General features: G+C 47.0%; 8 protein-coding genes across 10 annotated transcripts in view; 5 read left to right on the top strand and 3 right to left on the bottom strand.

Moving 5' to 3' along the window:
- Positions 1-1,696: 1,696 nt before the first annotated feature.
- P3r3urf (PIK3R3 upstream open reading frame) lies at positions 1,697-2,584 on the bottom strand. Its single transcript, XM_051171942.1, has 2 exons — positions 2,353-2,584; positions 1,697-1,740 (listed from the first exon to the last, which is right to left on the bottom strand). The coding sequence occupies exons 1-2, from the start codon at positions 2,582-2,584 to the stop codon at positions 1,697-1,699; spliced, it is 276 nt and encodes a 91-aa protein (XP_051027899.1).
- Positions 2,585-7,534: 4,950 nt separating this feature from the next.
- On the top strand, positions 7,535-13,404 carry Tspan1 (tetraspanin 1). Its single transcript, XM_051171937.1, has 8 exons — positions 7,535-7,680; positions 8,102-8,166; positions 10,664-10,870; positions 11,041-11,115; positions 11,234-11,332; positions 11,621-11,776; positions 12,031-12,114; positions 12,373-13,404. Exons 2-8 carry the CDS (start codon positions 8,110-8,112, stop codon positions 12,418-12,420), a joined length of 726 nt encoding a protein of 241 aa, XP_051027894.1. The 5' UTR covers positions 7,535-7,680; positions 8,102-8,109; the 3' UTR covers positions 12,421-13,404.
- Positions 13,405-16,495: 3,091 nt separating this feature from the next.
- Pomgnt1 (protein O-linked mannose N-acetylglucosaminyltransferase 1 (beta 1,2-)) lies at positions 16,496-26,501 on the bottom strand. Of its 2 annotated transcripts, XM_051171928.1 has the most exons (22): positions 26,432-26,501; positions 25,810-25,979; positions 25,095-25,209; positions 24,855-24,973; positions 24,416-24,481; positions 24,215-24,328; positions 23,360-23,477; positions 23,083-23,181; positions 22,804-22,931; positions 22,172-22,242; positions 21,268-21,343; positions 21,022-21,105; positions 20,900-20,941; positions 20,648-20,706; positions 20,330-20,402; positions 20,113-20,241; positions 19,906-20,031; positions 17,858-17,922; positions 17,610-17,654; positions 17,241-17,376; positions 16,764-16,873; positions 16,496-16,677 (listed from the first exon to the last, which is right to left on the bottom strand). In XM_051171928.1, exons 2-22 carry the CDS (start codon positions 25,927-25,929, stop codon positions 16,590-16,592), a joined length of 1,983 nt encoding a protein of 660 aa, XP_051027885.1. In that variant the 5' UTR covers positions 25,930-25,979; positions 26,432-26,501; the 3' UTR covers positions 16,496-16,589. The 2 variants fall into 2 exon arrangements, with proteins under 2 accessions (XP_051027885.1, XP_051027886.1); XM_051171929.1 differs by lacking the exons at positions 25,810-25,979; positions 26,432-26,501 and adding an exon at positions 25,419-25,772.
- A 3,954-nt stretch (positions 26,502-30,455) lies between these two features.
- Positions 30,456-40,284, top strand: Lurap1 (leucine rich adaptor protein 1). Its single transcript, XM_051171939.1, has 2 exons — positions 30,456-30,801; positions 39,759-40,284. Exons 1-2 carry the CDS (start codon positions 30,604-30,606, stop codon positions 40,272-40,274), a joined length of 714 nt encoding a protein of 237 aa, XP_051027896.1. The 5' UTR covers positions 30,456-30,603; the 3' UTR covers positions 40,275-40,284.
- An 11,604-nt stretch (positions 40,285-51,888) lies between these two features.
- On the top strand, positions 51,889-76,454 carry Rad54l (RAD54 like). Its single transcript, XM_051172200.1, has 18 exons — positions 51,889-52,272; positions 52,354-52,440; positions 55,234-55,353; positions 63,518-63,578; positions 65,207-65,342; positions 65,767-65,836; positions 65,917-66,205; positions 66,620-66,744; positions 70,121-70,271; positions 71,127-71,253; positions 72,711-72,785; positions 72,930-73,060; positions 73,519-73,629; positions 73,802-73,925; positions 74,261-74,339; positions 74,636-74,815; positions 75,971-76,134; positions 76,227-76,454. The coding sequence occupies exons 1-18, from the start codon at positions 52,270-52,272 to the stop codon at positions 76,435-76,437; spliced, it is 2,244 nt and encodes a 747-aa protein (XP_051028157.1). The 5' UTR covers positions 51,889-52,269; the 3' UTR covers positions 76,438-76,454.
- Positions 76,455-76,602: 148 nt separating this feature from the next.
- Positions 76,603-95,286, bottom strand: Lrrc41 (leucine rich repeat containing 41). Of its 2 annotated transcripts, none has more exons than XM_051172196.1 (10): positions 95,071-95,286; positions 91,170-91,256; positions 90,026-90,096; positions 83,312-84,446; positions 80,392-80,652; positions 78,473-78,637; positions 78,283-78,381; positions 77,642-77,764; positions 77,352-77,427; positions 76,603-77,265 (listed from the first exon to the last, which is right to left on the bottom strand). In XM_051172196.1, the coding sequence occupies exons 1-10, from the start codon at positions 95,267-95,269 to the stop codon at positions 77,046-77,048; spliced, it is 2,436 nt and encodes an 811-aa protein (XP_051028153.1). In that variant the 5' UTR covers positions 95,270-95,286; the 3' UTR covers positions 76,603-77,045. The 2 variants fall into 2 exon arrangements, with proteins under 2 accessions (XP_051028153.1, XP_051028154.1); XM_051172197.1 differs by lacking the exon at positions 95,071-95,286 and adding an exon at positions 91,365-91,872.
- A 318-nt stretch (positions 95,287-95,604) lies between these two features.
- Positions 95,605-104,980, top strand: LOC127212061 (cytochrome b-c1 complex subunit 6, mitochondrial). Its single transcript, XM_051172199.1, has 4 exons — positions 95,605-95,766; positions 102,404-102,427; positions 103,102-103,263; positions 104,773-104,980. Exons 1-4 carry the CDS (start codon positions 95,713-95,715, stop codon positions 104,803-104,805), a joined length of 273 nt encoding a protein of 90 aa, XP_051028156.1. The 5' UTR covers positions 95,605-95,712; the 3' UTR covers positions 104,806-104,980.
- A 9,815-nt stretch (positions 104,981-114,795) lies between these two features.
- Positions 114,796-139,213, top strand: part of Nsun4 (NOP2/Sun RNA methyltransferase 4) — a 25,153-nt gene continuing 735 nt past the window's right edge. The window contains exons 1-5 of the mRNA XM_051171738.1: positions 114,796-114,976; positions 119,769-120,103; positions 125,610-125,764; positions 129,727-129,887; positions 137,222-137,346. Coding sequence (XP_051027695.1) covers positions 114,884-114,976; positions 119,769-120,103; positions 125,610-125,764; positions 129,727-129,887; positions 137,222-137,346 — 869 coding nt within the window. The 5' untranslated portion in view covers positions 114,796-114,883. The remainder of the gene's footprint in view (positions 114,977-119,768; positions 120,104-125,609; positions 125,765-129,726; positions 129,888-137,221; positions 137,347-139,213) is intronic.

Genomic DNA, 139,213 nt, shown 5'->3' with positions numbered 1-139,213 from the left:
TAGAAACACACACGCTCAGAGACACGGATACAGAGACATAAGCAAAGGCATGTGTGTATACACACACACACACACACACACACACACACACACACACACACACACACACCCCAGAGTGATACGGGGGAGGGAGGCATCGGGGCCTCGGGGATGAAAGGGCAGGGAAGGCTAGTGAGTGTGTCCAGGTGTGTGTTTGAGTTTGCATGAGTCTGACTGCACAAGTCTAATGCTTGTGAACTTGTGTCTGTATGTACGTATGTTTGTGTCTGTGTAGGGGCATGTTTCCTGCAAAGGGGTGGGTGGGTGTCTATTGCGTTCTTGTTAGTGCTGATCTCTGTTTCCAGCATGTGCCTGGGTGCATGCATTTGCTTATTATCCTTGTATACCTGTGAGTCACTGATATTTACATGTCTGCATCTGTGTGTGGACTATGTCATGTATTTGTATGTACAGACCCCTTTGTGGGCCTTGGACACCAGTCCAGCCATCTTCTGGCTGATATAAATGTCCAGCAGCCTGTTTCCATACCCAGGAGCCCTGGCACTCTCTAGACCCTGGGTGACTGTGACTTAGCTACCTCAGCCCTCCCCTCAGGATTCCACACTCACAGTAGGTGTGCTTAACTCATTTTCCTCTCACAAGAGGCAAATGATAATGTTAAGCAGACTTCTTAAACCCCAGAGGATAGGCCACCAAAAGTATTAGTGATTACTTCCTTCCCCCCACCCCCCACCCTGCAACCCTCACACTAGCCCATGCACAAATCAACACATCAGAGACAAAGACCCTCAAAATGTTACTACCACTAGACACAGCCCCACGGAAACCTAGTTAAACCCGGTGATACATGGGCACGGCATTCAGAAATCCAAATGGAAAATCCCCGGGCCAGACAGAGCGCAACACCCTCCCCTGTTCCTTGCCCCACCCCCAAGTGCCCCAGCTCAGCTGGCAGTCCTGGAAACCGCTGACCTCGGAGGATGGCTCGGGGCTGAAGGTGACATGTCCTCCTCACACACTAGCCATTCTGCGCGCGCGCGCGCGCGCGCGCACACACACACACACACACACACACACACAGACACTTCCAGTGCAGGCTGCCCCTCCCCCTCCTGACCTTCATCCTTAGCGGAGCCAATGCTGCTCTTTGGTTTGCCTCTGCCCTCACAAGCAAGCGCCCCTTGACTCTCAGAAGTACACTCAGGCACAAAGGTGTGTCTAGTCACATGTGCCTTAATGCTCCTATTCTCCTGTCACACCTAGGAGCAGCCACACCTACACACTGACCAGCCCAGGTGTACCTCAGTACCACAGACTAGAGTACTTGTGGAGTTTCTGTCTCTCATCTGGTCTCTCTCTTATCTGTGCCTTCTTAGTCTTTGCAAGGTGCCTTGTGCCCAGGGGAGTGTAAGGCAGGAGAACCCCTATCACAAGGCAGATCAAAATGCTGAGGACAAAGATGGGTTTGTCTGACTGATCTTGCCCTGTCCTTCCACTGTCACCGGGGCCCACAGTGATCCTTGTTGCTGTCTCTCCGTTTATCCCTGAGTAGCCAGCCCCAACCCTACCCTCGTGTCCTGCGTGGTTGGAACGCTTTGGAATGAGGTCGGACAGCTTAAGCAGAGTGTGACTGTATTTGTTCACCAACGACCCTCCAGAGCAGCAGGTCCAGGATAAGGCAAGCTCCTGAGCATTTCTAGAGGATCAGAAAGCCCCTAGGTTGACAGAGGTGTCTGATAACTGCAGAGAGAAAAGGAAAAAAAAAGAGAATGTTCTTTTAAAAGATGGCATTTGTCGAGATAACTCAGTAAGTAAAATGCAAGCTAGTCTCACAAGGTCCTGAGGTTGATCCCAGAATCCAGGTGAAAAACCTGGGCATGATGACACATGCTGATTTAGTGCCCCCACTGGGGAGGCAGAGACATGCGGATGCTTCCGGTCTGATGGTCAGCCAGCCTCGCCTACTTCACAAATTCCAGGCTACTGAGAGGCCCTCTCTCCAAAAATGGTGGATGACATCCTAGATGTCTGATTTTTGGCCTACATGCATGCATACATGCACACACACCACACACACACACACACACACACACACACACACACAAAGAAAACAGGCGTTTGTGAAAACCCCACTGGCCTGTGGACTCACCCATCTCCCTCTATTTCAGTCACAGTCATGTCACTTTTCATTAAAGCCCTTAATGATGGTGTGCCTTCAAAACCTCGCCATACCCTTGGGCTGGGTTTTCAAAGAGTCCTTTAGAGTGCAGAAGCAGGACAGGAGAATACTCCTGTTTTACAAAATTCCCACGCTGAGTCACAGACTGTCCATCCCTATATTCCCCCACTAACCTTGAGGTGAGAAGATCCACACCCTGGTGGCAGTAGCGTTGGTGTCATTGCTGTTTGTGGACCTAGTGTTAAGATTGGTAGCAGTTGGGCCTCGGGGTTTCTGCCGGTATGTTCTGCGGCTGTATTTGAACATCCTGGTAGAGCGGCGGCGGGACCCACCCATACCTGGCCTTCGGTAGGGAGAACTCATGCCCCGAGGCCGAGGGGCTCGGACAAGTTGAGAGGGCCCCATGGATCGCAAAGAACTTCTGAGGGGTTCTGCTGGACAAGACAGCTGAGGTCTCTATGACATATGGAGCCTACCTAAGGGTGGAGCTTTGTTACAGGTCTGTCCCATCCCCCACCCAGACATAGCTCAGACTTCCTCACAATCCCCTTCATGGAGTCTAGACCAAAAGCCAGGCAACCACAGCATGGTCCCTTGTTGGGGGGGGGGGGGCGAGAGGGAGCAGAACTCTGGTAGGATGAAAAAAAAAACAGATTTTTTTAGGGGGAAGGGTTTTGAGACAGGGTTTCCCTGTGTAGCCCTGGCTGTCCTGGACTTGCTTTGTAGACCAGGCTGGCCTTGAACTCACAGTGATGCGCCTGCCTCTGCCTCCCGAGAAAAAAAACAGATTTTTAAAAAATTGGTCCACATTAACAGTACTAATGGACTGGGCATTGTGGCATGCAGGGCTTTAATTCCAGCACTCCGGAGGCAGAGGCAGGAGGATCTCTGTGAGCCTAAGGCCAGCCTGGTCTATAAGAGTGTGTTCCAGGACAGCCAGGGCTACCCAGAGAAAACCTGTTTCAAAAAACCAAAACGAAACAAAAAAACATAAAACAAACAAACAACAGACAAAAAAGGGGGTAGTGGGGGTATTTAGCACAAACGTTTCCTCTTAAGTGTACCACATTTTTTTTTTTTTTTTTTTTTTTGTTTTTTGAGACAGGGTTTCCCTGTGTAGCCTTGGCCATCCTGGACTCACTTTGTAGACCAGGCTGGCCTCGAACTCACAGCGATCTGCCTGCCTCTGCCTCCCAAGCGCTGGGATTAAAGGCGTGTGCCACCACGCCCAGCTTCACCACAGCTTTTCTGTGCTTAGGAGTGTTAGGTAATGTTCGGCACAACGGGAACCACTGGGGCCAGCAACATCATCGCCAACAACAATAAAACCTAAAGTCCTAAGAGATTCAAATAAAAAATACTGATAGTTAGACTGCTGAAAAAACATTGGCTTCAAGAGCTAAAACACATTTGTGAAGGCAGAAAATACACAGCTGAAAACGTGTTAGTATGGCCGTGAACAGCGGTGCACGCTTTTAATCCCAGCACTGGAGAGGCAGTGGCAGGTGGATCACTGTGAGTTCAAGGCCAGCCTGGTCTACAAAAGTGAGTCCAGGACAGGACTGTTACATAGAGGAACCTTGTCTAAACAAAACAAAACAAAACAAAACTTAAAAAGAAAGAAAGAAACCGTGTGTTAGGCACTCAGAACTTTTACTTCTGTGTACATGCTCTGCGAATAATTGCAAAAGTGACACAAGAGTTGGTCCTGTGGTTACAAATGAATGTGGTGACCAGGTGAACTCACAGGTAGAGCATCTGAATAATGAAGCTTGACCGTAAAGGAAACAGCCTCGTGAGGTGTAACTGCCAAGATGGAAAGCCCAGAGTGTTCATCTTTTGCTGTTCTATGGTCATTTATTTGTTTACTCAGGATATTCGGTAACCAACCAGGGACAAGGAAGAATGTGACCTCCTGGGAAAGAGAAAGCCCCATGGAGAAGGGGGAAGCTGCACCAACTCTGTCTTCACTGGTCTTGTAGGAAGCACACAGGAGAGGCAGTGTCCACCCTGCCCTGTGCAGAGCCAAGGAACTTTGGATTTGCCCATTTCTACACACCTTAACCCCCTCTCCCTCCCTTCTGTCACTCTTCCTGCACCTTCAGCCATTAAGGAATCTTACCAGATTAGGAGGCCTCACCATCCCCACTTTGCCCTCCTTCGCTTTTAGCCACTGTGCTTCTCTGTCCTTATTCAGGCTCTGGGCCAGAGCTGCCTCCCTCCCTGGCTCTGTGGAAGTCACTCTGCCTGCCTCCTTAGAGACAGACTCACAGGTTGAGTCTGGCTCTACCTCTCAAGTTATGCGACCCTAACAAGTCCTCACACTTTCTGGGCTTTTGTTTTTCCCCACATTTAAAAGAAAGATTAAAAAGAAAGTCTAAAATGGGCATGGCAGCCTACACCTGTAATCCTAGCATGTGGGAGGTGGAGGCCAGGAGGGTCACGAGTTCAAGGTCACCTTTAGCTTCACAGAGAGTCAGTGGCCATGCTGGTCTACGTGGGACCGACAACAGCAACAACAAAAAACCCAAACCAACCAAATAAGCACACAAAAACAACCTAGAACAGACAGACAAAACAGAAAATCTATTTCATAGGACTGTTGTGGAGAAAAAGAAAAACAAGCAAACAAACAAAAATCCAAAATATGTTGCACATTTAAGGTATGTTTTATTAGGGTAGTCTGGTATAGCTCTGGCTGGCCTGCAACTCACAGAGATCTACACACCTCTCCCGCTGTATGCTGGGATCATGGACACTGACCACCAAACTCAGCCCATTTGTTTCAACTTTGAGATGGGATCTCACTATTTCTTGCCCAGAAGGGTTTCAAACTTGAAGGATCAAATGATCCTCTTGCCTCAGCCTCCAGAGGAGCTGCTGATACAGCCGTGTCCTGTTGGCTTATTACCTGTAACATTACTACCCGCTTTCTCTCTGTCTATACAGCTGCCTCCTTCCATTCAAGAATTACAAACTAAAAAAAAAAAAAAAAATCCACTTCTGGGATGCAGAGATGGCTCAGCACTTAGGAATGCTTATTGCTCTGGCAGAAGACACCCAGTGCCTACTTTGGGTCAATTGCAACCAGGTGTAACTCCAGTTCCATGTGATCTGACACTGCTTTCTTCTGGTCTCTGTAGACACCTGCATACAAGTGAACACACCACACACACACACACACACTCTACCACCACCCTGCCCCTATGTCCATGCCACAATCACTCTAGCAGTGCTCTCTGCTCTGACCTCTTGGTGCTGAGTCTCAGAGTAGGGAGGGGAACTGACTTTAAAACCCCATAACTATTCTCTTACACAGACCAGGAAACCAAGACTGAAAAACAAATCTCGGAAATGACGGAGTAGCAGGGTGTGATGATGGTGATTGCCCGGAACTGGCACTAGGGAAGCTGAGGCAGGAAGACCAAGAATTCAAGCTAGCTGGGTGTGGTGGTTCTAACCTGCAATCCTAGCACTGAGCACTTGGAGGGCTGTGTCAAATTTGAGGTCAGTCTGGTCTATAGAGTGAGACCTCTTCTCAAAATAAAAGCCAGATCTGGTGGCTCACACTTATGATCCCAGCACTCTGAAGGCAGAAGCAGGCAGGTCTCTTGAGTTCAAGGCCAGTCTGTTCCACCCCAAGAGCTCCAGAACACCCCAGGGCTATATAGAATCTGTCAAAAGGAAAAATAAATAGGGGCTGGAGAGATGGCTCAACCATTAAGAGCACTTGCTGCTCTCCTAGAGGACCCAGGCATGATTCCCAGCACCACCTGGGTTTCCTGTCTCTGACTCCAGTTGTAGGGGCTCTGAAGCTCTCTTCTAGCCTCTGCACAGGACACACAGAAATACATGCACACAAAACACTCATACACCTTAAATAAAATTTAAATTAAAGGGCCGGAGAGATGGCTCAGCGATTGAGAGCACTAGCTGCTCTCCCAGAGGTCCTGAGTTCAATTTCTGGCACACACGTGGCAGCTCACAACTGTCTAACTCCAGTTCCAGAGGATCCGACACCCAGGCACAGTGACACAAGTCTTTAATACCAGCACTTAGGAGGCAGAGGCAGACAGATCTCTGTAAATTTGAGGCCCAGCCTGGTGTATATAGTTCCAGGACAGCCAGAGCTACATAGTGAGACCCTGTCTCGAACAAAAATAAAAACAAACAAATAAAATAATTCCCAGGGCCCATCATCATACAGCTAAGAGACGACAGAACCAGTGTTTGAGCCCCTAATATGAATAACAAAGAGCAAGCACTTGTGAAGGACCTCTCAGCCAGAAAAGTGGACCAGAAAAGGCTGCAGAACCTTGGAAGGGATTTCTCCTTTGTGGGCCCGCAGTGCCACCTGCTGGCAAAATGACCAGGGTCCTACACAGAGTTCCAGAACATGGAGAGGGGCAGAACATGGAGAGCGGTTTATGTTGCAAAGGACCCTGGTTCAACTCCCGGCACCCATATGGTGTCTCACAGTCTCCTAGAACTGAAGTTCTAGGGGATCTGATGTCCGCTCCTGAACGTTATGAGAACCAGGCCCACACATCAGGGATATGCAGGTAAAAGGATTTTTTTTTTTTTTTTTTTTTTTTTTAAAGAGCCAGAGCTGGGCCATGGTGGCATATGCCTTTAATCCACTCGGGAGGCCGCGAGGTAGGTGGATTGCTGTGAGTTCAAGGCCAGTGAATCCAGGACAGTCAAGGCTACACAGGGAAATCCTGTCTTGAAAAAAACAACAAAACAAAACAAAACAAAACAAGAAGAAGAGGAAGAGAAGAGAAGAATGGGGACCTTGAGTTTGTAGAGAGAAAAGGACAAAGAACTATTTCCTGTTCTGAGGGGAAAACAAAGGTTGCCAGACCATGGCCATTCCCTTGAATGTGTGTGTGTGTGTGTGTGTGTGTGTGTGTGTGTGTGTGTGTGTTCGAATGCACACACAAAAGAGAGTGCGAGATGTGTGCGTGCACATTCAGGAGTGCCAGTCTGTTATATATGTGACTGTGACTTTTGTGTGTTAACATATGGATGGCAGCTTGAACAGATGTGGGTGCCAGATACACGCAAAGATTCGAGGTAAGAATCACCCTGCGCTATTGTGAGCAGGGCACACAGAAGTTCTGGAAAGCTACTTGTCCTACTACTGGACACTGCTGCCTCGCACACCCATTTCCTGAAATCAGAAGAGGCTGAGCCTGTGGGTGACATTTCCAGGTAGGGATCGGTTATTGCTTTTGGTGTTGGGAACCTATCTCCAGGCAGTAGGGGGCAGCAGGGGCAAGGGAGGTTGCTCAGCCTTGGGTGGGGCCAGTGGGCGGGCAGGCGCAGGGGGAGGCTTTTAAAGCACCTGCCCCACCTGCAGGTGTGCAGTGTTGTGTGAAGACTAGCCGATCCCTCATCACTCTGCCAGCACACTTAAGTGGCAGTTTCCTGGAGCTGTTCTGTTCCTTCGGGAGTGCAGAAAAACCCGTTCAGAACCTATTGCCAGGAGCCCTGAGCAGGTGATGGCACAGGACAGAGATTAACCTAGGAATGGATACCAGTCTAGAAACAGGTTTGGGGTGCTAGAAAAAAAAAGAAAAGCCTTTGGGTGGGTCTTGCAGTGTCTGTGCTAGTCTAGGAAGAGGACCAGGAGAGATGGGTGTCAGGAAAGGGCACTGAGTGACCTGCAGTGTGGGAGTCAGGCTTGGAGTGCCTGTGTTGGAATCTGGGGGTGTTGGGATCTGAGAATTAGTACAGGTGGGCATGGGTGTCTGGAGGACAGGAACTGGAAACGGTTCTGAGATATCAGAGGCCGGACACAGGGGGAGTTTGGTGAGAAGTCACAGGATGCTGGAGTCTGGCATGCCAGGGTTCGAAAAGCAAGGCCTGCCCAGGGCAGGTGGGACGGGAGGCCCTAACGTGTACATGTCTGTTTCTCAGGACCCACAATGCAGTGCTTCAAATTCATTAAGGTCATGATGTTCCTCTTCAACCTGCTCATTTTTGTAAGTATGAAGGTTGTGGGCTTCTGGGGTCCCCTACAAAAGCCAGTCATGATCTGAAGAGCCCAGGCGAGGGAATGGAAGACCGTGTACCCAGGCGCTGCCGTGTGAATTTTCCTTTTTGAGCGGGAAGTAGGAGGTCTTCCCCACTGCTCCTTCCTGATCCCACTAATAACAGCCCGGCTGCCGCACAGAAGTTAGGGTGAAGATGGGGAGGTTAGGGATGGAGAAGTGTAAGGTTCTCAACTCCCTTCCAGGAAGGATCCGTCTAGGGCAGGATAGCCTATCAGGAGGGACCCTCCCCCGCCCCCCTTTTAAACAGGCATTCACGGTTCATAGAGGAAAAGGGATCTGCTTAAGTTGATAGTGCAAAAGGCCACCATACACTGAGAAGTTGAAAGGAGAGGGAGTCCATGCCTCTTAGCAACCTTTGTGCTTTTAATAAACATTCATTGGCTGGCCAAGCATTTTAAGGAGCTGGGATTGTCTGCTTAGTGATAGAGCATTTGCTTAGCACGCATGAAGCCACAAACTAAAAGGCAAACATATTCGTTGGCTAAGACCCGATGCTGTGTTAGAGCAGACGGAGAGCAAGGCCATTCATTGCCCTTGAGGATCTTGGGACTGGTAAACCTGATAGGCTGATAGTTGTCCAATAGGCTGATAATTGCTACACGCACTGATAATTGCAAAGCGGTACTTTCAGATTTACCACCAAGGCTAAGGGAGGCCCTGGAGGGGTTTGAAGCCAGCTTCGTAGGAAACTGCTTTCTGGAGGAAGTAGCTGAAGCTGGAAATTTGCATTGGGTGGAGGAGCTATAAAGTGCACAGGAAGGCCCAAAGGTAATGACATTTGATATTGTTTTAAAAACCAGGAACAGATTATACAGGGCTTGTTTAAGAAGCTGAGCCATGAGGCCCAAGCCCTTGGAGATAGAGACAGAGATAAGAAAAGAGGGACATAGTAAACAAAGGTGGCAGAGGGGTGGTGGAACAGACAAAGGTAGGGGTCAACCCCCAGGCTCCTGTGCACTCAAGGGAGGTGCATGGATATTTGAAAGTCACAGTGCTTGTGGTTAGCCAATGAGGTCATAGGGGTGGGCTGCGACCCTGGAAATCTTAAGGGAAGTCTACCTTCCACTGACCCTCTTCATAGCACCCTCCCTGCCCATGGAACCCCTGATCTAAAAAAAAAAAAAAAAAAAAGTGAGTTCTTCGAAACTGGAAATATTAGGGTTGAACAGAAAAATAGCCACGATGAAGGAGACAAGGAACAGAACGTAGGAAGGAAGGAAAACAAGAAGTTTGAGAAAACAGTGGTCAGGGGCTGATGCCACCAGAGATTAATGAGTGAAGGGGAGAAAGTAGAGACATGAAGTGTGCACCAGTTTAGAGAAATTGGGCAAAAGGTAGGTAGTCTTGTTGGCTTTGTGTGGTCTGTCCCTCCAGCTTCCCTTGGTTGCCGTGAACTGCGTTTTATTTATATAACTAAAGGAAATACTAGGATTTCAACAATTGAGAGAGCCAGGGCTCTGGCCTGATAGGGTTAAAGGCAAACCCAGTTTTGTTTCTGTCCTCTGTTGCCCGGGCCTTGCCAGGCTGGGCAGAACAAGGTAGGAAAGCCAGGCTCCTTGAAATTTGACCCTGTAGGCTGGAAGCCCAGCTCTCTTGTCCTTAAGCAAACATCCTGGGATATAGTCACAATATATATCTCTTTACCCCCATGCCAGACTGGGCTCCTTAGCTGGACAATGAGAGCTGGGCACACGTCAGCATCAGCGTCAGGCTGATTCATCCATCAAAGACCCCGGGTTGGCAAAGGTTGGCTAGGAGCTCGTGGGTCCAGAGCCTCCATGGAAGGCTTTCAGAGCCTCAAGACCGCCTCTGAGACCTCAGGTTGAGTCAGTGTCCTGGAGAGAAGCTGTACTTGTGCTCTGCCTCCATCAGCCAGCGATCTGGGTGGAAAAGGAATGGGTCTGGCAGCTGGTCCACCCTGGAGGGGGTATCAAACAGAGCCTTTGAGTGAATGAACCTCTCAACCTCTGCCCTGTTTCAAGGCTGCAAGCAGGTGGAAGCCTCTCCCTGTTGTTACTATAGTGACTACTGAGCTTGCTCAACACCACCACCAACGGCTTCCATGTATCAGAGAACAGTTATTCTTGACAATGAGAGACTGGACCCACTGGAAAACTAGGAAACACTCCTCTCCTACCTATGTGGCAGGACCCCAAGCACAGTAAAAGCCAAGTTATATGCTTCCTCCCAGCCTGTGGCTGTTTCTAGAAGCCCCGGTCTCATTTTTACCTTCCCAGGTGAGCAGAGTGGTGCATTCCTTTTAAGTGTCCCAGCTCCTACTTTCTGGTACAAGTTAATGTTTCCCTCCATGCACAGTAGGTTGTTAGGTTCCCGAGTCGAGGAAAAGAGGAAGTTTCCTGACTTGATGGTGTGCAGGTAACTGTTCGCTAGCACTGTTTCAAAGCCTGACCTCTTCTGTCCCCAGCTCTGTGGTGCGGCCCTGCTGGCTGTGGGAATCTGGGTGTCCGTCGATGGGCCGTCCTTCCTGCAGACCTTCGGATCACTGTCATCAAGTGCCATGCAGTTTGTCAACGTGGGCTATTTCCTCATCGCGGCGGGCGTTGTGATCTTCATTCTTGGTTTCCTGGGATGCTACGGTGCTCACTCTGAGAACAAGTGTGCACTCATGATGGTGTGTCAGACCCATCTCCCCACACCACCCCCCTGCCCCCTCCAGCCAAGGGTCCTTTCATTGCTGACACCAGCCTCTGGGGATCCCAAAACCTCACCACGGGTGGGGAGTCGTGTGCAGGGCAAGGAAGGCACGTCTCCCTAAACCGCATTTTCTTGTTTCCCATCCAGTTCTTTTCCATCCTCCTCCTCATCTTCATCGCTGAGCTTGCGGCTGCTGTGGTTGCTTTGGTGTACACCACAATGGTGAGGCATGGGGATGGGGCAAGGGAGGAATAAACGAGCAAAGCCCTGACAAGAAGGTGGTGGCCTGTGAGTGGCAGCTTTCCCTACCAGTCTCTTAATACTGGCCTGACCCATCCAGGCTGAACAACTCCTAACGTTGGTGGTGGTGCCTGCCATCAAAAAGGACTACGGCTACCAGACTGACTTCACCCAAGTGTGGAACTCTACCATGGAAGGGGTAAGGTGGGCTGGGAGGATTTGGGAGTGGAGAGGGGCATGAAAACCAAGGCATTGGGCTGGAGAGATGGCTCAGTGGTTAAGAGCACCACCTGCTCTTCCAGAGGTCCTGAGTTCAATTCCCAGCAACCACATGGTGGCTCACAACCATCTATAATGTGATCTGATGCCCTCTTCTGGCCTATTGGTGTACATGTAGACAGAGCACTGTATACATAATAATGAATAAATAAATCTTTAAAAAACAAAACCAAGGCATCATCAGTCACCAATGCCATTTTCTCTGCAGCTGAAGTGCTGTGGCTTCAACAACTACACAGATTTTAACAGCTCACGTTTTGTCCAAGAGAATGGAGTCTTTCCCCAATACTGTTGTGCCAACCCTGCCAACAGAACAGTGGATGAGCCATGCACCGCGGCCAAGGCCCAAACTATGAATGTACAGGTATGTGCTGGCATAGAAGGGTGAGGCTACTGCTTTTGGTTGGTTAGTTTTTTGAGACGGGTTTCTCTGTGTAGGCCTGGCTGTAGTCCAGGATGGCCTCAAGCTAATAGAGATCTACCTTCCTCTGTCTCCTGAGTGCTGAAATCAAAGCTGCCACCAGCCAGCATGGGTGGGATTGCTTTAATGGCCTTACAGTAGTAAATGAGTTGGGGGTAGGACACTGCCAGCTATAAATACTTTCTCCTGTCTCCAAGGGTTGTTTCCATCAGCTTCTGCATGGCATCAGAACCAATGCAGTCACCGTGGGCGGTGTGGCAGTTGGAGTCGCGGCCCTAGAGGTAAGTCAGGGAGGAGACCGGAAGTGGAGTATCGGTCTCCACCAGACCTGTACAGATTGGGCCATCTCTGAGGCTTCTCTAGAGGAGAGAGCCTTCTTGTGTTTTCGTTTCTGGAGCTGAGGACCTAACCATGGGTGTATGGATGCCAAGCATATGTTCTACCATCCAGAAAAAAAAGTGCTGTTCAGGGTAGACAAGAAACGAATCCTCGAGGATCTCAATCATGCCGTTTCGTGTTTCCCTGTTCCGCCCCACCAGCTGGCTGCCATGGCTGTATCCATGTATCTATACTGCAATCTGAAATAAGACGGCCTCTTCCTCCCGACTTGCTGCCGCCACATGGAAACCAGGAAGAGGCACTCAGCGCAGCTAAGCAGCAGTGATGAGGGTGGAGATGAAAGCTAACAATGTCATCTGGGCTGGAGTGGATTCGCCTTTGCTGTTCTGGACTTGGGGCGAAATAGGGACCGCCTCTTTTGGTCTGTGTGTCTGTCTTGTTCTTCCACTGGTGGGGTGAGGGGGGAGGATCTGTCCCAGAGTCTCAGAGGCAGCCATGTCTGTCCATCTCCTGAGTCTTTTCTTCAACCCTTGACACTTTCTTCGTGTAAAAGTGGCTCTTGATGATCCCAGCACTCCACCGGTGGAGGAAGGCACTTACAGCCTGGGCATTTCAAGCACCGCCAAGTCATACAATGAATGTATAGAAGGCATTTTGAACCCTATAAACTAATGAATGTATTCTATTTGGGCTGTGTATGCTTGGAGCCATGGGACCAGACTGCCTAAATTGCACTGACTGCCCAATTGCACGGTTTCTGAGGCTGGACTCAGCAGGGTGGAAGGGAAGTGAGGTAGGTATTTGGGCCTCAGGCCTGGAAGGACACTGAGAAAGTGGGAGCTGGGTTGGTCTGCCATTATGTATCATGAGAGGGCTTTGTCCTGAAAGTTCTCCCTCCTGGTGAAGGGCACTGGACTGGAAAGCTATGAAAATAACAGGCTTGTGCCAAATCAAGGAGGGGAGGACAGAATCCATGTCAGGGCTGTGGGGGTGGAGCCGCTTTCTGAAGCCCTCCAGGAACTCTGAGAAGTAGGCCTAAGCTGTGTGCCCTAGTTTGGGGAATTCCCAAATCATTTATTCTTTGGTGTTGGCCCTACCCATTCCTCTCAAGATTTGTATCTTTTGGGGGAGAGGAAGTTGGTTTAAACATTTTTATCACCAATTAACCGGTTCTTCAGACATTCCAGACTTGGGCCCTGGGGGTCCTGAGTGTGACTGGGCACACTGGTTCTGTTCCCATCATCGTGAAGAGGAACTACAAAGCTGGAGGGTGTGGCCTGGCTGATCATGGTGGCTTACTTAGGGTAGGGGCTGAGAGCATAATTATAGCACTACAGACACCAACAGCACTTTTTTTTTTTCTTGTTTCTGACTGTTCTAGAACTTGCCCTGTAGACCAGGAAGGCCTCCAACTCAGAGATCTGCCTGCCTCTGTCTCCTGAATGCTGGGATTAAAATTGTGCACCGTGACACCTGGCCTAGATCTCATTTTGTTGGTTTTGCTTTGAGATGGGGTGGGGAGGAGTCTCATATAGCCCATACTGACTGACCTTGAACTTTCTATATAGTTGAGAATGACTTTGAATCCCTGCCTCCATCTCCTAAGTGCTGGGTTCACAGGTATGCACCACCACACCTGGTTTTATGAGGTGATGGGATCACACCCAGCTTCATGCGTCCTGGGCAAGCACATACCGCTTGAAGTACATCCCTACTCTTACTTAGTCTTTAACTGCCAGGGTCCCAGAAATTCTCAGCTGAAAAGCTCAGGCCAAGACTTCCAGCAGATTGACTCCTGTAACTAGGCAGACCTTGCTTGACACAGTGATAGTTTAACCTGAAGAACCTGACCAGAATGTCCCTGACAAAACTCTTGATGTCTTTATTTGAGAGAAAGGGGGGAGGGGGGGCTGAAGAGATGGCTCAATGGTTAAGAGCACTGGCTGCTCTTCCAAAGGTCCTGAGTTCAATCCCCCAGCTTCCAAATGGCAGCTCACAACTGTCTGTAACTCTAGTTTCAGGGAATTTGACACCCCTGGACACACACTTACAAGCAGAACACCAATGTACATAAAATAAAAAAATTTTAAAAATATAAGAGGCTAGACATGGTAGCGCATGCCTTTAATCCCAGCACTTGGGAGACAGAGGCACGAGGATTGCTAAGAGATTGAGGCCAGCCTGGTCTACAAAGCAAGTCCAGGACAGCTAAGTCTAACACAGACAGACCCTGTGTCGGAAAAATAAACAAACAAACAAATAGAAACAACAACAACTACAGAAAAGAAAAAAAGAATGCCTCAGAACTTCAAGAGGCAACACTAAAGAAAAAAGCTGTTGCCATAGGATAGGACAGTGGCTGCTACCAAGCAAATCCCGTTTTGACTAGCTGGCTTCGCCACTCCTTTCCCTTTGGCTGCCTGTCTCCCCCTCCTCCCCATCTGTCTCTATGGGCTTTTCCAGAGCAGCCTACAGCTATCGCCCACTTGCTAGACCCAAAAAAGAACAGACTTGGCCAGAGCCACACAGCTTCAGTCAGTGGAGCCTGACCAAGGATCTATGAGGGTCTAGGTAGGGAATTAAGTTGGCCTTTGCCCTGTGCCAGCAGACCGTGCCTCACACACAACCCCTCTATTCCTCCTGCAGGTGCCTGTGTGGAAGCAGGGGTGAGGTAGATTTGTTTGCCCAGGGAGGGCTGCTGTTTCATGGACTAATTGTTTCTCCTGTGCCTGCTTTGCCACCTGAAACACTATCGCTAGCTCCAGCAAACACTGAAGGAGTCAGGGCCGTGAGCAATATCAAAGTCATACTGTGCCGATGCCAATGCTGTGCGGAGCTCCTGGCACCAGTGAGAGAGTCTGGGACAGCAAACAGATAGGACAGGAATTCCAGTGAGTTCCTGACTCCTTGGCAAAAGATCTATACCCTTTCTTACAGTGTGATCTACTCAGGTCCCAATCTTTGGCCTTCAGAGCCTTTAATTTAAAGGTCATGTTCCCCTGCCTTGGGCTGTCTGACTCCCAATGGACCATGCTGTCCATTTTCCAGTGACTAACTTAGGCCTTTCTATGCTTGTTTGAGTTACTAGCCTCTTGAGAATCTTAAAAAAAACAAAACAAAACAAAACAAAACAAAAACACAAAACCATGGCTCTTTTCTCCAGAAAAACATCCCTATATGGAATTCTGCACACAACCAGATGGCCAGACAGGCGGTGATGGCGCACGCCTTTAATTCCAGCACTCGGGAGGCAGAGTCAGGCGCATGTCTGGGAGTTTGAGGCTAGCCTGGTCTATAAAGTGAGTCCAGGACAGCCAAGGCTACACAGAGAAACACTGTCTCAGGAAACAAACAAACAAACCACACCAGACGGCCACAGACACCCTTGCCCCTATGTCTGCCTGCCCAGATAATCAGCTCCCACACCCCTGTGGCCTACACTGTGTCTGGCCCAGCCACTTCCCTGCTCTCTCCCATTCCCTCACCCACTGCCACTCATCTGTTTTGGGCTCTCTTAGCTATTTCTGGGGACAGGTGCTGGGTCCAGACAAAGAAACAAAGAACCAGCCTGATAGTAAAACGGCGAGGAAGGGATGTAAGATGGCTGCTTGGCGCTAAGGCCCAAGAAGGAAAGGGATAAAGTCAGGTGGTCCCAGGGAGGAGCCTGTTTAAAACAATAAAAACAGAAGGTTTGAAGCTTGAGACTTGGGCATCCCCTGGTGGCCAAATGGCTTCACACAGAAGATAAACTATGGCAGACAGTAAAAACAAAAAAAACAAAAAAAAAAACCACCATGTGACCTTTCATCCAAATGATTCTCTCCCTCAACACCACGCCGTGCTCCCCACAAAACACACTTCAGAGGTTTTCTCCTTTTTTAATCAATGATCACCTTTATCCAGCTTTGGAAATCTGGACAAAGAGAAGGCTGAGAGGAGGCCTGGTCCAGTGTCTAAGGGTCTCTGAGTGAGTCTGTCAGCACACGGGCCCCAGATAGGCCTGTCCATCAGCTGGGCACAGCAGTTTCCTGAGTATGAGCCAGTCCCACCCTCAGGGCAGCATCCTGGCCTAGAGAGGAGTAAAGGCCCCAGGTTGGGCCTATTCCCAAGGCCCTCAGGACAGTCAATAAATAGGTTCTGAGCCAGGCCTGGGAGGACGGGGTGTGAAAGAGCGGATCAGTTACCCAGGGATCCCAAAGAGGTCCTGGGTACTCCCCTGCCCTTCTCCAACAGGAAGTAAATAAATAGACCTTAAACTCAGGAACAGGGGTGTTGGAGGGGATCCTTCCCATAAGAGTTAGTAATTAAACCCATGTTAAAAACAAACCAGCATCTACAAAATCCTACAGGATAGGGCAGCGGGCTAGCCTGCCTGGGGGTACACAGTACCCAGCCCTGCAGGGTCCTGGAGGAGGCTTCATGTTTGTTCAGCAGCCCCTGGGGCTCCTTCTTCCTTTGGGGGTGGCTCCAGGAAAATGGGGGTGACTGATGGTGGCTTTTTCACTCTGAAACGTAACAGAAGAATGATACAGAGGCAAAGACATGCTTCAGCCCCAGGAAGCCTTTCCTACAGCAGAAGAGGGTGACTCACGAGTAAGGAGAGGCTGGGACCCCCACCACCAAGAAGTGGTTCTTCTTCCGAAATAATCTCCATAGGCCCCGGTGGTTGCCACGAACATCCAGGTCCCAAATATGGAGGCACTGGCAGAGACAGAATATGGGAAAGAGCTGGTCAGGAAGCTGTGGAGACGGTCCTCTGAGGGTCTTGCAGCTGCCTCAGTCTTCATGAGGAAGCATCCTCTGGAGTATGAATTTGAGCAAAGGGTTAGAAGAGAGGCTCTTTTGTAGACCAGGCTGAGCTTGAACTCATGGGGATCCACCTGCCTCTGCCTCCCAAATGCTGGGATTAAAGGCGTGCGCAACCACACCATCATACCCAGCCAGGAAGTGAGGTTCTTGGGTAATGAGAAGGTTCTGAAGTTTAAAAGTCTACAACAAAGGACTGTCACTAGTTGGGACAGCACATGCTTGGTGGAGGGTACTCCTGAGATAGGTGAGGCACTGGCACCTTGGCAAGCTGAGTCCAGGTGGTGAAGTCATCATCTTTCTCCATTCGGATAAAAGCCACATAAGTATGGCCCTCTGTGTCTGGCAGGAAGGAGTCTTCACAAGGGTCCTTGCTGTGGTCCAAAACCTCTGCCTCACTGCATTGGGGGTAGAAAAGTGAGGCCAAGACAGGACATACTTCCTAGAGGTGACACACAGGGTCCGGGGCTTGAGTAAATGCTCTGTTGCTACCATCTTGGGGTTCTTAATATTGTTTGTACTAGAGACCCGTGGCTTTCATTTTCTATAGTGCCCATCGATTGTGGCACCAAGAAAGCCAGCATTTGAGTCCTTACTCCCTGCCAGGTGTCCCGGTTGTCCTAGGCCATACCTGAGCAGCCTGTGAATTTCCACTTCATAAGCTTCTTTCTTCAGACTGAAGGGGAAGAAGAAATGAATCAAGAGAAGGAGAGGCCCCCAGGTTCACGGAAAAGAATGGGCAGGGCAAAGGGTCACATGGGGAAAAGGCACAGCCGGTCTGAGGCAAAGACCCAAAAGGCCCTAGACAGGAAAGAACTAGCAAGGACCGGTCTTCAAACCTTCAGGTATCCACCCCCTTCAGCTGCTGCCAGTCTCTACCTGTCCACATTCCTGAGCTGGACACCTGGAACTGTGTTGAACTTGTGCTTCTTGAAGTAGGCCTCCTGAAACAGGAATGAGGATACGCATCGGGCTCGCTTTAGCCGGGCCAGCGTGCTCGCTGACCTGCTACAGATCTACAAGGCCCGAAACAACAGAGTCCTAAGCCTGGCGAGCGCCCTGTGATCTCCTCCAGACTCTCCATCTTCTTTGGCAAGCTCTTACTAGCTTTAATGTGGGTCAGTCCCTCGGCTCATACAAGTGACCCATGAACTAGTCCTGTTCTCACTGGTTTTCCCCAGCTTTGCTGCAGAGCCTTAGAAGTAAAGAAAGACGGAGGCAGGAGGATCAGAACCTCAGCCTCAGCTACACAGTCTGGAGACAGGTGGGGCTACAAGAGATTCTGCCTAAGAAAACAAAAGGGGGTCAGGTGGAGACATGCAGATAGACACATACACAGAAACAGAGACAGACAGACAGACACGCAGAGACGGCCCTTCTGCGGGATGCAGCCAATAGCAGGTCAGAAGGAAGCAAGCTGCTGACTCAAGTTCTCTGAGTGACCTGAAGAAGCACTGTCCTTCCTTGGGAAATACGGCTTTTATTAGCTTCCTCTGGGGGTCTTTTTGGCTTCTAGCAGGTTCCAAATTAAATACATTCCTTTCAGCTGGACTTTTCTTTTTTAAAAAATTATTTATCTTTTAAGCCGGGTGTCGTGGCACACGCCTTAATCCCAGCACTCAGGAGGCAGAGGCAGGCAGAGCTCTGTGAGTTCGAGGCCAGCCTGGTCTACAAAGGGAGTTCAGGACAGCCAAGGTTACACAGAGAAACCCTGTCTCAAAAAAACAAACAAACAAACAAACAAACAAAAAACAAAAGAAAGAAAACCAAAAAAATTTTTATTTTTATTTTATGTACATTGGTGTTTTGCCTGCATGTCTTATCTGTCTGTGAGTGTGTCAGGTTCCTGAAATCACACAGTTGTGAGCTGCCCTGCCATGTGGGAGGGAGGTGGGTGCTGGGAATTATACCCTGGTCATCTGGAAGAGTCGTCCATGCTCTTAAGCACTGATCCATGTCTCCAGCTCTCAGCTGGACTTTCTTTTTTTCTTTTTTTAAGATGTATGTATGTATATATGTATGTATGTATGTATGTGTGTATGTATGTATGTGTGTATGTATGTATGTGTGTATGTATGTATGTGTGTATGTATGTATGTGTGTATGTATGTATGTATGTATGTATGTATATATGTATATATACAGTGCTTTGCCTGCTTGTACCCCTGCAGGCCAGAAGAAGGCATGAGGTCACACAATAGATGGCTGTGAGCCACCATGTGGGTGCTGAGAATTGAACTCAGGACCTATAGAGAGCAGTCAGTACTTTTAACTGCTGAGCCATCTCTTCTAGTCCTCAGCTGGACTTTCAAATGCACTTTCTTTCTTTTTTGGCTTTTTGAGACAGGGTTCCTTTGTATAGCTCTGGCTGTCCTGGAACTCTGCTGACCAGGCTGGCCTCGAACTCATAGAGACCCACCTGCCTCCCAAGTGCTGGAATTAAAGGTATGCATCACCATGCCTGGCCTTTTTCTTTTTCCTTTTTTCTTTCTTTATTTCTGAAACAGGGTTTCTCTGTGTAGCCCCTGGCTGCCTGGAACTAGCTCTGTGGACCAGGCTGGCTTTGAACTCACAGAGATCCGCCTGCCTCTGCCTCCCAAGTGCTGGGATTAAAGGAATGTACCACTACTGCCCGGCTGTTGTTTTTGTTTTCTGAGGCTGGGTTTTCACTTTGTAGCTCAGATCACCTCAAACTAATGCTCTTCCTGCCTCAGCTTCTCAAGTGCTGGGATCACAAGGCTTGTGAGCTACGTTTGGCCCTTGGCAGGTGGCATTTTTTATCTTCACCTTACAGACAGAGAGGCTGACAAAAGCAGAGCAGTAACTCCCGCAGACTGACACGGCTAGTCAGTGCCGGGGCTAGGCTCCACAGTCCATGTCCTTGACCATACGTCATATAGCGCCCTACTTCCTAAGACCCCACTCACATGGAAGTAGCCATTCATGTTGAGGCCCACGATGCCAAAGTGGTAGGATCGGGACACATCTGGGATGATGCACTCTCGGCCCCGGCGCTGTTCCGGCATCCGCATCCACATGTCCCAGTCCCACAGCTGAGATCACAGAACATTATGAAGGCTACAGGTTTGGGATTGACAGGGATTCCAGCCCATTCGCCCTGTCCTGCTGGGTACCTTTTCTGGTGTGGGCCACTTGGGCTCAAGCTCCTCCTTGTATAAAGATCTCCTGAGCACCCATCCCAAGCCAGGCATGGTCTCCACACGGTACAGTAGTGCTGGATCCTCAGCCGTGTGTTCATACCCCTAAGGACAGGGAGTGCCACAGGAGGCATTAGCTCCAGGCCCTGACAGAGTCCCACGCTGACAACTAACCCCTGGCCACCCAGCCTACCTGGTCATTCCAGGCAGAAATGCAGTACAGGCTGTCATCTTCCTCCAGCAGGTGGATGGACTGGCTCAGGAAACTGAGAAAGCCGGAGTTCGAGAGTTCAGCATCAACACCATGACGCTGAGCCCCACCGCCTCCACTCCTCCTTTCTACCTTCTGTACAAGCTCAGCACCTGCCCTCCTAGCAAGGCAAGCTTTCCCCCGACTTCTGAGTGCATTCAAAGCTCCCCAAGGCACCTCACCACATCCTTCCTGGAGACCCAGTCAAATATAGAAGTCCCAAATAGTTTATGAGCAGTTGAATGGTGGGCTACTCGTCACCTGAAAAAATCCACAGCGATGTCCAGGTCCTCTTCCAGAACCACAGCAAACTTGGCCTCCTACAGAAACAGGAGGGACCATAGTGGTTCCAAGGAGGCTGCTCCCATCCATGGCTTTCTGTCTCCAGCCCTAATGTTCAGCCACTACCCACCCCATCTTTCAGATCAGAAGGGCTAAGCCAGGTGAGGGAGAAGTTTTCTCCATAACATAATTTCTCTCCACAGACCCAAGGGTTGTATCCATGGTACTCACCGGAAATAGGTTGAAGGTGGCAGTGAGGCTGGCCTTGTAGTGCTGGTGGGGAATTGGACACATGAGATTTGAGGCAGAGGGTGGGACCAGGTCTCCGCCCTCCCACCCTTGCCAAGGAGTACCTGAGACACCCGCGCGTTCTTGATGCTGATAGGAGTGTGCTGGATGCCCCTCAGACCAAACAGCGCCACCACATCCATGGGCTCCTGGGGGCATGGGCATCGGTCACTCTGTGTGTTACCTTCCCCTCCTCTGTGGCTCCCACATGTCAAGCCTCTCATATTTCACAGGCCTCACTAATGATCACAGCTACCTAGAACCCACAGGCTTGTGTCCTGCTCTGCCTGAGGCCCTCCAGCCCCACTCACCTCATAGTAGCCATCAATGAAGACCGTTATCATCTGTGGAGATACTCCTTGGGCTGAGAGCAAAGAGCGCAGCATCCTGGGGAGCCCAGGAAAACAGATTAGGGCTCTTTATCCTCTCAACTCACAACTCCCATGTTTATAAGCAGGCCCACATGTCCTGTGTTTACCCATGTGGAACAGGCCTAGCATCTGCTGCCTTTCTGCCTCCTATAAGAGTTCCTTGTATGAAAAAAAAAAAAAAAAAAAGAGTTCCTTGTATGAAGCCGGGCATGGTGGCGCACGTCTTTAATCCCAGCACTCGGGAGGCAGAGGCAGGCGGATCGCTGTGAGTTCGAGGCCAGCCTAGTCTACAAAACAAGTCCAGGACAGCCAAGGCTACACAGAGAAACTCTGTCTTGAAAAACAAAACCAACAACAACAACAAAAAAGAGTTTTTTGTATGGGGCTGGAGAGATGGCTTAGCATTTTAAAGCACTGGCTGCTCTTCCAGAGGACCCAGGTTCAATTCCCAGCTCCCACTTAGCAGCTCATAACTATCTGTAACTCCTGCTTCAGGAGATCCAACACCCTTACACAGACATATATGCAAACAAAACACAAATGCACATAAAATTTTAAAAATGAATTAAAAAAAAAAAGGTCAGGTGTAGAGGTGCATGCCTTTAACTCTAGTACTTGGGAGGCAGAGGCAGGCAGATCTCTGTGAGTTCGATGTTAGCCTGGTCTACAAAGGGAGTCCAGGACAGCCAAGGCTACAGAGAGAAACCCTATCTCAAACAAAACAAAGAGAGAGAAAGGGAGAGGGAGAGGGAGAGTGTTCCTTGTACAGGAAGGAGAGCTAAGCACCCACCCACTTCCTGAGCACCCCTGTTCAGTGTTGAGTACAGCCCACTTCCAGGCTTACCTGTACAGGTAATTGGGTCGGTTTCCTGCAATGACAGCCACAGGCACATTGAGGACCTTATTGTCTGGAAGCTGTGTGAGAAACAGACTTAGCTTCCCTTTCTCCCTTCCAGCTAGAACCTCCATTTAGGGGAAGAAGTGCCAGTGCAGGGAAGGGCCTCAGAGAGACAGTGAGGGGCCTCAGAGAGACAGTGAGGGGCCTCAGGGCAGACAGTGAAGGGCCTCAGGGCTGACAGTGAGGGGCCTCGGGGCAGACAGCGAGGGGCCTCAGGGCAGACAGTGAGGGGCCTCAGGGCAGACAGTGAGGGGCCTCAGAGAGACAGTGAGGGGCCTCAGGGCAGACAGTGAAGGGCCTCAGGGCAGACAGTGAAGGGCCTCAGGGCAGACAGTGAGGGGCCTCAGGGCAGACAGGGAAGAGCCAGGGGTCTTTCTTGTTTTTGTCTTTCCACACACAGTCCAACTCAACCCTGGTAACACGGCTTGCCTCACCCCAGCCTGCCTTCAGCGTTCAGTACACATACACCCTTAGTTCCTACCAGGTCAAGGTGGAGAAAAATCTAAGCTGTGGCTTGTTCCTAAGGCCCTTTGCTAAGCTGGAAGGAGTCCAAACCTCACTATTTTGGCCCCACTTACCGGGTCAGGGCTGAACTCAATGGGTGTTGGGTCCTTGCAGCTGCATACGCTCCCATAGCCCTCAACTTTGCTGCAGAAGCGCCTGCGGCGGCGGTTCAGCTCCGTATCTGCCCAGTGACACTCAGCCTCTAAGGGAGGAAGTTGACAGCGTGAGGGCATGATACCAGCTCCGCTGGGGAAGACCCAGGCACACCGTCAAGGAAAACACAGCCTCAAGGAGGATCCAAATGCCCATTCTCTGCTCAAACATTACCCGAGCCCAGCCCCCACTAACCCCACCTTCAGCCGAGCTCAGTGGCACATCTGTCTTCAGCAGGACAGGGTCACCCCAGGAGGAGAGGGCGGGAGACTTAGAATGTTTCTCACCAAGTACAGGACCTGACCAAAGGCAAGAATGAAGAAATATGAAGGCCCAGGCCTGAGGACAGGGTGTCTTCCCAACTCCTTGCCCCCTTTCACCCTAAGGACAGCCACCGACTCCTATATACTCCCACCCCACGAGATCCTATCTTACTGTTCTGCTCCTCCCTTGGTACCACAGGTTGGACAGCCGCACCTCCTTTTCGTCCCACGAAGGCCCATGTGTCCCTCCAGCCAAGAGCAGGGCCTGCCTGGCTTCCCAGGCTCCTCAGCAGAGCCTTGGCTGTGTCTTTGAGGTGGAAGGAGCCCTCATCCTGGAGGACCAAGAGAGATAGTCACCATGACTTGTGTGGGTTCAGGAGACCTGGCCTTATGGAGTACTGGGTACGTTTCAAGCACTTTTATTTAAGTTGGCTCACTGAATGACTTCAACAATACTCTTTGGGTTGTGGTTTGTTGTTGTTGTTTACCCTTTGGGTTTTTGTTTTGTTTTGGTTTTTCGAGACAAGGTTTCTCTGTGTAGTCTTGGCTGTCCTGGACTCACTTTGTAGATCAGGCTGGCCTCGAACTCACAGGAATCCACTTGCCTCTGCCTCCCGAGTGCTGGGATTAAAGGCGTGCGCCACCACCGCCCAGCCCCTCTTTCTTTTCTAACTCCATTGGCATCCTCGCTGTCCCTCAAGCTTGCCAGGTACTTCCCCACCTCAGGGCCTTTTGCACTGATCATTCCAGAAGTTTCTACCTGGGGACAGTCTTCCTTCAAACAACCTCCTGGCTTATTTCTCTCTTTTTCCAGTCCTTTATTCATACACTACTTCCCAATAAAGGCCTTCCCGGCCTAAGCTGCAGCCGCGTCCGTCATTCTGCCTCCTTATCTTCTGCCTTACCTGGCAGTACTGGCTGAGCTGACTGCTTTATTGCTATCTCTGGGATGTGAGCTCCAAGGAGTGGACTGGAACTTGAACCACCTTTCTCTACAAGTTCTTCCTATTCCCCCGAGCAAAGTCAGAGCAAGGGGCTCAGAGAACAGAGCCAGGGAGACCTCACTGACCTTAACGGTGCAGATCAACACACGGCCGGGTGCCACCATGTTGAGGAACAGCACCATGGCCTCATCTTCATGAGGAGAGTACGTGTCAAATACACGCTTTGCCATCACATGACCCTGGCAGGAGCAAACCTCTTGTGAGATAGTGTTACCAGGAAGGAGGGTCCAGCTTCAGCCTTCTGGGTCCCCTATCCTTAAGCTCACCGTGGCCTGATTGAGGACAATAACATGGATGCCTCGGCCTTGCTCTCGGGCCTCATCTTCTAGCACCTACAGTGGCAGAAACAAAACCCAGCTTTTCACCCCTGGCATTCATGGTGGCTCCGTCTTATAAGCACAAAACACACCACGCCCGGCCACTATCTCTCTTTAACTCTGAATTTCCCATAATCCTCTACCACTGAGGCCATTGGGAAAGGCAAGTCCCATAACCCCAGTATCTAGCCCAAGACTGAAGGCAAAGGGACTAGGAATGGTTACGTAACAAGTAAACCAAGGTTGTTAGCTGCCTGCTTAAGCGCCGGATCACTTCTGAGACATCTCGTACACCTCTTCCTTCATCCTAACACGTGGAAGCCATTAGACAGAGGGCTGGAGCTCCCTCCACGGGCTGAACGGGGACCGAGGCTGTCGGCCCACTCACCGTGGTGCCATCCACTGCCACGTACACTTTGCTTCTACTTGAGTACACTTCTACATCCAGAACCCGTCGGGGACTGCTGCCTCTGCGCTGAGGGGACTCCAGGCGTCCTAGGGCCTCATCTGGAGAGGGAGTTGTCAGTAACGGGCATGGGTAACGTCTCCTCACTAGGGGATCTGCATGTCATTCCTGCCACGAGATCCCAGGACTCCCCCTCCCCCACCCTCAGCCAGGGGCCCCCACCATAGTCTTCTTCTGGTTCTGAGTCGTCACTGGCTTCGCTGATGGCTCTCCGAGTGTCTAGGATCAACTTGATGTTGACAATGACAGTCACCAGCAAGAAAAGCACAGCCCCTGTCTGAGTGGAAAGGTGGGGATGGCTGAGGCACACCCTCTCCAGATCGCAGAGGCTTCTGGAAAGTATGACCCTGGCTGTAGAGGACACAGGGAGAAAGAACCTGGGACCTGTCTCTTCTCTTCCGGGTTCTCAATCAGGACAGGAGTTTGTGGCCATCTGCCCCGAGAATTTCCCCCCTCACAGGTCTCCCTCCACCTGGCCCTCCCTACCCAGAGCTCTTGTGTTTTTCCATTTGAGTCCTTGACTTCTTTGGTCCCCTCCATAACTAGTTCCTAGAGATGGATTCAGGACCCGAGAACCACAGCGGAGAGTCAGAAGACACAGAACCTCGGTCACACTGCCTGACCGTTGGGTGTCAGGGGCAAAGCCCGCCTGACCAGACTTCTGGTTGCTGTTGGATGCCTAGGAGGTCAGACTCAGGTTCTGATTCCAGAATCCTGGGTCTATAAACCATTGCCTGAGAAAGACAGGGACGTACGGACGTTTCCCCTTCAGGGATCTGCTGCCTCTTCCTGGTGGCCAAGGCACTTAGTCAGTCCACAGCCTACGCTAGGGTGAAGTTAGGAGGCCAGCCTTCGGGACACACAGGACGTCATTTACCTGACAGAATCTCCGCAGGGCCCGCTGGTTTGTCAGTTTATACTTCCAGGTAAGATACCAGCTCCGTTTCTTCCTGGCCCCAAAGGGCTTGATGAGTGGACTAGGCTTCCAGTCATCCATACTGGATTAGGGAGTCACCCCTGTCCCGGCCAGTCCATGACTTAAGGAATCTGAAGGGACCGTAGAATCACATGGAGTAAGACGCTTCTCTCAAAAATCTAATCCCTTCTGGTGAGACGAGGACTTCTTAGTAACACTTCTCTCAACAAACTGCTCGGCTGTGTGACCTAGGCAACTGGCTCAACTTCTCTGGGTCTGGCCTGAAAGGAGTTGGATCAACTGAAAATTCCCAGAGGCTGGAAGGACTGAGTTCAGGCTCAGGGCCTCAGAGGCGGAGGCCAGAAACTCAACTCTCACGATTCCTCAGTCCCTTAAAAAGGTCCAAATCCCAGTCCTGGGGTGGACCAGTGACAGCGACCTCCCGGCGCCCCATTCCTTCACCCTCGCCCCATCCCATCTGTCTCAGCCCCTCTCCTCCCAGGGGCTCAGGGACGCCGGAGGCTTCCGAAGCCCCCACCTAGCCTGCATCACCCCTCTGGGACCCGCATCCAGAGGCACTCACGGCTCAGGGGCCCCGGGCCCCGCTCGGGCCGCGCTCGGGCCCGCACAGCTCGGCCCAGCGCGCCGCGGCCTCCGCCTCCTCCATGCCGCTCGCGCCCCGCCCCGGCCCCGGCCGGCCCGCCCCGTCGCTTCCGCCGCCGCCGCCGCCGCCGCGGGGTGAGAGGGCGGCGGGCGGCGCTTAGGGCGGCGGCGGCGGCCGCGGCCGGGCGTCTGCGGCGTGCGCTTCCTCTCCTGCGGCGTCCCAGCCGGCGCGAGCACGTCCCCCGCACCGCCGAGCCCGGAGCCAGCGGCTTGCCGGGGCCTCGGGCCGGCGCACTGGGCGCTCCGGGATCCGAGGGCTGCAGCGCGAGGCCTGGCCGGCCCCCCGCAAGGCTGCTTCCGGCCGGAGGAGGAGAGGGTTAGGAACCTGCTCCTCGACTGTTTGGAGCCCTGGCCGTTAGTCAACTAAGCCATGAGTGATAGGCGCTGTGGCTACCCCATTCTTTAAAGAGAAACTAAAAATTATTTTTCGTATTTTCGTTTTTCGAGACAGGGTTTACTCTCTGGCTGCCCTGGAACTCTGTTTTGTAGACCTGGCTGGCCTCCCGAATGCTGGCATTAAAGACATGCTCCACCACGCCCAGCAATAGCAATGAATTTATCTATCTATCTATTTATTTCTCTCCAAGTTTTACCTCCCTCCTGCATGGAGTGTTGGTATCTTTCAACATGGTAACAGTGCTTGTCAGGTTGGGTGTGGTGGTGTACGCAGGTAGAGGTGAGCGAAGATGCTAAGCACTCACCCTGGTAGCTGACTTGTGCATTCCCAACACTCAGGAGGCTGAGGCAGGAGGATTGCCATAGATTCAAGGCCAATTTGATCTACAATGTGAGACCCAGGACAGCCAAGATTTTTTTTTAAAATTTACTTATTTATTATGTATACGGTGTTCTGCCTACATGTGTGCCAGCATGCCAGAAGAGGGCATCAGATCCCATTATAGATGGTTGTGAGCTACCATGTGGTTCTAGGAATTGAACTCAGGACCTCTGGAAGAGCAGACAGTGCTCTTAACCTCTGAGCCATCTCTCCAGACCCCCAGTATTATAAATAAATAAATTCAGAAATAAAACAAGGTTTTTGTTGTTCTTTTGCAAGTTCTTTTTGTTTGTTTTTTTGTTTGTTTGTTTGTTTTGGTTTTTCGAGACAGGGTTTCTCTGTGTAACAGTCCTGGCTGTCGTAGACTCACTTTGTAGACCAGGCTGGCCTCAAACTCACAGTGATCCTCCTGCCTCTACCTCTCGAGTGCTGGGATTAAAGGCGTGCACTGCCACCACCCAGCTTGTTTTGCAAGTTCTAAAATCCAACAAGCAAAAGTTCTCACAGTTTCTGGCCCTCTTCTTTGCCCAAGCTTGCTGTCCATGAGATCCGTCATCCACTCATGATCCAGATTCTCAAACCCACAAGTCCCTTCTGGCCTTCAGGCTCTCCTCTGTCCACCTGCCTGCGGTGCCTCTCTGCTGGACCCAGAGGCTCACAGCCATTGGCATCATCTCCACCTGCCCTCAGATCTCCTTTGGATTCCCTTCCTTGGTAAATTGTATCGAGCCATTTGACTAGAACTCCCTTTGTCTTTTCCCAGTGATGTCAGTTGAAATCAACTGTCATGATAGTTGAAATAATTTGCTTTAAACAAAACAAAACAGAAAATATTGTGAGTTCGAGGCCAGCCTGGTCTACAAAGTGAGTCCAGGACAACCAAGGATACACAGAGAATCCCTGTCTCGAAAAAAAAACCAAACCAAAAACCAGTATTGAATACCATTTGAAATGAATGAGTTAATCAGTCGTGCAATTCTTTCACGTGTGCCTGTTATGATCACGTCTTCCCCAGCCAGCCAGCCCAGGCACTTTGGGTTGGTTTCGGTTTCTAGCTAGTCTTCTTGACTTACAGTTTTGCTTCGATCTTCCTTCCTCCTTGAAAAGTCCAGAGTAAGCTGGGTCTGGTGGCGCACGCCTTTAATCCCAGCACTTGGGAGGCAGAGGCAGGCGGATCTCTGTGAGTTCAAGGCCAGCCTGGTCTACAAAGTGAGTCCAGGACAGCCAAGGCTACCCAGAGAAACCTTGTCTTGAAAAACCAAAATAAATAAATAAATAAATAAATAATAAAAAAGCATCCATATATTCATGGGAAGTCAGTATATAATATTTCAATTTAGAAGGAGTAGTGAAAGACTGTTTAGAACTATGAGTGGTTAGATTAGAACGACGGCTCAGCAGTCACAAGCGCATATTGCTATCATAGCAGGGTCTGCATCAGTCCCTAACTGCTGCAGCAAATGGCTTACAATTGCCAGTAACCCCAGCTCTAGGGGGATCAAAGGTCTCTTCTGACCTCTGGGGGCACCTATACTTTACCTGTACATTTCCACACAGAGACACATACATATGTATGCAGCAAAAAACTAATGAATAAAAATCTAGAATTATGAGTAGTTAAAGAGGCGCAAACAAAAACTACAAAACAACAACAAAGTGAAAGTGGGTTGCCCCTGGGAAGTAGGCCCAGAGGTGTGAAAGAGTAGAGGGAAGGGGTGCTTTTTTTTTTTTTTTTTTTCTTTCATTTCATTTATTTTTGTTTGTTTGGTTCGTTGGTTTTGGTTCTTTGAAACGGGGTTTCTCTGTGTAACAGACCTTGGCTGTCGTGGAACTCACTCTGTAGACCAGGCTGGCCTCAAACTCACAAAGATCTGCCTGCTTCTGCTGGGGTTAAAGGTGTGTCCCACTGCTGCCTGAGGAAGAGGTACTTTTTCATTGTAAATCTTTCTGTAATGGTGGGCTGGGCTGGAAATGCTTGGATTAAAATCCCAAACAGAACAAAACAGTTTCTCATGGCTGCTCCTTACCTGTAGAATTAAGGCCAAATAGCTTAGTGTCCTGCTGGTGTTACTTAGTGTGTTCCTTGGAGGAGTAGCATGGCCACTCCCTCTAGCTTCTTAGAAATGCAAACTCCCAGGGCTGCAGAGGATAGCTCAGCAGCTAAGTGGGCAGGTAAGAGCGCATGCTGCTTTTAGAGAGGACCTTAGTTCAGTTCTCAGCACCCAAGCTGCACAGCTCACAATTGTTAAGTCCAACTTCCAGGGATCTGATACCCTCCTGTGGCTTCTTAGACACCTGTACTTGTGCGGTATGCCATGTGAATATACACACAAATACATGTAATCAAAATAGAAAATAAAATCCTTAAAAAGGATTTTAATCCCTATACTGGTAAGGCAGTGGCAGGTGGATCTCTGTGAGTTCAAAGCTGGCCTACTCTACATAGCAAGCAAGTTCCAGAACCCTCTCTGTACACACACACACACACACACACACACACACACACACACACACACAGTGCCAGGCACATGCCTTTAATCCAAGCACTCCTCGGGAGGCAGGGACAGAAGGATCTCTTAGTTTGAGGCTAGCCTGGTCTACAGAGTGTGTACTGGGCTACACAGAGAAATCTTGTCTTGAGGGTGGGGGTGGGGCAATGCAGGATCGCAGACCCTAACTTCCCAAGGTTTTCAGACGGTCCGTACTTAGAGGCAGGCATAGGAAGCACCTCCTTTGTAAACCCATGTAAAATCAAGATCAAGACCTGTAGATCCCTTCAATTTTAATAATGGTTGCTTCTCATTGGCCACGAGTATTGATCTTCTATTCTTCAATCTGATTTCTAAATGCTGGGAGGTGTTTTTAAACTGAGCGGCTATATTCTAGCCCCTGTAACAGACACAGCTCATCAGCAGAAAAGCCTTCCACACCCTCTACAGTCGTCTTAGCTCCGACTGGGGCATTCTACTTTTCATTCAGCAAACACTTATTAGCTTCCTGCTGTGCGCCTAGCTGGTGCCAACGTAGGGAGAAGGAACTGAGCTCTCTGAGGTCTTCAATTCCTAAAACAGGATTGCCCAGCCGCAAGCCATCCAGGGATAGAAGTTGTGTGCGCAGCACTCTGTAGCTCGCTCTCCCCGCCCCCCCCCCAACTGCGCGGCTTTTCTGAGCGTTACGGCGCCCTCCTCCTGCCCCCTGCGCGGCGCGGGCGGGGACCCACCGGTTTCACTCCGCGTTCGCAGCGGAGAACGGAGGACCCTAGAAAACTGGACCCCGAGGTCCAGGAGGCCAATCCTGTTCTGGTTTGGGCCCACATGGAGGGGACTGTGGAGTCCCAGACGCCTGACTTGAGAGACGTGGAGGGCAAGGTGGGCAGGAAGACCCCCGAAGGGCTGCTCCGCGGACTTCGAGGCGAGTGGGAGCTGGGAACCTCGGGAGACGGGCTGCTCCCGGGGGCACCCAACACCGGCCACGGCCTGGGGGACAAGATCATGGCGCTGAGGATGGAGCTGGTGAGTGTGGGTGCTACAGGCCACGGAGACGGGGTGCTCTATATAGGGCCGTTTGTAGGGACAGGCTCAGGTTCCCAGAGTTAGGGTGGAGGGGATGGTCCCTCCTAGATCAATCCATACACCCTGGGTTGAAGGCCAAGTGAAGTGAGTAACGTCTCATTATTTGTCTCCCAAGGGTGAGTGAAGGGTTGATAGGTCCTGAGAACCGAGAGTAGGAGGCATAGCGCTTGGAAGTTTTCCCTGCCCAATAAGGGAGGAGGGAGGCAGAGGCTAAGCGGCAGCAGTAGCAACACACACACACACACACACACACACACACACACACACACACACACACACACACACACACACACACACACACACACACACACCTTAGTACAGCGCAAATTTTTCCCATCGGCATGGCGGGGGAGGGGGGGGGTGTCACCAATTTCCTCAGACCCGTATTATAAAGCAACTGTTTTCTCCCCCTTCCTCTGGCAAACAGGGGAAAGGTTTTGTTCTTAAGGCCCAGGGTGGTCATGTCAGGATTCAGGAAAAGAAAAAGAAGGGGGAAAAAAAAAAAGAGCTCTGGTGAGGTAATACCTGCTGGAAACTGCCTGCACTGGGGCACACTAAAACCGCGTCGCTTTCTAAGCGTCCCGCCGTCACCGAATTAACCGTTCTGAGACCTTCATAGAGACAGAGTAGCAACAAAGTTCAAGTTGGTTCTTTGCTTGGGGCTCAGTCTCCTTTCAGACTCCCACGGTCGCACCTGTACCTTCTTGGGGAGAAAGGGAGGAAACGCAGCACACCCCCACCCTTCCCTGGAGCTGTTGGTCTAGATTTTGAGCCAAAAGGGCAGCTGGGGCCCCAGCGGGCTCCCCTGGGGCACTGGTTCCGGTGAAAGAGATGAATTACACCTGCCACCAATTTGCAGCCAGGTCTGGAGAATTGAGGAATTGCCAGCTCCTCGTTGGCTCGGAACCAGAAACCCACAGTGACAGTCAGTAATAAGTGTTCCTGGGGCCCCACTGTGTGCACAACCTTGTGTCAAACAGGTCTGGAAGATAGAAGGACATGAGTTCTGGGAAAGCCAGCCCAGGTTTCTCTTTGTAGCCTTGGCTGTCCTGAACTTGCTTTGTAGACCAGGCTGGCCTCAAATTCAGAGAGATCCACCTGCCTCTGCCTCTGCCTCCCTGAGTGCTGGGATTACAGGTGTGTGTCAACATGCCTGGCTCTTTTGAAAGAATTTTAAGAAACTTTATGTGTTGGAGTATTTAGCTGGTTTTGTGTGTATGTGTGCCACATGCATGTCTGTTGCCCATGAAGGTCAAAGAGAGCATCAAATCCCTTGGGAGTGGAGTTATAAACGGTTGTGAGCCACTATGGGGCTGCTGGGAATGTGACATTGGTTCTTTCTGAGAACAAGTGCTCTTGCTGGGCTGGGGTGGCACGTGCCTTCAATTCAGTCCCAGCACAGGCAGGCTGATCTCTGAGTTTGAGGCCAGCCAGTCTACAGAGTGAATTCCAGGACAGCCAGGGCTACACAGAGAAACCCTGTTTCGATCCACCACCACCCCCAATCCCCCCCCAAAAACCCCAAGGGCTCTTGACTGCCGGCTACCTCTCTGCAGCCATTTTCTTCCCTCCTCCTGGAGGTGCTGAAACTGAGATTGAATTTAGAACCTTGGCCATGCTGAGGGAGCGCTCTGCAGCCCAGCTGTACGCCCACTCCTACATGCTTGGCCAGATAAGTGGTATTTCATAGATGAAGGGATTGAGGCACAGAGAAGTTAAGCAGCTGCCCAAGGTCACTCAAAGAAGTAAAGTTACGCTGGGCAGTGGTGGTACACGCCTTTAATCCCAGCACTCGGGAGGCAGAGGCAGGTGGATCTCTGTGAGTTCAGGGCCAGCCTGGTCTACAGAGCGAGTTCCAGGACAGCCAGAGGGTTACACAGAGAAACCCTGCCTTGGTGGGGGGGTGGGGGGGTGGGAGAAGTAAAGCTAAGGTTTGTGCCCAGATCATCTGACCTCATTTGTCATGAAGACCTGCTTTGTGCCAGATCCATTAAGCACATTTCATGTTACTAAAATGAGAAAAATTCCAACCACCCATGGGCTTGCTTCTCATACAAGGAGTCTGGAGGCCGGCTTAACCTCTGACTCTAGTTCTTTATAAACCTTAGGGGGGGGGGTAGGCTACATTTAACTTCGGGTTGCATCTCTTTTAACTTTTGGCCCATCGGGCCTGGGGGTCTGAGGCGTCCCATGAACAGTGCACTAGAAGAGTGAGAAGACCGCAGATGGCTCCTTTCTACCTCCTCAAGCCAGGTTAGCTCTGACTTCCCGTACTCTGTCCTACCCACTGGTTGACTGAAGAGCGAGGGCTGGGCGGATCGGAGGCCCGCAAGGCAGAAGTGACCAAAGCTCTCGGAGGACTGCCCTTCAGTTGTCCCACTCCCTGCTCTCCTCGAGTAGGAGCAGAGGCTTGTCTGCCCTTCAGGCCAAGGGTGGCCCTGCTTTTGGCTTCCTGCTCTTGCTTTGTTTCCCTAGTCATAAGTTGGGGAAAGAGCCAGATCCGGAGACGTGTGGGAATGGCGAACAATGGCGGCCTGCCTCCCAGTCCACCCAAAGAGCCGTTGCTGTGAGAAGCCACCTCCACAGAGCGGTGTGTGAAAAAGGGTTAGGCAAGGAGTGGGAGAGAGGCGTGGGTTCAAATCTTGTCTCTGCTTCTAGTGTGTTTTGTCTCTTCCTTGTCCGCAGGGCTTTTTACCCTTTGGTGTGGGGTGGGGGTGGGGAGTAGTTTTGGAACTAGACACCTGTTAAGAGCTTTTATTTTAGTGACCATAGTTAATCCCAAGAGTCGGTTACTGGGGATCTAGAAATTGGTCTGCAGGCTTTTACCCTGAGGCCTGATTTGGGTTGAGCAAAGAGGGAGCCCTGCCCGGGATACTTGGGCTGGGCAGAGTCTAATCGACACATGTGGAAGAGTAGGAAGCCTCCAGGGAAAAACGCTGGGTGGCCTCTATTTATCTTCTGCTCTATTTCCAAAGAGATGGCATGAAACGAGTTTCTTTTTTCTTTTTTCTTTTTGCCGAGAAAGCCTTCCGCTTCTATTCTGGGAGATGATGCTGTCACAGTTAGGGAATCCCTCTGTCACGGGATTAAAGAATCCGGTGGTGCTCAGGTTGGTTTCCTAAGCAACACAGTACTACTCAACCTCTCCGTTCTTGGGGACCACCAGAGAGATCTGTTAGTGAAGGCAAGAGAATCACAAAATCAAAGGACAGGTGCTCTGCTCCACCTCAGGCAGAGAACCTCAAATGAGTTGGGCGGGAACTGCTCTTAGGGAACTGATGACCTGAGGACACTGGGAAGGAGGAGGCAGCCTGAGGCTTGTACAGGAAGAGGAGCAGTGATGGGGGCTAGGGATGTGCTCGGCTCGCCTTGCATGCAGAAAGCCCGGAGCTGAATCTCCTCAGCACTAACATAGCACTGGGTGTGGCGGGGCATGCCTGTGATCCCCGCACTCTGGAGGTTAGGCAGCAGGATCAGAAGTTCAAGGGAAAAATGCTGGAATGAGGACCTGCCTCCCAGAAGAGCTGAGCAGGAGTGATGTGGTATCAGGTCTCAGTGTCAGGTGACAGTTAGAATTGGAGGAAGGGGCATCCTCTGGTTGGAATGCTTCTCTCCACTGTCTGGTCAAGTCCAGCCTAACCGGTCTTCGCTCAGGCCTTTCATCTAGGTGCGGGTTACGGCCCTTCTGGTATGCACAGTTTTCTGTAGTAGTTGTTTTCTCTACCATTTGTCACATGGAATTAAATAAATTATAGCTATTTTTTCTATGTTTCATTGTGTTGCTTGCTAATATGTGTAGACCATGTACATGACTGGTGCCTGCAGGTGTCACAAGAGGGCTAGCTGGGTGCTAGCTGGGCATGGTGGCGCATGCCTTTAATCCCAGCACTCAGGAGGCAGAGGCAAGCATGTCGCTGTGAGTTCAAGGCCAGCCTGGTCTACAAAGTGAGTCCAGGACAAGCAAACAAACAAAAAAAGGCTTTATATCCCCTGGAACTGGAGTTAATGATTGTTATGAGGCACCATGTGGGTGTTGGGAACTGAACCCGCATCTTCTTCAGGAACAGCAAGTGAAGCCAGGCATTGTGAGAGGCAGAGGAAGGTGCCCTTGCCTGTTAAGCTACCTTGCTGGCCCTCCAACTCCTTTTTAAAAATATCTTTTCATTTTGAAACAATTGTCTAGAATGTCCCTGATTTTGCAATTTTGCCTTTACCTTTTCAGAAGCTGGAATTACAATCTCTGACACAAACTGGGCGGTGGTGGTGGTACATCCCTTTAATCCCAGCACTTGGGAGGCAGAGAAAGACAGGTCTCTATAAACTGAAGGCCAGCCTGGAGAAACCTTGTCTCAAAAACAAACAAACAAAAAACAAAACAACAAATAAAAACTTGTGCCACCAGGCCCGTTTTTATATGAATTTGTTAACTTGGTTAAAAGGTAAAAGAAATAAATCTAAACTTAAAGCAATACTGTTAGAGGTGTGAGGACACACTTCTTTAATCCCAGGACAAGGCAAGGGTAAATAGAGTCTGACGCTAGCCTGGCATTCATAGTGAGTTCCAGGCCAGCCAGGGATACATAGTGAGATGTGACTCAAAACAACAACAGGGGCTGGAGAGATGGCTCAGAGGTTAAGAGCACTGGCTGTTCTTCCAAAGGTCCTGAGTTCAATTCCCAGCAATCTCATGGTGGCTCACAACTATCTATAATGAGATCTGGTGCCGCCTCCTGGTGTGCAGGTACACTTGTAGGCAGAATACTGTATAAATAATAACTAAATAAATCTAAAAGAAACCAAAAACAAAACAAAACAGCCAGGCAGTGGTGGTGCACACCTTTGCAGAGGCAGGTGGATCTCTGTGAGTTTGAAGCCAGCCTGGTATACAACAAGAGTCCAGGATAGCCAGAGCTCTGTTACACAGAGAAACCCTGTCTAGGGGGAAAAACAAAACAAAACAACAACAACAAATGTGACAGGATCTTGATTCATAATGAACTATGTTAGACTTAAGCTAGAGAGATGGACAAGAGTTAATAATATGACAGACTTTTGAATGCAGCTGCTGATGTGTTCAGATTTCATTCTCTCAGAGTGATGCAAAGCATCAAGGCAGGTTCAGATTTGTGCTTAAGGCTACCTCACAGGTGGGTGGTGGTAGCGCATGACTTTAATCCCAGCACTTGGGAGGTAGAAGCAGGTGAATCGCTGTGAGTTCGAGGCTAGCCTGGTCTACAAAGCAAGTCCAGGAACAGTCAAGGCTACACAGAGAAACCTTGTCTCGAAAAACCGAGAGAGAGACAGACACACACACACACACACACACACACACATACACACTGGAGATTACACTGGAGGTCACTCTTACTTTCAGGAGACTCTCTGCTTAGCTCTGCTTCCCTCAAGCCTTGTCACCCCAGTCTTCAGGGTACAGGGAACCAAGTTAGTGCCCACTTGATTCCTCAGCTCTCACCTCTTTTTGGCCCAGACTGTTTCCCAGCTAATACCTTACTAACTATCCTTTGCTTTCTAAGTCATAGAAAGTCACCATATCAGAAGAGTCTGGATTGGCCTAATACTTTGGCCAGGCATGGTGGTGCACACCTATAATCCCAGCACTCAGGAGGCAGAGGCAGGTGGATCATTGTAAGCTTGAGGCCAGTCTGGTCTACAAAGCTAGAACTGTCAAAGCTACACAGAGAAACCCTGTCTGGCGGGGGGTGGGGGGGGGGGGGGGGGGGGGGGGGGGAGAAATTTGAAGCCCATAGTCTTAGTTAGGCTTTCTTTTCTTTCTTTATTATTATTATTTTTTTTAGGTTTATTTATTTATTAGGTATACAATGTTCTGTTTGCATGTAACGCCTACAACCCAGAAGAGGGCACCAGATCTCATTCTAGATGGTTGTAAGCCATCATGCAGCCACCAGGAATTGAACTCAGGACCTTTGGAAGGACAGCCGGTGCTCTTAACCTCTGAGCCATCTCTCCAGCCCTATTTTTTTTTTTTTTTAATTTAAGATTTATTTATTTATTATTTATACAGTGTTCTGCCTACATGTGGGCCTACACGCCAGAAGGGGGCACCAGGTCTCATCAGAGATGGCTGTGAGCCACCATGTGGTTGCTGGGAATTGAACTCATGACCTTTGGAAGAGCAGCCAGTCCTCTTAACCTCTGAGCCATCTCTCTAGCCCCCCACCGCCATGGCAACTCTTATAAAGGAAAATATTTAATTGGGGCTGGCTTACAGTTTAGAGGTTTAGTCCATCACATCACTGCAGGAAGCATGGTAGAACGTAGGTAGACATGGTACCTACTACCATGTAGCTGAGAATTGTACATCTTGATCCACAGGCAGAAGGAGATTGAGACACACTAGGTATAGCTTGAGCATAGGTGACCTCAACGCCCACTCATTAGTGACATACTCCTTCAACAAAGCCACACCTACTCCAACAAGGCCACCCCTTCTAATGGTGCCACTCCCTATGGGATAAGCATTTAAACATACGAGTGTATTCTTTTTTTTTTTTTTTGGTTTTTCGAGGCAGGGTTTCTCTGTGTAGCCTTGGCCATCCTGGACTCACTTTGTAGACCAGGCTGGCCTCGAACTCACAGCGATCCACCTGCCTCTGCCTCCTGAGTGCTGGGATTAAAGGCATGCACCACCACGCCCGGCTCATACGAGTGTATTCTTATTGAAACCATCACAGACAGAATGATTTTGGATGTGTGTGTGTGTGTGTGTGTGTGTGTATTGAATTAGACATGCTGGGCAGATACTCTGCATTAACCCTAACTCTGGATTTGTAGTTTTTGAAAAGACGTCTCACACTAGCCTCAAACTCCTTTAAAGTTTTAAAATCTTTTGTTATTTTTATTTATGTGCCTGTGTGTGTGCCCATCAAGGTCAGAAAAGGGGGTTGGATTTTCTGGAGCTGTAGTTTTGAGAGGTTGTGAGTCACCCTGTGTGTGCTCTGGAACCAAACTCTAGTCCTCTGCAGGAGCCCTGAACACTTAACTGGTGTGCCATCTCCCTAGCCCCTGGCTTCAAACTCTTCATTCTCCTACCTCAGCCTTTTTGTTTGCCTGTTTGATTTTTGAGACAGGGTCTTACTATGAAGTCTTGGCTGGCTTGGAACTCACTTTGTAAGCAGGCTGTCCTTGAACTCACAGATATTCTCCTGCCTCTGTCTCCCAAGTGTTTCTGCAGCCTCTTAAGTGCTAGAGTTATATGCATGGACTGTCATAATCAGCCTTGTTTTGTTTTATTATTGTCTCATTAATTTTGAAACAGGGCCCCACGAAGCCCAGGCTTGTCTTGAACTGCCAACGTTGCTGAGAATGACCTTAACCTTCTGGTCCACTTGCTTCTGTCTCCTGAGTGCCTGCATTACAAGTGTGTATCATCATACCTAGACTATCTGGCTGGTGCCAGGGATGAAACTCAGGGCTTAGTGCATGCCAGGCAAGTGTTCTTTCCACTGAGCCATATCCACAGCCCTTTAGCCTCACATTTTATTTATTTTAACATTTTAAAAAATATTTATTTATTTTATTTATTGCATATGAGTGCTTTACAGAAGAGGGCAGCAGATCTCATTATAGATGGTTGTGAGCCACCATGTGGTTGCTGGGAAATTGAACTCAGGACCTCTAGATGAGTAGGTGGCGCTCTTAACCACGGAGCCATCTAGATGAGTAGGTGGCGCTCTTAACCACGGAGCCATCTCTCCAGCCCTTTGTTTTGTTTTTGAGACAGAGTTTCTCTATGTTATCTTGACTGTCCTGGACTCGCTTTGTAGACTAGGCTGGCCTCGAACTCACAGTGATTCGCCTGCCTCTGCCTCCCAACATATTTTAATTTTTAACATCTACTAAGACTCCACTGTAGAAAGTACACACCTGACAGTTTCAAAATCCTTGCTCCCATGCTGTGAAGTGAATGATTTAGTGTTATTTTTCAGTCAAGGACACTGAGGCTCAAAGAAAATAAGATAGATACTTACAGACATGTAGCTAATCTGTAGGAGAGTTGGTTTTGGCACGGAGTGGTGGGGTGATGGGGTGGCGCATGTCTTTAATTCCAGCACTTGGGAGGCAGAGGCAGGTGGATTGCTGTGAGTTTGAAGCCAGCCTGGTCTACAAAGTAAGTCCAGGACAGTCAAGGCTACACAGAGAAACCCTGTCTTGGGAGGAAAAAAAAAAGGAAAGCTGGAGCCGGGCGTGGTGGCGCACGCCTTTAATCCCAGCACTCGGGAGGCAGAGGCAGGCGGATCGCTGTGAGTTCGAAGCCAGCCTGGTCTACAAAGTGAGTCCAGGACGGCCAAGGGTACACAGAGAAACCCTGTCTCGAAAAACCAAAAAAAAAAAAAAAAAAAAAAAAAAAGGAAAGCTGGTTTTTGTTGTTGTTGTTGGTTGTGTGTGTGTGTGTTGGAGAGGGACAGGGAGAGGGAGGAGGGAGGGTGGTGGAGGGAGGGGGAGGGAGAGAGAGAGAGGGAGAGAGAGAGAAAGAGAGAGAGAGAGAGAGAAGAGAAGAGAAGACAGGCTAGCTTCAGGCTGAACTCAGAGATCCTCCTGCCTCTGCCTGGGTTAAAGGGGGTGCCACCACCTGGCTGGAAAGTTGGTTTTTTGTTTGGAGCCAGGGATGGAACCCAGGATTTCATACACAATAAGAAGCAAGTTATCCTCTACTGAGCTGTATGTATCTCCAACCTAGCTGAGCCCCATCTGAAAATTCAAACTGGAGTCTCTTTGCTCTAAGGGCCCTATTCCAGACCATTCTCTTTCCGCGTGAAAGTGAAGTGAGGCGGGCTGGACTACAAGGTTAGGGAAACACCTGGGGAAGCTCCTAGCCTGGAACCTGGAGCTAACAACGCCTTTTCTCACTTCTCCAGGCTTACCTGCGGGCTATCGATGTGAAGATCCTGCAGCAGCTGGTGACCTTGAACGAGGGTATCGAGGCAGTCCGTTGGCTGTTGGAAGAACGGGGAACACTGACCAGCCACTGCAGCAGCCTCACCAGCAGCCAGTACAGTCTGACAGGTGGAAGCCCAAGTCGCTCAAGGCGGGGCAGTTGGGACAGCCTGCCCGATACCAGTTCCGCTGACCGGCTGGATAGCGTCTCTGTAGGCAGCTTCTTGGACGCTGTGTCCCCCAGAGAGCAGGATGAACAAGGACTCCCTGGGCCTTCCTGTTCCGAGGTTGACTGGGTGAAGGTTATACCCAGCGAAGACAGGGCCAGGACTGATGTGGACATGACATCCACCAAGCTAGGGAGCTTAACCTGGAAGCTCCCAGGGGAAGAACTCCAAGGTGGACCACCTGAGCCACCAGAGGATGACGATGCCAGGCAGGGCTTTGAGGCTCCTTGGTACTGGGGACAGTGCCAGGATGATGTGACATTCTTGTAAAAAAAAAAAAAAAAAAGTTCTTACCCATTTGTACCTTCATGGCTCTTTCCACTTTTGGCCCAAGTCTCCCTCAGCTTTCCCTCAACCTCAGACTAGACAGAGGCTGTACTGGAATCAGTTGCCATGGAAGCCTGGCTTATCTTTCTCGTCCCTGGAGAGCCGCTGTATTTACCCCTCAATTATTGGGTCCCTAGAGCTATTTCCATAGAGACATTGACTCTAGAGGCCTAGCCTATAGCTACTGATGTAAGGGTATCTCCATGCCCCTCCCCATGCCATGTAGGGCCTCTCAGAAGTCACTGAAGAAGAGATAGAGGAATAGTTGCCTCATCCAAAGCCTAAGAGTCTGAGATGCCTCTTTTTAAAAGATGGAGATTGGAGGAGGGACATTCAGGGCCAAACCTCCATGGATTGGCCCTCCTAGATAACCTTGGAATTGAGAGATTGACCATTTCCTGCCTTCTTAGTGATGTCATTTCCTGTCATGATACCTGAGGAGTAATTCCTGTATACTAGCCCTGTTGGTGTATGATAGTTCTGTATAGAGGGTACCAATTACTGTCCCTGCCATTGGCTCTTGTGAGGGGAACACATCGCTCTTCCTGGCAGATATTTGTGCTGCTTTTCTCAAGTTCTTAACTTTTCAAACGCGGTGCTTTCATGTTGTTCTCAAGGCTCTCATGTCTGAGCCTATATCCCTGTTCAGATCCTCTTATGGAGTAAGAAACTCAGAGGCCTCCGCCTAGGCTCTCAAATCTTTTTGGCTCACTTTACTGCAGACCCCAGTCTGTCCCAGTCCCTGGGCTGCCCTCATCCCTGTTTCTTGCCTCCAGATTCGTCTGCCAGGAATTCAGTCTGAGCACGTCTTCACACCTTTTTAATTTCCTCTTTAGGCCTCTGCATTTTTATTTTTTCCTTTTTGTTTTTTGAGACAGGGTTTCTCTGTGTAGCCTTGGCCGTCCTGGACTTGCTTTGTAGACCAGGCTGGCCTCGAACTCACAGAGATCTGCCTGCCTCTGGCTCCCAGAGTGCTGGGATTATGGGTGTGCGCCACTACACCTGGTTTAGGCCTCTGTATTTTTGTGTGCCCCCCCCCCCAAGCCCACTGCTGTTTGGGAATAAGGAGAGTGAAGGTCTCAGGGTTCTGGTGAGCTTGTCATCTCTGCCTCTGCTTACTTACCCTTCCCTCATCCTGGCTAGCCTTCCACCATTTGGTCACAAGGATGCTTGCCTGAGGTTGAGACACAAGGAATCCCTTTGTCTGAGCTACAATGTGGGAGTGTGGCAGGAAAACACAGAGGCCCTTTGGTCCTTGGGGCTCACAGGGGGAAGAAATGATGGAAAAGCCTTGTTTAGGGCAAGCCTATGACTGACCCCTGGACCTGAGGTATAATCAGGACTTGCTCTAGGGTTGGCTCCCAAGGCCCTAGCTGATTGCACTAGAGAAGCAATTCAGGGAAATTACTGTTCTGAGGCTCGGGGAAGGGGCAGGCCCAGAGAAAGGGGAGAAGGAGAGGGCAAAGACTGTGGTTAATGCCAGCACAAATAAGCTGGGTGTGGTGGTGCCAGCACTCAGAAGGGAGAGGCAGGTGGATCTCTGAGTTCCAGGCCAACCTAGGCTGTGTGTGTGTGTGTGTGTGTGTGTGTGTGTGTGTGTGTGTGTGTGTGTGTGTGTGTGTGTGTGTGTGTGTGTGTGTAGGGGGAAAGTATGATCTATGTTCAGTGGGCCCTCCTGAGTTAGAGGAGACTTCCCCAAATCCCACAATAACAGCTATTTTCTGCTTTTCAGAAATTCCATGTTGGGGAGAGGGAAGGCAGCCAAAGCTTAAGTTATCTACTTTCCTGTCTCCCAGCCCCAGAGCCTCCATAGTTGTTTTGGAGCCACCAAATCCTATGCAGCCTCTGGCTCTTCTAGAGACCTCTCCTCCCCTGCCTCAAGGTGATTGTTTCTACAGCGCCTCCTCCAGCCTCCTTTCTGCTCTTGCCAGGTCTCCTTACTGTGCCCGTAGCCTGAGGGTTCAGCTTCTCCTTACCGTGCCGTAGCTCTTGGACTCCTGCCTTCTTCCCTTTACACTGGAATTTTGAAATTACTGTATTCCTTTTTTTTTTTTTTTTTTTTTTGAGGCTCATGTCTCTGGCGATGTTTCTGAGCTGAAGGGGTTGCCCGCCTCCTTGTGGCCATCACGCGGCATTGCTGGAGTTGCTGGCTGAAACCTCCAAGTTTAAATGTAATTCGGTCTGGCCTTTCAGGAGACTAGCCCCCTGGACACTCAGATGAGTAGGCCTAGAGATGGCATAGACTTGCCTAGTTCTGTCTGTTGTAAAACTGTGGCAACGGGCACATTAGGGACCTTCCTGTCTGACTGCAAACCCACAGATCCATCCATAGGCACACTACCCAGTCAGCGCCCCAAAGTCCAAAGGAACTGAAAACCATTTTCCTCATTGGAAGATTTGAGACCTACGTGGGTATGGTGGCACACACTTGACCTGCAATCCCAGCACTTGACAGGTGTTTACAGAGCAGGGGTTCAAAGTCATCTTGAGCTACATAGCAAGTTCAAGGCCAGCCTGACTATGAGAGACACCCCCACACATTTTCATCTGCCCACCCTACCCCTAAAGAGGCAATTGAGTCTGCAGAGGTCAGGGATTCCAACCCAACTAGGTAAAGGGCATGCTGGTCTGGACAGATAGGAAAACCCAGGACCAACCTTTTTTTTTTTTTTTCCGAGACAGGGTTTCTCTTTGTAGCCTTGGCCATCCTGGACTCACTTTGTAGACTAGGCTGGCCTCGAACTCACAGCGATCCGCCTGCCTCTGCCTTCCGAGTGCTGGGATTAAAGGCGTGCGCCACTACGCCCGGCTATTGTTACTGTTTTTAAAGGATTTTCTTTCTTTCTTTCTTTCTTTCTTTTTTTGTTTGTTTTTTAGAAAGCATCTTACTCTGTAGCCAGTTTTTGTCTTTGTAGCCCAGGATGGTGGGAACATGTTGGCAATCCTCCTGCCTCAGCTTCTGAGTGCTGGAATTAAAAAGTGTGAGCCACCACACTTGGCTTTTGGTGTCCTTTTTTAAAATTTCTTTTTTCTTTTTTTCTTTTGATTTTTCGAGACAGGGCTTCTCTGTGTAATAGCCCTGGCTGTCCTAAAACTCTCTTTGTAGACTAGGCTGGCCTTGAACTAATAGTGATCCACTTGCCTCTGCCTCCTGAGTCCTGGGATTAAAGGCATGCACCAACATGCCTAGTTTGGGTATCCTGTCTTAATACCATTAGTCTCCATCATCTGAGGCATCCAGGAGCCACAGTAAATATATCCCTGGTCCTTCCTACCTGCCTCTAGGCTGCCTGGCTGAGGCCTGGCTGCCCCGTTAGCATGGACTTTTATGAGCTAAAGGTAAGAGCTGTTTTTGGGAGCTCTGTGAAGTGGAGAGAGGTGATAGATGCAGAGAGACAAGAATGAGATGGAAGCCGGGCGTGGTGGCGCACGCCTTTAATCCCAGGACTAGGGAGGCAGAGGCAGGTGGATCACTGTGAGTTAGAGGCCAGCCTGGTCCAGGCCAGCCAAGGCTACACAGAGAAATCCTGTCATGAAAAAACAAAATACAAACAAACAAAGAGATGGAAACAGGATGGATGTCTGGACAGAGGAAGCACACTGCTCTCCAAGTATGCTGGACCCTTCCTCAGAATTCATAATGCAAAGATGGTAGCTTGGGAAACAGGACCTGAGAGAACCAAGATGGGTCTGACTCCATCTGTCTGGACAGCAAGGCTACGAGAGAGGTCAGCTGTTAGGTGTGTACATGTAAGAGTGGGGAGTGATGGTGAGGCTAAACCTTGGACTGAGTGGCTGTCTCAGAACTACTTGGGGTTACAGTGAGCACAAACTCATTGTGGGTACAGTTCCAGGTGCATGCTGAGTATTCAGTTACCCACGCTCAAATAGTAATGTGTATGTAGAAGGCTACAGGGAAGTGTAATGTCTAAAAAGAAAATTAACCTGGTTTATAAATTAAGCATTTAAAAACATTTCATTCTGAATCCTATAAGCCATTGTCACCAACATATTGTTGCTTAGAAGTTTGCTAATTTCAGATAGGTAACAAGTAAGCCACAGTGGGATGAAGGTCATTGTGACTGTAAGGCCTTCCAGGAGACCTATGGTTCCTCACTTAACTGGCTCAGCCACTCTTTTCTTACTCTCCTAGGAGATAAGGCAGTATATTGATTTCCTGTTGCTGATGTAATGAATTAGCACAAACTCGGTGGCTTGAAAACCACTGAGGCTGGGCATGTTGGTACATGCTGGCAATCCTAGCTCTCAGGGGGCTGGGGCAGGCAGGTTGCAAGTTTGAGATCAGCCTCCAGGAAAAAAAAAACAGTCATGGGAGAACATACTTAAGACTTTTAAAAAAGCCCGTAGTCCTTGTGACCAAGGCAGAGTGTTTCTGTAGGCAGGGCCCTTGACAGCTGCTTCTCTTCAGGACCACTATGTGAGCCTGCTTCTCCAGGCAGAGGTAATTACATTCCCAGCAGACTAACCCGGGTTCTCCCTGGCAAGCACAGACTCCCTTTTAAATGGTTTTTATTCCTTAGTGGTTAATTATCACGGATACTAGACCCATGTCTCTCTTTTAGTTCCTGGTCCGTAGTTTCAGTCTTCTCTTGGACATAGGTATACACTCAAACTTGTCAATATATGTTTGGAAATGTATCTTTAAATATATTTATGTATGTATTTGGGCATGTGTGTATGTATATAGGTATATGTGTGTATATATGAGCCTGTACTTTTACATGTTTTAATGTATATAAATGGTATACTTTGATAGTAAACTAACTTCTATAATGAATTATTCTCATATTTCAGTGACAACACAATGTGAGACTTATTTTTCACTTATTCCACAGAGCATAGATTTTTGTTTGTTTGTTTGTTTGTTTGTTTTTGAGACAGGGTTTCTCTGTGTAGCCTTGGCTGTCCTGGACTCACTTTGTAGACCAGGCTGGCCTCGAACTCACAGCGATCCGCCTGCCTCTGCCTCCCAAGTGCTGAGATTAAAGGTGTGCGCCACTGTGCCCGGCTGAGCACACAGTTCTCCTTCCCTGTACATGTCAGGCCTCACACTCCTTCTAATTTCAGACCGTGATACCTATAAACTTTCCACCAAGGTGTCTTACCATTCACTAATGATCCTTTGACTTCATTTGGGATTACAAAGCTATGATTTATTGACACTACCAGTACATTTTCATTAGTCTAATTCCATACAGAAAAACTTCACGCCTCAGAGGACCATTTACTTACTCTGCAATAAAGTTCATACCAGAATGGTAAGACAAATGCTTAAGTGTCTTTCATTCCTCCTCCTACCCCTTTATTTTCTTGAGGCAAAGTCTTATATAGCCCAAACTGGCCTTCAGCTCACTATGTAGCTGAGGCTGACCTTGAACTCCTGATCTTCTTGCTTCCATCTTCCAAGTACTGGGATTGTACGTCGAAAGCACTATACCTTACAGAAACAAATAAAACCCAAACAAGGTCTTACTTGTAGCCCAGGTTAGCTTGACATTCAAGGATCCTCCTGCCTCAGACTTCTCAGACTAGGATTCCATGTGTATACCAGCATGCCTAGTTTTCCATATCATTTTTATAGAGTAATGCTGTTTCATAATTTTGTTTTGTTTTATTCTCTTTTAAACTTACAGGTGTGGATCTATAGTTATTGTAAATGTAATGTCTTTCAATCAAAATGTAATATCTTTGCAGTTTTTGTTTTGTTTTAAATATATGAAATATAAAACACGGGGGAGCTGGAGAGATGGCTCAGTGGTTAAGAGCACTTGATGCTCTTCCAGAGGTCCCATGTTTGGGTCTTAGCACATCCAGCAGCTCATAATCACTTGTATCTTCATCTCCAGGGTATCAGATGCATGCACTCACATACACTTACATGCACATGCCCACATAATTTAAAAAATTTTGGCTGGGTGTGGTGGCGCACACCTTGAATCCTAGCTGGTTTACAAAGTGAGTTCCAGGACAGCTAAGGCTACACAGAGAAACCTTGTCTCAAAAAAACCAAACCAAACCAAACCAAACCAAAAAAAAACAAAGCTGTATGCTCAATTTTATTAGCAACTTTGTGACCGAGCATACATCACTTATAACCTGACTAACCAAAACAGTAGGAAATGAGGATTAATGGACACAATAACAAAACCTTAAGGATATCAGTTCTGAGGAACAATTCTCCTGGCACAATCAGCAGGATTTCTTCTGCTGGAACCTAGAGTAACCAGAACCCATTACCTCAGCAGGAGCCGGAGCCCCGAAGCCTTCCCTTGAGCGGTTCTCTCTAGGAGCGTCTCCAAGTGCAGTGATGAACAGCTAAATCTATCCCAAGTTTCGAAAACGCCCCACCTCCAGTTCTGGGCTTATTCATATATCTCCTCCCAGAGTCTGGTCACGGGATCTTTTCAGCTGGCAACAATCAAGCTCCTGCACGAGGTGGTTGGTCTTCTAGTGGATTAACATCACCTGTTCTCTCACGAGACCATTCCTATCCCACACTTGGGATCCTAAAAAACAAGTGTATCTCTCCTTCACAAAGCAATAACAAAACAAACAAAAAAGTAGAGAAAACAGAGTAATGAATATTATACACCTACCAATCAACTGCTTTTCCTTAAGCCTTTAGTTTATTGTTTATTTATCAGGGGTAGGGGTGAACTTGCAATAATGCATGGGAGTAGGCCAGAGAACACTGCGCAGGAGTTGGTTCTCTCTGTCCACCATGGGGTCCTGGGGATAGAACTCAGCTAGTCAAGCGGCCTTTAACCACTGAACCATCACACCTGCCCAGGAGAACATAGGCTTAATCTTTAGAATCCACATAAAAAAGTGAGGTGTGGTGGCTAGCGCTAAGGGAGGGTGAAACAAGCAAGCCTCTGAGGCTTGTAGGCCAGTCTGACTAGCATACTTGGTGAGTTCCAGGCCAATGAGAGACCCTATCTCAAAACACAAGGGGATCAAAAAACCAAAAAACAAAACACAAGGGGAGCAGCACATGATGAACAAACAATACCCACCTTGTCCTCTGTCTTCTTGACACCTGTACACACATGCCTAGACACCTACATATATATATATATATATATGTACACACACAAGAACATTGAAAAAAAAACAAAGAGGGCTGAGAATGGTGGCGCACACCTTTAATCCCAGCACTTGGGAGTCAGAGGCGGGTGGATCGCTCGCTGTGAGTTCCAGGCCAGCCTGGTCTACAAAGCGAGTCTTGTACAGCCAAGGCTACACAGAGAAACCCTGTCTAAAACGAACGAACGAACAAACAAACAAACCCCAAAAACCAACCAAACAAAAATCACAAAAAACCAACAACCCAAAATGAGAAACAAACGCTTCCTCTTGCGGCCGCCATCAGAGATCAGGAGCCATGGCCCTACGCTACCCCTTGGCTGAGGCCCTCTACAAGGACCACAAGGTGAAGAATGTCACCATGCCGAGGCAGGCGCCTCACCAAGTACACCAGGTTCCGGCAAGACGTGATGAGGGGGAGGTGCAGCTTCGAGTCCTATGAGCAGGCGCCATGGAGCTGGGCAAGGTGTCCAGGGACAAACGTGCACTCAAGTTCATTGAGAAGAGGGTGAGTGTGCACATCCGGACCAAGAGGAAGCAGGAGGAGCTTAGCAACCTGCCGGCAGCCATGAGGAAGGCAGCTGCCAAGAAGGACCAATGCCCCCTCTACCAATAAACATTTGTGCCGCAGGGAAAAATAAAAGAAAAGAAAACAAACACCCCCCCCCACACACACACATACAAAAGAAAGAAAAACAGAAACAAAGTTGGACAGTGGAAGTGCATGCCTTTAATCCCAGTACTCAGAAGGCAGCCACAGGCTGAGTTTGAGGTCAGCCTAATATATAGAGTGGGTTCTAGAATGGATAGGACCACACAGAGAAGCAACAGTAGCAGCAACAACCAACCAACCAACCAACCAACCAACTAACCAGCCAGCCAGCCAGCCAGCCAAAACAAAACGACAAGATAGCAGGCAGGTAAAGGGACTTGCTGCTAACTACGCCCAAGTTTGATTCCTCGGGACCACACAGTGGAAAGAGGTTCTGAATGTGGCGGGGAATTGGGGAAAGAGAGGATGGGACACAAAGAGACACCAGGCAGGTTACCAGAGACTAAGGAGTTTATTATTTGTAAAATTTATTTTATGTGTTTTGCCTGTATACATGTATGTCTATGTGTGCATCAAGCCTGCTAGGTTGGGCTTTAGAGACAACGTCCCAGCAGAGTGCCTGTCACCATCTGTGAGGTGTTTCTGAGGAGAGTATAGATTATAACATTTTGAAGATATAGTTTTTTAGAGTATTGAATATTTTGCTTGGGTGCCTGCCTGTTGTGCCCCCACGTGGATGCTGGGAACTGAATCTGACGTTGTATAATGGGGCAGTGGGGGCACAAGATGTACCCCTGAGGAATTACACACCACGCAACAGATCTGATATGAAGGAGGTTTATTGTAGCAAAGGGAGAAGGCTGGGAAGAGATAGAGTGTGTGGGAAATGAGGGGAGGGGGGGAGAGGGGGATGGGGGAGGGGAAAGAGGGGGAGGGAGAGGGAGAGAGAGGGAGGGGGAGAGGGAGAGAGAGAGAGGCGGGCAGGACCTTTTTATCTGGCACACACCTGGTGCACCTGTTGGTGGTAGCAAGCGATGACCTAAGAAGCTGCTAGGACCCTGAAGGCAGGCTTGTGGGATTGCCCGTGAACTAATTCCTGAGTCCTCTGCAAGAGAAACAAGGGCTCATGCCAAATCAAGCCACCTTTCCAGCCCCCTGAATGATTATCAACCACCAACCCCGCCTCTGGAGCCCTAGCATTTATAGACCCTCTAAAAAATTTCCAGAATTCTAACCGTGATACAATTGCAGAAACTACCCGCAGCTGGTAAAACAATGCCTCTGCTAGAGCATGAGGCAAGTCAATCAGCTGCTGCCAATAGAAGCCGGGAGCAGCAGCCCTTATCCCCATACCTGGGATTAAACGAAAACATATCCTTATAATATTTCTGTGCTTTTTAAAGAAACCATACATTCCCAAATTCTCACTACACAAGTTCTGACTATGTAGCGCAGGATGGCTGCATATTTATGGCAATGAAGTTAACTCCACAGTCTAAAAGCCAAGGAAAGGACATAAATAACTCTTTTTTCCCCCTTTTTAAAAATTTAATTTTAATTTTATTAATTTATTCAGATTACAACTCAATTGCTATCCCATCACTTGTATCCTCCCATTCCTCCCTCCCTCTCGCTTTCACCCTATTCCCCTCACTTAGGTCTATGATTGAGGGGGACCTCCTCCCCCACTATATGGTCATAGGCTATCAAGTCTCATCTTGGTAGCCTGCTTATTCTTTCTTTGAGTGCCATCAGGCCTCCCCACCATGGGGAGGTGGTCAAATATGGAGCACCAGAGTTCATGTCAGAGTCAGTCCCCGCTCTCCACATAACTGTGGAGAATGTCCTGTCCATTGGGTAGATCAGAGTAGGGGTTTGATGTTTACTATTGTATTGTCCTTGGTTAGTACAACAGTTTGAGCAGACCCCCCTGGGCCCCCATTTACCCATCACGATGTTCTTCTTGTAGGTTTCTAGGACACTCTGGGTCCTTCTATTTCCCCATCTCCTATATTTCTCTCTCTCTTTTTTAAAAGATTTATTTATTGATTATGTATACATTGTTCTTGCCTGCATGTGCACCTGCACACCAGAAGAGGGCACCAGATCTCATTATAGATGGGTGTGAGCCACCATGTGGTTGCTGGGAATTAAACTCAGGACCTTTGGAAGATCAGCCAGTGCTCTTAATCTCTGAGCCATCTCTCCAGCCCTCCTATATTTCTCTTACATAAGTAACTCTTTAGTATACCCTCATTCCTGTCAGGCAGGCAGCTGACAGAGGATCCTAAGTTTAAGGCTAACTAGGTTACACAGCAAGACCTTGTCTCAAACAACAACAAACCTCAGCAGGGATAGAGTTTGATCATAAGGGCCTCACAAATCAAATGCTCTACCACTGCGTATATTCTTACTCCCCCCCCCCCAAAACGGACACAAAACGACACAACAAAATGGGGACAATAAATCTAGCTTATAACTGAGGACATTAAATGGATTTTAATAGCTAAGTTATTTTGAGTGGTCCGGGAGTGGTGGTGCAGACCTTTAAATTCCAATACAAGGGAGGCAGAGGCAGGCAGATCTTTTTGAATTTGAGGCTGACCTGGTCTACAAAAGGAGTCCAGGACAGCCAAAGCTACACAGAGAAACCCTGTTTCAAAAAACCAAACCAAACCAAATTATTTTAAGCAAGTAGTGGTAAATGTCATGGGTACTCTGTTGTGATTACTGAGCCCTTAGGTAAAGCATGGGATATAGTTAAATTCTTTGACACGCTGCCTATTTATTTATTTATTTATTTATTTATTTATTTAGAGACAGGGTCTCTACAGAACGCTCCCTGTCCTGGGATTCACTATAAGGCTTGCCTCTGCCTAGTGAATACTAGGATTAAAGGCAGTCCCCTATTTTGCTTATTTTAATTGGAGACTGAGAAAGAGCCCTTAGGGGAGGTATTATCACATCACTTAATGGGAAATTAGTTTTGAGAGAATGCCTGATTCGAAAATCACTGCTCCGCCCCAGGAAAAGTAGCTCTATTTCAAGACATCTCAGACCAATCGGCTGTGCAGCACCAACTCCTCCGCTCATCTTTCGGCTGGCCACTAGTCTTGCCTGTCTCCAGCTCCGATTCCTGCTCTAGCTCTGTCATAGGAAAGATTAGAGCAGGGCTTGGTGGCGCACGCCTTTAATCCCAGCACTCGAGAGGCAGGTGGATTGCTGTGAGTTCAAGGCCAGCCTGGGCTACACAGAGAAACCCTGTCTTGAAAAAACAAAACAAAACCCCCCCCCCCCCAAAAAAAAACCACAAAAAACCCCAAAACCCAAAAAGTAAAGATACTTAGGACTCTAAGACTCCAAACCAAATTCCCAGAAATGTGCCGCCTTTCCTAATTTAGTCCAGGTAGCGACTCCGGAGCAGGCCACTTTGGCGCAAACCATCCATTTGGTTCACCTGCTTGGGTCAAATGCAGGAGCCAAGAAGAAGCACAGTCCTCCCACCTTGCCAGTCGCTGCCACCGGGCTAAGCCACGCCTCCTAGTGGTCGGCTGCGCCTTTAGGCGGAAATCCAAGACCTTTAGCGGGCGCAGACGTAGGCCCGCCCATTCCTTCAGGCAGAAGCATCGAGCGCCAAGTTCGCCGAACGCAGCCAATAGGGGAAAGTGGCGGCCGAGTGGCGGGAGGTTCCATTGATGCTGCCTGGAGGCTGTTAACGCGCGCTCTGGAAAGAGGAAGATTAGGGGAAAGATCGGAATCGTTCTTTGCCTCTCTTCAGCATCTTGTAAGATTCTCCTTCTCTCAGCCTGCATCTTTTACTGGTCCTGCCCGGATTCCTGCTTAACGACCTTGACCTCCCTCAGACTGAGGTTTGGCATCAGTCCCGCCCTGGTAAATTTCCATCATCCTAAGGATTCAGGCGCCTTGCCTTCGTTCTTAAGCTTCTACTTTTCTCGTCGCTAGTGATACCCTCAGGGAAGCAGCCTGGCATTCACTTTGCTTCTCTGCAACTTCATCTGCTTCCTCTCCCGCCTTAGATTTATACGTGGACTTGCGCTTTGGACATTTTGAGCCTGGAGTAACTGGCGCCCGACGTTCCCGGTTTGGATCCAAGCCTCATCTCCTGATTGCGTCCCCTCCGCGCATGCCAACTCTTGAGACGATCTTTTCAATGATATAGCAGCTCCGCTCTACAGCATCCCCTGGTCCTACCTTCTCTGTTTCTGAGTGTTTAACTTAGTTGATGGGCACTTGACATCTGATGCTTCTGGTCCCAGCATGGTAAGTGTGACCTTAAGCAGACTAAAGGGGCTTTTGCTGCAGGGATCTCTGCTGGTACTCACGTTCTATTTTCCCTTACAGAGGAGGAGCTTAGCTCCTAGCCAGTTGGCCAGGAGGAAACCAGAAGGCAGATCATCCGATGATGAAGACTGGCAGCCTGGGACAGTAGTGAGTGTTCAGGGGAATAGGGAAAATCGGGGTGCAGGGCTGTTTGAACAGGAAAAGATTCTGGGGTTGGTTTCTGGGGTTCATAGTCATCTTCAGAAACAGAAAGTGTGTTTCGTACATTTAGAAGCTTGTGTGTGTGTGTGTGTGTGTGTGTGTGTGTGTGTGTGTGTGTGACGGGGTCTCACGAGGTAGACGGTGGTGCTGTGGTCACAGGGATGCACTAGCACACCTGACACTTAAGCAAATTATTCATTCATTCATTCATTCTTATTTTTATTTTTTATTTTTTTTGGTTTTTCGAGCAGGGTTCCTCTGTGTAGGCTTGGCCGTCCTGGACTCACTTTTGTAGACCAGGCTGGCCTCGAACTCACAGGGATCCACCTGCCTCTGCCTCCCGAGTGCTGAGATTAAAGGTGTGCGCCTCCACGCCCAGCTCCATTCATTCATTTTTGAGGCAGGGTCTCTCTGTGTAGCCTTGGCTGCCCTGGAACTTGCTCTGTAGACCAGGCTGGCCTCGAACTCACAGAGATCTGCGTGCCTCTGCCTCCAGAGTGCTGGGATTAAAGGTGTTCACCACTACCACCACCAGGCTTAAGTAAAATTTTAATAAACACAATGTACCAGACATTGAATAAGATTAATAAAATTGTTGTCCTCCAGGTAGGTTCCCTAGAAACTAATGCATCCTCTGTTTTCTCCGTGGGAGGATTATATCGAAACTGAGGAGTAGGTTAGGTTGGGTCCCAGCTCTGCAAAAAGTGGTTGTGGTGGTACACACCTGTATTCTGTGCACTTCCCTAGACAACATGGTGTATTCAGGCCAGCCTGGGATACCTGAAACTCCCATTAAAAAAAAAAAAAGTTAGGAGTTTTGGCACATGGGAGCCATAGGGTTTCCTTGGTAGCCCTGGCTGCCCCTGGAACTTGATCTATAGATCAGGCTAGCCTCAGAACTTAGAGATCCACCTGCCACTGCCTCCCAAGTGCAGAGATTAAAGGTATTCACCATCATTCTGGGCTAGCATTGTTTTGTTTTCTTTTTCGAGACAGGGTTTCTCTGTGTAGCCTTGGCTGTCCTGGACTTGCTTTGGAGACCAGGTTGGCCTCAAACTCACGGTGACCCACCCGCCTCTACTTCTCGAGTGCTGGGATTAAAGGCGTGCGCCACCACTTCCCGGCAGGATAACACTTTTTAAAAAATAAAATAAGTAGATTTGGGGGGGGGAGGTTGAGACAGGAATTCCCTGTTATGTAGCTCTCTGGCTGGTTTGGAGTTCACTATGTAGACCAGACAGATCCAGCTGCCTATGCCAACTGAGCTCTGGGATTAATGGCATGTGGCACCTACCTGCCGTAGAAGGCACTTCTTTTTGTTAGGGCCTGTCTATGAGTAAAAGCACTTGAGAGGGCCTGATAAATGTTTCAGGTGTGCCCTATAGAATCATCATTGATGAAGATAGCTTGAAAAACTGGTACAAGTGTGTTTTTACCTGATGGCTTGACCTTCATTTTTTTTCGAGACAGGGTTTCTCTGTGTAGCCTTGGCCATCATGGACTCGCTTTGTAGACCAGGCTGGCCTCGAACTCACAGCGATCCGCCTGCCTCTGCCTCCCGAGTGCTGGGATTAAAGGCGTGTGCCACCACGCCCGGCTTGACCTTCATTTTTTAAAAAAATATTTTATTTAATTTTAATTTATGTGTGAAGGTGTCAGATCTTGGAGTCACAGACAGTTGTGAGCTGCCATGTAAGTGCTGGGAGTTGAACCCGGGTCCTTTGGAAGAGCAGGCAGTGCTCTTAACCACTGAGCCATGTCTCCAGCCCCCTTGGCCTTCATTTTTTTAAAACTTATTTTGGGGACAGTATGTATATGCCATGGCACTTAAGAGGAGAGTCAGTTACCTCCCTGTCCTATGTGGGTCTGGGAACCAAGCTCAGATTAGGCGTGGAGGCAAGTGTCCACACTGCTTAGCTGTTTCACAGCATCCCCCCTCTCCCTTGCCTTTTGAGACAGGGTCTCTCATAAAGCTCAGGCTGGCTTCAGATTCATGTTGTAGCTAACAGAGGCTTTAAAAGTGTGAGCTTCCTCTTTCTACCTTCAGAGTAAACCCGTGTGCCTGGCTTGGGTTGGGGCTCCTTAGCATTGTTTCTCCTAAAACTACTGGTTGTTTTTTTGTTTGTTTGGAGACAGGGTGGAAATTCCTAATCCAGGCTGGCCTCAAATTTACAGATCCACCTGCCTCCGCTGCCTGAGTGCTGAGATTGGAAGCATGTGCCACCACGCCCAGCGACGTTGTTTTCTGACTTGGTAGGTGAGGCTAGTAAGCATAGTGTCTTGGAGTTGCTGTGACAGTCATACATGATAATAAATGTTCAGACTTTCGTGTGGGGCCTGACAGTAAGTACCTTCATTTTGGTTGAGACAGGGTCTCATGTAGCCCAGGCTGGCCTCAAACTTGCTATGTAGCCAAGGATGGACTTGAACTCCTGATCCTCCTGCCTCCATCACCCAAATGCTGGGATTACAAGTGTACGGGGATTACATATCTTGCTGTTACTTTTTTTGGGGGGGCTGGGAGGGGTCGTGCCCCCTAGTACTAGCTTTCATATTTGCTAGATAAAAACTCAATGACTGAGTGCTATTACTAGCTTGCCTTAACATCTCAGGTACCTGGGACCATAGGTGCTCAGCACCATTCCTGGCTCTGATAGGAACTTTAAATGATGGCTGCCATTAGAGCGGTCTCTGGGGTCGTCCAAGTACTACAATATAGCTTTCCCATTTGCCTCCTAGACTCCCAAGAAACGAAAATCCAGCAATGAGACTCAGACCCAGCAGTGTTTCCTGTCTCCTTTCCGGAAACCTTTGACTCAGTTATTCAACCGGCCATCCTGTCTGGATAGCAGTCAACATGTAAGTCCTAAGAACAGCCGCTCCTGTTCTGTGTGTGTGTGTGTGCCCACTTATGCCACAGAGTCCTTCACTGCAGAGTGATGAGCTTGTCCATAGCTTCTGTGTGATCTGCTAGGAGGTCTGCTTGACTGTAGTCTTCCCTATGTACAAAACTATGTGGGTACCGGATCTTTTTTTTTTCAATTAATTTAAAAAAATTTTATTTTATTTTATTTTTTTTTTGAGACAGCGGTTCTCTGTGTATCCCTGGCTGTCCTAGAACTCACTCTGTAGACCAGGCTGCCCTCAAACTCAGAGATCTGCCAAGTGCTGGGAGTAAAGGTGTGTGCCACCACGCTCAGGGCTCCAGATCTAAAGTGGCTCAGATTCCTAAAGAAAGGAGAGTCAAGGAGGCAGTTTTGTAGCATTGATCAGACACTGCACATGACTTTTTGCTTCTTTGTTTGTTTTGCCTGAGGTACTTATTTGTTATATATAGGCCCAGGGTGGCCTTGAACTCTGTCAAAACCTTTCTGAGTGTTTTGCCTGCATGTATCATGTGTGTGCCTCGTGTCCACAGAGGCCGAATGAGGGCGTTAGATCTCCTGGAATTGGAGTTACTTTACAGGTGTTTGTGGTCTTTCCAACATTTGGGTGCTGGGTATTGAAACGAGGTCCTCTGTAAGAACAGCCAGTAGTTTAGCCCTGGCCATGAACTCTTAATCCTCCTTCCTCTATTTCTTGGCTGCTGGGTCACGGTGTGTGTGCCAACAGCCTGAGTGTTATAAAATAGCTTTCGTTGTTTTCTCTACTAGTCAGCTCATCACCAGGTCAGGGTCTTACTTTATCTTGTACAACTTTCTCCTCCTCCTCCTTCCTTCTTTTCTTCCTCATTCTCTTCCTCCTCCTCCTTTTTGTTTTTGTTGTTCTTGAAACAGGATTTCTTTGTGTAATAGCTCTGGCTGTCCTGGAACTCGCTCTGTAAACTATGCTGGCCTTGAACTCACAGAGATCCACCTGCCTTCCTCTCCTAAATGCTGGGGTTAAAGGGACACGCCACCACAGCCCAGCCTTTTTTCTTTCTTTCTTTTTTTTTTTGAAAAGACAAGCTCTCACAGTAGCACTGGCTGGTCTGGAACATGCTATGTAGACCAGGCTGGCACCGAAAGAGATTTAACTGCTCCTGCCTCAGCACCTGGGTTTTTTGATTTTTTGTTTTTAATTGTTGCACGTACATTTTTATCTTTCTGTTTGTGTGTGTGTGTGTGTGTGTGTTCGTGTGTGTGTGTGTGTGTGTGTGTGTGTGTGTGTATGGGCATGCATCCACACATGTGGAAAATGATAACTTCAGAGAGTTTATTTCTCTCATTTTATCATATGATTTCCAGGATTCCAGGGATTGAATATAGTTTAGTGGCAAGTTCCGACCAGCCCAAATTTTCTCATCAACCTTTTTTTATTTATTTTATTTTATTTTTTGGTTTTTCAAGACTTGAGACTTTTTGAGAAATGCTAGGAAGGAAAAGGGAAATACATAACTAAATTTAACCATTACTGTATTTAGTAAACATTGGCGAATAATTTTGTAGCTGGGTGTGGTGGTAGACACCTGGGAGGCACGGCCTGGCGGAACCTGTGAGTTTGAGGCCAGTGTGGATTAGGAAATTCCACCCTGGCTTGATTCTTTTTAGAATGAGTATTTTGCATCATAGTGGGTTCTTTGTCATGGTCTCAACCCCCTCCCCCACCTTCCTTCGTCTTCCTGGTCTCCCTTCCGCTCAGTCCTTTGTTACTGTTGTTTTGGATTTCTCTGTTGCAGTCCTGTCTGCCCAGGAACTCACTCTGTAGACCAGGCTGCCCTGAAACTCAGAGAGCTCCCCCTCCCTCTCCTGTGATGCATGCGTCACCACGCCCAACTCTAAATATAGGTCCTTTAACAAGCTCTGTACCAGTGGGTCTCAACCCGTGGGTCGCAAGTCCTTTTGGCAAATTTATCTCCAAAAATATTTATATTATAATTCATAACAGTAGCAAAATTACAGTTATGAGGTAGCTAGGAAAATAATTTTATGGTTGGAGGTCACCACAACATGGGAAATGTATTAAAGGGTCTCAGCATTAGGAAGGTTGAGAACCACTGCTCTATTACTGAGTTGTATCTTCAGCCTTTTTTTTTTTTTTCCACTTTGTGCTTTGAGATGGGATCTTACTAAGTTGCCCAGACTAGCCTAGAATTCTGTGCCACTAGCTGTCTCATGGCATAATTGTTACACATTTGTTAGGGATAACATACAAATTGCTATTTTCAACAAGCCACTCAGGAGTGGCACTCCTTTAATACTGGGTTTTTCAGAGGCAGAGGACAGGTGGATCTCTGCAAGTTCAAGGCTCGCCTGGCCTGCGTAGTGAGCTCCTTGTTTCAACAACTTGTGTTCTGGGAGTGCAAATCTATTGTGAGTGTCTCCGCAGTTTCTCATAGCAGACCAGATACCATGCAGGAAATTTGCTGGACTTGTGATATTGTTTAATCTCAAGGTGTCATAGTTTCAGGATTATGCTGAAGTTTCCTTGACTTCCAGTAGGGGCATGTGCCTGGTCAAGGATCTTTTGTAATCATTTATCTCCTGGGCTTTTTCCTGCTGGTGGGTACAGGCTTTTTTGTTTTTGGAGACAGAGTTTCTCTGTGTAGCCTTGGCTGTCCTGGTAGACCAGGCTGTCCTCGAACTCACAGCGATCCGCTTCCTCTGATTCAAGGTGTATACCACCTCGCCTGGCTGTTGGTATTTTGCTTTTTAGCAGTTCCTCTAGCATAATACCCTTTAATTCCATTGATTGACTAAGGCAGACTCCCATTGTGTAGCCCAGGCTTTTAATTCCTTTTAAAATAAGAAGGAAAAAAAAATATATTGTATTAGTATGTTTACCAGTGAAGGCATAGGAGTATTTTCTTGGCTTTTCTCTTTAAGACCTGTTCTGTCGTCCTTAATAAACACGTCTCTTTCTATCATGTACACACACACACACACATACACACACACACACACACATACACAGGCTCACACAACCCACTCACACACACCACACACACTTTTTTTTTTTTAAATGGAGAAAGAGACTTAAAGAGGCTGAATTGTCTAGGACTCATAAAAGCCTTCGGCTTGATTAGTTTGAAGGGCCTACACATATTTAATTTAGAGGCGATTGCAGATGTGTGTGTTTAGCCTAGGAGTATGGGATGAGTTAGAAAAACATTAGGTAAGCCAGGCGGTGGTGCTGCACACCTTTAATCCCTGCAGAGGCAGGCGGATCTCTGAGTTTGAAGGTCAGCCGAGTCTACAGAGTGAGTTCCAGGACAGCCCGGGCTACACAAAGAAACCCTGTCTCGGAAAAAGGCAAACGAAAACCAAAAATATACTAGGTAGTCTTTGTCACAGAGAATATTTGATATCTCAAAGTGTGTTGGATTATCAGGATGACTCTATAGTGTGAAGAGATTTGGGTGTAAGTCGTGGTCCATAAGGAACACTGACTTTTTAGGGCATTTAGGTGATTTAGGTGGAAACATCACTGGGCTGAGCATGAGATTCCTGAGAAGTGCAGTAGTGGGAGAGAGGTCAGAGCAGCATACCTGAGAGGAAAGAGTGGTTGGCTTTATTAAGATAAGAACGGAACTTGCCTGTTGGAATTAGAAGCATGCAGGCTATGGCCTTGTGCAGAGTCACATATGAAGAGTGGAAAACAGATTGGAGTGGGAGATAAGAATTCTTTCTAGAAGTTTCCCTGCAGAACAGGGGTAAATGATCAAAGGCATTTTGTTGTCCGTGTAGCTGAGTGCTGACCAGCCTGGTGAGAGAGAGCTAGTAGGGATGGAGTGGTTGAGGTGGAGAGATTGGGTGTAACTGACCCTGAGTCTGCTGAAATGAGAAACTGGTGTCTGTGGAGCATGTGCTGTCCTCCCATCAGAAGGAAAGGACATGGCAGAGCACTGTCTCCAAGCCAAATAGCCACCCACCATCATGATTATGTAAACTTGCAGTAGGGAGGGCTTGGAGACTGATGACATCCTCTCTAAAAAGGATGGGTTGGGTCACAGGATTCCAGCCACACCGTTGTCTGCGCTCTGGGAAGGCCCTACAGTATTTGGGCTAGGAAACAGTAAGTGACGAAGGCTCCAGCATCCATGCTGGGTGAGGATTTTCCAATGTTGTTGCTTTGGTGCCACCCATGCGTCTGCCAGTAACCAACCCTTCCTGTGTCCTATAAACCAAAGAAACCCATTGGTTTCCTAGGGTGAACCTTAGTGGAAGTGGTTGTTGTGAGAAGGAGGGGGAGGACATTGCTCCCAGGGAAGGAGTTCTCAAAATACATGGTATGAATTACCAGTAAATGGTAGAAGAGAATGAGGGCGTGCCTGTACCACATTTGGTATTGTTGACCAGATCGCCAGAGGCCTAGTCATGCCAAGCCCTGCTCCCCTATCCCAGCTGGGAATATAGTCAGACGTGTGAGCTGTTGGGGCTAGACTTGATAATGATGACAGGAGGGAGAAACTGGTCATGGAGGGAAGGGACCCCAAAGCTGTAGTTCCCTTCCCTGCCGGAGGCCAAAATGGCAGAGAAGTTCTGGTTCCTGTGCGCTGTGATCTCCCTGCACATCTGCCTAGAGGTGGTAGGTGACTCGTGACTGGACTGGAAGAGGCGTCTGGATTGACAAGTTTATCCCCTGTCCCTCGCCTTACCCCTGCTTCTGCCATAATTTATGGTTTTTCAAGACAGGGTTTTTCTCTGTAGCCTTGGCTGTTCTAGACTCTCTTTGTAGACCAGGCTGGCCTCGAACTCACAGTGATCCACCTGCCTCTGCCTCCCAAGTGCTGGGATTAAAGGTGTGCACCACCATTTTTTAAAAAAAGATGTATTTATTTATTACATATTCAGTATTCTGCCTGCATGTACATCTTCAGACCAGAAGAGTGCACCAGATCTCACTTGATAGATGGTTGTGAGCCACCATGTGGTTGCTGGGAATTGAACTCAACACCTTTGGAAGAACAGCCAGTGCTCTTAACCTCTGAACCATCTCTCCAGCCCTGCCACCTTTTTTTTTTTTTTTAAAGTAACAGATAGTAAAGCCATAATTTTTGTTTGTTTGTTTGTTTTGAGACAGGGTTTCTGTGTATCCTTGGCTATCCTATAACTCTGTACACCAGGCTAGGTCTCAAACTTAGAGAAATACACAGCCTCTGCCTGCCTCCTGAGTGTTGGGATTAAAGATGTGTGGTGCAGATTTTTTGTTGTTGTTAGTTTTTTTAAAAGATTATTTATTTTTATTGTATATGCAATTGGCTCATTTCCTGCACATATGTCTGTGGGAGGGTGTCAGATCTTGGAGTTACAGACAGTTCTGAGCCACCACGTGGGCTCTGGGAATTGAATCTGGGTCCCCTAAAAGAGCAGTCAGTGCTCTCAACTGCTGAGCCATCTTTCCAGCCCCTTGTTGTTAGTTTTATTGATGATTATCATTGCTGTTCTTAACTATAGCATTTATGCTAATTAAGAAGTCATGCTGGGTGGCCTGGAGGTGGTTGCGAAGGCCTTTACCTTTATTCCCAGCACTCAGGAGGCAGAGACAGGCGGATCGCTGTGAGTTCGAGGCCAGCCTGCTCTACAATGCCAGTCCAGGACAGCCAAGGCTACACCGAGAAACCCTGTCTCAAAAAAAACAAAAAGCAAAAAACAAAAAAGAACTCATGCTGGTAGGGGATATGTCTTTAATCCTAGCACTTGAGAGGCAGAGGCAGGCAGATGTCTTGAATTTGAGGCCAGCCTGATCTACATACAGAGTAGATTGAGTTCCAGGACAGCCAGGAACACACCTGTGTCAAGGGGGAAAAAAAAAAAAAAAAAAATCACAAATTTCGAGCCAGGCATGCTTGCATACACCTAAAATCCCAGCAGTCTAGAAGCTGATGGAAAAGGATTGCGAGTTTAGGGCCAAAGTGGATCTTTAGGCTAACCTCAAAGTAGTGAGAGTCACTGTTTCAAAAAATGCAAATAAGTGGGATATATCATTTGTCACATTATTTAGTGATGATGATGTTCACGTAACCATTTTTTTCATTAGACCACAAAAATACATTTTTCGATAAATACATTGAGCTTCTAGAAATTTATGGTCTATATATGCAAAGAAACAAGTTACAATATAAAGGTAAACATCTCACAAGAAGACAGGCTTGCCTTTGTCTCTGTTACATGACCTTTTGGTAGAAAGAAACTTTGTCGTTACTGCTTTTTCCTGTGATCTAGTTCCATTGTGGGCCCAATGTGGTCTATGCCTGGAATGCTAATGCTTGGGAGGTGCAAGAAGGAAGAGTGTTGTTTCCGGCCAGCCTGGGCTACTTCAGGCCAGCCTGGGCTACAGAGTGAGACCCTGTCTCAAGAAACTAAGTGGGTATAGGCCTTGCCACCAAGAGCTAGTGTGATCACAGGATCCATGTGGTGGAAGGGGAGTCCCTGCTTCTGTGCGTTGTCCCTACATAGCACACACAGAGAACCATAACTTTAGGGCGTCTGGTCTTGATTCCTCCTTGCTCTCTTGGGTCCTAGCTTTGGTATTGCCATGGTTTACAAGCTAGTGCAATTCCCTGAGTAATCCACGGGTCGTAAAGAGATAAAGAACAAACCTTATTGGGAGTTGACATTTAATTCTCCTGTCTCTTCTTCCTAACTGCTCCCCTTCTTCCCTCAGCTTTGCCTCTTGTTCCATTGAGCAGTCTTGATTTCAGGTTAGCCTACACTGGGCCTTCCTTTCTAGGGCCTGCAATGTTCCTTAACTTGTTGTTTCCTTGTCTTGGACCTTTCCACTGGCTTTGGGCTGATATACATGGCCATAAGTAAAAGGTTAAATAAGAGGTCACAAGTAGAGCCATAGAATCAGGAAAGTTCTTCATCTGTCATAGCTGTGTAGTGTGTGTGCATGTAGATGTGTGAGTGCAGGTGGCATGTGCTGGGGCACTTGTGGAAGTCAGGGGGCTACTTGTAGGAAGTTGTTCTCTCACTGGCTTTTGGGAGCTAACTTGGTGTGTTGAGTGTGCCAGTAAGTACCTTTGTTTACTTGTCTGTCTATTTGTGTGTGTGTGTGTGTGTGTGTGCGCGCGGACAGGAATGTGCGCTGTGTGTTGGGAGCCGTGAGAGGCCAGATGAAGGTGCTGGACCTCCTGAAGCTACAGTTATTGGCAGCTGTAAACCTTTCCAAACGGAACTTGAGTTCTGGAAAAGCAGGACGCACTCTTAACTGTTGAACTGTTTCTCCAGGCACCTTCCCCAGTTTTTGACTTAGTGTCTCATGTAGCCCAGGCTGGCCTCAATACCCACTGTTTGACCAGTGTCTCATGTAGCCCAGGCTGGCCTCAATACCCACTGTTTGACCAGTGTCTCATGTAGCCCAGGCTGGCCTCAATACCCACTGTGATCTTGAGCTTCTTTCTGATCCTCCTGCCTCTACCTCTCAAATTCTGGGTAACAGGTAATGAGCTACCACACTTGGCTTCATTCTCTTTTTGGGACAAGGTCTTACCCAGGCTGGCGTCAGTCTCAGTGCTCTCTGTGGCTGGCCTCCTTCGTACTGGGATTATAGGTTTGTATCACCTGCTTGTCTTGCAGAACAGCAGCTTGTGGGCCTCATAGGCTCTTAGTGAGGATTAAATCCTGATAGGAAGCCAGTAGCACATGCTTATTATCACAGTACTCAGGAAGCTGAGGCAGGAGGATTGAAAGTTTGAGGCCAGCCTGGCTGAGGTACATAGTTAAAACTGTCTTATCTTCTTAGCCCTGCTCCCCGCCCCCCAAATTGTGACATGCTGAAAGAGACTTAGCTCTTATTAGCCATCATTGCTATTTCTCTCTGTTAATATTTGACTGATGTTACTGTTTATATTATTTCTAATCTGTGGGCTGTTTAATTTTCAAGAAAGCTGAATGGATTTGTGAAAATTAAACATTTGGTAGAAATGATAGAGCAACAAATTTATTTGGGGCTGGGAGTTACCTTGGTATTAGAGTCATAAGTCACCGGTACACATAAAATAAAAAAACCTTAAAAACTTGAAATGGAACATATATGACCATTGGTCTGTAATATAACATCTTCAACAGGCTTCAATTCCTGTTTCCCTTTTTCTTTTTAGGAAGCATTTATTCGAAGCATTTTGTCAAAGCCTTTCAAGGTCCCCATTCCAAATTATCAAGGTAAAAATGGAGACTTTATGGGTTTTCTTATTTGGTTAGTTGTTTAAGTTTACTTTGTGTTTTGGTTGTGACAGAGTCTCACTGTGTAGCTATGGATGGCCTGGAACTTAGTTTGTAGAGTTGCTGACTGGCTTTGAACTTACAGTGATCTGCCTCTGTCTCCTAAATGCTATGCCTGGCAGTTTAAATTATTTTTAATAATGTGTGTGTGTCTGTGTAAATATGCCGTGTGTATGTGTGTGTGTGTGTGTGTTGTTGTTGTTGTTGTTATAATGCAAGAAAATCCCAATCTTTCAATTTTACCAATGAAGACTCAGGAGCCAGATGTTGGGGTGAAAACTGCCTAGCTCAGAGAGGCAGGGAAAGCACCAGCTGTTCTTCTATTCAGCTGACGTCCCAGAAGGAAAAGGCCTTCCTACTCAGCTCACCGAACAGCCCAGGAGCAAAAAGGCCTGTAGCTCACCCAACAGCCCAGGAGCAAAAAGGCCTGTAGCTCACCCAACAGCCCAGGAGGAAAAGCCAAGAGCTAAAAACCCAAAGAGCCGAAGAGCTTGGAAGATCTCAAGACTTCAAGAGTTCCTCCTCCTCCTCCTCCATGATGTCTTAAATACCCTTTAACTCAAAGTCCCTCATTTCTACTCAATCCTTCTCAGCTGGCTTCTTGCTTTGCCACCTGACCTAGCAATAATTTTATTAAATCCTATGTACAGAAAGCTCTTGGATTAAAGATGTGACTGAGCCACAAATAGGGTTTTGTCTACCTGAGGATGTCAGAAGCCTTGGATCCCTGAAGCTGGACTTAAGAGGCAGCTGTGACTGTCTGACGTGGGAACCACACCCAGCACACCCAGTGCATGCCTGTAACATCTCCAGCATCTGTTTGTTTTGACTCAGGCTTTTGTTGTAAAACCTAGAGTGGCCTTAGTCACGGCAATTCTCCTGCCTCAGTATTCTAAGTGACAGTATTACAAGTGTGCACCATCATGCCTGGCATGTCATTTCCACTTTTCTGAGTTATTTGTGTCAATGAGCCTGAATAGATTAAAGACTTAAATGCTAGGCTGGCAATTAAAGATGCCAACCCATTGGTGGATGTGTTGATGTGATCTTCCTGAGGCCTGGGTGAAGGCCATACTGCATTTGGTGACGACTGCCAAGACTGATAGCCTCATCTTCTTAGTCGGCCTTCTCAGAAAGCTTGTGGCGGACCTGGTGGCTGGTAGTCCTAGCCTTCATCAGTTCAAGCGTGTTCAGTGTTAGGTCCTTTATAAGGCTGATTGACATTGCATTGTGCCTACACTGGGACTGGAGAGGTAAGTGGACAGCCCTCAAGGTCTCATATCTGAAAGGCCTCTCTTGAGTTTCATGCTTTGCTACAGTTGACTTGAGAGGAACTCGATAAAGCCCTCAGAAGTTTGTAGTGGAATGTGAGAAATAAAATAGGAAAAAGCTTGAGGGTTGAAGAGAATGGCCAGCTAGAAATATCTAGATGGTTTGAAAGGGTTCTGGGAGAGGAGGTGATGGTATTCGTATGCAGAAAAGTTACATGAAGGATGGGTGTTTGAGTGGGGCCTGCTGGAGGGCCTGAATATAGAGGCCTAGCTCACAGGTTGGTTGCTGATTTCTAGGTCCTCTGGGCTCTCGCGCATTGGGCCTGAAAAGGGCTGGTGTTCGTCGTGCCCTCCATGACCCTCTGGAAGAAGGCGCCTTGATTCTGTATGAGCCTCCCCCACTGAGTGCCCATGACCAGCTGAAGCTTGACAAGTATGCACGTTGCTATGTTTTGAGTGGCTCTGGGCCGCTGTAAGTGGGCCTGCCTGGGAGGAGGAAGGGTGTTTGCTGTGGTTCCCGCCCCGCCTGTGGGGTTGGCATAGGGTGTCAGCTGTCATGACAACTGCACTACACTGAGAGCACGTGCTTGGGAAGGAGGAGGATGGTTGTGTTCAGGTTGTAGGGCTTCCTCCCTACCTTCTGCCATGCTTGTTGGGAGGGAAGTGATGAGGGGAGGACAGGAGTCTCACCCTTCCTGAGCTTTCTGGCTCCTAGGGCAGATCTCGCTGTAGTTTATCACCAGATGGAGGAGTGCTCTCTGGGGCCTTTGGGTCATCAGGGTACCACTTCCTGAGGGTTGACCTTCCCTTGAGTCTGATCAATGTGTATTTTTTTTTTCCTGCTGTATTTTTTCCAGGGACAAACTCCCTGTGCACGTGGTTGTTGATCCCATTCTCAGTAAGGTGTTGCGGCCTCATCAGAGAGAGGTGACCGAGGGTCAGAGTCAGGGGGTGTGGGCCGCGGGCTAAGGGGGTGCCAACGTGGACTGAATGGTGCTGTTCTTCAGGGAGTGAAGTTCCTCTGGGAGTGTGTCACCAGCCGTCGAATCCCTGGAAGCCATGGCTGCATCATGGCTGATGAGATGGGCCTGGGAAAGACACTACAGTGCATCACATTGATGTGGACACTTTTACGGCAGAGCCCGGAGTGCAAGCCAGAAATTGAGAAAGCAGTGGTCGTGTCACCATCCAGCCTGGTGAAGAACTGGTACAACGAAGTTGGGAAATGGCTTGGAGGGAGGATCCAGCCTCTGGCCATCGATGGAGGCTCTAAGGATGAGATAGACAGAAAACTGGGTATGGCGCTTTAACAAACAGGATATACTCTTCCACCCAGTTTTTTTTTTTTTTTTTTTTTTTAACCTGTGTGTTCACCTGTGGGCAGCATTGATGGCAATGTGGGGACAAGTGGGGAGATTGCCATTGAAAAGCAACTGTGCCGGGTATGGTGGCGCACGCCTTTAACCCCAGCACTCGGGAGGCAGAGGCAGGTGGGTCGCTGTGAGTTCGAGGCCAGCCTGGTCTACAAAGTGAGTCCAGGACAGCCAAGGCTACATAGAGAAACCCTGTCTTGAAAAACTAAAAAGAAGAGAAAAAAAGAAAAAAAAAAACAACTGAAATACAGACAGTTCTTTCTCAGTGATGTGAAACAGCTATCAGTCTATTTTTCTCTAAGATGTCCCGATTTGTGCTGACGCCTTTCTGTTGTAGAAGGATTCATGAGCCAGCGTGGAGCTAGAGTGCCTTCTCCCATTCTCATCATTTCCTACGAGACTTTCCGCCTTCATGTTGGAGTCCTTAAAAAAGGAAATGTTGGACTGGTCATATGTGACGAGGTACTTATTAACTCTTTGTAGTCTGGGTGGTAGAAGATCAGGATGTCAGTCTTCTCTAACCATTACTGTCCCAGGACTCCACTGGTCATTGGGGAATGCTAGGAACAGAGAATGCCGCACTGGAGGGGACAAGTGAGTGGGAGAGCCAATGACACCCGTTTTCCAAAAGAGGGAGGCATGGAACAGTGCATAGAATTGAGGAGAGCTGAGTATGGTGGCACATACTTTAATTCCAGGACGCGGGAGGCAAAGACAGGTGGGTCTCTGAGTTTGTGGCTTGGTCTACTAAAGTGAGTTCTAGGCCAGCTTCACAATGAGACCCCTCTGTCAAATAAACAAAACTCAGAAGAGAGTTTAGGTACTGTGGGCCACTTGGCATTTTCCCCTCCAAATAGTAATCATAGACCAAAGAAGGTTGGGAGGGATTTAGGTGTATAGTGAGACCCAGCACAATGTTCAAGGGAATGGGTTTTAGAATTACTAGAAACCTTTATTTAGCTCCTGGCTCTGCCATTTGACAGTAGCGTGGCCTTATACCTACGTCACTTCACCACCTGAGCTGCTGTTTCTGCATCAGGGAAATAGAGTGATTGTACCTGCTTTGCAGGAGTATTGTGAGCGTTCAGTGAATTGATTGGGGAAGCTCCTACCCAGTGCCTAGTATCTCCTAAGCCTTGGTTAAGCTGGTTTTTATTCTAGGCTAGGAGTGTTTGGATGACTAAAGAAGGAAATGGCACGAGCCTATAATTCTAGAAACTCAGAAGCCTAATCAAGAGTTCCTGCCAGGGTTCGGGCGGTGGTGGGGCCTTTAATCCCAGCACTCGGGAGGCAGAAGCAGGCTGATCACTGTGAATTCAAGGCCAGCCTGGTCTACAAAGTGATAATAGGCTAAGCCTCTGAAACCCCCAATTAAATACTTTCTTTTATAAGAGTTATATTTGGTTTCTTTTCTTTTCACACCACTAGAATAGTGACTAAGACACTGATTTTTTTTTTTTAAGATTTATTTATTTATTTATTTTATGTATGTATACAAGTGCATTCTATCTGCATGTACACCTGCAGGCCAGAAGAGGGCATCAGATCACTTTATAGATGGTTGTGAGCTACCATGTGGTTGCCGGGAACTGAACTCAGGACCTCTGGAAGAGCAGAGAGTGCTCTTAACCACTGAGCCATCTCTCCAGCCCTCTCCTCCCCAAGATACTGATCTTTTCTTTTCTTTTCTTTTTTTTTTTTTTTTTTTTTGGTTTTTCGAGACAAGGTTTCTCTGTGTAGCCTTGGCCATCCTGGACTCACTTTGTAGACCAGGCTGGCCTCGAACTCACAGCGATCCGCCTGCCTCTGCCTCCCGAGTGCTGGGATTAAAGGCATGCACCCCCCCAGCGGAACCCCTAATTGTTGATGTGTAGCTGGTGTTTGCTACTTTGTGGGTTCCTTTCATTCTTCCACCTTCTCTACTCCTTCACTCCTTCCCTTTTAACCCCCCTAACACTAGATAGGAGAGGGGAAAGGAAAGGGGACAACATTATTGGGAGGCTACTTCCTGCTGATTATGGGTATCGAGTTCCCTGGGGCAAGTTTGATCTTTGCCATCAGGATATGGAATTTCTTTTTCTCATTTCTTTGCACATGATTGACTATTTGACAAACAGCAACCAACAGCATCCAACCACTAACCAGCCACCTACATATGGAGCTCTAGCATTTATATATCCTCTAAAAAGTCTCCAAAATTCTAAATGTTACATTCACAGAAACAACTGCAGCTGGGAAAAATCACTCCCCTGCTAAAGCACAAGGCAAATCATAGTCAGCTGCTGTGAAGCAACCTCACATCCTCATACCCAGGATTAAAATGAAAACATATTCCCGTAATATTTCTGTGTTTTTTTAAAGAAACCAAAATTACATAATTCTCCTTATATCTGTGCCCATTAAAAGTTAAAATTTTATGTTAAATTTTTTATTAGGTGAAGCTTAATTTATTATTTTTAAAGAGTTGTTGTTGTTATTATTATTATTATTAGTTTTTTCAAGACAGGGTTTCTCTGTGTAGCCTGGGCTGTCCTAGACTTGCTTTATAGACCAGGCTGGCCTCAAATTCACAGCAATCCGCCTGCCTTTGCCTTCCGAGTGCTAGGATTAAAGGGGTGCACCATCACGCCGGCTTAGCTCTGTTAATTTGTATAATGTGATTTTTGGGTGACTGCCTCTCTGAAAGAATTTGATTTCCATTTGTTGTTTGTATTAAGAGGGAGTCAGAGAAGAGTCTTTGTTTAATATCATTGTCAAAGGAAGGCTGTATAGGGGCTGGAGAGATGGCTCAGAGGTTAAGAGCACTGACTGCTCTTCCAGAGGTCCTGAGTTCAATTCCCAGCAACCACATGGTGGCTCACAACCATCTATAATGAGATCTGGTACCTTCTTCTGACACACAGGCAAAACAGTGTATACATAATTAATAAATAAGTCTTTAAAAAAAAGGAAGGCTGAATAGAACAAGTTCATTCTTTCACTGGTGGTTGAGGTTTGTTTTTGGGGTGAGTGGTGGGTGTGTGTGTGTGTCTGTGTGTGTCTGTGTTTCTCAGCATGGCACCGAGAGGAAGCTGTGTTTCGAAAGGCAAGACAGTTGGCCTGATCTCCGCCAAATGGTTCTTAGAAAGAGTACTTTTCTTTCTTTCTTTTTTAAGATTTTATTTATTTATTTTATGTATATGAGTGCTCTATCTGCATGTACACCTGTCCACCGGAAGGCTTTAGAGGGTATAGGTGGTTGTGAGCCACCATGTGGTTGCTGGGAATTGAACTCAGGTCCTCTGGAAGCGCAGACGGTGCTCTTAACCGCTGAGCCATCTCTCCAGCCCGAAAGAGTACTTTTCTATCTTCTTGAAAATAAATGGCTTCAAGAGAAGTTACTGGATGGCTGCAAAGAAGCCAGGTTAGAGAAGAGCTGTAGGGAAGCTCTTCGGTATGTTAGTTGTGTGGATTCTGCCTGAAGGTAGGGTACCCCTGAGATTTCAAGGCCTCTAAACGCGCTGGCTTGGTTGGACTGCCAGGGAGGGGTGGGTCTCCCTGAAAGCATGGGTCTGTAGCATGGCCTCATGGACTATGAAAGATTGGTGGGTCGTGGTTTGGACATGGAGGAATGCAAGGAACAGAGGGAGTCCTTGCTTTTTGAATGTTAGGTTGGTCTACCTTGTGAGGCTAATACTTCTTTCCAAGCCAGTAGGTGAAGAACCTTACTCTGGCCTGCCTGGTGCCTGCAACATCAGGACCTATAATGGTTTTGACTCTGTCTGTATGCTTTGTTATCATTTACTTTTATCATTTAAGAATATGAAATCATCCTAAGTAAGAATTAATTATCTTGCAGGGCCACAGGCTTAAGAACTCTGAGAACCAGACTTACCAGGCCCTGGACAGCTTGAATACCAGCCGGCGGGTGCTCATCTCCGGGACCCCCATCCAAAATGACTTGCTTGAATATTTTAGCTTGGTTCACTTTGTTAATTCAGGCATTTTGGGTAAGGAATTTTGCCTGTTTTGTCCTTAGAGTGTAACTCGAGATAAGGAGAGCAAGGAGACGTTCCCAGTTAGATGTGGATCACTAGACACTGGTCAGAGAGTAGCCAAGCTGACGCCTGTCACCCCAGCACCTGGGAGATGGAGGCAGAGGGGCCAAGGAGTTCAAGACATTCTCAGCTACGTAGGGAGTTTGAAGTCAGTCTGGGCTACATTAGACTTTTCCTCAAAAAATAAGGGGATGGGAGGGAAAGCTTTTGGGTGGCTTTTGAGTGTGGAGCAATCAAGAAGGCCTACTTGGGCCATTTGTCTTCTGTAGTGGCAGTGTTGGCTATGTAGAGGATGGCTAAGACTATGTGTGATATATGTTAATGTGAGTATAGCCATGTGAATGCCTGGGTATAGGTCTCTTTGATTGCTCTCTACCTTACGGTTTTTGTTGTTGTTTGTTTGTTTTGTTTTTGGTTTTTCAAGACAGGGTTTCTCTGTGTAGCCTTGGCTGGTCTTGACTCACTTTGTAGACCAGGCTGGCCTCGAACTCACAGTGATCCACCTGCCTCTGCCTTCCGGAGTGCTGGGATTAAAGGTGTGCGCCACCAGGCATGACTCCATGTCTTTATCTTATAGTTGAAATTTTAGTCCATTTACAATTACTGTTAAGTTTTTTTTCTTGGGGCATTAGCATCTAATTACATGTAGCCATTCAAGTCTTCACTGCTTTGCTATCTGACTCATTAAATAAAAATTGCCTATATTTTGTCCAGCTTTGTTCTCAGCAGGAAGGGTGACAAGAGGTCTGTCATTATTGGCAGTGAGAAAATCTTTCTACCCAATTCTATTGGTTTTCCTGTGTTTAGGAACTGCCTATGAATTCAAGAAGCATTTTGAGTTGCCAATTTTGAAGAGTCGAGATGCAGCTGCCAGTGAGGCAGACAGGCAGCTTGGGGAAGAGCGTTTGCGGGAGCTCATCAGTATTGTTAACAGGTAATAGCCTCAACTCTGGTGATCCAAATGGCCTTCCAAGACATCTGAGAGCTACCCAGATCTGTGGCCTTGGTCTGTCTGGAGCCTTTAAGGGCTGGTGTTTGAGGGATGGAGTGGGGTCTGTGCCGTGAATTGTTACTGAATATATAATGAAGGGTAAGTTCCACTTCTGGGTAGCCTTGCGGCCTGCTTTTGTTCTCTCAACCTGCTGAAGAAGCTCTTTTGTGGTGCTGTCAGCCTTCCTGAATGAGACACATCCTTGTTAGTGCTCCAGAAGATTCTTGACAGATGCTTTTAATTTAAAGCATCATGCTTCTAGGTATAGATTAGTTCTGCGGTGGGTTGGAGAGCTGAAGAGTCTTTGTGTGGCTACCAGGCCAAGAGTGCTTTTTTTTTCCCCAGTGGATTTCAAATCAACCAAGGCCATGTACATTCTGGACTCCTGTCATTGGCATGCACCCTTGATGGATTTCATTATGAGCCGGGCGTGGTGGCGCACGCCTTTAATCCCAGCACTCGGGAGGCAGAGGCAGGCGGATTGCTGTGAGTTCGAGGCCAGCCTGGTCTACAAAGTGAGTCCAGGACAGCCAGGGCTACACAGGGAAGTCCTGTCTCAGAAAACCAAAAAAAAACAAAAAAACAAAACAAAAAAAAAGAATTTCATTATGAATGTCCTGCCCTCCCATCTTGATGCCTACCTCTCCTACCAATTTTAGATGGTAGAGTGTTCCATGAAGCTACTGCTTCCCCTCCCGCCTCTTCCTTCTCTTTTTGAGCTAGTACCTCACGTCTATCAGACGATCTGCCAATGCTGGGACAGCAGGCATGTGCTATTATCACGCCTGACTAGGTAGGTGCTAAGAAGCTGACTCTCTATTCCTGGTCTGCCCAGGAGATGAGGGCTCAGTGACCTGTGCAAATGCAGATGGATGCCTCCTGGTAAAGACCTGTAGTGTAGAGGCTGGAGAGTTGACTTAGTGTTTAGAACACAGCTTGTTCTTGTAGAGGATTTCCAATACATACATGGTAGGATTTATAACTCCAGGAAATCTGGTGCCCTCTTCGCTCATCTGAAAGCACTAGGCATGAACATGGTGATAAACACAAGCAAGGAGAACAGTCATGCACATAAAATTAAAAAAAAAAAAGGCTCGGAAGTTTGTGAGCCTTTTTTGGACAGCTGCAAGATGAATAAAAGACCATAGCTTTCTTTTAAAGACCAGTCAACAAGCTAAAAGGAAGGAACAAAAGGAGATGTCAGTTTAAGCTAGGGAGTGTTAAAGGTGTTTGTTCCCACGATTGAGATGCTGAGATATCTAAGCAAATAAATCTCATATGAAGTGGTGAGTTGGGCATACTATAAAATAGAGTCTTGGTTCTTTAGGTAGGTGCTTTTATTCTAGTGCATAGCACATTAGTGCTGTCAGCCTCTTGTCGTCTTCTCTCATGCCCCCTAGGTGCCTGATCCGGAGAACATCGGATATTCTCTCTAAGTATCTGCCGGTGAAGATTGAGCAGGTGGTTTGTTGCAGGTAATGAACTCAGCTGAAAAGATGTACAGTGGGTGGGTACAAGCTTAGCTTTTTAGGCATGGCTGATTCTCAAGCTGTTGTGGGTAGTGGTAGCGGTGTGTGCTCCAGCTTTTCCTATTGAGCCACCTGCCTTTTTATTTTCAGGCTGACGCCCCTTCAAATTGAGCTATACAAGAGATTTCTGAGACAGGCTAAGCCTGAAGAAGAATTGCGTGAAGGCAGGATGAGCGTGTCCTCCCTGTCTTCGATCACCTCTCTAAAGAAGCTCTGTAACCGTGAGTGCACCCATGCCCGCTGTCTCCTGTGAGAGCCAACAAGAGACAGGAAGTTCCTGTGGGTAGGCTGGTGACCTTCACCACAATCTCTAGAGCCCTCCTAGAGGTCACATGCGGACTCTTCGCTGTCAGCTCTTCCTTTGGAAACTTTACATTGTCTTCTGCCCAGTCTGTGCTTGATGCTTGAGATGTGCTGGACTGGGTGTGTGAGTGCTGTGTGCACACATCCTCTTGTACAACATGAGGCAGAACTTAGTGAATGATGCTGTCCATCCAGGCTTCCAGATGATACTTGCTGCACCCTGTGGGACTTGGGAAGTAGACCCCACTAAGTCTAGTGTGAATCCTTAAATCAGTGCCAAAGCTCTAGAAGGTGAGCCCTGAAGTGGAAGAAGGTTCAGAAAAGCAAAGTCACTAGCCTTTAGGTATGGTTTTGTTTGGCTGATGATTTTTTTCAGATCCAGCTCTAATCTATGACAAGTGTGTGGCAGAGGAGGATGGCTTTGAGGGCACTTTGGATATCTTCCCACCTGGCTACAGCTCTAAAGCTGTAGAGCCACAGCTGTCAGGTAAGCCCTCCCTGTCAGTGGATGGTCTTCTTGGAGGAGGAACTGTAGGAGAACAGTAGGAAATTACCTCTGTGTTGGTTATCCTGTCTGAAAGCAGGGTATCAAGTGTGACAATTTGGGGCACTGGGATGACCAATTGTGAGTGAGGACTGACAGTAGTCACTCTTCCCAGGCAAGATGCTGGTCCTTGATTACATTCTGGCCATGACTCGAAGCCGCAGCAGTGACAAAGTCGTGCTGGTGTCTAATTATACTCAGACATTGGATCTCTTTGAGAAGCTCTGCCGGGCTCGAAGGTAGGGAAGAGTCTAATCGGGCTAGCAAAGGGATTTGTCTCCTTACTGCCACTCTAGGAAGACTAGGGTGTTCTGATTATTGGATGCGGCTCTATGAAGCACTGTCCTGAGGAATTCTCATTCCTTGTGGCTGTGATGGCAGTACTCCATTTCTACACAGGCTAATATCCTGGTCCTTCAAGTATTCCCACAGATCAGAATTCCTGCCCTTCTCTGTCCTCTTTGGGAAGCCTCAGGCTATGCCTGAGCAGCTTTAAGCAAGGTTAATCTTTCTTGGTAGCCATAGCTCCAAGGGATCCATCGTTCTTGGGTCTTGTCTTTGGATCTCTCTCCAGGTACTTGTATGTTCGCCTGGATGGCACAATGTCTATTAAGAAGCGAGCCAAGGTTGTGGAGCGCTTCAATACTCCATCGGTGAGTACACCAATGTAATAACGTAAGAATTAAGTGTTGGCAGAGAAGCTGTAAGGGGACTGTATTTCATTGTTTTATTTTTATGTTCTAGTGGGTGAGATAAGATGAAGCTGATCAGTGACTGGATTAGAAACTTGACTTTGTGGATTAGGAAATTGAATTGTAAGGTAGATCAACTTGTGGTCCTCAGTGTGAGTATAGAGTAGGAGACATGTTGGCTGAGCTGAGAAGGATCCTAGTTTAGGTCCAAGTGTGTTCACCCCACCTCCCTCCTTTCTTGTTTCTTTTCTTCCCAGAGCCCTGATTTTGTCTTCATGCTTAGCAGCAAAGCTGGGGGCTGTGGTCTTAATCTCATTGGTGCGAACCGGCTGGTCATGTTTGATCCTGACTGGAACCCAGCCAATGATGAACAAGCTATGGCCCGAGTCTGGCGTGATGGTCAAAAGAAGACCTGCTATATTTACCGACTGCTATCTGTAAGGATGGTGATGGTAATCAGAGTAGGGGTGGGTCATGAAACAAGACCATCTTAACTGTTTCCCAGTGTTTGACTCTTAGTCCTTCTGCCTTTATCTGGCTACACTATGTACCTAACCCTGAGTCCTTTATTCTTCCATTCTCCTTCGTCCCTTCTCTTTTCTCTCCGCCTTTCTTCCAGATGCTTCTTGCTATGGATGTACTGTACATACTTTTCTTAGGGCACTATTTTCTTTCATACTTTTGTATTCTCATACTCCTTGTCCAATTAGTCCAAGAAGGGGTAAATAATGCTCTCAAATATCCACTACAGATCATGCATACTGTTGTCTTTTGCTTACTGATGATTTTGGACATTTCTTTCCCAAATCTAGTGGCTGTGCTGTGAGGACCATGCAGTTTTCATATCTGTTAATCTCGGTTCTTCCTCATCTATTTACTTTTAGGGCCATACCATCCTTTTCTTTTTTCTTTTTCTTTCTTTCTTTCTTTTTTTTTTTTTTTGGTCAGCTCAAGAGGAATCTATTTTCTGCATTTTCTGGACTTCTCAACTCTTCTAACATTACTTTTATGGGATCTTCGGTACCATGTACAGATTCCTGTCATTGTATACAGTCTGTTTACAGACTGTATATTGAAGTGCTCTGTGACCTCAAGGATATAGGGATTATATTTCATTCTTTCTTGCATCTTATTACTAGGATATGACCTGATTTAAAATATTCAAAGGATATTGAATAAGAGGCTTGACACAGATAACCTGTTTACCCTAAGGGGATTTGGCCAGACCCTGACACCGTCTACTGGTGCAGAAAATACCCTGGATGAGAAAGAAGTACAATTAGTACCTTAGAAGAACCAGGAAAATGGATCTTAGCTGAGACAGATATTAGCACAGGGTTTGGGTTTTGTTTGTTTTGTTTTTTTGGTTTTTCAAGACAGGGTTTCTCTGTGTAGCCTTGGTTGGCCTCGAACTCGATCGAACTCACAGCGATCCACCTGCCTCTGCCTCCCGAGTACTGGGATTAAAGGCAAGGAAGGATTTGTGCTTTTCATTCATTGCCCTTTCTCAAGATGTCTTCAATCCTAGGTTTTCCTGCTCCCTCGGTTTATCTGCAGGGATGGCTGAGCCCTACATTTCATCCCATTCCTAGGCAGGAACAATTGAGGAGAAGATCTTTCAGCGGCAAAGCCACAAAAAGGCGCTGAGCAGCTGTGTGGTGGATGAGGAGCAGGACGTAGAACGGCACTTTTCTCTTGGTGAGCTGAAAGAGCTATTTACCCTGGATGAAGCCAGCCTGAGTGACACACATGACAGGTATGTGGAATGCCCTTGTCATAATCTCTGAGCTACCTGAACAGCACAGAAATAAGATCTGTAGTAACTAAAACTCTGTCCTCTGACCTTAGGCTACATTGCCGCCGTTGTGTAAACAGCCGCCAGGTCAGGCCGCCCCCTGATGGCTCTGACTGCACTTCAGACCTGGCTCAGTGGAACCACAGCACAGATAAACGGGGGCTCCAGGATGAGGTACTCCAGGCTGCCTGGGATGCATCATCGGCAGCCATTTCCTTCGTCTTCCACCAGCGTTCTCATGAGGAGCAGCGGGGCCTCCACTGATGCCCAGCTGGTCTGGATGTAGTGGTTAGGGGAAGGATACAGGGAAAGGGGTTCTCTGCCTCCTTCATGAGGCTCTGCTCAGTTGTGTTCTCTGGGAGAAAATCATCACGAAGGGCTCCATGATGTTTGCCCAAATTTTTATTTTATAAGAAAAACTTTTGGTTAAAAAAAAAAAAAAGAAAGGAATAAAGGCATGAAAGGGACTGAGGCCTGGGAACAGACTGGTCAGCCCAAGATGGATGAGGCCTGGTGGCGGGCATTCCTACACCTGGCTAAAGCCTGGGTGCCTGCTACAGGAACGAAGCAGGTAACCCCAGGGCAGGGGGAGGGGGCTTTCCTCAGTGAAGATAATGGCCTATAACCTCCTGGCCTGGGGTTCCAGGGTACTGAGTAAGTGGCTCCAAAGCCTCTGAACTCAGTTGTGGGAATGCCTTTGTTGGACCTCATCAAGGCCTCCAGGACCTCAGTGCAAGGGAAGACGAAAAGAAAAATAGACAAAGTGGCAGAAGAAGAATGACAGAATCAGTGGTTGGGGATTCTGGGCAGCCCATGCCTCAGCCCCTGCAAGCTGATGGTACTGAGGATGGGCCTGTGAGGTACGGACCCCATCACATGGTGCTGACATAATCTGCAAAGGCCTGGGATGAGTCCCATGAGTCGCTAACCACATGGCAGGTAGCCCGGAGCCGCCGGATTGCTTCCCTTGCTGTGACTGCATCCTGGTCCAGCCAGTTCTGGAAGAGGCGCAGATGACCAAAGGCCCCACGGCCCCAGCGCTCCAGTCGCTTGGCGAACTCCAGAAGCCCATCTGGCTTGATGCAGTTGGAACTGGAGGGGATTAGATGAATTACACATCCAGGGAGCAGCTAGGCTTTTTGTCTCTGTCCCTTGCCTCCCAACCCTAGCTAGCATACCTGATATCCAGCTGACAGAGAGAAGAGGAAGAGTCCTCTGAGAAAACATCTGCTAGGGCCAACAGGCCAGCATTCCCTGGAGAGAGGGAGGGGGATACTCAGTACTTTTATCCAAGAACAGGGAAACAAGGGCATCCTGTCCCAGCTCCAGCTTGCGAGAACCCTAGGCCAATACCTATATTGCAGCCACAGCCTTCTCAGTGGAGAGGTCAAGACCTTTACCCGAAAGTTTGTGGGTCAAAGGCTGGTTCCTTCCTCCCTCCCCTCCCTCTCCAGGGTATGGTGCCCACCCAGGCGGTTCCCTGGTAGTCGAAGGCCTTTCAGTGTAGAGTTGCCCTTCATAGCAGCAACCATCTCAGGAAGAAACTGGACTGGGCGCTTCTCAAACAGACGGCAGAAGGAGAAGGTAATCTCTGTCAAGAGAAAGACTATTCAGATGACTGAAGCAGGGCTGGTGCTGTCCCTCCTGCCCAGGTGGTCCTAGCAAGGTATGTGAATTTATACAGACTTGCAAAGAAAAAATAATCTGTAATGTCCCAAGCAATGTTGGGACTCAATTCCAATAAGATATTGAGCCTAAATGTTTGTTGGGAGGAGCATCTCTGCATGAATACTTCTTTTATCCACTTCCTTTCCTTTTTAGTCACTGATCTCTTTGAAGGAGTAGAGATTAGTTGCAGATGAGTATCTGAAGGCAACATGGCACTCTACCCAGTGTTCCACTACCATTTCTGCCAGCCCCTTAAAAACAAAAGGGTGAGGCACTAAAAGTTGGATGCCCATGTTTGTAGCAGAGTTGATTCTGGGTCATATATATCCTTTATAGTCAAGGAAGATGTAAGACCAGTGAAAGAACAGTGGTTTGGACACAGATAGTGGCAAACCTACAATGAAGACACAGGAGTGTTCAGGTTCTGGATTAGGACCTTACCTTGGAGGGTCAGATTCTGTAGCAAAAAGAGCACCTCACTCTGACAGTCTGCAAGATTCATATCGTGGAAGCTCAGCCTCTTCAAGGATGGGTTGTATTCTGGATAGGAGACAGAAGCCATGTGCAGAGGGGCTTAATTTTCCTAGGGAACAGTGCTAAGTCCCTGCCTGTCCTCCTTCACCATTCCTACCTTTGAGTGTTTGCAACACGAGCCCAAAATCCTGGGGAGAGGCAAAGGTGGCACTGTCCAGTGACAGCTGCTGCAGAGAACCTGAGGCCTTCAGAACAGAGCAAAGCAGTGGGGCCGGCTGGGCACCTCGTGGAAATCCCATTTCCAACTGCTCTACGCAGTTTTCTGTATATGGTAGGAAGAGGAAAGTCCAATTAGCTGTCTCTGCTTCACTTAAAAATACATGTTTTGGGCACAATGGTGCATGCCTTTACAGGAGGCAGAGACAGGTGAGTTCAAAGCCAACGTAGTCTGCAGAGTAAGTTCCAGACTGATAGGGCTACACAGAGACACCCTTTCTCGAAAAAAAGTCATGTGTTTTTCTATGTGTGGACATGTGTCTACCACAGTGCTCATGTGGAGGTTAAGAGAACAACTTTCAAGAGTCAGTTCTATCATATGCATTCTGGGGATCATGCCAGGTCTGGTGGCAAGTGCCTTTCCATGCAAAGTCACTTAACGTCCCTCTATTTCCTGCAATAGGGTTTCTCTTGTGTAGCCTTGGCTGTCCTGGACTTGCTTTGTAGACCAGGGTGGCCTTGAACTTACAGTGGTCCATCTGCCTCTGTGTCCAGAGTGCTGGGATTACAGGTGTGTGCCACCATGCCCAGCAGAGAATGGTTTGTTTAAATACTTATCCTGCTCCTGCTATGTGTTGGGTATTATGCTAGGTTCTAGAAATGGACCGTTAAATACAAAATATTTGTCTTTGCATTCAGAGATAAGACACAAGCAAAATAAGTGTATGCTGGGGTGTGGGTAGATGGTTTGGGGTTGTTTGCTTTGGAAATGTGAATGAACCTGAGTTTGGATCCCTAGAACCTAACATAAATGGCAGGCCACACCTCAAACTCCAGCACTGCAGAGGTGGAGTCAGGTAGATCTGAGGGTTCACTGACAGCCATTCTAGCCAAAGCTGTGAGCTTAGTAAGAGACACATGTAATTGAGGGGAAAATGATGGAGGGATGGAAATATAGCTCAGTGGTTGGGTGTTTGCCTAGCATGTGTGAAGTTTAATTCTCCAAACTACAAACAAAAGCCCTTTGGGTCTGTGATGATTCAGAAGGTAAAAGTGATTGCTGTACAAATCTAGTTTCTGCATTCTACATGGGAGGACAGAACTGACACCTCAAAGTCCTCTCATTTGCACAGTGATACACACACACACACACATGCCTACACACAACAAAATTCTTAAGGGATAGAGGAAGACAGTGTCAACCTGTGGCCTACAAACCCATACACACCAAATGCCTAGTGATGCAAGAGGAGCCAGAATATGATAAGAGAAATGAAGCAGGACCACCGCTTCTAGTTTAAGAATTGTCAGCTTAGCTAGGTGTGGTGGTGCTCAACTTTAATCCCAGCACTTGGGAGGCAGAGGCAGGCAGATCACTGTGAGTTAAAGGCCAGCCTGGTCTACAAAGTGAGTCCAGGACAGCCAAGGTTACATAGGGAAACCCTGTCTCAAAAAATAACAGCAGCAGCAAAAAAGAATTGTCAGTTTAGATCCCCTTTTTGGAGACTGGTGTCCCAGTTATGCTCACTGCAGTCTAGGGATTCATTTTAAAGAATGGCAGCTATGCTGGGAGTGGTGGCATTTGCCTTTAATCCCAGCACTCGACAAGCAGAGGCAGGTGACTTCAAGGCCCGCCTGGTCTACAAAGTGAGTCTAGAACTGCCAAGGTTACACAGAGAAACCTTGTCTTGAAAAACAACAAAAAATTATTTTTTAAAAAAAGGGATTAAGAAAACATGGCAGCTAGTAAGGAGAAACATAATAGGACAGTAGGGTTGACTGGAACTGGATCTACAGTTGAAGTTCCCTCTACACACCCAAAAACTGTTGGAGCTATGTATGTGCACATCACTGCTTCACCTGGTATTTCCTCATCTCCAATTATGTGGCTAGGGGGTCCAGCATTCTCTGGTACAGTAGGGTTGTCCCTCTGGCTTGGGTGATCAACACGAATAGACAGGACCCGCAGCAGGGGCAAGGCTCGCACGATGGCACGAGTTAATTCCAGGATGGGTAGTGGTGAAAATAGGTCACTGAGATGCAGAGCACGGAGGCGACATCCAGCCTGGGCTGACAGGGCCCGCAGGCTGTCCAGTAGGCGGAAGATATTAGAGCCCAGGCCTATGGGAAAAGAGAGATTAAGTTATAAAGGTGGGAAATTTAAGCAGAAGTAATATTCAGTGAAAACTAAATGTATGTATTAATTACTACCAGGTCTTGAGCTTTGGATCAGATGTAGTATTTTTAGTTTTGAGACAAGGCTTCAGGCCTTAACACTTCTGCCTTTAAGTATTTGTCTCATGCATTCTTGCCTTTTCCTTGGATAACTAGCCAATTGCTATCTGCTGTACTGTACTCTGAAATCATCAAGGGAATCCCAAAATAAAATAGGATGTGGTCATGTCAGTAGTTCTACTGTAGACCCAGAGGGCTGCACAGTTATCTTGGTACAGATTCTAAGTAGCTTCCTAAAGATGCAATTTTGCATAATCAGGTCCTATCTAGGAGAAAGCAAGTCATGAGTGGGACAGTGGATTGGGTCTCAGAACACAGCTCTACAGAGTCAGGTATTGGTTCTAAAATTGTGGAAAGTCTGATCTTACAGGTCATGGAGTGCACTTGTGAACTGAGAAGTAATGATGATCCAACCCAGTAAACTATAGGTGGGAAAGACAGGAAAAAAACCCTATAGACAATGTGTGCATCCAGGTCAGTGGTATAGTGTGTGCCTATGTCTGTGAGTTTGATGACAAAAAAGAAAAAAGGATGCATACTGAATAATCTAGCTTATAGGCTTCCCAGTTCAGTTTTAAAGAATGTAAAGGAGATAAACTACAAGGGAGAAGAAATTGTTGGCAGAAAAAAACTTGACATTCAGAGGCCTGAAGACTGAACAACAGGTTCTAAACTGGAATCCCTGGTGGTAAAGTAGGGCTGAACATGAACAAAACAATCGTGTAAAATTAGGAGGTATGGTGGAGTAGGACTGTAGTCCCATGTGAGGGTGGAGGCAGGAAGACCACTGTTGTGTCTCCTGTTTTTCCAAACTAAATGTTGCCAGTGTTGGCCTTAACTTGGTATCTTCCTGTCTCCACTTCCTGTACAACCATGCTCAGCCAGCCTGTAATTGGCTTCCAATGAACAAAACTGCGTGTTTAAAGTGCAAACAATGGATTGTATGAAAGAAGGACTGCTAAAATTAAGTCAGGTGTAGACTAATGATAACCTGAATTAAGGATTCAAATATAAATGGATTTGGAAAATGTAAATGTAGGACCTAGTGACTAAATATATTGGAAAGGGCAGAATCTTGGTTTCTTTGGGTAACTGACTCAGTTGTGTCCTTGAGCACAGCTAGATGAGTATGGAAATGGCTGGAAGGGTAATAGTAGTCATAAGCTGAATAAATGGATCTGGATGTTCAGGGGAAAGACTGGGCTAATGCCCTGGGCTGAGGGAAGGGGAACATTAGCATCAATGGCATTGAAGCTACAGGAATGGAGGCAGTTGTCTAGAAAAGGAGATAAAGTGGGAGAATTTGGAGAAACTGATGATTAGGAAGGGAAACATTGAGGTAATAGGAGTATTTCAGGAACAAATAGTTTTGGGTTTTTTTTCTTTTTTTAAACAAGGTTTGTCTATGCCCCGAAACTTGCTTTGTAGATCAAGCTGGCCTGAAATTCACACAGATCTGTCTAACTCAGCCTCCCAGATTTGTATTAAGTGTGTGTACTACCACACTCACCTCAGGAATAAGTAGTAAGTGTGAGATGAAGATGGAGACCTGCATGTGAAATCTAGTAGGAAGGACAGCCTTGATGGCCTACGCCCTTTGTGTACTGGTGAGGGTGTGAGGCTTGAGTGGAGGTAGAGATGGCTTCTCTAGAAGAGACAAGAGGGAGGAAATGGAATGTTGGTGGAGATCTGATTTAATGTTTGGGTGGTAAGAAAAGCAGTAGATGGGAAATACAGTGATTTAATACAATGGATTTTGAAGTCAAGATATCTGGGCTTGGATATTGGCTCTACAGTTTGCTAAGCAGGGCTATCCTGGGAAGGTCACTTGCTATCTTAAGGTTGATGTTAAAGCATTTGAGAAGCAACCCTCCCTAGAAAAGGAGGAAGTACAGATCTAGAGTATGGGGAAATAATTAGCTTCAGATAAGGTATCTTGTGAAGAAAAGGAAAATACCCCAGAAGTAGGCTAGTTAAAGGGATTCATATCTGACTTATTTATCTACTACGGAGAGTTTGGAACTGGCAGATTGGGAGTTCATGTTGCAGATGCAGTAAGGGGTATTAAGAGTTTGATGGCCATGAACGCCACATTGTGTGGTTTCTGTAGTAGGTAGTACTTTGAAATTTAGGTAGTTTGAGCCAGATTGTAGACTTTGTTGACAGTGTATGGTAAGTGGATAAGGACAGAAGCCTGTCTCATAGGTTGCTGTATTGTTTTTTGTTTGTTTTTAAAGCTTGGGCAATTACTTTGATGTGACTAGTGTGATACAAATCCAGAGGCCTGGCTGGGTCTGAACTATCTGTCTCTGACTTTTCAACCTCTCTAGAAGCCTTTCTTCCAATAGTAAAATGCAGATTGACTACAGACCTCATTTCCTCTCCCAACATTGACAGTGTGCCAGTTTTGTTTTGTTTGTTTGTGTGTAGCTTTTGCCTCCATGAGACACAAAGGACCACATCTCTATCCCCGATCATACTTCCCACTCTGAATTAGGCACAGTGCTTCTGAGATTCAAGCCCAGCCCAGTTCTTCAGTGCTCACCATTGTAGGACAGTGTAAGGCTCTCCAGTGATACCCAAGAGCTCAGCAGGTGGCACAGTGTCAGAGCTGCCTCTGTGGAGAGAGGAACTGTGAACAGCTCCAAGGTGGAAATGCTGCGGAATCGCTGGGATGCCTCCAGTGCTGGGAGCCCCAAACAGCTGGGATCTGATCCATCCAGAGCTCCACAAGCTACTTCACCAATCTCCATTTCTTCACCATCTTCCTTCTCACCAGCCACAATAAAAACAAAGTCATATAGGTCTTCAGACTCCGCACCAGGCCCCTGACGGGTGCGGGCACCCTTTTTCCCTGCGGCTCGCTTGAAACGCTTTAAGGGCTTTGGCTGTGAGGCTGAGCTAGCTGGAGCCCTTTTGGATGATGTAGAAGAGGAGGCAGAGGAGGTGGCAGCTGGAGCAGAAGGTGGCTGCTTGGTGCCAGAAGCCTCGTAAGAGGTGGCTGGAGGGTACAGCTCCCTCTTAGAGTCTATCCCGCCTATTGTCAGGCTCTCTTGTGTGCTGCGGCGTGTTACACGAGTGGTAGGTACAGCCCTGGGCATCTGCTTGACTTCACTCTTCCTCCGGGTAGCCATCAGCGCCGCAGCACACCGCTCTGCTGCATCCCGACGAGGCCTACGTGAGCCTAGCAATAAGGACCCTTCATCTCGGGATGGGGCCCGGCCCCGGGAGGCTTCACCACAGAGGTGGCAGGGCAAGCTACCAGGACCTGGCTGCCAAAAGCCAGCACTCATGGTGAGGATAAGGATGAAAAGTGCTGACTCAGGCACAGGCCAAGAGTACAGTGACACTTGGCTAACAGCCCCATGGTGAATAAGCTGATGTAACAGCTGTCTGAGTGACTGCTGAGCAGCTACGTCAGAAAACAGCAGGTGGCGGAACTTGAGCGTTTGCAGAGAACTGGCCAGGGTCTCTAGAACCCTGCGGTTGGGTTCAGCCACTAGCTCAGTTGCTCCCTGCAGCATATTGCAGATGGTTAGCTGTCGGACGTGACGAGAGCTGTGGAGGAGAGGTGAGAAGCGCTGATCGCAAAGACGCTTATCAGAAGACACGTCAATGGTTCCACGTAGAACATGGGAAAAAAAGGCCTCCATAAACTTGGCTCGCCAACAAGTCACACTCTAAAAAACAAGACGCCAGATATGTGTCATGTGCCCGAGAGTTTCCTTCTACTAGCAAATACTGCTGAGAGCTCACTGAGCTAGGCATCGAACTGAGTTACACTAATTCATAGTTTTCACACCTTTGAGGTATGCATTACTGGCAGCCCCACTTAAAAAGTAAGGGACACAAACAGATGAAGGAACATATTTGACTTCTGTCGGGTAAATGCATCGTGCTCCTTGTCTGACAAGTGGTGCCTGTATACATAGGTATGTAGAGGTCAGAGGTGGTCCTCCAGCATTGATCTTTAGGTGCTGGATACCTTTTTTTTTTTTAAGATTTATTATATATCAGTATTCTGTCTGCATGTGTGCCTGTCTGTCGTAAGAAGACAGACAGATAGATGGTTGTGAGCCACCATGTGGTTGCTGGGAATTGAACTCAGGACCTTTGGAAGATCAGTCAGTGCTCTTAACCTCTGAGCCATCTCTCCAGCCCTACCTTTGTCTTGGTAAGATGCTCTCACTGGGTTGAGGCTTGCCAAATACTTTAGACTACAAGGCCATCAAGCTCAAGGGATCTGTTCTCCCCCAGTGCTAGATTAAGTGAGCACCATTCTATGAGTTCCAGGTCAGCCACGGCTACACAGAAAACCTGTCATGAGGCAAGTGCACCAAAGGAGCTGGGTGTGGCTGTGAATGGATTTAACAGAAGTTATCTCTGGATACGGTACAGGTAAGATGGTAGTCACAACTGGGACCCAAGAAATCTGGTTCTGAGGAACAGTCTGTATGTGTGCCCACATGTCTGTGTGTCCCTGTGACCGCCAAACGTCTGTATTGTGTGCCTCTGACACTTTCTGTTTAAGATAGTGTTAGAGCTAATTGGTTAGTTTAGCCATCTTAATTTGGGAATTCCGTTTCTGGGTTTGGATTATAGGCAGGTATCATGCCCAGCCCAGGATTTGCCCTGTCTTGGAAAAACCGAAGGTAACAAATTTTTTTCTTTGTCTTGGTTTTCTATCTTTTCTCTTGATAGAAGAGACAGGGTATCTCTGTCCTTGGCTGTCCTAGATCTAGCTCTGGAGACCAGGCTGGTCTCAAACTCAAAGAGATCTGCCTGCCTCTACCTCCCGACTGCTGGGATTCAAGTTATGTACCACTGCTACACACAAAATATTTGGTACAAATCAGAATTTCTTGTACAGTTCTCTTCTGCTACCACCCCAAAAGGCATGTCAGCTTCCCTGACTTGATGATTCTATATGTGACATTTTTATTTTTTGGTTTTTGGAGACAAGGCTTCTCTGTCCTGGACTCACTTTGTGGACCAGGCTGGCCTCGAACTCAGAGATCACCTGTGTCTTCCTCCCAAAGTGCTGGGATTACAGGTATGCACCACTACACCTGGCTGAACATTTTTATTTTTAAAACTCTTCCCCTGGGGCTAGAGATAGCACAGGTTAAGAGCTCTGTCTGCTCTTCCCAGAGGCCCTAAGTTCAATTCCCAGAAATTACATGGTGGCTCACACCATCTAGAATGTGATCTGGTGCCCTCTTCTGGTGTGCACTGCATACATAATCTTTAAAAAACCAAACAAGCACTCGGGAGGCAGAGGCAGGCAGATCACTGAACTCGAGGCCAACCTGGTCTACAAAGCAAGTCCAGGTCAGCCAAGGTGACATGGAGAAACCCTGTCTCGAAAAAACAAAACAAAAGCTGGTCTTTTGTTTCTGCTGTGGTAGTATTTAGGTGTACTTTCATGCTTAAGTCAGTCTACATGTGTTGTTTACCTACCACACTGGAAATATTTTGAATCCTTTAGGGTCCACATAACACTTCTCCCCACACACTTGTTGACCCACATAGTTTAAAAAAAAAAAAAAAAGATTTATTTATTATTATGTATACATTACTCTGCCCACATATACACCTGCATGCCAGAAGAGGGCATCCGATCCCATTATAGATGGTTTTGAGCCACCATGTGGTTGCTGGGAATTGAACTCAGGACCTCTGGAAGAATAGTCAGTGCTCTTAACCACTGAGCCATCTCTCTAACTGTATACTTTAAGCTTGCCTCAATTCTGCTCCAGCACGCAGATAGCTTAACCTATACAGTCCTGGAAATTGTTTGCAAGCCGAGCATGGAGGTGACATATGGCATTAATTCCAGGCAGACAGGCAAATCTGAGCTGCAGACTAGCCAGAGGTATATGATGAGACCTTGTTCCAAACAACTTCAATAAACCAACTTTAGAGGGAAGTTATGGCTATGAAAAATCTGGACACGATTGTGACCCAAGCTATTGTGGCTGTTTCTGCATAAGAGGAATAATAGACATGCAGGTGAAACTAAAGGCTGATGTTTCTAGCCCTGCTGATAAAGGCGCAGTATCTTGCATATGGTAGTTGCACAAGCAGCATGGCACAATTAATAGAAACAAGTACTCCATATCCAAATTGCTTCAAGCTGAATATCTCATGTACTCAGGATAACCTTTGGGAAGACCTCCTTCTAGTGTATCATCTGTAACAACTGTACTAGCAGTAATTGTAGAGGTTGAATATATAAATAATATAATATATAAAATTATAATAGCCCAGTGGTTTTTCATGAATTCTTATACAAGTAGAAGTTACTTTTCCATTGTTACTTTTAGAATATGTGCAAAAAACATCCGATGCTGAAAACGTACCTGAGAAGTTTAGCCCAAGCAACTCATTTCGTGGACTACAGCACAATGCAAACTGAATTCAACACCCTTTTGCATGGGGGTAGTGGAAATGACTCACTGCTAATGAGATGGCATTTGCCTACCTTGGCCTGTCCTCCATAAGCTGGCAGGTCAGGCACTGATAGAGGTGGAAAATGTGTACAAATGCAGGAGGGCTAAATACTTCCACTAGCATCAGTAGAGGTTCATAGGTAGTGTCCATTTTTATTCTGTGTGCAGCTTTTGTTTTACAGTTTGTTGAGAAGGGGTTTGTAGTTTTGTTGCCACAGCTGGCCTCAAGATCACTAGTTGTGATTGATTTTGAATTCCTTATCCTTCCTACCTCTACTTTTTTAAGTGTAGGCATCCAGGTATGCTGCCACTACCACCTCCACTTCCCCTCCCTCTTCATCTAAAAAAGGGTCTGCATTTATGTCTGTTTCTTATGTGTATGGGTGTTTTGTCTACATTTATGTCTGTGCAGTGACTGAGGGAGTAAGAAGAGGTTCCTGGATCCCTGGACTAAAGTTACAGTTGTAAGATACCATGAGCGTGCTAGAAACTAAAGCTGGCTCTTCCGGAAGAGTGCCAGTACTTTCAACTACTGAGGCATCTCTCCACCCCTCAAAATAGCTTTCTGACCCTGTGTGACTTCACTTTCACAATGATTTTTTTTTTTTTTGCTCAACAGGAAAAGCACACCTGATCCTGTCATGAACACATTTAGGACACTTGGGAACAACCATGGGCTGTCCTGTTGACATGTTTTATTTTGGAAGATCTCATTACAGTAGTCTCCTAGCATCAACCCTTTATAGTTAGTCTGGGAACAGAGCATGCTCCCCAACTTTCTTAGTATAAGGTAAACAACCCTTGGGTGGGTGGATGGATGAATGAATGAATGCTGTGACAGTTTGTTTCAACCAATAAAACAATTAAGGCACAAGTTTCAGGCATGTGATCCTAAGAATGACATTTTTTAACAAAAGAAAAAAAAAGCTTTATTAAACAAGAGGTAAAAATGTTACTTTCCTACATATTATGTCATTGAATGTTTTTTCCTTCACTGGAGTTTCTGGAGTCAGAGTCTCAGTCTTATATAGTAAAGGCTGGCTTTGGTACGTAGCTAAGGATAATCTTGAACTTCTGATCCTCCTATCTCCAAAGTCCAAGTGCTGAACTTAGAGTTCTGTGTACGACCATATACGGCTTTATACAGGCAAGTACTCCAGCAACTACACTATACCCTCATTCCCTACTGGCACTTTTTGTAGTTTTACAATGTGTTCAATTCTTTCCTCATTTTATTCTATTGAGATGTTTATGGTTTTCTTATTGTCTATATGTTAATTTTTTTGTTTGTGTGTGTGTGAACATGGAGGCCAGAAGTAGGCATCAGATCCTGTGGACCTGGAGTTATAGGCAAACAACCAGTCAGCGCTGGAAACAGAACTTGGGTTCCTGGAAGAGCAACAAGTATTTTTATCTGCTGAATCATCTCCAGCTCTTATATTTTTACTTTGCAAATAGTGTTTCAATGGTTGCCTTCTAGTTGATCATTAGATAATAATTAAAAATAAAAGCAACTAGACTTGGTAGCACATGCCTGTAATCCCAGGACTCAGGGAGGCAGAGACAGATGAATCATTGTGAGTTTGAGGCCACCCTGATCTACAAAGTGAGTCCGGGACAGCCAAGGCTACACAGAGGGGAGGGGGAAAAAAGTGCTCCAGTAATTTTGATCTGAACTAGTGAACAGAATTTTGGGGCAAAAGGAGTCTCACTAGAGACCCTGTCCAACCCATCTCACAATTCTGAGTTCCCTATAAGCCCTGAATATTCTTATGTGAAATTGTTATCCAGACTGTTTGAATTCTTAATAACAAGGCGTTTATTACTTCTGAAATTAAGATTAGCAAAATGTATTTTCTTTTAGATTCAAGTTTGCTTGTAGCTTGTCTTTCTTTCCTTTTTTTTGGTTTTTGAAATGGTTTCTCTGTGTAGCGCTGGCTGTCCTAGACTCACTTTGTAGACCAGGCTAGCTTTGAACTCAGAGATCTCCCTGCCTCTGCCTCTCGAGTGCTGGGCTTAAAGGTGTGCACCATGATAGCTGTTTCTTGTTGTCTCTTTTTTCAGAAATAACATCTCATATTTCAAATGTGGCTCAACTGATGGGGCTCTGATGTTCTCTTCCCCATATTCTAAAGGAAGACGGCCTGACTACTCTAGAACCAGGAGGACAGCCCTCCCCCTGCCCCACATATTCATGCTCATCTGTGTTCACACAGATCAGAGTGCACAGTGAGTAGCTTCAGTCAGTGTTGACTAGCTATTAATCCTTCTTATTTTATGTTTGGGTGTTTTGCTTACATGTGTATCTATGCACCATGTTCGTGCCTGGTACTCAATGAGGCAGGAAAAGGATGTTGTATTTCTTGGAAGTAGAGGTCCTGACAGTTCTGCGGTGTTGTAGGTCCTGGGAACTGAACCTAGGTTCTCTGCAAAAGCAGCCCATTCCCTTGACTGATGAACCATCTCTCACCAGACCCTCCTTTGTATATAGCTTCTCCTAAGCCAGATGAATGTTTTTGTACTTAACAAAGATGAATTGGTTGCTCTGTTAAGTTTTTTGTACCAGCTTTGTCAAAAACTCAAGGAATCATGGGTCTGCATTCCATTGTGATCATACCCTGTCCTGTTTTATGTACCCTGTAATCATCGTGAACAAGTCAAGGCTAAATGTCAAATGAGCCAAATCCTTGTGACAAATCACCTGAGCTCACTCCCTGAACCTCAGCAGTTCCCAGTTTTTGTGTGCATGTTGTACTGGCTTTTACTATGCAGGATTAGTCTAGAGTTTTCCTGATACCTTAACTTACCTCCAAACTAGAAGGCCTTGTTTTCATCAGCTCATCCCAGAGTCGGCGCCAGATAGCCTGAGTGGAGAGACCTATAGGAAGAAATAGCAGTTGGCTGACTGCTGCCCACCATGAGGCTAGAGGACAGTACAGACAGCTGAGTAGTTAAGAGTACTGACCCGAAGGACAGATGGTCTGGGCTTATATATTAACATACTATTTTAAAGCTATATGACCATTGACAAGCTATTTAATTTTTGTTTCCTTATTTGTAAAATATCATTAATACCTCATTCGTAGGGCTGTTGAAAAAGGATTAAGTGAGTAAATGAATTTCTCTGGGTTAAGTTCCTAGAACTGCTTATCCCAAATATAACATGTTGGGCCAGGTGTGGTGGCTCAGCCTTTAATCCCAGCACTTGGGAGGCAGAGGCAGGCGGATCTCTGAGTTCCAGGCCAGCTTAGTCCTCAAAGTGAGTCTAGAACAGCAAAGGCTACACAGAGAAACCCTATCTCAAAAAACCAAAACCAAAAACAACAACAAACCCAAAACAAATATAACATGTTAACTGAGCCAACGAGGAAGAACTTGGTAAAATAAAGAACTGATGTCCAAATGTTCTAGTTATAGCTTGTGTTTTATCAGAGCAACAGCAATGGTATACATGTGTTATAGGACACCGTAGGAAATAATATAAGAAAATAGATGTGAACGTGCTGTTTATAAAAGATCTATTTTTTTTTTTCATGTGGTTTTGCCTGGATGTATACTGAATACCACATACCTGATACCTAAAGAGGCCAGAAGAGGATGCTGGATTGCTGGAATTAGAGTTGTGAACTGCTATGTGGGTGCTGGGACCTGAACCCAGTTCTTTCCAAGAGCATCAAATGTTCTAAAACCACTGAGCCACCTCTCCAGCCTTATGTAGGTGCTTTTTTGTTGTTTTTTTGAGACCAGCCGCTGGTCTAGAATTCACTCCATAGACCAGGCCGGCCTCAAGCTCATGGAGAGCCACTTGCCTGTGCCTCTCAAATTCTGGGATTAAAGGTGTGTACCACCACACCCGACTAAGGTACTTTTCTGAAAAGCACAAAGCTCTAATTGGGTATCAGTTACCTGAAGAACATCAGGTAACTAAGAAAGAGTAGGAAAGATACTTACCTTTTTTGAGGGCAGTTTCCTCAATCCTCTCCAAGTAATATATATTGAGCAGAGGTAAGATGCTTTGAAGTATTGGGCCTGGGAGGGCTATAAAAACCAAGACAAAAAGTTTACTTTTTCCCTTCCAGGGTTCTAAACATTAGCTGTCTTAAGGCAGTTGGAAATTCAGGGGAAAGGCGAGTTAAACAAACTGACCTGTTCATTGAGGCCAGTATACTTCTGCCCAAGAAGCATTGGGCTCTGAGTATACTCTGAGCTAGTAGCTTCCTATGAAAACTAAAGATAATTGTGTTCTTTAAATCTGTCATACCTTAAAAATAAAATCAGTCTTTCCCTGTATTCCAAAAATGGAGGCAAGAGGATGAGGAATTCAAGGCTAGCCCCAACTATGAAGCTTTGCTATCCATAGTCTTTTGAGTTGCCTTTACTTATTCTTCCCTCTTGGCCTCATAAAAAGCAGCACTAATCTTACAAAAAAGGAAAGATTAAGTTATTTGTCCAATACACAATGAATGGTATGAGTCAGAATTTGTCCAACATGAGATACAAAGTCCTATGGTTTATTATACTCCCTCCTAGAACTAGAGAAGTTAGGGAGAACTGGTATTTGCTCTGTGTGAGTCAAGATCGTATTCCAGCACTTGGGAGGCTGAGGCAGAAGTACTGTTTCAAGTTCAAGCTAGCCTGAGCTACATACTGACTATCAGGCCAGCCAGGGATCACATAAAACAAAACAAAACAGGGTGTGTGCATTGGGGATTGTATGACGAGGGAATAGATAGAAATGTCTACCTCATGACATTAAAGATCATGCTTGTAATTTGTTTAACACAATACCCACCCATAATAAGATCAGCAAATATTGGGTATTATTATGTTCGCTCTGTCTATTCAATTTAAGCTTAAGATCGTGTAGTATAGTAAAACTTCCATTCCTTGATCTACTTTAAAAAATATTTTCTCTTTAAATTATGTGTCTATGTGTCTACAGGAGGCATGTGAAGCTGAGTGCAAGTGCCTGTAGAGCTCAAAGTAGAGTTCCAGGCAGTTTTGATCTGACATGGGTGCTAAGAACTGAACTGTCCTGTGTAAAAGGAGTACTTTCCCCAGCACCTCCAACTTTTAAAAGACAGGGTCTCACTCCTGGCTGCCCTGTAACTTTAGGTAATCCTTCTGTCTCAGCCTCCTGAGAGCTGGGATTATAAGTGTTGAGTCACCACACATAGCTCTTCCTCAGTGTATTTTTTCCGTTAGTTGAGGAATAACTGAACTTGAGATCCAAGAATCTAGTATACCTTTTTTAATCTATCAGGTACTCAGTGGTATCCACTGTACCTGTTGAATGCCCACTGAGTCCCTGTGCTGTCCTACTAATGTAGGCCTAGCATCTGAACCGACTGTTTTTTATTTGATCTCTATTCTCTGAGTATTGCTCTTCCTGATGATAATTATTCTGTTCAACCTTTCAAAAGCTCTCCATTCAAAACAAAGTTCAAACCTCACATCCTGGCATTTAGGGTCTCACATCTTGTTCTACTGAACTTTTCTCATTGTACTCTTGAGAGATGTGCCACAACAGGTCAAAGGACAACCTAGAAACTGACCTTAGGTTGAAAGGCTTGACAGCAGGTGTCTTATCTTCTCAGCCATCTCACTGGCCCATTGGTTTTTTTCTGTTCTTGGGGTGTGTGTGTGTGTTTCATTGCACTACACTACACTGAATTGCCTCTATTTACCTCCCCTCTCAGCAATTCTAGTCCTCCGAGTAGCCTTTTCTCACTGTCTTCTAGCTCACTTCCCTGTGACTTCCCTCTGGAATAGCACTGCTTGAGAGGTCTTTTCCTTGGCCCCTCTAAAAGCTCTTACTGGGCGGCTATTTACTTGCTCTAGCCCACTAGAGGCTCTCCTGTCTCCTCTCAGCCAGGCTGGAGCTCAACCAAGAACAATGAGGTGGTGATAAGGACAGAAAAGACATGGCTCCAGAGCTTCCCCTTTCCACCTTCCACTCTGCTCCCTCTCAGCTCTTTGATCCTATCCACAAACTCTACTGTCTGTCTTTATTCTTCTTTGCTTCCTTCTAGCTCAGACTTTTTAAAACGATGCTTCTTCCTCTTTGCAAGGTGTGGCCTCCACACCACTCAACTCCTAGCCAAGATAAGCATCTAAGAATCTCCAGGCAGATACAGGCTTCTGCATTCCCAGGACTTCTCTGAGGCCCTGCTCAGCCCAACTGAGGCCTTTCTCCCATTCACTTTGGGTCAGCCTGACCTTTTTCTGCTCAGCTGAGAACACGGCCTCCACAATCTCCCTCACACAAGGCCTGAGGACTTCTTACCCCTCCGCCCCCTCCCCCCACCTTTAGAAAGGCCCTTGGGCCTGCTCAGCAGTGGTGGCCCACTCCAAGCACAAAAGGGCCTACTTGGCCACTCTGTAAGGCCTTAGAGAATATTCCAGAGCCGAAACCTTCAAACCCAAACCCACCTATAGTTTAGACAAACCCTTAACCTCAGTTCGTAACTGTCCAGGGCCTTCCTTCTGGCAAACATGTCACTACCACCATGGGGCCTCCTGGTGGAATATCCCCTGCACACCCGAAGGCCAGGAGCCTCCTCTAATGTTCCCCCCACCTTCCATTTGGCCTGACCTGTGCTTTCATCCAACTTCAGCCTAACTCTCCACCACCACCAGCACCATTCTGTCAGGCCCTGGCCTCCCTTGTCTCTCTTGAAGCCAGGCCTGCCTTGGAGGGCCATAACTTTCTCTTTAGCTCCCTCCTCTCAGTCCTCACATAGTGGACCCCTTCCCCTTGTAACTTGGGAGGCCGCGGGCCCGCGGTACCCTCCTCCAGCAGGGCCTCCGTGAGACCATCTGGTCGAGGCGCTCCAGGCCGCTCGCTGGCCTTCGCTCAGTTCCGACCGCCTGGACGGGTCTCCAGCCCCTTGGTACCGGCCGCTCTCAGGCCCGAGGCCGCGGTTCCCTTCCCACCGGACCAAGGCCTCTTCCCCAGGACGGGTCTTATCCCATTCCGGCTCCTCGGCCGGCCAGGGATGCCCTAGCCCCGGCCCCGCCGGAGGCCTCCTCGGCCCTTCCCGGGGCCGCTCTTCCGAGCCTGTCCCCGCTGGCTGAACTTGTCCGGGCCACGTCCACTCACTTTCCACCCTTCTTCGCCGCCCCGGCCTTTGCACGGGGCCTGCGGCGATCCCCGCTTCGCGGGCGGGCCGGCAGCGCCGCTGAGCAGTGAGGTCTGGGGCGTCGGTGCGCTCCCTTGAGCCCCTGGGCCGTCAACCAGGCCACGGCGCCCCCAGCCCTGCGGCTGCCCTCCAACCCCATTCCCTCGCTCGGCGCCCCGCCGCCGCACCCCGCCCATCCGCTGGCCTCCGGGAGTCTGGCTACCCGGGGTGCACCCCGCACACAGCGGAGGCCTCGGGCCGTCGTCAGCGGAGGGGGCTCCAGGCCCGGCCTCCCTGCCGCGGGGTCGGGCCTGCCAATTTCGGCCCCTGCCCCGAGGCGGCCCGGCCATCCCTGGCCGTCGGTTCGCCATCCGAGACTCCTCCGTCCCGTCCGGCCGCAGCCCAGGGTCAGTTCCGAGCCTGCGCTCCGGCCCGCCGCTCCGGCCCCTGTCGCTAGGGCCCTGCCAGCTGCGCCCCACGCCGGGCCTTCTGGCCTCGCCCCCCGCGCCCCCCAGGCAAGCCGTGGTTCGGGTCCCCCGGGCTCATCTGGTGTCAGTCTTCACTCCGTCCAGCCCTGTCAGTCGCAGGATTCATGCTCCGACTCCATAACCTGACTTCCAGTGCCCCGGGCCGGGCCTTGCCCCGGGCCTCTCGGCCTCGCCCCCCGCGCCCCCTAGCCGCTGGGCCGCCCCCGCTCGCTGCCGGAGGTAGCCCCTCACTCCGCCACTTACCCCACACCCCGCTCTCCAGAACCCCCATATGGGCGCTCACTGCCCGCCCGCACAGCTCGAACAGGGCGGGGGGAGCGCTGGGGCCCGAGGCCGAGCTCTTCGCTGGCGCCGCCTCCCGGGACGTGGCCTCCATGGTCGTTGCCGCCGCTACCTCACAGAACCAGCAACTCCGGGCGCGCCAGGCCTCGGGCGCCGCCATCTTGGGGAGGTGCGCGAGCCCGGGAGTGGCACGCGCAGGCCGCCATCTTGAAGAGGTCAGCTCTTAGGCCCGCTCCATAAGTAATATGGGTAAGAACAGAAACCACGCTAAAAAGAATGCCAAATGAATTAGCAGAAATTTCAAGTATCTTAGAAAATATTATTTGGAGAATTATTATAGGTCAGTACCTGTGGACCTGGAGTGACCAAAAATATGTTTCTTACCAAATTCTTCGCAGTCATCTACACCAGGGCCCCCTACCTGGTGCAGCTAGCTAGTGGTACAGGCCAATTTGTGCATGTGTTCGAGACTACGAGGAGTATGCCGCACTTCCGGGCAGGCCACCGGATATCCGTCCAGTGACCCTTACAAGTCCTTCTTGATCCTGAAGCGGAGTAGGTAGCGATATTGCTCTTCGTGTTGAATCCCCAGCAGCGTCTGACATGGGTCTAGAGGACGAACGAAAGATGCTTACCGGATCCGGAGACCCCAAAGAGGTAAGGCTAGGAGGTTGGCTCTTACTCTTCCTCAGTGTCCCGAAGCCCGGGAACAAGCTCAAAGCACCTTCCCTTCCCGGACTCTCGGTCCCGGTTTATCTCCTAGGGTTTGCGGGGTTGAGAGGTGGTTTCCACTACTTCCAGAATTCGTTGTGACCTTGAACAAATTAATGGCTAGTCTTTCTCAGGGTGGCTTCCCCATCCCACGGAGGTGAAGGTGTAACGAGTTATAATGCGATGCCAGTTAAACTTGTTTAAAGAAACACTATGCTTTCAGTCAGTCTGATGCTTTGAGGTTCTGGTTTGACAAATGTGTGAAGCAAAAAGGCCAACGATAGTTTTTAACTCAGCTCAGGTGGGAGGTGATGGGGACCCTATAGCCTTATACCACTTTCTGTGATAAAAATGGTTTCAGGAATATGGGGTGTAGGTTCACTGTAAAACGCTTGCCTGGCATCGAGAAGCCCTGCGTCTGTTCCCAGCACCGCAAACAAAAAGAGGTTCTTTATCTCTTGGGATGGAGATTCCCGAGGATCTGTGTTTTTGGAGGACGTGTAAAAACCTGTAGTGTAATTCTGCGGTGAGAGAGGGAGCTCTTTCCCAGGTTGAGGACCAGTGTGCTAACGAATACTGATTATCTTGTCAGAGGGCACACAACAGCAGGACGGTGCAGCTGGGAATTCAGCCAAAACGTCATGGCCTAGAGTCAGAGCTCTAACCGACGACTTTGCTTACATTTCTTATGCATTTCTCTTCTCCTTCAAGACAAGCTATTGATACTGTATGGAGTTGGCATTATTTGGAAAATTGTTTATCCCTTAATTTTTTCTAGTCAGTAGTTTTCAGAAAGTGCTGGAGCCAGGCTCAGAAACTTAAGCAGGGTACCACAGCAGCATATACATTTTAAAATTTAATAAAGTTAGGAGTGGTAGTGCATGCCTTTAATCCCAGCACTCTGGAGACAAAGGCAGGAGGATCTCTGTGAATTCAAGGCCAGCTTGGTCTTCGTATTAAGTTTCAGGAGAGCCAGGACTATAGATACTCTGTCTAAAAAAAAACCAAAAAACTAATAAATCGAATCAACCACTAAATAGTAAAATAAGGTTGAATTAATTTTATGAAAGATACATAATTAGCCGGACGTGGTGGCGCACGCCTTTAATCTCAGCACTCGGGAGGCAGAGGCAGGCGGATCGCTGTGAGTTCGAGGCCAGCCTGGTCTACAAAGTGAGTCCAGGATGGCCAAGGCTACACAGAGAAACCCTGTCTCGAAAAACAAAAAAAAAAAAAAAAGAAAGATACATAATTATTGGAGATTAAATCTTTTATTCAATGTGACTGGTTTTTCTCATTGGTGGAAACAGTCCACAATTTAGATTTGTTTGACATGGTATTTTTAACATGATTACTAAGGTTGTAGCATTGCTAATTGGAAAATGACACAGTGGTCTTAATTCTAGAATGCTAATTTCAAGGGGAGGTTATTTTGCTTTGGTTTTTTCCCAAGTTTATTTTTACTTTAAACCGGTTTTGCTTGCATGTATAGCTGTGTATCGCTTGCATGTCTACTACCCTCTGAGGCCAGAGGGGGCATTGGATCCTCTGGGACTGGAGTTACAAATGATTGTGAGCAACCATATAGGTGCTAGGAAGAAGCTGGGTTATTTGGAAGAGTGACAAGTGCTCTTACGTCTTGAGCCGTCTTTGGTGTGCATGTATGGGTGTTGGTGTGTAAATGCATCGGTCAATAGGTTCTTGTGCATAGGTTCCTGGGATCAAACTCGGGTTGTCAGGCTTGGCAGCAAGCAGTTTTACATGATGGCTTTAGGGCTTTTTAATTTTAGTGGTGTGTTGGACCTTGGACCCAGGACCTCAAGTATTCTTTTTTTTTTTTTTTTTTTTTTTTTTTTTTGGTTTTTCGAGACAGGGTCTCTCTGTGTAGCCTTGGCCATCCTGGACTCACTTTGTAGACCAGGCTGGCCTCGAACTCACAGCGATTCGCCTGCCTCTGCCTCCCGAGTGCTGGGATTAAAGGCGTGCGCCACCACGCCCGGCTGCAAGTATTCTTTTATTTATTTATTTTTTGTTTTGCTGTTGGTTTTTGTTTGGTTGGTTTGGTTTTTCGAGACAGGGTCTCTCTGTGTCAACTTTGGCTGTCCTGGACTTGCTTTGTAGACCAGGCTGGCCTCGAACTCACAGCGATCCGCCTGCCTCTGCCTCCCAAGTGCTCGGATTAAAAGTGTGCACCATCATGCTGAGGACCTCAAGTATTCTAAGCATGCTCTTTACTACTGAGCTCTGATGTCAGGGTTTTTATTAGGGAGGGGGGTTGACGCTTCATTTTAAACTCTATTTTATGGGCTGGAGAGATGGCTCAGTGGATAAGAGCACTGTCTGCTCTTCCAGCGGTCCTGAGTTCAATTCCCAGCAACCACATGGTGGCTCACAACCATATATGATATTATCTGATGCCCTCTTCTGGCATGTAGGTGTACATACAAGCACTGCACTCATACATTAAATAAATAAATACACTCTATTTTATTTGTGGTATGTACTGCCTCTACCTACTTTTCCTACCGCTCTCCCTTCCAACACCTCAACACCAGGTCTGAGAGAAAGGTGAGCGGAGAGAAGGGATATAGACCTTTGGCGTCTCCCGGCTGTTTGGGGTGGTTGAAGGGTCGTCACTGCCCCCCAGCGCTGATTTTTCTTGAAGTTCCCTCTCCAGTCTGTCTCCTCCCAGCCTCCTCCTTTTCTCTGTCAGTCCTCTTCAAACCGCCACACTGTCTCTCTCTCTCTGAGCTTTCCTCTTTATACCCCTCAGAGTCCTTAGAATTAAACTAACTACAGCTGGCAAAGATCAGGCCCCTCACAAGGCAATTATCAGCTGTTGGACAAACTGAAGCCCAAACTAAAATCCCACACTTGGGATTAAAACAAAAACATGTTTACATAACATAACTGAGGTTTTATTGGTTTGTTTGTTTTTTAGGTTTTTTGAGACAGAGTTTCTCTAACAGTCCTGGCTATCCTGGACTCATTTTTTTGTAGACCAGGCTGGCCTCGAACTCACAGTGATCTGTCTGCCTCTGCCTCCAGAGTGCTGGGATTAAAGGCATGCGCCACCACACCCAGCTCATAACTGAATTTTTAAAGAAACCAAAACTTCCATTACAGGGAGGTTCTTTTTTGTCAAATAAAATATATATATATTTATTTATTTGTTATATATACAGTGCTCTGCCTGCTTGTGCCCTTGCAGGCCAGAAGAGGGCATTAGATCACATTATAGATGGTTGTGAACCACCATGTGGTTGCTGGGAATTGAACTCAGGACCTCTGGAAGAGCAGACAGTGCTCTTAACCACTGAGCCATCTCTCCAGCACCTCTCTTTGTGAATTTTGTTCTTGTTGTTTTTGTTTTTTCCTGTTTAGTCTTGGCTGTTCTGGACTCACTTTGTAGACCAGGCTGGCCTCAAACTCACATCTATCCTCCTGCCTCTGCCTCCTGAGTTGCTGGGATTAAAGGAGTGTGCCACCACATCCAGCCCCAAATTTTTAATTGTTAAAAATTCACAAAGATGTCGGGCATGGCGGCACACGCCTTTAATCCCAGCATTCAGGAGGCAGAGGCAGACGGATCGCTGTGAGTTCGAGGCCAGCCTGGTCTACAAAGCGAATCCAGGACAGTCAAGTCTAACATAGAGAGACCCTGTCTCAAAAAAACATAAATAAATAAATAAATAAATAAATAAATAAATAAATATTTTATATATATATATATGTATATATGTCTGTTTTGCCTACATATATGTCTGTGCACCATGCGAGTGCCTGGGGTTCAGGGCGGCCTGAAGAGACTGTTGGATCCTCTGGTACTGAATGAAAGGTGGTTGTAAGATGGCGTGTAGGTGTGGGGAAACAAACTTGGCTATTTTGCAAGAACAGCAAGTTCTCTTAGTCACTGAGCCATCTCTCCAGGCCTCTACTAAGTTCTTTAAAGGCTTTTAAAGAAACTTTACTTCATGAAAAATTAAATTTATATACTAAGTAGCATCTTCACGTTTAGGAGAAACCTTGCCAATCGTGAGAGTAAAGAGCTCAGGGTACAGTTGGACCTCACCTCCTTCACTTCTAGGGTACTGTCTTGTGTTGGGATTTGGGAAACATGATGGTCAAGCTCATCTTTTTATTTCCCTATGTGCCTTTACTTCACTTCTCCCAACTGTGGATGCCTGTGTGTATAGGCAGGCAGACCACTGTACCTCGCACCAGCTTTAGGACGATGCTGATGCTCCTGTAGGTAATTTTTACAATTAGGGAAAGGAAGGAAACTAATTTCAAGTTATATACTGGAATCAGAAAGAGCCAATGGGGGCCTGGTCTTCCTAAGAAATAGACAGTGGGGGGCCTGGTCTTCCTAAGAAGTAGACAGTGGGGGGCCTGGTCTTCCTAAGAAGTAGACAGTGGGGGGGCCTGGTCTTTCTAAGGTCTTGGGTGAAGGAGTATAGACTTGTTCTACTGACCTGCAAGGCAAAAGCAGTGATTATGACTTTAATTAAGTTGGCTAAAGGATTTAGGCTTGGCCATTTTCATAGTCCAGATCCAAATTAAGAGTCTAGAAAAATGTGCTGGAGAGATGGTGCAGTGGTTTAGATCCAGTATGGCTCTTGTAGAGGCCTGAGTTCAGTTCCCAGTACTTACATCGGGTGTCTCACAATTGCCAGTAACTTTGGCTCCAAGGTATCTGATGTCTCCGGCCTCCACAGGCACCTGCATTCACATTTATACGCCCCCCCCCACACACACACCCACACCTGTCTGTAATTTAATAAAATAGTGACAATCTCTTTAAAGTTGGTTTTCCTGTGAACTTGGTTTGGGATATAAAGATAAAGTTTAGCTATTTCTAGCTATGGTTACCAGTTGCTATTATAGTTTTATGATAGTCCAGGCTGGACTCGAGCCTGAGCTTCTAGTCTACTGCCTTTTACGTGCTGGGATTACAGGAGAGTACCCCACACCTGGTTAAACCAAGGCATGGTATTTTTGTTTTGTACATTGGTGTGTTTTGTGTGTGTGGGGGGGTGCAGGCACGCATGCACATATTTTCTTTTCCCTTTCAATGTGGGAACTGGACCCAGCGCCTTGTGCAATATTAGGAAAGTACTCTATCATTGAGCTCCATCTGTAGACTGTCCAAATGCTTTAAATTCTGTAGGGATCATTTGATTATCTGATGGCTTGTGTCTGCTGTGAGGAAATGTTTAATAATTACTGCTATTGTTTCTAAGTTGGGATTACTTCCTTAAGAGCTGAGTAATCACACCCTAAAGGCTATAAGCATTCATAACCTGTCCTGCACACTTAGACCTTCCTGATGAAAGCGAGCTGGTGTCTGCTTGAAATACCCTGGGGTTTGTTTTAATGAGATGTGGGAAGATCATGTACATGGAGACAAGTATCCTTGAAAGAATTTATGGGCGAGGCATAGTGGCATATATGTGCGGCCCTAGGACTGGGGAGAGTTCAAGGCCAGCCAGGGCTACAGGCAGGACACTATCTTAAAGTAAAAGATGGTAAAAGTGCCTGCCTCCACACCTGACAACCTGAGTTCAACCTCCAGGACCTACATGGTAGGAGGAGAAAACTGATTTCCACAAGTTGTCCAATGACTTCTGTGTGTGTGCTGTGGCAGGTTTGTGGCCATACACAATAAAATGTAATTAAAAATTAAATAAAAAAGAAAAGAGCGGGAGGAAGAGAGGGAAAAGAAAGGCAGGAGAATTTTTTGCTTGTAGTTCTTGAGAGAGGCATGCCACATAATACAGGACTGTACGGGGAAGCGGGCAAAAGGAACCAGAGGAGCTGGGTGTGGTGTAGCACGTGCCTGTGATGTAAGCATCCAGGAGGCTGAAGCAGGGGACCTGCTACAAGTTCAAGGCCAGGCTGACTACATAGTGAGACCCTGTCTCAAAAAACAAAAACACATTAGGGCTGGGGAAATCGCTCAGTGCCTAAGAGCACTTGCTGCCCAAGCATGAGCGGACTGGTGAGTGGATCCTGTCACCAGTGTCCAAGCTAGGCATGCTCTGCACACACTTGTAATGCCGACACCCAGGGACAAGAGACAGGAAGATCGCTAGGGCCAGCTGGCTGCAAGACTGGATACCTGGTGGCCCAGTGGCCTCCGTGCACAGTAATGCATACACCTCTGCATACACATGTGCATATACGCCACACACACACGTTTGAAAAAATTAAGGATTGGATAATTTGAATAATTTTGGTGTGCTCTGAACTATGGTGCTGGCCCCTTGTTGACCTTTGGCTCTGGATAGGGGCAACATAAAGTTGGTGTATGAGATTTGCCTAAGGAAGTAACTGGCTATATGGGTGTAGATTGACTGGTGTATTTAAGGTGTGTTTTCAGGCAAACTGCATTTTATCCCTAAAACTTAGGTAGTTCTAGAAAGTTAGATTTAGCACTGAGATTAGCAACAAAGCTAGGATGACAAAACATCATAAAATAATATGATTAATAGTCTTTTCTCTATAATTATGGTGTAAGTGTGATTGGAGAAGTGCACGTTACAAAATTGCTGCTGACATTGATTTTCTTTTCCTTTTGTAGGAAGAAGAGGAGGAAGAATTAGTGGTAAGAGTGGCCTCCCGTTTGGAACTACCTTACTGTACTTAGGAAGTCTGAGCCTCATGAAACTCCAGGGCCTGTTAAGGACTCTGTGACAACTTGGGGAAATGGTGCACGAAGCCTCTGATGCCTCCTGTGCAGTGGAGTGTTTGGGAGCGTGGCCTTAGGAAACTGTGTCTTCTCTAGGTTTGGGCTTCTTCGGTCACCCCAGAAATCAGGCAGCATCTTGAAGGCCTGCCGCTCACTGCCATTGTGGTTTACTAAAGAACTCTAGAGGGCAGTTCTCTTAGCCAGTTCTCCGTGGTTGTGTTTTGCTGACTCTGCAGGTAGGGCTAGGCCTGAGTCCTAAACTGAATCCTAAATGCCATGTTAACAAGTGATGCCTCCAGTAGATCTGCTCACTTCCTGTGGGACCAGCCTTCCTTTACTACCTTGTTGTTTCTCAGGACTGAGGCTTTCAGTGCATGCTGGCAAACTTGGAAGGCAGAAATTTGAAATAATTAAATAGGTGCCCCTATTCTGCCATTTTTGGCTATCGTATGGCTCTGCCTGCTGGCCTGTATGGTAACTCATGTTGATTTGGTGATTATGCTGACCAAACCATATATATATATGGTAGTTGTCTCTTGAAACTTCCATTTTGTTTTTTGTTTTGTTTTGTTTTCCTGTTTCTCTGTCAGGACCCCCTAACAACAGTGAGAGAGCAGTGTGAGCAGTTGGAGAAGTGTGTGAAGGCCCGGGAGCGGCTAGAGCTGTGTGATGAGCGTGTGTCTTCCCGGTCAGAGACAGAGGAGGATTGTACGGAGGAGCTCTTCGACTTCTTACATGCGCGGGACCACTGTGTAAGTCAGTCTGAAGACAGGAAGGGCAGAGTGCAAAGGTGACCAGCAATTTGAACAGTCTTTATACTCCCAGTAGCCCTATCGGTAACCATTTACTATTGAGGCCCTGTATGTCAGTTTTCGTGACAAGCGTTTTATGTACTTAATTGTCCCGAATCCTTGTCACATATGTTGGAGGTGGGTATCATTGTCTCCATTGTACAAATTGGAATAGCCTGGGATTAAAGGTGTGCTGAGATTATATTCTGTATGGAGGTAGTCGAGTACTTGCCCAGTGAGGCTGGGTTTGATCACCATTAGGGGTGGAGGTGGGGTGAGATGTCTGAAGGGTAGTGTAACATGTTAGAGAAATGTGGGGCAGTGGACATTTCACACTCTGCTGGTAGAAATAAAAAGTGGGGTGTTCAGCATGGCTTCACCAGGAGCTGAACGCATTTGTTTTTGAAGTTGTACATAGCAAGTCATTGTACACGTCAGAAGGTTTCTACAGTACTAAAATTTTGTTTTATTTTTATCAAACATTAAAATTTTTAAAGAAAATAATTAGACAGCAAAATAAAATTATCTTGTCTGGGGGGAAAAAAAGTGGCACATCCAATGTGTTAAATGGCTTAGCAGTTCCTCAGAAGGGCAAGCATAGAGCCAGCTGTGGGGCACACATCTGTAGTCCTAGCCACCCATGAGTCTGAGATCCTGTCTCTCACAGGTAACACTGAGCAGCAATTCCATTCCTACATATATAGCCACAAGAATATAAAGGCTTTAGATTTCTAGAAGGGTGGTGCCAAGGTAATTCCGAAAACAGATTTGTGTGATGATGTAGTAGAAACTTGCAGATTATATGCAGCTTCTAAAAGAAGTAGATGAAAAAAATTGAGAGTTACAGACAGGACAGAGTCAGGGACCTGGGGAGAGCTACTAGGGCCCACGTATGGATAAGGGTGCTTAAGAATGAGAGTTTGTTCTTTATCTCTTTACGACCCGTGGATTACTCAGGGAATTACACTAGCTTGTAAACCATGGCACTACCAAAGCTAGGACCCAAGAGAGCAAGGAGGAATCAAGACCAGACACCCTAAAGTTATGGTTCTCGCCGGGCGTTGTGGCGCACGCCTTTAATCCCAGCACTCGGGAGGCAGAGGCAGGTGGATCGCTGTGAGTTCGAGGCCAGCCTGGTCTACAAAGTGAGTCCAGGATGACCAAGGCTACACAGAGAAACCCTGTCTCGAAAAACCAAAAAAAAAAAAAAAAATGAGTGTCGGTCAGCTGTGGTGCCCACGCCTTTACTCCTAGCACTGGGCAGGCAGAGGCAGGTGGTTCTTTGAGAGTACGAGGCCAGCCTGGTCTACAAAACGCATCAAAGACAGCTACAAGAGAAATCCTGTCTTGAAAAACAAAATGAAGGAAGGAAGGAATGAGTGTATCAAGAAAGGAACAGTTCTAGGTCATGCAGGTCCTGTGAGCTATGACATCCAAGCCAAGTGATGTTATTTTCTTTTTCTTACCCAGGTGGCCCACAAACTCTTCAAAAACTTGAAGTAAATGTGCAGATTAACTCGCCTCAGCCTTGTCACTGGGAATCAGGAACAGTCCTTGTTTGAACCATTTGCTTGTAATGTGTATAGTAAGTTCTTGAGAACCGTGTTGATTTGGCAAGTGCGTTTCTTCTATGTAATTAGCAGTAATTCCATCTTAATAAACTGATCTGCAGATTTGCTATTTGTCCTTCTGCCACCCTCTTTATTATTTTACTTAATATTTTTAATTTTTTTCACTAAAACTGAACCGACATTTTTTTTAATGTATTTATTTATTATTATGCATACAGTGCTCTGCCTGCATGTATACCTGTAGGCCAGAAGAGGGCATCAGATCACATTATAGATGGTTGTGAGCCATCATGTGGTTGCTGGGAATTGAACTCAGGACCTCTGGAGGAACAGCCAGTGCCCTTAACCTCTGAGCCAGCTGTCCAGCCCCCTGAACCCACATTCTTGTGCATGCTAGGTGTAGGCTTTGAACTTTTTCAAACCTGCATTACTTGGGGTTCTTTAATGCTTAAATCTCCCTTCCAACCCACCTACCCTAGATGGGAGAGAAAAGAGTAGTAGACCTTTTTAGACCCAGTTCCTTGGAGCGATTCCACTGGCGTAGTCGGCAGGATGTCAGCAGACCCGTTAAACAGCAAACCAGCAGTTCAGCAAAGGTCACTGCAACTGGAACCTGGACGCTTTCTCCGGGGCCGTTCTCTCTAGGAGCATCGTGAACAGCCAAACAATAAGAAGCAATGCCAAAACAGAAAAACCAAGCCTCTTGTTTTGGGGCTCATATAGATACATATATCTCCTCTCTGAGTCCATACTAGGATGTTTATTAGTTGGTAAAGGCCATGTCCCCACTAGAGGCAGCTCTTCTTCTAGTGGACAAGCATCACCTGTTCTCTCACAAGTCTTTCACATCCCACACTTGTGATGAAAACAACAACATATTTACATCCACCACAGCCAGGCCAGTGCCTTACTACTGGGCTACATTTCACCATTTATTTTGTAAATATTGCTAAATTGTACTTTGTGGCTCTCAAATTTTTAATCCTCCTGCCTCAACCTCCTGAGTATCAGATTACAGGCAGGTGATACAAACTCAGTTCCTTTGAGATTTCCCCCCTTTTTTGTGGTGCTAGGTGTTGAACCCCGGGTCTCATGCATGCTAGGCAAGAACTCTACCACTGTGCTGTTTCCTTAGTCCCTACTTCAGGATGCTATGTAATTTGGAGCTTTGTGCGTGGTGTGGTTGTGCACACCTGTAATCTCAGCAATTAGGGGGGCTGGAGCAGGGGTTCAGATCCACCCGAGGCTACATGAAGGGACCCATCCTCACCCTACCTCCAGAAAAAAAAAATGTTATTTTTCAAACATGTTAAGGACAAAATGTAACCAACTCCTGTCATCTAGAAAGTAAATAATCCCTAGTGATAGGATGTTTATATATTTGTATATATAAAATTATACTTTTTTTGGTTGGTTGTTTTGGTTTGAGTAGCCAACAACAAGGGTTTCGTTGTTTTTGTTTGTTTTCTTTTAAGATTATTTTAATTGGGGTTGGAGAGATGGCTCAGTAAAGAGCACTGGGTGTTCTTCAGTGGGTGAGCTTAATTCCCAGCACCCACATGGCAGCTCACAACTGTCTATAACTGTAACTCCAGTTCCAGGTGATCTGACACAGATATATATATATATATACACACACACACAAAACAGCAAAGCACATAAAATCAACTAAAAAAGAATATCATTTGTCATGTTGAGACAGGGTCTCATTATGTAGTTTTAGCTAGTCTGGAGCTTGCTTTATAGACTAGACTGGGCTAGTTTCAAATTCACAGAGATCTGATTGTTACTGCCTCCTGAGTGCTGGGATCAAAGGCATGCTCCTGGCTTAAAGATTTTTACTTTTTGTTTTGCTTTGTTCTGTTTTGTTTTTTGTCTTTTTGAGGCAGGATCTCATTTAGTTTTTGCCTATCCTAGAACTCACTCCGTAGACCAAGCTGGCCTCAAACTCACAGAGATCCACCTACCTCTGCCTCCTAATGCTGGGATTAAAGGTATACTTCACTACACCTGGCTAAATATTTATTTTTTTACGTATATCAGTGTTTTGTCTGCATGTATGTAAGTATACTACATATGTGCCTGGTAGCCTTAGAAGTTTGAAGAAGCATGTAGAAGCCACTACATGCATGAGCATATGAATGTTCACACAAACATAAGAAGAAAACCTTTTAAAAGGAAGTCAACAGGATAGCTTTGTGGCTAAGTACTTGCCTCCGTGCTTGACAACCAGATTCTGACCCCTGGAACCCACATGGCAGAAGAAAACTGACTCTCAAAAGCATTCCTCTGACCCCTACACATGTACTGTGGCATATGCATGTAGCCTGTGCCTTGTGCCCCCCCATTCCTGACCCTTACCTCCCATCCCCCACTTTCCATGCTTATACACATGCACATACACACATATATAAATATTCCCCCCCCCCCCCCCCCATTTTTTGAGACAGGGTTTCCCTATGTAGCCCTGGCAGTCCTGGACTCACTTTGTAGACCAGGCTGGCTTTGAACTCAAGAGATCCACCTGCTTCTGTCTCCCTGAGTGCTGGGACTAAAGGCATGCGCCACCACGCCTGGCCACGTGCTTATTTTTTAAAAGGAAGGAGGAATGAAATTGGGCATGGTGGCATATTGCTGTAATCCCAGCTTCCAACTAGTGATTATCCTGCCTTGGCTCCCTAACTAGGCCTAGGGTTATCTCAGCAATTTGAGAGACTAAGGGATGAGGATGAGGATCATTTGAACCAAGGAGGTTTTTGGTTTTGTCTTTTTGTGACAGAGTTTCTCTGTCTAGACTTGCTTTGTAGACCAGGCTTGCCTCCCAAAGTGCTGTGATTAAAGGCATGCAACACCATTCCTGGCTTGAACCAAGGATTTAATAGCAGTTATGTTGGGCAACAGAAACCTCTCTAAAAGAAAAAAAATTAAAAATTAAAAAAGGAGATGGGCTGTGGTGGCACACACTTTTAATCCCAGAATTTGGAACACAGATCTCTGTGAGTTTGAGGCTAGCCTGGTCTACAGAGCTAGTTCCAGGACAGCCAGGGCTACACAGAAAAACAGATGAGGACTAGAGAGATGGCTCAGTGGTAATATGTAGTGATTTTTTTTTGTTGTTGTTTTTGGTTTTTCAAGACAGTTTACCCCTGTGTAGCCTTGGTTGTCATGGACTTTTGTAAACCAGGCTGGCCTTGAACTCACATCGATCCACCTGCCTCAGCCTCCTGAATGCTGGGATTAAAGGTGTGTGCCACCACGCCCAGCTGTAGTGGAAGTTTTGGTGTCTTTAGAAACTCAGTTATGTCATGTAAACATGTTTTTGTTTTAATCCCAGGTAGGGGTGTGGGGCTGCTCCAGACTGTCCCCAGCAGCTGACTATATGCCTGGTGCAGCCCGAGAGGGGCGTGATCTTTGCCAGCTGTGGATAGTTTAGTTCTGGGGACTCTCCAGCAGGGCGTGGGGGTGGGGTCTCTGAGAAAGAAGAGTGCGCCTGCTCCTGGTTGCTGTTCATGCATTTTGATGAGAAGAAGTTGGAGACGCCCTGAAACGAAGATTGGATTTAGCCCAGGGAACCCAAGGACCCTAAGCAGCAGGAAGTGGCTAAAGACTCCTATGCGTCCCCTCTCCCCACTAACCTTTCTCTCCTACTTGGTGTTGGAAGGAACTGGGGTGGAGAAAGGAGGTAGAGACATAAGGAACCCCAGTGAAATAGATAATATACACCAACAATAATTCAGCACAACTCGTGAGACCGAGGAAAGCCTCACAGATGAACATTATAGCAAAGACTTTAATCCCAGCACTTGGAAAGCAGATCCAGTGAGTTTGAGGCCAGCCTGGTCTACCTAGCAAGCTCCAGGCTAGCCAGGACTACAGAGTGAGGCACTGTTTCAAAGAAAAAAATGTTCTCAACATTGTATTAAAATTTCAAATGTACAGCAATGCTGACACTTTATAGTGCACTTCCCTATGCCACCGCACAGATTTTAGTATTATTAAACTATTATACTTGTGTTATTAAAAAAAAAAAAAAAAAAGGAGGGGATTATCCAGAATTTTGCTTAGAGGATGCTTGAGTCTAGCTAAATTCTAAACTACAAATGAATGTAAAGCTTCCTGAAGCCAGCCGGAAACTGGATAACTGTGAACTGAACAGTTGGTACACTTAACAGGACTGGGGATATTTGAGTTGTGACCAAGTCTTGTGAGCTCTTGTCGAACTTTGTGGGGTGACTTAAAGTTCCCAGAAAACAGTTCAAAACTATGCCCATGTTAGAGATTCTACAAGGCTAATAGACTGATTAGGGCTGAAATGGCAGAGTTGTCATGTTGCCCATTTGGAAACAGATGACCTTGGGCCGTCTTTAGTCCCCTTAATAGTCATCCACCGCCCACTTCTGTACCTGACCTAACACTCTTGTGACTGCATGTAAGACCTTTTGGGAGGTCTTCATAGACTGATAGCTTTCACCAGTCCAAAAGGTGAGAGTGTCATCTGCTAGCATCGGAAACCCAGAGAGTCCTCTGCTTTTCTGTAACCTCTCTACATGCTGGTTCTCGCCAGTTCTTTAAACACGGATCCAGGGAGTCAGAAATGGTGGCTCATGCCTGTAATCCTAACTCTTGGGAGGTGAAGGAGGATCCGAAGTTCAGGCTGTGCTGAGTTACATAGCACATTTAAGGCTAGGGTGACTACAGATCCTGCCTTATAAAACCAAAAGGTAGGGCCTGCGAGGTGGCTCAGTGGGTGGAGGCTGTTGCACCCAGGCCCCAGAGCCCATAGCTACAGTAGAGCCCACTCTGGGGAGTTTCCTTCTGAGGATATATATATATACACACACACACACACATATACATACGTGTGTATGTATGCACCTGTATTCACCTAAAAAACTCTTTGTAGACCAGGCTGACTTCCAACTCAAAGCGATCACCTGCTTCTGCCTTTGTCTCTAGAGTGCTGGGATTGAAGGTGCACACACCATCATACCAGACATGATTTTTTTTTTTCAGACACGATTTATTTTTAACTGATTTACAGTTAGTTTGTACTTTGTGTGGTATGTATGCATCATTGCAGGTGCCTGCAGGTGTGTATAGAAAGCACACACAAGAGTCTCGCTGGAAGCCACGCATGGTGGCACATGTCTTTAATCCCAGCACTCGGGAGGCAGAGGCACGTGGATCTCTGTGAGTTCGAGGCCAGCCTGGTCTACAAATCAAGCCCAGGACAGTCAAGGCTACATGGAGAAACCCTGTCGCGAAAAACAAAACAACAACAAAAAGAAGGTCACAACTTAAAGAGGACTATTGAGAAAGTATTTATGCCTTTGAGAGTAGAAAGGGCTGCAGAGCATGAGCCAGAGGCTTGGGTGTCCTCACACTAGCTCTGCCCCTCATTTGTTCCGTGTCCTCAGCCATGTTCTTCCCCCTCTCTACCTGTCTCCCCATAGTGAGACAGGAGGTGGTGTCACACGCTGGCACTCGGGAGGCACAGGAGGATCTGTGTGAGTTCGTGGCCAGCGTAGTCTACTACAAAGTGAGCTCCAGGACAGTGAAACCCTGTCTGGGGGGAACGGGGACAGACACGGACTTACGTTGTGTGTAGTTGTGCATGTTAGACTCTGACTTCTAAGCAGGAGGATCAGGGGTTTGAGGCCAAGCTGGGCTATGAAGCAAGACCCTGCCCCCAAAACCATAATAGGGCTGCCAGATTAGGTACTAGTTCCAGGTTCAGCGAGAGACCATGTCTCACAAAGCATGACAGAGCAGGTACCATGTGTCCTCTGCCCTTTGGAATGCACATGGGTGTGTCCATTCACCACATACACAAGAAATAGGAAATAATACCAATCCAGTATGAATGGCCCTTGATTTGTTCACAGGCCTGTCAATATTCCTCCATTCCTGCTCCTGTAAGTAACCCAACTAAACCACTGGCTCTCCAAGCTCAACTTGTATGGGATTATTTTGGTCTTTCATTGGTGCCCTATCTGGACTGAACAGATGCTTATTCCCCTAGGAAAAGCCTCACAATACATGTCCCATTAAATTGTTCTTGATCGCCGGGCGTGGTGGCTCACGCCTTTAATCCCAGCACTCGGGAGGCAGAGGCAGGTGGATCGACCTGAGTTCGAGGCCAGCCTGGTCTACAAAGTGAGTCCAGGATAGCCAAAGCTACACAGAGAAACCCTGTCTCAAAAACAAAAACAACCCCCCCAAAAATGTTCTTGATCTAATGACTGTGAAACAACACCTGAAAGATTGCATAGGTTCAGTGACCCAGTACTTTACAAATAACCCACTGTACAGGTAAGAGACTGACTCCAAGTACAGGCTAAATCAGTGAGCTTTAGTGTAACTGGGTATAGAAACATCTCAGAATCTAACACTGTCACTAACCTTTAAGGAACTGCTATTATCGAGTTTGGATGTAATATCGAAGGAAAAAATATAGTTAATAATACCTCAGCAGAGCCGGGCATGGTGGCGCACACCTTTAATCCCAGCACTCTGGAGACAACGGCAGAAGCAGATGATCTCTGATCAAAACAAAACAAAAACAATAATATCTCAACAGATTGAAGAAGTAAACGTGATACTGTCCTTCATTAAACAGAAAGTAATTTAGCAGAAAATTTGTGGGTTTGTTTTGTTTTTTGTTTTTTTGAGACAGGGTCTCTCTGTGTAGCCTTGGCTATCCTGGACTCACTTTGTAGACCAGGCTGGCCTTGAACTCACAGCAATCTGCCTGCCTCTGCCTCCCAAGTGCTGGGATTAAAGGCATGTGCCACCACCACCTGGGCCCAAAAATTTCTTAAAAATTGTTTAAAAGATTCCATTTTTAAGTGTGTGTTTAGGGCCTGTGAGTGTAGAGCCCAAAGAGGCCAGATGACCGTGTCTCGTCCCCTGGAGCCAGAGTTATAGGTGGAGGTCAGCTACCCCATGTGGATGTTGGGGACTGAAATCAAGTCCTCTGCAGGAATAATAAGCACGCCTACCTGATGAGGCATTCCCCCATCCCTATTAGCAAAAGACTTGTAATAAAAACAAAAACAAAAACAAAACACCCCCCCCAAAAAAAACCCTACAACTCTTTATATTTCTCTGGAAATATAAAGTTATTTAATGTGTTATGGATTAATTACTTTAAGGTATGTGTTGCTGTGTGTAAAGGTGTGCATGAGACTAAAGGTTCGTAGTAGGTGTCTCAATTGTTCTCTTATTTTTTTCCAGACAAAAATCTCTCACTAAACCTAAAGCGTGCTGACTGGCTAGACTGGCTGGCCAGCAAGTCCCAAGGACTCTCCTCAGTGGCCCTGGGACTGAAAGTACCCTCCTTTTTTTTATGAGGTGCTGGGATCTGAACCCCCAGGCCTCATGATTGTATAGTAAGCACTATACTGTGCCATCTCCCATTTACTGGGTCTCAGTAAATAAAATGAAAAATAAAACAACAGCTGGGCAATGGTGGCGCATGCCTTTAATCCCGGCACTCAGGAGGTAGAGGGCAGGCAAGTGTCTAAGTTTGAGGTCAGACTGGTCTACAGAGAGCTCTGGGATGGCCAGGACTACACAGAGAAATCCTTTCTTGTAAAAACCAAATGAATGAGTGAATGAATGAATAATAAAATGACAAAATTTTACCAACCTCTAGTTCATCACACTTTAGTAGACAAACAAGCCTTTGGTGAGCTTTCAATAACTCAGAGTGTGACGGAGACGGAATAGACTACAAGGTCTTAGATTATCTCCCCAGCACTGTAAAAACAAAACAAAAAGATCCTGAGACCATGAGAATGCTTGATGCAGTTCAACCATCCCTCTTTTGTTTTCCCATTTGACTTTTTAAATAATTTTTAGGCGCTGCTGCTGGGCACGGTGGCACACACTTTTAATTCCAGCACTTGGAGGCAGAGGCAGCTGGATCTCTGAGTTTGAGGCCAGCCTGGTCTACAAAGCAGTCCTGGACAGCCGAGGCTACACAGAGAAACCCTGTCTTCAAAAACCAAAAAGTGTTTTTTTTGTTTTTTGTTTTTTCCTAAATGGTTGGGGGAGGGCACATGTCACAGCATTCCTGTGGTGGGCAGAGGACAACTTAGGGAGTTGGTTCTCTCCTACCATGTGGGTCCTGGGGATTACATTCAGATTTATTTTTTATTTCTTTCTTTTTTACATATCTTACAAGGTCAACATCCTCACTCTTTGAGCATTCAGGAGGCTGGGGCAGGAAGATTGTTGAGAGTTGGAGCCAGCCTATATGTTACATAGATAAACTCTGTTGTAAAATAAGTACATAATAATAGCAACACCCTACTGAGGTAAGGCATGTCTAGAAAAATTGTCCAGAGCAAATAAGTAGAGGAGTGCTAAGAATTTGTTCACTGTAGTGCTAGCATGCATCTCTGGTTTGTTTTATATTGACTAGGCTAACTGATGTCTTTTTGTTTTGTTTTTCAACGATCTATGTGTATGAGTTGCTTGAATGTGTGTGTGTATGTATGTACACCATGTGAGTGCCTGGTACCTACAGAGGTCAAAAGGCATCACATTTCCTCGAACTGGAATTATAGATGGTTGTGAGCCTGAGAAATGAACCTGGCCCTCTGCAAGAACAACATGTGCAAACCACTAAATCATCTCTCCAGCCCATATCTTATGTCTTTGTAGGAACTGAAATGAACTCGTACAAAGCTGATGGCAGTGTAATTATCCAGGATAATGCTAATGAATTCTGCCCAGGAAAGATGGAGTTTATTTCCATATAGTAGGAAGGACCATTTTGTTGTTGCTATTGGTTTTGTCAGTAGGAGGGATCAGACCTAGGACCTCAGTGCATGCATGCCAGGCAAGCATTCTACTGAGCTATACATTACACTTTACTCAGGATAGTACAATTCTGCAAATAGTAGCAAAGTCATTCCATCATTCCTCTGATTATTGTAAAATTAAAAAATTGAGACAGTGTTTCACTGTATAGCCCTGGTTGGTCTCTAACTCAAAGAGATCCATGTGCCTCAGACTTGCGAGAGTCCTGGGATTAAAGATTTGAGTCATCATGGCCTCATTTGGTTAGCTAAAATTTTGAAACTCAAATTCTTACTTAATCAAGTCTTTATTTTCATTACCCTCATTATTTAAGATAATAGCAGATATGTATGTGGCTTAGGATGATGAATACAATTTTTGCCATGTGTTCATTTGATATTCATATGAGTTGCATTTTAGGCACACACCTTTAATCCCAGCACTTGGGAGTCAGACAAGCAAGTATGACTTCCAGGCCAGCCTGGTCTACAAAGATAAGGCTGATCCATCTACAAGTCTATCAATTCCTGTAGTCATCTCCTCTGTTCTCACGGCCACTACGCTAATCCAAACCATCACCTCTCTTACCCTCCTTTACTTACTGTTGACCATTTCGTTCTCTCCCCCCTCCCTCAAGAGTCTCATTATATAGCTTTGGCTGTCCTGGAGCTCACTACTATGTAGACCAGGCTTGCCCTCGAAATCTCAGAAAGCTGCCTGCTTCTGCATTCCAGGTGCTGGGATTAAACATATGCCGCTATTCTAAAAGTAAGGCTCACTCCTTTCTCTCCCTTGGATCCTGAATGATGGGGTCAATTTTAGAATCGCAGAAAGTAAAGGAAATTGGGTACCGAGTCTTGAAAAGGACCGCTTAAAAGAGAGATCCTGAAACTGAAGCTTCTATGGCGTCCCTGAAATTCCGGGGCTGCCTACAGTCTAATTTCACTCTATCTCGCCAATTTGCTGCATGCTGCTTGAGGCCAGAAGGCCTTTCCTGCCCCTCCCTCCTGGGAGCCTCTTTGGATTCTTCCTGTGGTCTCCGTGGGCGGGGTGTGTGGAGGCAGGCGGAACCCTGGGGAGAGCCGCAAGCCTAACTCCTCCCCTTCTGCCGCAGTTCTTTTAAGCAGCGCGCAGTCCTATCCGGAACCCGCGAGAGCGCAGCTGCGGTTCCCGTCGGAGTTACTTTGGCGTTGCCCGCAGACATGGCTGCCCCCGTATTAAGGGATGTTCGGAAGCTGCTGAAACTCGTGGACTTCACACCGGTCCCGCGGAGGTACCGATTTAAGAAGAAATGGGTAAGGTCTGGTGGGAGACGTTAGAGGGAAACGTATCCAGCGCTTGTGTTTTCCGTCACTCACAGTTGCATTCCGGACCGTTGCATTCTAGGGACCGTAACCTTCCCGCAGCTGTTGCTCATAACTCTACCGGCCTTTTTATCAACCACACCTTCCTGTTGCGTAAGCAGCCTCCCGACTCCACCCCTCTCTGTTAAGTCATCACCCGAGTCTTCATTCGGTGATGTCACATCGCCTCATGTTCCTTTTTCTTAACTTATCTTGCCCTCCCAGCCCTTTTTTCCTTTTCTTCCCTCCCTCTTTCCCTTCCCCTCCTGTCCCATGACCTCCTCTTCTCCCCTTTTCCTTGAACTTTCAGCCCCTGAGACCTCACCCCTAGCAAAAGATAATAACTACCCCTTCCCTCCTGGGTCGCCGGCGTCCTGCAGTAAAGGATTCAGCCCTATCCTCACTCTCGAGGTGCCTTTGGCACACAGAAAAGAGTTCGACCACCTTTCCTGTCCTACTGGCCTTTCTCCAAATGCGGGCAAAAGGTTCACCAACCCCTCTTACTCTAGAGAACCTTTCTCTTGCCTCACTGTTACATCTCCTTGCTTACCCCGACGGATTCCCTCCCCACCACCTCAGCCCCCACTACACTCCTCCCCAACCCTACAGGGGAGATATTCTTTTGAACCCTTTTCTCCACTCCTAGGAAGGCTGTACAGCCAAGAGTTGGTTGGCTCATCCCCTCCCAGCCCTTGTCCCGACCGATTCAGCCTTCAGGGGTCACCCTCTCTTTGTCAGCGGAACCATTATTGCAACTGGATTGGTTCCCCAAGATCTCAGCATCCATGTCCTCCGAGCCCGTGCCCTTGTTACTGTAGTCCAGTGACTTCCCCACCTCTCATTCACCAGGCCCTCAGAACCAGCCCAGTAACCTCTCCTCAACTCACTCATATATCCTTGGAGTCTGGCCCTGTGATTTCGACTCCCCTTGCACCAGGGTCCCAGGGAAATTACTCTGTAATTTCCCCTCTTCTTATCCATAGGTCCCTGAGAACTGGCCTTACAATTTCACCTCCTGTTGCTCACCGCCCTCTAGCCTCAACACCCATTTCTCACAAAGTTTTGGAAACTGGGCCCATGATCTCCCACCAATGGTCCTCTGGGAGAAGTTACAATGATCCTCCTCTTTCCTCAGCATCTTCCCCACCCACCGACAACCCTTATCATGACCACCCTAAGCCGCCAGATTTCTGTGAACCTAAACCACAGCTTGATGTATCTCTTGGGAAAAATAGTTGTGGGCCTCCACATTCTTGTCAGGCAGGCGTGTCTAGCTCTCCCATCTCACCCCAAGAGGGCACTTTTCATTATTCTCATATACGCGCAGAGTCCCAGATAGCTGCCCCTACGAGCCCTTACTGTGTTACCACCCTACCACCTGAGAGTGCTGCTTCTCCTAGCTCATCCCAGCCTCAGGCTCTGCATAAGCCTTGCTTAGAGTCCTTTATATCTTGGGAGACTGGGGGGAACTCTTACCTCTTGCTAACCCCAGCTTCCGTAACTTCTGGTCCTCCCTACCCCACGGAACCACCTCTTCCTCAGGGTCCTCATCCCCTGTATTTCTCATCTCCCCATGGCAACCAGGTTTCAGGTCCACATCAGTCACCCAGAAGTTATAATGAGCCCCCTCTCCCCACCCCAGTTCCCCCTCAAATGAAGTCCCCCAAATCCTCAGAATCACGACGCAGTCCCTACAGGTGTCACTCCCTAGTCAACACACCCCACCATATTCCCCTTGACCATCCTAAGTCCTGTAAGATCACCACCTCTCCTCAGCCTCCCTCCCAGTCCTTTGGCCTCTCTAGCCCTCTTATGGAACCATCCATCACAACGACTAAAAATTCCTGCCCAAAAGAACTTCCCCCAAAGACTGCTGTGGACCCAGGAATCCTCAGAACTGTTGCTCCTATTTCCTATCCCCACGGCCTGCCTTGTAATCCTCTCTTGCCCAGTAGGCATCCCAAAAGCGGTCCCCACGGACTGCTTCCAGTATCCCCCTGCGATACCCATGTGTATTCTATGGTTCCTTCCACCCCCCATCCATCCTCACTCTCTGGTCCCCTAAATCACTCTATAGGTCCCCCTCAGTGTCATAACCAGCCTGTGGTTCCTCCCTGTGGCACTTACTCTGCTCCGAGGGGTCCACCACCACCCCATAGCAAGCCTGTGGCACCTCCTTGTTCCACCCACATCTATTCTTTTATCCCTCTGAGAACACCCTTTGACCCCCGGTGTTTATCTGTTGTCCCTCGACCTCGGCTTTGCCCCAATACTATTCCCTGTGGCCTTCATGCCTATGCTGTAGCCCCTCAGGGTCCACCCAAAGATCCTCCCCAGATCCCCTACAGCTCTTCTCTGCCTTCATCCAAGAGCTCCACCTGTAGCACTGTCGCCAGCTGTAGTTCAACCATTATTATTAGTGAATGTCATAGTGGTGAGATCCAGAGCATTCAACAAAACAAAAGTCAGAATCAGAACAAGAGTTCCCTTAGGAATCGAAGCAAGAGTCCCCAAAGCAGTGATTGCCATCAGAGTGGAAGTCAGAGCCAGAGCAATAATCCTCCCCAAAGCACTACTCAGTACCACAGTGAGAACACCCACCGGAGCATCTTTGAGGTCCAGAATGAGAAATATCATCACAGCCACAGCCGGAAGCAAAGCAAGAGTCCTCGAGGTAGTCAAAGCCGGAGCCGGAGCCGGAGCAAGAGTCCCCATAGTAGAAAAAGCCATGGTCGGAGCAAGAGCCCTCACCATAAGAAGAAATGATGGCAGAACACAGGTTCTGGCCAGAACAAAAACCTAGACTAGGGCAGAAGTTGCAGTAACGAGACATCCAGCCATGGTACCTCAATTGTTGCAACCAGGACTGACTTGTGGACTCCTCATCTGAAGGCTCCAGTTCTTTATTAATCTGACTCAAGTCCTTTACTCTGCCTTCTCGGGGTCTGGGAAATCTTGTAAAACAACTCAGCTCTATGGTTCTGTGCTCTATATTGTCAGTTCGCTTCATTATCTTAGGTAAGTGACTGCCAGTGCTCCATCAGATGTGATTAACTCCATCAGGTGTTAGTATTTGCCGTGGAGCTCTTGTAAGCTAGTACACACGAACAAGTTTTCAAACACAGGATTCTAAAGAACGAAAGTGTCAGGCCTGCTGGCGCACGCCTTTAATCCCAACACTGGTGAGGCAGAGACAGGTTGATCTCTGTGAGTTTGAGTCCAGCTGGGTCTTCAAAGCGAGTTCCAGGACAGCCAAGGCTACACAGAGAAGCCTGTCTCCAAAAAATCTTTAAGCCTCAAGGTTCCCCAGAGCCTTCACAGTTTCTTCAAGAGTTTTCCCTGGAGTTACTTCTTCTTCTTCTTTTTTTTTTTTAAGATATTTATTTTTTATTATGTATATAGTGCTCTGCCTGCATGTACACCTGCAGGCCAGAAGAAGTCAACAGATCACATTATAGATGGTTGTGAGCCACGTTGCGGTGCTCTTAACCTCTGAGCCATCTCTCCAGTCCCCTGGAGTTACTTAAGTCCCCTTCCTCCTCTGCAGTGCTAGGTGTTAAATCTAGGGCATTGCTTGTGCTGGGCAAGCACAGTTGTGCTGAGCACATTATTGCGGTACACCTCAGCTCGAGCCCTCAACTCCACCCCTCCTTGTTTTTTGAGCCTCTTTTGTGGTGTGTATGTGTTAGAGCCTCATACATCCCAATTTGTCTTGAACTCTGTATAGCCAAGAATGACCCTCCTTTCTACCTCCTGCATAGTAGGGTTATAGGAGACGTTTTAAAATGACGTTTATTTATTGTGGGTATGGGTGTGTGACATATGTGCTGTGGTAAACTTGGGGAGGTCAGACAACTCAGGGGAATCAGTTCTTCCCTTCTACCGTGTGGATCCCAAAGATCAAACTCAAGTAGTCAGGTTTAGTGGCAAAAAACCTTTTCCCGTTCAGCAGTCTTGCCAGGAGACTCCTGATGACCAACCTGGTCTCAAATTTGCTTTTGTAGCCCCAAGGCTAGCTGTCAGCTCTAGCTCCTCCTACCTCGGCCTGCTGAGTGCTGGGGTTACAAGTGTGCGCCACTGTGCCTAGCGTGACTCTTTCGTTTGAAGACCCCTACAAGTTACTATGAGAGGCATTGCGTCCCTTCCCAATCCTGTGATATGAAGGCTAACTCTTCACCTTCTCGCAGTTCCTCCTTTTGTAGGCAGAGGCAGCATAGGAAGTAGAAGAGAGCACCGAGTGGATTTGAATTTGCCTTGGGCTCTGAGGTAGATATGCAGGTTAGTTTTATGTTAACCTGACATAAGCTACAGTTATGGGAAAGGAGGGAACCTCAACTGAGAAAATGCCTCCCTAAGATCCAGCTGTAAGGCGTTTCTTAGTAATTGATGGGGGAGGGCCCAGCCCATAGTGGGTGGTGCCACCCGTGGGCTGTTAGTCCTGGCTTCTACAGGAAAGCAGGCCTAGTAAGACCTGAGTAAGCAAGCCAGTAAGCAACCCCCATCCGTGGGCTGTGTGTCAGCTCCTGCAATTCCTGCCCTGTTTGAATTCCGGCCTTGGCTTCTCTCAGGGATGGACTGGAAGTCACCTGGAAGTGTAGGCTGAAATAAACCCTTTCCTTCTCAAGCTACCTTGGTCTTTGTGTTTCATCACAGCAACCAAAACCCTAGCTAAAGCAGTAAAGTCAGACGATAAGAGAGAGAGTCAAGACTGGAAAGATTAATCGGCTTGCTCTTTCTCTTTTAGGCTACCACAGAACCGCAGTTCCCTGCCAGCCGGCTTGCTCTGCAGAATTTCGACATGACTTACAGTGTGCAGTTTGGGGATCTTTGGCCATCAATCCGTGTTAGTCTCCTCTCAGAGCAGAAGTATGGAGCGCTGGTCAATAATTTTGCTACTTGGGATAGTGTGAGTGCTAACCTGAAGCAGCTGCGTGCCAAAGACTTTGTGAGTGAAGCCATCGCTCACTGGAGACCAGAGCCTGAGAGTGGCCTCCCTCCAACTCCATCCCTAGACTGCAGCCCAAACCTTCGGTGCTTCACTTTTTCCAGAGGGGATGTCAGCCGCTTCCCTCCTGCCAGGTAGGACCCGGAACTACGAGTGGCATCCTGAGTGCCTGCTAGAAGTGGACAGGAAGAGCTCAGCCCCTGCTCTCTGCAATACAAATCAGTACTGTTGGTTTTCAGGAGTGTTTACACAGACTAGGTGTTTGTCAGCGTGCTGTGCATGCACTGTCTCCTTTGTCAACACCCTGATGGAAATAGTATCTGCCCTCTTTTATATTTGAGGTGCAAAGAAGTAAAGAAACTTACTTGCTTTTGATTCTTTAGAGAGTAAGTGGTAGACTCTCCAAAGGAGGTCTGAACCCCAGAACCTACACTTAGAACCTGTTTTGCCTTCTGTAGAAAACATCTGCCTTTGACAAGAGTGACTCACTGCATCCTTTCCAGTGAGGATGTACGTGTTTCTCCCTCCCCATTTGCCCTGTGAGGCACCTGTGAAAGTAGGATGAGAGGGCTTTGGTAGGAAGTAGGGGGTTGCCTAGGAGCACACAATAGTGGCAGACCTGAAGGAAACAGAGCTGCTGATCTCTTGAGATGTTTAATGTGTATGAAATTCAGTGAGAAAAGACTGCGCAGTCCAATGCTAAATCATGCATTAGTCCTCGAGACTAGGAAGCCGGGTATGGTGGTACAAGCCTGTAATAGCAGCGCTTGTTAAAGCCTGAGGATGATGGGCAGAGGCTAGAAAGAGAGAGAAAGAAAGAAACTGTAGGGCAGGAGTGAGCTTGAGGTCATCACTACCCAAAATAACACAAAACGAAAAAGCATCTATAATTGCAGAGACATTTTCTTTGGCTGGGTATTAGAACCCAGGACCCGACATGCTAGGCAAGCATTCTACTACAGGCGTCCGTGCTTCTGGTGGAAGAGCCTAGGTATAGACTAGTAAATTGCTGAAAGTCACACAACTAGTGAGAAGTGGCCTGGGTTTGAGACCCAGAAAGGCTGGCTGTGGAAAGCAGATTTAACTCTCTCCTAGTGATACTTGGCATACTAGCTACCATCTAACACAGGTTCTGTAACGTGCCTTCATCAATAGCGCCCCTCACAGGGAGGCGTGCTGGTGCGCACCTGCGATCACAGCACATGGGAGGTAGAGGCAAGGGATCAGGATTTAGGATGACAGCTGCATATGGATTTCAAGGCTAGCCTGCACTATGTGAGAGCCAGTCTCAAAAATACTAAAAAGAAAAATGGGGAAAAAAGGCCCTTTCAGTATTTTATCAGTTTCACTTAAGATCATCTTAGTTACTGTATGTATCAGGTTAGATTGGGTGAGGGGAGGCAATCAGTCCTGTCAACAGAGCCATGGAGTAAAAACCATGTGGTTGCCAGGTGTGGTGGCGCACGCCTTTAAGCCCAGCACTCGGGAGGCAGAGGCAGGTGGATCGCTATGAGTTCAAGGCCAGCCTGGTGTACAAAGTGAGTCCAGGACTGCCAAGTCTACACAGAGAAACCCTGTCTCAAAAAACTAAAAAATAAAATAAAAATAAACGTGTAGTCTCCTAAGTTGTTTGAGATACTTGGCATTCATTACAAGAGGTACTTACTCAGAAGATGGAGAGGTGAACAGTTTCTACATGGTTTGTCCTGTCACCAAAATCTCTTACGAACCTCTCCTTCCTATTGGGCTTCCTATGATATATCAAAGGGGCCTGACTCCTAGCAGGTCAGGGAGCAGTTAACAAAGTTCAGTTTGTGAATTTAGGAGTTGCCTGATAATATCTGTGACATTTTGTGTACTTTTTTTTTTTTTAAAGGACTGTAGTTTTTAGCAGATTCTCAAAATTTGAACCAAACAGCTTGAGGAGAGAAGGAAGAGACTCCATAAGGGCTTTTATAGGCTGTTGCGTGTGTGCGCGTGCGCAGTTCTGAGCCTTTCTCACATTTCTCAGTCCTCTTGTTATTTCTTTTTGACTACAAAGCAAGTCCAGGACAGCCAAGGCTAACATAGAGAAACCCTGTCTGGAAAAACCAAAACCTATATATATCTTTGTGAGATGTTAAAGTTATTTTTATAAAACTGTTTGTTTCTCAATTTCTCTCTTAACCTGGCTATCACAGAAATAATTGAGACTCTTGAGACTCTTATGTTTGTTTAATAATAAACTTCACAACACAATAACTGAGCAGCTGTTACTCTATTCTCTTTCTTTCTTTCTTTCTTTCTTTCTTTCTTTTTTTTTTCTTTTCTTTTTTCTTTTTTTTTTTTGAGACAGGGTTTCTCTGTGTAGTCTTGGCTGTCCTGGACTCACTCTGTAGACCAGGCTGGCCTCTAACTCACAGCGATCCACCTGCCTCTGCCTCCCGAGTGCTGGGCTTAAAGGCGTGCGCCACCATGCCCGGCTCTAGTTTCTTCTTCTTATTGTTTCTTCTTTGCACAGACTACTAAACAAGCCATGACCAACATCCAACCAACAGTTCCCTTATCCAGGCTCTAGCATTTATATACCCTCTGAAAAGTCCCCAGAATTCCAAACATCACACAACTGCAGGAACTTTCTGCAGCTGGTAAAATCCACACCCAGCAACATTTGTGCTTTTTAAAGAAAGAAATATTCCAAAGTTCTCACTGCATACTAGCGCTGGTGCTGTGCCAAGTCTCATTAGACACTCCTCCCAGAGTATTGTCTTGTTAGCTTTTCTGTGTCCTCGCGTCTGCCCCAAGGCTGCCCATGCTGAACAACTTCTGAGGGAGAGGAATGGCTGTTCACCACCTACCGTCCTTACAGTGATAGGCCTACAAGTCAGGAAGTCCTGGGACAGTTAGGGCCAGGTGATCACCCCGCCCTTTCTATCCATACCATCACTGCCTACCTAGCTTTCTGAAACCCAAAGCTAGCTCACCAGGTGGTTTTCCTTAGATCCTTTTGATGACTTCCTGTAGGTTATAGTCTAAAATCCTTAATGTAGAGTTTAAGGCCTTTTGTGTTGGTCACTATAGATGGTTGTGAGCCACCATTTGGTTGCTGGGAATTGAACTCAGAACCTTCGGAAGAACAGTTGGTGCTCTTAACCTCTGAGCCATCTCTCCAGCACCCTGGTCAACCCCAATCTTATGCTTTGTGTTATTCCTGCAGCTAGGAATTCCACCACACTAGACGGGCATTGTACCACTGAGAATACAGGCACACCCCCATTATGGTTGTTTTTATTTAAGGTTTTTTTTTTGTTTTTTTGTTTTTGGTTTTCGAGACAGGGTTTCTCTGTGTTCTGGAACTCTGTTTCCAGGCTGGTCTCGAACTCACAGAGATCCTCCTGCCTCTGCCTCCCAAGTGCTGGGATTAAAGGTGTGCGCCACCACCGCCTGGCTGATTTATTTTATTAGATTTTTAATCATGTGCATATGTATGTGTCTGCGTGAGTATATGCCTCATATGTGTGGGTGCCTGCAGAGGCCAGAGGTGTCAGATCCTCTAGAGTCACAGGTGGCTGTGAGCCATGTGATGTGAGCAACCTCTCCATCCCTGAATAAGGAGGGGGTAGTGTAATTGGGGAGTTAGTCACAATCTCTGATTTTTTTCTTTTCTTTTACCTATTTATTTTGGCCTTTCAAGGCAGGGTTTCTCTGTGTAGCCCTGGCTATCCTGGGACTCGCTTTGTAGACCAGGCTGGTGTCAAACTCAGAGATCCACCTGCCTCTGCATCCTGAGTGCTGGGATTAAAGGCGTGCGCCACCACCGCCAGGTTTTTGTTTATTTTTGTGTGTGAGTGTATGTGACCCCTAAATGTGCAGGACAGAAGAGGGTGTCAGCTTTCCTGGAATTAGAGAAGGCTGAGCTACTGTGTGTGTGTGTGTGTGTGTGTGTGTGTGTATCTGTGTGTGTGTGTATTTGTGTGTGTGTGTGTGTGGGTGGGTGCTAGGAGCTGAGCTTGGGTCCTCTGGAAGAGCAGCCAGGGCCCTTGACTGCTGAGCCATCTTTCCAGCCCTTCTCACTAATTCTTGAGGTTTTTGGGTTTTTTAAAGATTTTATTTATTTATTTTATGTATGTGAGTGCACTATTTGCATATACACCTGCAGGCCAGAAGAGGGCATTAGATTACATTATAGGTGGTTGTGAGCTGCCACGTAGTTGCCAAGTATCTTTTTTATTTTTTGTTTTTTATTTTGTATGTAGTGTTCTGCCTGCATGTAGGCCTGTACGCCAGAAGAGAACACCAGATCTCATTATAGATGGCTATGAGCCATCATATGGTTGCTGGGAATTGAACTCAGAACCTTTGGAAGTCCAGCCAGTGCTGTTAACCTCTGAGCCATCTCTCCAGCCCGCGTTTTTTATGCTTTTGTACCTTGCTCATTCTTTTCTCTTTTTCCTAGACTGTCCTTCCTTTTTTTTTTTTTTTTTCCTTTTTTCCTTTTTCTTTCTTTCTTTCTTTTTTTTTTTTTTTTTTTGCCTGATGAAAGCCTCTTCATCAGGCCCAACTCAGGTAGCTCCAATGCATACAGTTGATGATGGCCTTTCTTTTTGAACCAGTGAAGTACTCTATATTTTAGTGTGTAACTGAATAAAAGTGAGTTCCTGCTATGTGCCAGGCACTATTTAAGGTCTTGGGAATGGTATGGGGAACAAAGTAGGGAAAATCTTTGCCCTTCCAGAGCTACATTCTAATATGGGGAAAATAAAAGAAACACACACACACACACACACACACACACACACGCACACACACGTGAAGGACAAGTGCTTAAAAAAAATAATGCAAGCCGGGCGTGGTGGCACACACCTTTAATCCCAGCACTCAGGAGGCAGAGGCAGGCCGATCGCTGTGAGTTCGAGGCCAGCCTGGTCTACAAAGTGAGTCCAGGACAGCAAAGGCTACACGGAGTAACCCTGTCTCAGAAAAAAAAAAGAATAATGCAGTTGGAGATACAAAGCGGTAGAACAGAAGGCTGTTATTTTAGACTAGCCAGGGAATGCCATGGCTCTGGGGAGGCCACTTTGAGGCAGTGCCTGGTCGAAGTAAGGATGCACATTAGGGAGTGTTTAAACTTAGGGATGCTTAAATGAAGAGTCTTATGACAGAAGGCACAGTAATTGAAAGGCCTGAGGAGCATGTGCGGCTCAATGAGGGATTGAGCAAAGGCTACGAGTGAGGCTAGTCTGAAGCAAATCGATCAAAGGATCACTCAGGGACGGGGTTGTAGCTTAATTGGTAGAATGCTTAGTGAGCGAGCACAGAACCCTGTGTTTTGTCCACGTTGCAAAAGCCAGGGATGGTGGCACAAACCTGTAATTCCACAGTTCTTCAGTGCAACAGTGACAATGAAATCCAATGTCATTCTCAGCCTCATAGCAAGTTTGATCCCAGCCTGGGATACATGGGGCTGTGGTCCTTTTTTTTTTTTTTTTTTTTTTAATTACTGGATATTCTATAGATGAATGAGTGAGTGCCTGAATACTGCATAGGTGAATGAGTGACTGTCTGAGAAGTACTTTTACTAAGTGGCGCTCACTGGCCCTAAAGGGCATGGACCTGCTCACCGGGGCTCCCACTAGATGATGGTTTTCATCTCTCTTCCAGACTTGGCAGCCTGGGCCTCATGGACTACTACCTGATGGATGCTGCCTCCTTGCTACCTGTCCTGGCTCTTGGTCTGCAGCAGGGAGACACTGTGCTTGACCTGTGTGCAGCTCCTGGGGGGAAAACACTGGCATTGCTTCAGACGGGCTGTTGCCGTAAGTCGCTGGCATGGTGTCTTGGGCAGGTAGCGGTCCCCACTTCACCTAGTCAGGGCACACTGAATATGTTCAATTTGGTCCCAGGGTCAGAAGGGTAATAATATTTACTAAGTTTATTGTCAGTTGGTCAAGAAAAATGGCTGATGAAGGCTTCTGAAGGCAGATTAAATCAGGGCTCTGATAAATCCATCACAAGATCCTCCTACCTTTTTGCATTTGCTAATTTGTCTCTAAATAAAGTCTCATTTCTTTGTAGTGCCAATCCCTATTTTTAGTTTTCTATGTCACTCTTAAGTTTTTTATGCTTCCAACACACCTGCTACCTTTGCTCATGTTACACCCTCTCTTCAGAATTCCCCCATCCTACCCCAGCTGTCTTATCTAAATCCTTTCAGCTTTCAAGCCTTGGTTCAAGTGTGCTACCTCCCGGAAGTATTCTTCATAGCTGCTACTGGCTTATTTAGAATGATTCCTTTTCTTGTGCACCCACGCCGTGAGCATCATCTGTTAGCACATTAACATTATTAGCCTTTCCTCAGAGCTTTAATTACATGTCTTCTCCCTCCTCAAGATTGTGAATTCTATGCTGGGTGGTGGCGCACGCCTTTACTCTCAGCACTCAGGAGGCAGAGGCAGGCAGATCTCTGAGTTTGAGGACAGTCAGGGCTACACAGAGAAATCCTATCTTGTAAAACAAAAACAAAAGTTCTGAATTCCTTGGGAGCAGGCTGAAGGTTCTTCATGTGTCTCAGTATCATAGGCAGCCCTGGTATTCCTAAGCGCTCACTGTAGCCAGCAACTGGCCAGAATCCTGCCTTAAAGTAGAAATTACCTTTTCCTTGAGGCCTGAGAAATAGCCACAAGGGGGTGTGATTTACACATCTGATCTAGAGCTTAGCTGGGCTTCTCCGGTCACGTGCCTGGGCCTTTCTGTTAGGGGTGAACCTTCTGTTCCCGTTACTCCAAAGCTGGCTTGCATCTTGAGTCAGCCTCTTGGTAGGCCCATGAGTAGCTTGCTTTTGACCTTCTAGAATATCAAAAAGAAAAGAGAAAAGATGTTGACACAAGTTTAACAAGTGAGTCCAGAGCAAGAGAACCAGTTCTGGTCTGTGTGAGTGCTGTGAGAATCCATCATAAGGGAGAGGAGAAAAACGGGCAAAGGAGACATGTTTCCAAGGTGTACTAAATTACCACCTCTTCTTCATCTCAGCACTCACCCAAGTGACTGCCCTAGTGACCCCAGAATGTAGGGTCACAGAGTGTCAGGGCCAGCTGGGACTTCAGATTTACTTTGATGAAGTAAATGTCAGACACAGAACCAGAATTGGAAGCCATCTCCCCCCCCCCACCCCCGAGACAGGGTTTCTCTGTGTTAGCCTTGGCTGTCCTAGACTCGTATTGTAGACCAGGCTGGCCTCAAACTCACAAGGATCCACCTGCCTCTGCCTCCCTAGTGCTGGGATTAAAGGCATGCGCCACCACTTCCCGGCTCATCTTTTCTTTTTTACTTTGTTTCCTCTTGAAAATTCTTTCAGAACAGAGTGTTTGCTTTGTTTGTTTGTTTTCTTTTCTTTTTTTTTTTTTTTTTTTTTTTTTTTTTTTGGTTTTGTTTTTTGAGACAGGGTTTCTCTGTGTATCCTGTCCTGGACTCACTTTGTCGACCAGGCTGGCCTTGAACTCACAAAGATCCAGTTTGCCTCTGCCTCCCCAAGTGCTGGGATTTAAGGTGTGTGCCACCACCACACTCCTCTATGACATTTTTTTATGGGGACACTAAACCTCTTTTGAGTAGCAATCAGCTCTTCATTATAGGTCCCACTTGTCCTCTTTCTCTTTGCCTCTGAGGCTGAGTGTGACCTGTCATTATCATCAAACTTTTTGTCTTTCTTTCTTTCTTTCTTTCTCCCTCTCTCCCTTCTTTTCTTTCTTTCTTTGTTGTTGTTTGTTTTTCAAGACAGGGTTTCTCTGTGTAGCCTTGGCTGTCCTGGACTCCCTTTTTTTTTTTTTTTTTTTTTTTTTTTTTGTTTTTCGAGACAGGGTTTTCCTGTGTAGCTTGCCTGTCCTGGACTCGCTTTGTAGACCAGGCTGGCCTCAAACTCACAGCAATCCGCCTGCCTCTGTCTCCCAAGTGCTGGGATTAAAGGCGTGCAAGGTCCCAGTTTTTTAGCCCTGTCTTCAGGCTCTTGATTTTCCTCACTCAGCCTCCCAGGTGGTGGCATTACAGGCATGTGTCACCAAGCCTTAACATCAATCTTACAGGAATGTTTTTCATGTAAGAGAAGTAAGAACACCAACTTGATACTTCTTAAACTCATGTCTGTTAGAGAGGCGGGGTGAGGGAAGGTGGGGGAGGGGAGAGGGGCTGGATAGGTGGCTCAGCAGTTATAAACTCTTGGTTCCTAGCACCCACATCAGGCAGTTCACAATGGCCTGTAACTTCCGCTTTGCAGGATTTGATACCGTCTTTAGGCCTCTGTAGGGATGCTCACGGGCATACATTTACACAAATGTACATACACCTAAATAAAAGAAAGAGAGAACTCAAGGTAGTAAATCATTAGGTTTGGTTTTATATACAAAAAAGTAAGTGGCTTAAAGAAGAAATGTGTCTCATACATGAGATGCTTGTCTAAGAAGCCTCTGATATCCATGAAGTCAAGGGATGGGTGTGGAGGCTCCACAGTCATCAAGAACTTAAGCTGTTTTTATTTTAGTTTAGTTTAGTTTAGTTTTAGTTTAGGCGTCATTCTTAGAATCAGTATCATGGTACAAGATTGCTGCTAGTACTTCAACCAGCCCATTTTAATTTGCAGTAGAAGGAAATGATTGTTAGCCTTTTAGACACATTTCCCAGAGGTCCCACATGATCTTTGTGTCTACAATTCACTAACCAAACCTAGTGATTCAGTCATATTTAGTTGTAAAAGAAAGCCAGGAGATGTATTCTTTTGGTGTACATTGCCCTCTGTCGGTAAAGTTGGGGTTCTGTTATTAAGGAGTAAAAGAATAGTCAATTCTGGGTAAATAACCTATAGTGTCTACTGAAGACCAAGAGAGACGTATTGGCCAGTTTTGTTTGTTTTTTGACTTGACACAAGCTAGAGTTATCTGGGAAGAGGAACCTCGAATGAGAAAAGGTCTCCTCATCCGAGTTGCATGTAGGCTGGAGAGGCGTCTCAGCAGGCATGAAGTAGCTGTTGCTGTGGGCGGGCCCCGCCCAGTGTGGTACTGCCCCTGGGCAAGGTGGTCCAGGGGTATTGGAGCAAGCCAGCGGCGCAGGCAGGTAAGCAGATCGACCCTCCGTGGTGCCCGCTTCAGTTCCTGCCGCCAGGTTCCTGCCTTGGCTTCCGCTTTGACTTCCCTCCATGATAGACCACACACTGTAAAGTGAAACAATCCCTTTCCTCTCCACGTTGTTTTTAGTCAAGGTATTTATCACACCAATAGAAGCCTAACTAAGACACGAGTGTTTCAGAGAGACTGAGGAGGCACAGTGACACACGTTTAGTCCCATCCACTCAGGAGGCTGAACCTGAGTCGCTTGAGAAGTTTGAGGCCAGTGTAGGCACAATAACATTACCATGTGTCAAAAAACAAACAACAGCAAATCAGCATGGCTAGTGTATGCCTGTAAACCTAGCACTGGGGCAGGCCGACACAAATTCACGGCCACGACCCTGCCACAGAAGAAAAGGGTGGTTAGTGGGAGAGACCGTGTTTCTTTAGAACTACTCTTTCTTGGTCTGCTTTGTCTACTTACTTTTCCTTTTGATGGATATTTGTCCTCATGCCCTCTGCTCCAGAGTGACTGATTTGGCGTCATGTCTATAACTAATATCCTGTCTCTGGGCTCTGTGTTGACTGGTTATACCTGAGAATTGGCTTCATTTCCATCAGTACCTTTTGTTGGTGTGATATGCTGTTGAGTCATAGCCTCAGAAGACTCTTTATCTCCACAGGCAATCTAGCTGCCAACGATCTCTCCACTTCCCGAACAGGCAGGCTACAGAAGGTCCTTCACAGTTACGTGCCTCAAGATATCAGGAAAGGGAACCAAATTCGAGTCACCTCGTGGGATGGCAGGAAGTGGGGAGAGCTGGAGGGGGACACCTATGATAGGGTAAGTGGCTTCTGACCTCCGTGTTCTGGCCTCCACCCAGGGGAGGATCCAACTTCTGTGTTTCCAATGCGCGGGGCTGTTTTTGGACCTCGACAGTTCTCCATGAATGATTTGGAGAAAAAGCTATTTGCAGAGTTCTCAGTTCAGCTTAGATGGCTTGCTACTATTTTTATTAGAAATAGTTGGCAGCAAAAAGAATTTGAGCCTAACTGAGTGTGGAAAAAGTTATTAGGCATATTTTATTTCTGAAGTCACTTGGTTGCTTGGAAGGCCTTGTGAAGATGAGTATGAATAAGAACATTTTATTTATTTCTGAATATTAATATAACACATAGTACAAAATTCAGGAGGTATAACAGGATGTGAGATAGAAAATAAGCTTTCTTTTTATACCTGTACACAGCTGTCTACTTCTTCTTCCTGCAGATAACTATTTTTATTTTTACAGCCTTTATGTAGTTTGTATATGAAAATAAAAATTTGTCAGTTTCGTCTTTTAAATTTTTATTTGCATTTCTCTTTCTTTCTTTCTTTCTTTTTCTTTTTTTTTTTTTTTTTTTTTTGAGACAGGGTCTCTCTGTGTAGCCTTGGCTGTCCTGGACTCGCTTTGTAGACCAGGCTGGCCTTGAACTCACAGCGATCCACCTGCCTCTGCCTCCCAAGTGCTGGGATTAAAGGCGTGCGCCACCATCGCCCAGCTTTTATTTGCATTTCGTAATAGAAATGGCAGTGTGTCGTATTCATTATGACATCTATTGCTTTTTAACTAATTAAAATAACCTCAAGTTCAGTTTTATGCTTTTGAAGTAAAATTTCTCGTTAATGGTTTTTATCAGTTAAGATTTTTACAGAGTTTGAGAAATTCTTTAGAGATTCAGCCAATCTTGCTTCCATTGGCAATGAGCATATGTTCTATATCCCGGCAGTATTAATGTTGTGTAGGTGTGTACTTCTTATCTATTTTATTTGGGTTCCTTATACCTCTACCTCCCTTTTCTACCCCATTCCCTTCCAGCAGCCCAACACCAGGTAGAAGAGAAGGAAGGTTAGTGGGGAGAGGGGCTGCTTCCTGCTGGGTCGGTGGCTGGGTTCCTCGGGGCAAGTCCAGTCTTCATCGTGAGGCTATCTCCAGCTTCTTCTCGCCAAGCTGCAGCAACAGCAACCAGGAGTGCAGCCTCCTTCTTTCGAGTGCCCCCATCCTCTCTAGGCTCTGGCATTTATTCCCTCTCTGGGTCCCCAGAACTAGACTGTCTGCATCTGGCAAAGATCACACACCCCCTTTTAGAGCCCACACAAGGCAAACAGTCTGCTGCTGTGGATATTCTGAGTAGCCCCATATCCCACACCTGGGATTAAAACAAAAGCATGTTTACGTAACATGAGTTTTTAAAAGAAACCAAAGCACCCACTACAGTGTTGTCTGTTGGTTTTTACTAAACTTCCATTACCTTTCTAAAATCGTATGGACTTTATGTGCCCACTCCATCTCTGAATAATGCTTTAGGCCTTAGCTTACTGTTGTTCCCAACTAGCTCTTATAACCTATATTAACTCATTTATATTAATCTGTGTTTTGCTACGTGGCTTGTTATCTCTCCTCAGTTTCATACCTCTGACTTCCTCCATGTCCTGCAGGTGAATCCTTCTGCCTTCTGTTTCTTTCCCAGAGCCCCTATGTCTGCTGGAAGTCCTGCCTCCCTCTCTTGCCTCAGCTATTGGCTGGTCAGCTCTTTATTCAACCAATCAGAAGTAGAACAATGTTTATAAAACATTGAGACAGGTGATGCTTAACAGTACCAAAGTCTAGTTGGTGTGGTGGCGCATGCTTTTAATCTTAGCACTCAGGGAGGCAGAGGCAGGCAGATCTCTGTAAATTCGAGGCTAGCCTGGTCTACAAAGTGAGTCTAGGACAGCCAAGGCATCACAGAGAAACACTGTTTCAAAACAAAACAAAATAGAAACAGAAACAGAAAAAAATCCCCCCCAAACAAAACAACAACAACAACAAAATCAACCAAACAAAAACCAGTACCAAAGTCTGGCCTGTACTCAACTTTCTGGATCCAGAAATTGTTAATACATTTGAATAACACAAGGACAATCTTTGCATTGTCTTTTACATGGTGTAATGGAAGTTTTGGTTTCTTTGTAAACTCATTTATGTTATGTAAATATGTTTTTGTTTTCATCCCAAGATTGGGATTTTAGTTTGGGCTTTAGTTTTTGTTATAATACAGAAGTTGCCACACAAACCATTCAAGCACCAATCTCAGTGAAATATTGATGGTTTATTAGAATGCCACACTCCAAGACTGACAGTGGCCAGGGACACAGTGGATATCCTTGCCTGTCTAGACCAGGCTGGCCCTTGAACTCACAAGGATCCACCTGCCTCTGCCTCCCAAGTGCTGGGATTACAGGTATGCACCTCCTTGCCCAGCTCCTCAGTCTTTTTCTAAGGCAGGTTTTTTGTTTTGTCTTATTTTGTTTAAAAGGATATCCCAGTAACAACCAGGTAACCAGGTGGGAAGCAAAGGGGACGGGGCAGCATTACATCATCTTGATTAGCTAAACACGAGAAGAATTGATCTTGTTCCAAGAACAATGTATACAAGGTAGCTAGACAAAGCATTTTAAGCTGATTGGCCAGGATATAGGCTTGGGAACTTTCCAGTCCCCTACTGTTCCAGGAGAAAGGAATGTAGCAGGGTACTATGGTTTTGTTTAAGTAGAACATAAATCATTAATTTAAGAATTACGTTCAACAAGTATTGAATTGTAAGTAAAAGACTATTTAAGCTCCCAGTTAGGAGAGACTGGAAACCTGATTTAATTTTACCTTATGATCAAAATGTCGATTTAAAAACAGATATGGCTTTTGTTATGTTAAAAACAAAGGCAGGTATTAACAGAGGAACCACAGTTTTGTCTTGTTGTTTTTTGTTTGTTTGTTTGTTTTTCAAGACAGGGTTTTATTGTTTTAAAAATTATCTATATTATCTGTATTATCAGTAGGCCCGGCTAGGATTCAATCAAGACACAGACACTTGTTATGTTTTAAAATAGCTTTAGTTAACCTGGGGCAGGGCAGATAGCAAACCTCTAAACTACTTTCCATAGTAGGGCCTCAGGCATGGGAACCCTGTCTCAATCCCATGCCATCTGCTTCTAATAACTTCTATCAAGCTACCTCCCATCCATAATCCCAAATACTGGCTCATATTCTTCATCTGGGCTGTGCTTCTCCTCCAGCTAACCCATGGCAGCCTTCCTCTCTTCACTTCAGGTCTCTCTTCTTTATCCTGGTGGTGGTCCTCCTTCTTCCCAGAATTCCTCTCTCTCCTAGCCCCACCTATCTCCTCTGCCCTGCCCAAGTGGGATGGCTTTTTATTAAGCAAAAGGTGGGTCAGAGACAGCAAGTAGTAATTAGCATCAAAATACATCAGACCACCTCCCAACAGGGTTTCTCTGTGTAGCCTTGGCTGTCCTAGACTCACTTTGTAGACCAGGCTGGCCTCGAACTCACAGCGATCTACTTACCTCTGCCTCCTAAGTGCTGGGAGAGAGAAAAGGATAGAGGGGTGAGGGGTGGCATTATCATTAGCTTACCTTCTGCTGATTAGGGGTAGGGACTTCTTTGGGGCAAGTTTGATCTTTAGAGTGTCTGACTTCTCATTTCTTTGTGCATGACTGTTCAACAAACGCGACCACCAGCAACCAACCACCAACTACCAACACACCTACTGGGGCTCTAGCATTTATGTCTCCTCCGGAAAACATGATTTAGGGCCACTATGTATTTGCACACATCTATAAAATGGACAAAATATAGCCGGGCAGTGGCGGTTACAGACCTTTAATCCCAGCACTCAGGAGGCAGAGGGAGGTGGATCTCTGAGTTCAAGGCCTGCCTGGTCTACAGAGTGAATTCCAGGACAGCCAGGGATACACAGAGAAACTTTGTCTTGGAAAACCAGAATTTAAAAAAAAAAAAAAACTGTAGATGACATTGCCTGTGGGTGAGGGCAGCATTTCGGAGTGAGTCTCCTTGGACTGGAACCCCTGCCTCCAGGACCTGCCAACTGAAAGGTTTTTGTGAGTTTAACTTTGATGTGTATTTAACTTCTTCAGTGAGGCTCGCTGTAGCACCAATCCCACAGGCAGTTGATTAAGAATGCCTTTGCACAGTGCCAGACTATAGCAAGCATTCAACATTTTTTTCATTGTCACATTCCTCACCGTTTTTTGTTGACTGATTTTTAGCTATGCCTTGTGGGGCAATATAGAATGAATTCCCTCCCATTTTATTTGACAGTGCTTCAGGCATTGAAATAGCTTTGGTGAAAAAGTAGTAGTGTGCAGTCTGCTTTGTGCTGGGGAAGTGTTAAACATGTTAGGTGCAGAAAAGAATGCATTCTCAGGGCTCAACAGAACTCCATTCTTCCTCACTTGTATTTGCCCATCCGTTGGAGAGAGTCTAGCAGTTTGCAGGTTCATAGCAGGGCAGTCACCCTTCCCTTCCATTCACAGGTTTCCTCCCTCTCTCCCTCCCTTTCTTTCTTTCTGAGTTAAAGTTTATTTCAAATAATAAAATGTTTATTTGAATATATTTTTCCTTTTTTTTTTTTTTTTTTTTTTTTTTTTGAGACTGTGTAATAGCCCTGGCTATCCTGGACTCACTTTGTAGACCAGGCTGGCCTTGAACTCACAGAGATCTACCTCCCTCGATCTACCTCCCTCTGCCTCACGAGTGCTGGGATTAAAGGCATGTGCCTCCACTGCCCGGTTTTCCCTTTGCTTTTCATGGGGAAATCATAAGCACACAGGAGGCCGAGACTCAGCTAGCATCCCATCCTGGCATATACCTGGTTCCCACACACTGGACAGTGCCTGCTGAGGAGATGCCTATGCCCTTCTCAGATGTTTCCTGGTGTCTTTTGGACTGGATGAGGCCAACAGCTTTCTCAGTTGACACTGGGAAGTGCTAGCTAGGATACATTGGCACCAAAATAAAGATGCATTTGCCACTGGTTCTTCAAGCCTCTGAAATCACATAGCTCTGTTGTCCATACGCATGAGCACTCAGGACCCCAGCATCCACCAGTGAACCTGTACCATTCTCCTGAGTCCAGCCACCTTTTGGAGATTGTAAGAATTTCCACAACTTTCTCTCTTCTTCCTGCCCTCTGTCCCACTTTCTTTGTAGACAGGGTGTCATGTGGCCTAGGCTAGCCTCAAACTAGCTTATGTAGCAAAGGGTGGCTTTAAACGTCCATCCTCCTGCCTCTACCTCCTAATGCTAGGATTACAGGTGGGCGCCACCATGCCCTATTCATGTTTCCTACTCTGTACACTGTGTTAGGTCACCAAAGAATATATCAATATTGAAAACTGGCTCGTTTTTTGTTTTGTTTGGTCTTTCTTTCTTTTTTATTTTGTTTATTCAGAGACAGGTTTTCTCTGTGTAGCCTAGGCTGTTCTGTGTAGCTTTGACTGTTCTGGAACACACTCTGTAGACCAGGCTAGCCTTGAACTCAGAGAGATCCGCCTGCCTCTGCCTCCTGAGTGCTGGCTGAGAGATCAAAGGTGTGCACCACCACCTCAAAGCTTGGTTTCTACTTTTCTTTCTTTTTTATTTTGTTTATTCAGAGACAGGGTTTATCTGTGTAGTCTTGGCTGTCCTGAACTCATTTTGTAGACCAGGCTGGCCTTGAACTCAAATCAATCCGCCTGCCTCTGCCTCCCAAGTGCCGGGATCAAAGGCGTGCACCAGCAAGCCTGGTGGTTTCTGGCTTTTCTTTTTTTCTTTTTTCCCCTTAAAAAAATTTTTTTAAGCCGGGCGTGGTGGTACACGCCTTTAATCCCAGCACTCGGGAGGCAGAGGCAGGTGGATCGCTGTGAGTTCGAGGCCAGCCTGGTCTATAAAGTGAGTCCAGGATGGCCAAGGATACACAGAGAAACCCTGTCTCGGGAAAAAAAAAAATTTTTTTTATTAATTCATTCATGTTACATCTCAATTGTTAATTTTCTGGCTTTTCAAGATGGGGTTTCTCTTTTTAGCCCTGATTATCCTGGAACTAGCTTTGTAGACCAAGCTAGCCTCAAATTCAGATCAACCTGCCTCTGTCTCCTGAGTGCTGGGATTAAAGGTATGCACCATTTAAGGTGAAATTTGTGTTATTTTAAAATTACTTTATGTTTCTGCTTTGCCAAATGCCTTTCCAAAGACGATCTTACCTTTTTCAAATATACATGTAAGGATATTTAAAATATTTTTGGTCTGACTCAAGTGCCTAGGATAGAAAAAGCTGCTAGCAAATTAATGAGTGGCTTTGTGTTTCTCACTTGAAAATATCAAAGCATTGGAAGCCAGGTGTGCTGATGCATAACTGTAATCCCTTGGGAAGTTGAGGCAAGAGGATTATGAGTTCAAGACCAGCTTTTGCAACATTGTGTGTGTGTCAGCGGCCATAGCTCAGGTCCTTCTAGAACTGGAATTACAGGTGAGCCATCTGACAGGATGTGAACTCAGGGCAGGTGCGCTTAGCTCAGCCATCTCTGCAGCCCTTCCTCCTCTTTTCTCTTTTTAAAACAGTACTAAGGATTGAGCTTAGGGCTTGTATTTCTCACGTCGTTTTAAAGTAATTTTGAGTTGTAATTCTGCTTCATTATGTAATATATGTAAATTAGGTGCTCTATAATATATAAAATTGGATGTTTTCAGTAAATAGCCAAGGACAGAGCCTTGAAGTACTAAGATATTTTTTTCTTGGTTGCTACCAGTTATGCAATTACAATTATTGTATGCAGCTTTTTATGAAACAGGGTTTCATAAAAACTAGGCTGGCCTCAGACTCACTGTGCAAGCTGAGGCTGGCTATGACTCCTGATTCTCCTGCCCCCATCTCTCAAGTCCTGGAGTGCTGTGTATACTACCAGGCATAGATTTTCATTTAAATTTATTTTACTTTTTAAGACAGGGTCTTACTCTGCACCCCTGGCTGGCCTGGAAAATCGTAGACCAGGCTACCTTCAAACTTGTAGCAGTCCTCTTGCCTCTGCCTCTCAAGGGCTGGAATCACAAGTTTGTATCACCATGCTTACTGGGTTTGGCTTTTTGATCAACCATGAATATTTCTAAATATACTATTTTTCTGCTCATTATTTCACAGTTGTCTATCAGGTTAAAATGAGAATCCTTGTCAGGTGCAATGGAAGGATGGGTAGAGGGGCATTTCCACTGAACTTTGTCGGCTGGGGCCCTAAACTGCTCTCATTTAAGTTAGAAGAACCTAGAAGACTTTTAATCCGTTATCCTTTAACACTCTGGGCAGGTGTTGGTAGATGTGCCGTGTACCACAGACCGCCACTCCCTCCATGAGGAAGAGAACAACATCTTTCAGCGGTCAAGGAAGAAGGAACGACAGATGTTGCCTATGCTGCAGGTGCAGCTTCTCGCGTGAGTAACATAGTTACCGAATCTCAGACGTTAGAGTCCAGTCACCTGAGAGCTTGGCTGGGGAACTGGGAGCATGCCAAGACCATCACATAGAAGAATCTTGGCTGGAGATTTGTCTGGAGGCGATAGTGTCTATCTGTTTTCGAGACAGGGTTTCTCTGTGTAGCCCTGGCTGTCCTGGAACTCACTGTTTGTTTTGTTTTGTTTTGTTTTTTTAAGATTTATCATTTATTTTTATCTTATTATGAGAGTGCTCTACACCTGCACACCAGAAGAGGGCATCAGATCCCATTACAGATGGTTATGAACTACCATGTGGTTGCTGGGAATTGAACTCAGGACCTCTGGAAGACCAGTCAGTGCTCTTAACCGCTGAGCCATCTCTCCAGCCCCCCTGGAACTCACTCTGTAGACCATTCTGGCCTCGAACTCACAGAGATTTGCCTGCCTTGGCCTCCCTGAGTGTTAGAATTAAAGGTGTACACCACCATGTCTGGCTGAGATGGTCCTTTCTAGAATAATAACTACACTGCTTCACCATTCTACCTTTATTTAGTGCCAGCAACTTGCACATTTTTGAAAAGCAGACTGTCAGGTGTGGTGGTATATATCTGTATCCCTAGCTATTTGCAAAGTTGAGGCAGGAGGATAGCTTGAGCCTTGAGTCTGGGTCATTGTAGGTGCTAACCTGATAACATAGTGAGACTCTATCTCAGAGAAAAGTGACTGAGGTAAGATGGCTCAGCAGTTAAGAGCACTGTCTGCTCTTTCAGAGAACCCAGGTTTGGGTCCCAGCACCCACACGTCTGCTCACAACCATCTGTAACTCCACTACCCGGGGATCTGATACCTCTTCTCACCTCCATAGGCTCCTGCACACGTGTGGTACATATCTATACATTCAGGCACCCACATACACATAAAATAAAGTAAGTACTTTTTTAAAAGAAAAGAACTATTTATTTATTTTTTAAAAAGAGAGAAACATATCCAGATGTGGTGGCGCACGCCTTTAATCCCAACACTCCAGAGGCAGAGGCAGGTGAGTCACTGTAAGTTTGAGGACAGCCTGGTCTACAAAGCTAGTCCAGGACAGCCAAGGCTACACAGAAAGACGCTGTCTTGAAAAACCAAAAAAAGAAGAAAAAAAAAAAAAAAAAGAAAGAAAGAAAGAGAGAAACTAGGCATGGTGTACACCTTTAATCCCAGAACTTGGGAGGCAGATGCAGAAAGGATCTCTGAGTTTGAGGCCAGCCTGGTCTACATTGTGAGTTCCAAGTCAGCCAAGGCTACACAGTGAGACCTTGGTGGTGGTACAGGGAGAAATAAATAGAAAGAAAAACATAGAGAAGAGAGAGGGAAGGAAGAAAGAGGAGAGGAAGGGGCAGGGGACCTTGGGAGGAGGGATCTGTTTGACTGAGGAGAGAATTCAGTCGATAGCCAGCATCAGGGTTTAGTTCAGAACCAGGATCAGGCCTTAAAGGACCATTCTTTTTTTAAGGTTTATTTTTATTATTAATTATGCATATGCATGTGTGTCTTCATGTAGGGATATGCCCATGAGTATAGACGCCCATGGAGATCAAAGATTTTGGATCCCCTGGGACTTGGAGTTAATTAGGAACATGGGTGCTGGGTACTGAATTTGGGTCCTTCACAAGAGCAGTATGCACTCTTGGCTGGTGAACAGTCTCCCTAGTCCCGTGGAAGGATTCTTTTAAGGAGGCTTCCTAGAGCTGGGTGTGGTGGTGATGCTGAGAACCCAGCCCTTGGAAGGCTGAAGCAGGGGGGATGGCAACCAGGAGGCTGCTCTGTGCTGTGTAACAGGATCGTATCTCACAAAGCAAACAGAAAAGCAGAAGCCAGA

The sequence above is a fragment of the Acomys russatus genome, chromosome 29 (assembly GCF_903995435.1).
Source record: "Acomys russatus chromosome 29, mAcoRus1.1, whole genome shotgun sequence".
NCBI classification, from domain to species: domain Eukaryota; kingdom Metazoa; phylum Chordata; class Mammalia; order Rodentia; family Muridae; genus Acomys; species Acomys russatus.
The sequence above is the reverse complement of the archived record's forward strand: the minus strand, read 5'-3'. Positions and strand labels throughout refer to the sequence as shown.

Bases quoted from the DNA above. Each gene is read 5' to 3' on its own strand.
- P3r3urf (XM_051171942.1), bottom strand. From the start codon at position 2,584: ATGGGGCCCTCTCAACTTGTCCGAGCCCCTCGGCCTCGGGGCATGAGT. The intron at 1,741-2,352 runs GTTAGTGGGGGA...TTCTCTCTGCAG, and splicing joins GTGGATCTTCTCACCTCAAG to TTATCAGACACCTCTGTCAA.
- Lurap1 (XM_051171939.1), top strand. From the start codon at position 30,604: ATGGAGGGGACTGTGGAGTCCCAGACGCCTGACTTGAGAGACGTGGAG. The intron at 30,802-39,758 runs GTGAGTGTGGGT...TCACTTCTCCAG, and splicing joins TGGCGCTGAGGATGGAGCTG to GCTTACCTGCGGGCTATCGA.
- Lrrc41 (XM_051172196.1), bottom strand. From the start codon at position 95,269: ATGGCGGCGCCCGAGGCCTGGCGCGCCCGGAGTTGCTGGTTCTGTGAG. The intron at 90,097-91,169 runs GTAAGTATCTTT...TTCTTCCTATAG, and splicing joins GGAAACTGCCCTCAAAAAAG to GTCTCTCCACTCAGGCTATC. The intron at 78,382-78,472 runs GTAGGAATGGTG...TCTCCTATCCAG, and splicing joins CGTGTTGCAAACACTCAAAG to AATACAACCCATCCTTGAAG.
- Pomgnt1 (XM_051171928.1), bottom strand. From the start codon at position 25,929: ATGGATGACTGGAAGCCTAGTCCACTCATCAAGCCCTTTGGGGCCAGG. The intron at 24,329-24,415 runs GTGAGCTTAAGG...TGCTCCTGCCAG, and splicing joins TTGTCCTCAATCAGGCCACG to GGTCATGTGATGGCAAAGCG. The intron at 22,243-22,803 runs GTAAGTGGGGCC...TTTCTCACACAG, and splicing joins TTGAGTTCAGCCCTGACCCG to CTTCCAGACAATAAGGTCCT.
- LOC127212061 (XM_051172199.1), top strand. From the start codon at position 95,713: ATGGGTCTAGAGGACGAACGAAAGATGCTTACCGGATCCGGAGACCCC. The intron at 102,428-103,101 runs GTAAGAGTGGCC...TTTCTCTGTCAG, and splicing joins AAGAGGAGGAAGAATTAGTG to GACCCCCTAACAACAGTGAG. The intron at 103,264-104,772 runs GTAAGTCAGTCT...TTTCTTACCCAG, and splicing joins TACATGCGCGGGACCACTGT to GTGGCCCACAAACTCTTCAA.
- Rad54l (XM_051172200.1), top strand. The intron at 65,343-65,766 runs GTATGCACGTTG...TATTTTTTCCAG, and splicing joins GACCAGCTGAAGCTTGACAA to GGACAAACTCCCTGTGCACG. The intron at 74,816-75,970 runs GTAAGGATGGTG...TCCCATTCCTAG, and splicing joins ATATTTACCGACTGCTATCT to GCAGGAACAATTGAGGAGAA.
- Tspan1 (XM_051171937.1), top strand. From the start codon at position 8,110: ATGCAGTGCTTCAAATTCATTAAGGTCATGATGTTCCTCTTCAACCTG. The intron at 10,871-11,040 runs GTGTGTCAGACC...TTTCCCATCCAG, and splicing joins ACAAGTGTGCACTCATGATG to TTCTTTTCCATCCTCCTCCT. The intron at 11,333-11,620 runs GTAAGGTGGGCT...TTTTCTCTGCAG, and splicing joins GGAACTCTACCATGGAAGGG to CTGAAGTGCTGTGGCTTCAA.